This window comes from Parambassis ranga, chromosome 19 (genome assembly GCF_900634625.1).
Source record: "Parambassis ranga chromosome 19, fParRan2.1, whole genome shotgun sequence".
In the NCBI taxonomy this organism is placed as follows: domain Eukaryota; kingdom Metazoa; phylum Chordata; class Actinopteri; family Ambassidae; genus Parambassis; species Parambassis ranga.
Genome location: NC_041039.1, coordinates 16,440,157 through 16,565,822, shown reverse-complemented (window position 1 = coordinate 16,565,822; position 125,666 = coordinate 16,440,157). Strand labels below are relative to the sequence as shown.

General features: G+C 41.6%; 8 protein-coding genes and 2 non-coding genes across 19 annotated transcripts; 6 read left to right on the top strand and 4 right to left on the bottom strand.

Annotated features, from left to right (window-relative positions):
* Positions 1-9,106: 9,106 nt before the first annotated feature.
* LOC114451560 (ADP-ribosylation factor 4-like) lies at positions 9,107-12,108 on the bottom strand. Its single transcript, XM_028430287.1, has 6 exons — positions 11,893-12,108; positions 11,461-11,541; positions 11,265-11,374; positions 10,944-11,015; positions 10,361-10,486; positions 9,107-10,268 (listed from the first exon to the last, which is right to left on the bottom strand). Exons 1-6 carry the CDS (start codon positions 11,957-11,959, stop codon positions 10,185-10,187), a joined length of 540 nt encoding a protein of 179 aa, XP_028286088.1. The 5' UTR covers positions 11,960-12,108; the 3' UTR covers positions 9,107-10,184.
* Positions 12,109-13,607: 1,499 nt separating this feature from the next.
* LOC114452217 (uncharacterized) lies at positions 13,608-18,192 on the top strand. The gene is made up of 12 exons (XM_028431406.1): positions 13,608-13,695; positions 13,824-13,867; positions 14,492-14,555; positions 14,652-14,783; positions 16,002-16,109; positions 16,200-16,255; positions 16,342-16,467; positions 16,570-16,615; positions 16,784-16,855; positions 16,945-17,098; positions 17,490-17,572; positions 17,651-18,192. The coding sequence occupies exons 1-12, from the start codon at positions 13,663-13,665 to the stop codon at positions 17,801-17,803; spliced, it is 1,071 nt and encodes a 356-aa protein (XP_028287207.1). The 5' UTR covers positions 13,608-13,662; the 3' UTR covers positions 17,804-18,192.
* Positions 18,193-20,249: 2,057 nt separating this feature from the next.
* neto2b (neuropilin (NRP) and tolloid (TLL)-like 2b) lies at positions 20,250-25,461 on the bottom strand. The gene is made up of 12 exons (XM_028431230.1): positions 25,201-25,461; positions 24,323-24,379; positions 23,704-23,862; positions 23,024-23,272; positions 22,887-22,934; positions 22,649-22,776; positions 22,237-22,338; positions 21,898-22,024; positions 21,585-21,698; positions 20,996-21,126; positions 20,825-20,917; positions 20,250-20,747 (listed from the first exon to the last, which is right to left on the bottom strand). The coding sequence occupies exons 1-12, from the start codon at positions 25,208-25,210 to the stop codon at positions 20,298-20,300; spliced, it is 1,668 nt and encodes a 555-aa protein (XP_028287031.1). The 5' UTR covers positions 25,211-25,461; the 3' UTR covers positions 20,250-20,297.
* Positions 25,462-33,785: 8,324 nt separating this feature from the next.
* On the top strand, positions 33,786-36,311 carry LOC114452530 (protein TsetseEP-like). The gene is made up of 2 exons (XM_028431881.1): positions 33,786-33,911; positions 34,620-36,311. Exon 2 carries the CDS (start codon positions 34,627-34,629, stop codon positions 35,518-35,520), a length of 894 nt encoding a protein of 297 aa, XP_028287682.1. The 5' UTR covers positions 33,786-33,911; positions 34,620-34,626; the 3' UTR covers positions 35,521-36,311.
* Positions 36,312-37,612: 1,301 nt separating this feature from the next.
* Positions 37,613-44,767, bottom strand: terb1 (telomere repeat binding bouquet formation protein 1). Its single transcript, XM_028432044.1, has 20 exons — positions 44,710-44,767; positions 44,487-44,597; positions 44,244-44,375; positions 43,841-43,972; positions 43,200-43,260; positions 43,005-43,126; positions 42,784-42,912; positions 42,511-42,663; positions 42,291-42,422; positions 42,047-42,172; positions 41,658-41,791; positions 41,219-41,562; positions 41,064-41,122; positions 40,906-40,986; positions 40,359-40,538; positions 39,833-39,880; positions 39,673-39,714; positions 38,802-38,881; positions 37,837-37,992; positions 37,613-37,736 (listed from the first exon to the last, which is right to left on the bottom strand). The coding sequence occupies exons 1-20, from the start codon at positions 44,753-44,755 to the stop codon at positions 37,704-37,706; spliced, it is 2,301 nt and encodes a 766-aa protein (XP_028287845.1). The 5' UTR covers positions 44,756-44,767; the 3' UTR covers positions 37,613-37,703.
* A 1,416-nt stretch (positions 44,768-46,183) lies between these two features.
* On the top strand, positions 46,184-49,835 carry pdp2 (putative pyruvate dehydrogenase phosphatase isoenzyme 2). Its single transcript, XM_028432043.1, has 9 exons — positions 46,184-46,307; positions 46,661-46,788; positions 46,892-47,107; positions 47,222-47,341; positions 47,429-47,715; positions 47,884-47,989; positions 48,069-48,305; positions 48,396-48,695; positions 48,785-49,835. The coding sequence occupies exons 2-9, from the start codon at positions 46,708-46,710 to the stop codon at positions 49,058-49,060; spliced, it is 1,623 nt and encodes a 540-aa protein (XP_028287844.1). The 5' UTR covers positions 46,184-46,307; positions 46,661-46,707; the 3' UTR covers positions 49,061-49,835.
* Positions 49,836-51,789: 1,954 nt separating this feature from the next.
* On the top strand, positions 51,790-53,547 carry tmem253 (transmembrane protein 253). The gene is made up of 7 exons (XM_028431812.1): positions 51,790-51,907; positions 52,061-52,222; positions 52,315-52,425; positions 52,504-52,560; positions 52,641-52,751; positions 52,838-52,978; positions 53,223-53,547. Exons 2-7 carry the CDS (start codon positions 52,061-52,063, stop codon positions 53,274-53,276), a joined length of 636 nt encoding a protein of 211 aa, XP_028287613.1. The 5' UTR covers positions 51,790-51,907; the 3' UTR covers positions 53,277-53,547.
* A 1,297-nt stretch (positions 53,548-54,844) lies between these two features.
* frmd4a (FERM domain containing 4A) lies at positions 54,845-114,492 on the bottom strand. 10 transcript variants are annotated; one of them, XM_028430261.1, is made up of 26 exons: positions 87,270-87,828; positions 84,990-85,055; positions 80,374-80,468; positions 78,838-78,930; positions 75,827-75,911; positions 74,001-74,057; positions 73,333-73,355; positions 72,907-72,957; positions 71,822-71,905; positions 71,655-71,720; positions 71,350-71,407; positions 71,112-71,198; positions 66,907-66,983; positions 65,916-66,057; positions 65,632-65,773; positions 64,005-64,138; positions 63,788-63,910; positions 62,021-62,252; positions 61,770-61,826; positions 61,250-61,487; positions 60,906-61,064; positions 60,419-60,742; positions 59,770-60,344; positions 58,955-59,057; positions 58,527-58,598; positions 54,845-58,140 (listed from the first exon to the last, which is right to left on the bottom strand). In XM_028430261.1, exons 1-25 carry the CDS (start codon positions 87,405-87,407, stop codon positions 58,529-58,531), a joined length of 3,279 nt encoding a protein of 1,092 aa, XP_028286062.1. In that variant the 5' UTR covers positions 87,408-87,828; the 3' UTR covers positions 54,845-58,140; positions 58,527-58,528. The 10 variants fall into 10 exon arrangements, with proteins under 10 accessions (XP_028286062.1, XP_028286065.1, XP_028286064.1 ...); XM_028430264.1 differs by lacking the exons at positions 58,527-58,598; positions 87,270-87,828 and adding an exon at positions 113,965-114,492; XM_028430263.1 differs by lacking the exons at positions 58,527-58,598; positions 87,270-87,828 and adding an exon at positions 106,633-107,060.
* On the top strand, positions 59,195-59,267 carry trnam-cau (transfer RNA methionine (anticodon CAU)). Its single transcript has one exon. It is a non-coding gene; the product is annotated as a tRNA-Met (tRNA).
* On the top strand, positions 59,638-59,710 carry trnam-cau (transfer RNA methionine (anticodon CAU)). The gene has a single exon. It is a non-coding gene; the product is annotated as a tRNA-Met (tRNA).
* Positions 114,493-125,666: the final 11,174 nt, after the last annotated feature.

Genomic DNA, 125,666 nt, shown 5'->3' with positions numbered 1-125,666 from the left:
GGCCTACTGTTGGAAAGTGCTTTTAAGTATATTAACTCCATTATATCCCATATCAACAGTAAAGGTGGACTAAATAACAGAGCAGGCCATCTGCAGCACAACCTGAATACAAAATTACTGTTGAGTTAAAGTCAGATCGGGTACATAACAAAATGCCAAGTGATTTTGTGTAGGAGAAAAACCATGGTGACAGGCTGACACACTAGAAGCATACAAAGCAGCCATATCTGTAGTCCATATCTCTACATTAAAATCACACAGCCTGAGCTTCTTATAGTCTTATGTATTATTCCAGCCTCAGACCTTTCATATGGTTTATTAACAGGCTGTTCTTTAAGGTCGTGACTTCATACTGTTCTTGTCTTCAGCTGTTTCGTTTTCATATCTTCATAATATTAAAACATTTTCTACTTTTCAAAATAAGAGCTTCATCTTTTCAAATTCTTAACTGTGTTTCAGCAAGTTAAGTTCAGATTGCAGATTCTCCAGCAATTCAGAGCAATCTCTCACATCAGCGTTCAAAGCAGTGCTTCAGCTGCGGCAATCAAACTGGCATTTTCTTTAGGAAATGCTTTTCTAGTATTTTTAATATTATAATATTTGTAATTATTATTGAAGGTTTCCGGGAATGTCCTGAATGAGCTGAATCTTTTGATGTTTGAATGGTTTGAATCGGTCAATGCATTCTGGCGATATGCTGAGCCAAAAAAACGTACGGAATAATAATAATAATAATAAAGACGTAGAATAACAATAGTTTGATAGCTTTCCAACAATCAAACTAATAATAATAATAATAATAATAATGAAGACGTAGAATCAAACTAATTATTCTTTGATGCTCACCATTGTCACTAACTTTTATCCTTAAGGATTTCTTTACGTCACGCCGGTTGGATTTTCTGTGCGTAACAGAAACATGACTACCGGTGAGTCCAGTGCTCTTTGTGAACTTTTGCCACCTGACTGCTCATACTTCAACTCTCCCAGGACGTCAGGTCGAGGAGGAGGCATAGTGACTGTTTACAGGGAGAGCTACATTTGTAAACAGCTCTCGCCGACTCCTTCTTACTCCAGCTTCGAGTTGAATTTATTTGAGCTGGGCTGTCTCTGTCTCTTCAGTGTTGTGCGCCGTCATATACAGACCTCCCAAGTACTGTAAAGACTTTGTTGATGACTTTGCTGACTTCTTGTCAGGAATAATGCCTAAATATGATCGAGTTTAATAGTTGTGGATTTTAATATCCACATGTGCTGTCCTGTAAGGCTATTGGCTAAAGACTTATTACATCTCATTGACTCTTTTAATCTCGTGCAGCATGTGTCTGGTCCTACACACGAACACGGACACATGCTTGATCTTGTTTTATCCCATGGTTTTACTGTTTGTAGCTTAGAGGTTTGTGATGTTATGTTCTCGGACCACATGCCTGTTGTGTTTGAGGTACCTATGCCCTGTCACACAGTCAAACCTCGCGCTCCTGTGCAGCGCAGTCGTGTTATTAACTCTTCCACTGCTGCTCAGTTCTCCACAGCTTTTAACTTAGTGTTCAGCCCAACTGAAGCTTTGGGCTCAAATTGCGATGTTGAGACTCTCTCCTCTTATTTTAACTCAACATGCCAAACTGTGCTCGATGCGGTGGCTCCACTAAAAACGAGGACTTCCAAACCCAGACCTAAGGCATGGATAAATGACTCTACAAGTGCTGCCAGGCGTGAGTGCAGAGCGAAAGTGGAAGAAGGACAAGCTACAAGTGTCTTTCCAGATGTTGAGGGACAGCTGGCGTTTTTATCAGAGAACTGTAAAGGCTGCAAAATCCAAATATCTTTCTGATATTATTTTATCTAATTGTCACGATCCTCGTGTTTTGTTTAAAACTGTAAATTCTGTTCTTAATGCTCCACAGTCATCTTGCTTGGAGAATTCCACTGAAGTATGTGAGAACTTCCTAAGCTTTTTAATCGACAAGGTTGTGAGCACTAGGGCCCTGATTACTTTCCCTTCTTATGATCCTTCCATCTCTGTCACATGCTCGGCTGTGTTCAACCAGTTTGAGCATGTCAGCCTGCCCTTTCTGAGACACAATTGATCATATGAAACCGACTGGGTCTCCCAGTGATCCAGAGGTCTGCTCTACTCTGGCACCACATTTGCTTAACATCATAAACAGCAGTTTGTCGAGAGTGGGAGTGTACCTGTGAGTTTTAAGCATGTGGTGGTGACACCACTGGTTAAAAAGCCTGGCTTAGATCTTTCTGTGCTTTCTAATTTTAGGCCAATTTCTAAACTCCTGTTTCTTTCTAAGATTCTGGAGAAAATTGTCTACTGTCAGCGGGAGGGGGCACCACATTCTTGAGATGTTTCAGTCTGGGTTTAGAACCCGTCACAGTACGGAGTCAGCACTGTTGAGGGTTTTTAATGATGTTCTTTTAGCTTCAGACGTGGGTCACTGTGTTGCTCTGGTTCTGTTGGACCTAACAGCGGCCTTCGATACAGTGGACCATCAGATCCTCTTGTCTCGCCTGGAGAACTGGGTGGGCATCCAAGGTGGTGCTTTAGACTGGTTCAGGTCCTACCTAACAGGGAGAACCTTTTGTGTACAACTTGGAACAGCAGAGTCACGTGCAGCACCTCTCACGTGTGGCCTACCTCAAGGCTCTATACTTGGCCCTCTTCTTTCCTCCCTGTATATACTTCCTCTTGGATCTATTTTCAGAAAGCATGGTGTCACATTTCACTGTTATGCTGATGACTGTCAAATTTATCAGCCACTAAAACAGGGAGAGGCTTCTTGTGTAGACAAACTTTTAGACTGTATTGTAGAGGCATGGATGTCATTGAACTTTCTCAGCCTGAATGACAAAAAACTGAATTCATCCATTCATTGGCTCCCAGTGCATTTTAGGATTGATTTTAAATTTATTTTATTTGTTTTTAAATGTCTTAATGGCCTCGCCCCACAGTATCTGTCCGACCTGCTTCAGCCATACACCCCCTCACACTCTCTCAGGTCGGCAGATCAGTCTCTTTTAATAGTCCCACAAACAAAGAGGAAATCTAGAGGTGATCGTGCTTTTGCAGTCACTGCCCCCAAACTATGGAACAATCTGCCCCTGCACATTAGGCAGGCTGACTCTCTTGCAGCTTTTAAATGCTCTTTGAAAACACACCTTTTCTCTTTGGCTTTTAACTCAGTCTGAGATGTTGACTGAGCTGCTGGTTGTATTTATACGTTGTGCAGGGGGCAACCCGGAAGTAAACAAAATGTCTCCTAGGCTACGACACTGGCCACGTGACTCTGATTCATCTCAAAGACTTGGCAGTCACGTGATATCACGTCACCAAACACGGAAGCTAACTCTCTGCACAGCTAACTAGCCGAGTGACAACACTTCAGTCATTATAAACTATCCGCCATTACTACGGTGCTAACGTGTAAATACAATATTTATCTTGACCTGAGCTGCGGCCGGACTTCTACCCAGTTTGTTCGCCGTTTATGTTGTTGTCTTCTTCTTCTTCTTCAAGTTTATTGCCGGGTGGCATCCTACTCTTTACCGCCATCTATACTATACTTAAGATAACTTAGCAAACATTTCCAAGGTTTCCCTTTTAGAACAGATGGTATCTATATTCATTCATGCTGCTTTCCTTAGCTCCCTCTGGAACTTGTTTCTTTCTGTTGTGTGTGTTTCACATATGCATAACACATGAGGGACTGTTTCTTCTTCAGTACAATCCTCCACATCCCTGATGTATGTTTACCTGTTGGTTTCAGTGTTTTGTTTAACCCAGTGTGTCCAAGTCTGAATCTAATGCATCTTTCTTCTTTCGTACTGCCCCCTGCTGGTCTTATTCTGCCTCCTTCCCTTTGAATAGAGTATAGAGTCTTCCTGTTACTTCCTCATCCCACTGCTTCCATTCTTTCAGGAGATATCTTTGGATTACAGATCTTGCTTATAGTTTGCTAAATGCTGTTACCATGACACTATCCAGTTTAAGTGCTCCCTTTGCTAGTCTGTCTGCCCTTTCATTGCCTATAATAGAATAAAATCCTCAACCTATCACCACCTTTGGCTCCATAACCTGACAAACCCCCAAAACCTGGGGTCCAGGAAGCCCCCCTCTTCTCAACAGTGAAAACAACAGCTGTGTGTATTTTCAGATCAGCAGCAGGTCTTCACCACAGCCCCCAGCCCTGAAACAGAGAAGCAGAATCAAAGCATTAACAGGAGCTGTGGTTTCCTACAGCGGCCACTAGATGGCAGCACAGCCACACAATGCTCACACTGTACAGTTCTCTGCCTTTTTCATCAGATTGCTCAGTGTTCACTTTTGTTTTCACATCACTTCAATGATAGCTGTGGAAATACAGCAGTCGTTCAGCAGCACCATCTACCCACACTGTGAGCTTATCTGCACGTCTCACATGTCTTCTGATCCGTGAGTCAGTGACGATGGCGTGCGGGATTTCCTTTTTTGGTGACATTTTTAGATTGAAGACAGAAACATAAGAGGACACATTTCTACCAATACAAAGATGCTGCCACACATGGGGAGTCTGAGCCACCTGGTGGACAAAAACTACACCAACAACAGATCTGATTCAAGACCCCTGTCCAGCTGGCACTAACCTCCCCTCCTTACATGCAGCGATGGCCGCTGAAAGCACAGTGTGATTAAAACTGGCCGGCCTCTGAGGACGTGATCCAGCAGCTGATGAAGCAGCTATGAAGCAGGCCGGGAGATGAGGCAGGAGGAGAAGGAGGAGGAGGGAAACTCTTCCAATGTCTGCACAGACAGAGAGCCTTCACCTTTGCTTTCCTGCTATGAACTCATCCTAAGTCCAGCTACAGCTTCTCAACAAACTTCCACATCAATACCTTTCTGAAGTGGCCTATGAACAACATGAACCCGAGCATTTTATCTGATATTTAACAGCTCATTAAAGGACCTGTGCACACAACTGTGAAAAAACCTGTTTATTTCTGCTGTAAAATTAGGCCTCTTAGTTACAACCGACTTTTCTCTTGATCAATGAACAGCTTCATCATCAGTATCAGTACATGTGATTTAACAGGACGACTCATCAAAACCTGATAGAGAGCCAGTGCACCACTGCAACTCTGGAACTCCTTGTTTTTTGACGTGTATTTGAATGAATGAAACAGTATTCTATCTTGCCGTAAAATAATATTGGTTTATTAATTGGTGACTTAGATTAAATAAATTAAAGTTTAACTTCATAACAACAAAATAATACAGTTCACAAAGCAGTCTTCATACAGTCAAAAAACTGTTTGCTTCCCCATTCATCTGCCCCGGATGCTTTAATTTTCCCCACTTAAATCCCTAAATCACCTGTGGCAACCTGTGGCCCTGCCATGGGCGCCACTCCTTTAGCGCCCCCTAATGCCTATGACACCTATTTACAATTACTCAAACATATGGCTCTTAAGGCTGTTCCATACTCCACGAGAACAGAGAACTCGCTCCACGGGTGGTAAGAGTAAAAAAAGGAGGTACCATACTCTGCGAGACGTGTGTGTGCAGAACTCCTCATACAGCCCTCCTACGCAGCGCACGTCACACACAAAAGGTTGACAATGCAGTTGTGTTGCAAATTGTGAGCACAGTCGTGGTTACCTGGCTTAACGAGCTGATAATGCTCAGGGAAGTGGGCGCACAGCATGACAATAGATAGAAGATCAGTGTAGCTGACTGTAGCAGACCTCTGGTCTGTGTGAGTCTTTGTCAGTCACATAACAGGCAAATTTTAGTCACAGGTCTTTCAATTATATTTGTTTTTGTCTGAAGACGAACAGAACGGACAAGAACTTTCTTTCTCAGACACTGTACATTCATACTGGTACATTAATGTCATGCTCTTTACTATGTAAAGGTTTTTATACAATAGTAAATATGTTCTTTAAATACAACTCAGGGATTTAAATGCTGCCTAGGTATTTAGATATTTATATCTCTCTGTGACGGCTGAGGATACACCACCACTTCTGGAAATGGATCCTGATCTAACTCTGGACTGCTTCGTGCCCATCGGCCTCCCTGAGCTGACCACCAGCATCAGCAAGTCTAAACCTACTACCTGTCTTCTGGATCCGATCCCATCACGCCTCCTCAAGGATGCTATTCCTCTGATCGGAGAGTCTATATTAGGACAGATCAAATTGTCTCTGGAAACAGGATATGTACCACAGGCTTTTAAAACTGCTGTGATCATTCCGATACTTAAAAAACCTTCACTGGACCCGGACATCTTAGGAAACTACAGACCGATCTCCAACCTCACCTTTATCTCCAAAATACTCGAAAGAGCTGTTGTAAGTCAGCTAAATGAGCACCTGCATAGGAACAGTCTGCTCGATGCTTTCCAGTCTGGATTCAGAGCCCATCACAGCACAGAAACAGCACTGCTTAAAGTCACTAATGACCTCCTCATGGCATCGGACCGTGGACTCGTCTCTGTACTCGTTCTACTGGATCTCAGTGCTGCCTTCGACACAGTAGATCATCGCATCCTGCTACACAGATTAGAACACGAGATCAGGATTACAGGAACAGCACTGCGCTGGTTTAAATCATATTTATCTGACAGATTTCATTTTGTTCACACTAACGATGTTTCTTCCACAGGTACAAGGGTTAACCACGGTGTTCCACAGGGTTCTGTGCTCGGACCGATCCTGTTCACCCTCTACATGCTCCCTCTAGGAAACATCATCCAGAAGCACGGCATAAACTTTCATTGTTATGCTGATGATACCCAGCTGTATTTATCCATGAAGCCTGAAGAAACGGAGCCGCTAGTCAGACTACAGGCGTGTCTAAAGGACATAAAGGACTGGATGTCCTCCAACTTTTTACTATTAAACTCGGACAAGACTGAGGTCATTGTTTTTGGACCTAAACATCTCAGAACTAGTTTATCAGATAATACTTTCTCTCTGGATGGAATTACTCTGGCCTCCACTACGACTGTGAGGAACCTTGTAGGGTTAGGGTTAGGGTTAGGAAAGAAGGGTTGATCCCTTCTTCCATAGAAGAAGGGAGGTGCACGGTCCATCCCCCTAGAAGACCTCCCATACCCATAATCCCCCTTGGGCTGGGGAGCGCGGCGGCGCCTCCTGCCACGCTGCACCAGCACCCATTCACCATCCATCATCAAAAAAATGTTCTCTGTCTGTCCTCTGTGTTATGTGAAATAAAAAATATGTATGTGAAAAAATTTATTGTGTGTTGTGTTGTTTGTGTTATTTATGTCAAAATTAACTTAAAATACTTTCCCAACAAAATGTGGGAAAGAAAAAACCTTTTAAAATAAACTGTGTCTTAATAAACAATGAACAAAAAATACTTTTCCAAAAATTAGGAAAAGAAAGTCTTTCAATGAAGACGTCTGGTTTTTAGAAAAGAAAATATATCACATTGATATAATGTAGAAAATAAAACAATAAAACAATCAACAAAAGAAGGTGTGCCTGAAAACGACGTTTCGACCCTCCTTCGGGTCTTCTTCAGGTTGGCACACAAATAACTATATTGATGGCTTGCTGTAGTGAAGGCTGGAGATGTTACTCCTGCGATGGCCAAAGAGCAAATGAGCTCTCCAACCACCTACTCCCTTTATATACCCTCTGGTTTTCTTTAAAAGTTGCGTTCGTCTTTTTTAAGTTTCAATCGCCTTTTTTACTTTATGTCCGTCTTTATTAACCCTAAATGAACCAGACCAAATTAAACAGTTTAAAATGTATTCCCTATAGAATTGAATATGAAACTTAAGTAAAACCCACCTATACCATCCCACATAAACCCTCTATCATACAATATTATTTTTATTTAAATTTTAATCCAAATAATTAACCCCATATGTTTAGTTTCAAACAAATTGTTCTTAAACCATTAAGGCTAGGGTTCAGACCCTAGAATTAGGGTTAGGGGTTAATCTTAGGGTTAGGGTTAGAAAAGAAAACCCAGGGGGGACCACAAGGTGACCCCCCCAGGGGAGTGCACTCTCCTCTACCATCCCAGGCCAGCCCTCCCCCCATCCCAGTAATTTGGTTAGTCCCTTTGTCACCACCTGTCTTGTCTCTTCGCTTGCTTGCTTTCAAATGAACCTTTTCTCTTGCCCTTCTGTCCTTTTACTTGTTTGTCTTCTGTGTTCTTTCTTGAACTGTTTTCTTGCTTGTTTTGCTTCTCTTCTTCTTTGAGTCTTTGTTTCTGTACTTTGTTTCTTGTCTTACTTGTTCTCTTTGTTTATCTCTTTGTTTTCTTCTTCTGTTTGTTCTTTCTGGTGTTGCCCCCGTCGACGTTTCGGCTCTCTTCGGCCTTCTTCAGGACTAGGCTCAACACCTGTAACTGGCACCCCCCATGCTTTCCCTTTCATTCTGTCCATTGAATCCTTCATCTTTTCCCTTTCATTCTCTTCCAATTTCCCTTTTCTGCTTAATTATAGTAAAATTTAACTTAAAATGAAATCAGGGTTTGGGTTAAAATTAGGCTTAATATACACACAATTGGGGTTAGGGTTAGGGTTACAGCTAGGTTTACCCTTACCCTAACTCTAACCCTAAGCAGAGCTAGGGTTAGGGTTAAGGTTACAGCTAGGGTTAGGTAATGAAGAAATGCACACACCAACACCTCAACAGTGTCTTTCACATCTGTTAGGGTTCAAATATGATTCCAGCAGTAACACAGCTCACCTTTATGTTCTAAATGTTCACATTGATGATCACTTTGAAGTTCCACTATTTTTTGTAGTCGCGTGTTCCTGTTCTGCATTTCTCAAAAAAATGTTTTATTATATTTATCCAGTCCTCCGAGATTTTTTTTACCTTTAACCTCTTAGCCAAGTTATTCTAAGCTCTTAGGAAATATAAATACAGATATAGAATAACTAAATATATATAAGCTTCGAGCATACCCTCACTGAGATTAAGGATATTTTTATGTGATGTGGTCAGAAGTGTGATAGTTTGAAAAATCAAAAACAAAAAAAATCCTGTTCTTTTTTCTGCCATATCCAAATTGTCAGTTAAGAAACAAATCACATATTAAGAAATGACCAAAAGGAGTATAAAACACACATTTCTTTTCAACACTGGCTTTATTCAAAACTTCTTTCTTGGAAAAAAAAACACATGCTGGAGCATTTTTAAGAGTGTCCTCTACAGCATCCGAAAGCATAGTTGGAATGTATACCTAAAGAGCAGGTATGTGTAATATAATACAATATCTGCCAGACAGTACAATAGAGTCAGCAAAAGACACTGCTGTAATAAGGACAACGTGACTGTTGCAATGTGACACTGGCAATGTGTCAACACTGAAACAATGCTTCCTTCCTCCTTTCAGATTACAAAGATTTTCTGTTGCAGTCAATAGAAGAACTGACATATTTGTTAAATGCATTTTCAAAGTTACAGAAACAAAATGAAGCAAGAGGAACGGGGACACATTCACAAACAGGATGAAAATCAAGTTTAAAGGAAACAGTCTATGGTCACACTTGTGGGGTTTTGCAGCAACAGACCAGAAGGCACAGCGTTCCTTTTTAGATCTATACGATACCACACTTTCAACAAACTCACTGCAAACTGCCTTCACCTCATTCTACAAGCCATAGGCCTTTAACCAAGCAGAGATTGCGGACATAGCAGTGAGGAGAGCTGTATGCAAGAGTCAAATATCCACAAAGCCCTATGGAGGTTAACAGCTTGTCGCAGCATACAAATTATCCTTCACCAAACCTCTGGAATTACATTGTATGTATAGTCATATTTTCCAACTTGGGCTCCAGGAATCCTGTGATTATATAAGTGATTGTTGTGAATACTGCTAGACAGGAGCCAAGGTTATAAATTGAAAATCAGAATCCAAAAAATTGTTCATTATTTCCATTAATTTGTCATTTTCTCAATCGCAAATAACTTGTTACCAAGAATTTTAGAATGAAAAACAGCAAAATATAGACTATATCTTCAAAGATTATAAAATATTGATAAGAAAAATGTGAAATATTAAGGTTTCCCAAAGATGATTATATTCTCCAGATGATTATATTGTCCTTTTTGGTACTGGAGGATCATACGCTTGTAGATTGAATGTCCTTGCTATCTCTCCTGTCCTGTAGTGTTCAGTCTCTCTCTTCTGTCTGGATAATCCTTCACTTAGACAACTCTTTGGATAGCCAGTCAAGTCCTTCATACAGCCCAGTGCCCTGGGTGGCGCAGGTAGACTCGATGTGCCACTGCAGGATCAGACATTGAAACGTCAGGAAAATAATTTAAAAAAAAAAATCAAGAGTAGGGAGCAGGGTGTGCTTCTATTTAAAGTACTTACAGTTTTGTTGCGGAGGGCGTGTAGGCCGAGTCTGTCTGTCAATTCACTGACTGATAAGGCATTAGGAAGGTCCTGCTTGTTAGCAAACACGAGCAAAACTGCATCTTTCAACTCGTCTTCCAGCAACTACAGGGGCAAAAAGACTTTCATGTTATGTCCAACAAGATATGTATCCTTGTCGTTTCGCCTAAGGAACAACAAACCTACTACTAAGATGCAAATTGATGCTGACAACATAATCAAAATGTTCTAAGTCTTGTTTTGTTGTCATCATGTAAACATATTGAAAACAGAGCACAATGGTGGCTAATCACACAATTAACTGAATACTGTTATCTTTGTGTCTTTTTCTGAACACATTTAAACAGATATTTTCCTTCAGCACTATGGAATTTAAATTAATGATCTTTGGAAAACACTGGCCCACTGTCTGGTAACACAGGATATATCTTGCACAAAAGCTGCAGGTGAAGTTTTGAGATGAAGTGTGTCTTGGGACATAAATATGATGTACAGTTATAAAACAATTGTAAAAATCTATTCAAACTAACACTAATAACACACCACTAAATTAAATACCTACCATCTTTGAGAGTTCTTCTGCAGATTCAGCCACTCTTTCTCTGTCATTACTGTCCACTACAAAAATGAGGCCCTGCGTAATTAAAAGCACAGAGGTTGATTTCAAGAAATGTTGATTAGGATGACGCAAAGACCAAGCAACATGGTTTGAAGAGACAGATCATGTGTAATAACATTTTGACAAGAGAGTTTGCAATTTACATCTGATGAAATATTTGAATATGACTAATCCACTTTAAGCAAGAGCAGCAAGAAAAGAGCTGCTACCGCTGCTCGCTGACATGCTCTTATCACAGCCAAGATATCACAGTCATTTATATACCTGTGTGTTCTGGAAGTAATGTCTCCACAGTGGTCTGATCTTGTCCTGGCCGCCCACGTCCCAAACTGTGAAACTGATATTTTTATACTCTACTGTCTCCACATTGAAACCTTAACAGAGATAATAAAGGAGACAGTTATTAATAATGCAGTGTAAAGAAGCACAAATGATCTTATATATGTAGCAGACCTCTTACCAATGGTTGGTATAGTGGTTACAATTTCTCCAAGCTTTAGTTTGTACAAGATAGTTGTTTTTCCTGCAGCATCCAGCCCAACTACAGGGAAATATAGTGTGGTTAAGATCAGCAACAATCAACAATAACAGCTTAACCAAGTAAGAAACAACAATAAAAAAGAGCAATTTTGATTTAAGAAGTTTAAGTAGCTTAATAAAGACGCCAATCTTACCACCAAACTTCCTTTAAACGTGTGGTGGTTAACTTGACCTTTTTTTAACAACAATTAATTAATTGGCTCTTGACTGGCTGTTGTTTAATTTCGCTTGCCTTTTTCTCAAACTTTCTAACGAGTGCCTTAAAAGCTCATGAATAACCTACAAAAACTCTCCTAGTTTGTGCTAAAGCTAGCCGCTAGCTAACGTTAGCCAAACACAGCTTTCCACTCACCCATCAAAATCCTCATTTGTTTTTTGCCAAACAGCCGGCCGAAGATGGACGAAATCGTGAGCCCCATGACTGCCAGAGGATGTTTCAGTCCGCGGAGGTTCGTATGATATTTAACCACAGCAGGAGGAAGGAGAGTGGTTATTTTACACTGGTCCCGATGTTGTGATTTCTTCACAGGAGCACTACCGAGTGCCACGTCCGGGCCAACGTGGAACACGCGACGTCATCAGATTGAATCAACTTTATTAACACACACACACACACACACACACACACACACACACACACACACACACACCACTCGGCAAACAGTAAAACACAGGATTTCTACTGCATTTTTTTGTTTTTATATATGTTTATCTGTTTAAAAATTCGTCATTATTGTATCAGATCCGATTTATCGCATAAGATGCATGATATTCAGTGGTGGAGGAAGTACTGAAGCTTGGTACTTAAGTAAAAGGAAATTTACCCAGCAAAATATATAGACCTACTTAAGTGCTACATCAACAATCCTACTTAAGTACAAGTCTTAAGTATTTACTTTTAAATGTACTTAAAGTAGGCCCATTAAAAGTAAAAGTAGCCTACTCACACACCAAACATATATTATTGATTTCCATTGCAAAGGATATCTGAACAGGTTAAAATAATCAAAGAAATCATCTTAAAATTAAAATGTGTAGTTAATTTACATTTTAGGTACAGTCATCTTTGAAATGTACCCAGAAGCAGCTATGGACAGGTCTGTGTGTCATGAGGCAGGCTGTGGGCATTAAGTGAACAGAGAGGCTGCTAATAAAAACAGGCATTCAGCATTTTTACTGTGTGAGTATTCCTGCTTTAGATTCATGTTATGATTCATGTTAATCAGACATGAATGGATGGACCTGTGTTAGCAGACAGTTGCTAACTCTTTAGCTAACTGAGCCAGAGCACCAGCATCATGACTGAGGCTCATTTAAGAACATAGCTGGCAGCGTGACACCACCTCCATGCAGAGTCTGACCTCACATCAGTCCAGCACTGTGTTCATTAAATGTAACAAGTAACTACAAACACTGTGGAAATGTAGTGGAGTAGAAAGTACAGGTAATAGCTGCAAAATGTAATGGAGTAAAAGTATAAAGTATGCACTATTATTTTTACTTAAGTAGGCCTAAAGTATAAATACATAAAAATTACTTAAGTACAGTAACGAAGTACAAATAATTCGTTACTTTCCACCACTGATGATATTTAAATGTTTTCATCAACAGTCATGAAGATGCATTTCCCGATTTCTACCTCTAGATGTCCCTGTAACACAAAAGTTTATTTAGTGATAAAGGTGTAATGTTGATTCTGAACCAACCTCTGCTGCTGAAGAGCAACACTGTGGCAGTGGAGTGTGTTTGAAAATACCTGTTGGATTGTAGGATAACTGCAGATCATATAAAGGAAGGCAGTATTAGTTTGTAATAAAAACCAGGAATGTCAAGACTGAAAAAGTACAGGGGCAAAGCCAGTTCTCCTAAACAGATGTATTCCTTGAAAGACAAGGTCTATTTCCAATCTACCTGGGAAGTCCCATTTCAGAAAGTATTACCTGTATACAGTAGACACAACCCACATAGGAATACACACACACACAAAGCAGGTGGAGCCACAACAGCAGCACGTGACAAGGTGCAGACTTTATAGAGGTGTACTTTGATAAGACGATTTCACAGACGCCTGTTATGAGTTTGGCTGTTTCATTCTGCACATATCAAATTATTGATTATCACCATGGAGCTCAAAGGGATACTAAGTGAAGATCAGGTAAGCCTCACACTTCATGTGGTGCTTTACACTTTAATTAAATGCAAAAATAAAGAAAAAAAACATTTGCATAGAAAACATTTTGGAGGGAAATGACTACACGTCTGTAAAACTTGTTTGTTTTTCAGATTGACATACTCTCTAATATCTACATGGCGTTACTCGCTCTCAGGTAATGTTCTTCCTCATTCTTTATTATTCTTCATTATTTAAACATGTGGTTGTATTATGTCCATAAAGCTTCTTTTGCACATATGATTAAGCAGAATAATATGATCTCTGTCAGTTTACCTGTTGTTTAATTAAGGTTTGTAGGGACAAATAAATACAAAGACAGCTCTCTCCCTCATCTTTATGTAGCACACAGCTCCTGCTTTATCACAGTATTATTGTGAGTTCAGTGTAAACCAGCAGAGCAACATATAACAAGAGGCGGACGTGCTGTGTTTAGAATTCCTGCAGTCTTTGTCATGCCTCGTGTTATTTACTTGGAGCTGTAATGTGAGCTGTAATGTCTCCTGCTGTTAAAAAGAAAGCAAAACTATAGGAGAGAGACGTAGGAGGGGAAAATCAAACATATTAATCTCCATGGAGGGCTGTAATTACACATTTTATGGGTTTTAAGCAGGTCAAACAGGTGTGTTTATTTTTTAGTCCTTGTTCTCAGATATGTGTGCAATAAACCCATCGCTGTTTATCAGTGCTTATGTAAAAAGTCACATTTATAAGCTCAACATTTAGACTTAGACCGATCAGCTTATTAAATTTGTTTATTATATGTTTTTATTAACTGCAGTGTGATTGGGAGCTTCTCTGTTCTGGCGGTTTCCATAGTTAAATGGCGGCATCTAAAAGAACAGGTGAGTCAAATATAAAATATACTGTCTATACTCTGTTCAATGCCAGGACTGAAGAAGGTTTTCTTTGAATTAGTTAACTGTTGCTTTGTTTTGCAGGTACACCTTCTGGTGCAGCTCTCTATCGCCGACCTCATGGCTTCTCTCATCCTGATGTCCTCCAGTGCCATAAACACAGTTAGCATCGACAACAGTGTAATCATCTGTCAGCACAGCCTGCCGCTGTCACTGGTGAGGAGCTGTTCGACTTTGGTTGTGTTCTGAGCTCTAACAATCATTTACAGGAGTGTTTTGTTTGAGGAAATGTGAGTTTAATCCTAAAGACCTGCAGCAGCGTTACGGTGCAGAGCAGGAAAGTGAGTGTAGAAGCACCTGCTTTTATTTTGGGACTTCCCAGTTTCTATACCTGACATTTCCAAGGGCAAAGTCTCATAGTTGCAGGAGTTTCCTTAAGTCACCCAGGGCAAGTCACGAGCTCTAAAACAATTCAGAACAGTTAGTTCCTTGTAAAGTGGTGTTCTGCTGTGTCACATCTCCAGTTATGTAAAAAAGTGGCTGCGGCATGAGAAGAAGCTGCAGGCATTATGCAATGAAGCATTTCTCTAAACCTGTTTGGATCTGGATCAGCTCCAAAGCTTCAGAGTCAAATCTGGAGTCAAATTACAGTTTACAGCAACACATGTTAAGTCCAGAGTAGTCAAAGTCAAAGTCAAAGTCAGCTTTATTGTCAACTCTGCTATATGTGCTGGACATACAGAGAATCGAAATTGCGTTACTCTTCACTCCGCAACATATAACATGTAACTAAAAACTAAAGTTAAATATAAAGTGTAAAAAATGTACCTACAATGAGGCACACACAAAATACAAGGCACATAATGAAGGCACAAAGCAGTAAGAGTGCAAAGAGTAGATTGTACATAGAACGACGCTAAAAAAAAAACACTCAGTTTAATTGCCCACAATTGAATTAAATTCATCCAATGAGTCATTTTTTTTGAGTGTATGAAAACAGAATGTAGGCGGTAGAAAGAGTTACTCAACTTTCCTTCAGTTCAGATTGCATAATTCTGCAAATATAGGAAATATTTCACCTTAAAAAAGTTTATTTGAAGTGTATTTGAAATTCACTGCATTAAGTTTGATTTAGTTTTGCTTTCAAGATGAGAATCTTACAGACAGGACGTCTTAACAAGCTTTTAATTGTAAGGTTTATACACACTGTTAAATCAGTGGGTACAGCCATAAAGCAATGTGATTCCTCCCTATAAACATCTGGCCGGGTTTTATTTCAATACATGTTTACAATATCTAATAATGAAGAAGAAACTGACTACAAATGTATTCTGTCCTCCAGTGACCCTTTGTGAGCATCTTCAAACAGAGGATCCTCAAATTTATGACGTTCTGATGCATAAATACACTTTGTTGTGTGTGTTTTTGTTTCAGACATTTTACTTTATTTCCTTTCTGCTGGTGGTCGTTTATGCCTGGAAGTCAAAGAATACAATCCAAGGAGGATGGAGGGAGAGAGCAGCAGATGATGAAGCTGGACAGGTGAGGAGCATCAGCTGCATTATTAGATTAATATGTGTCCTGTTCAGAATCAGCGATGTCATGTTCCTCCTGTTCTGTCTTGGTTCACAGAGCTGGTGTAGAAGAGAAATAGCCTCTTCCTTTGTACCTGTATATGCCATTGTGTGGTAAGTTTGTCGTCTATATATATATATATTATATATACATATGTATATATTGCCTCTTGGTCTTAATTCTGCATCTCCCTGTCCAGGTTGGTCCCTCTCGCCATGTACTTACTGTATGTGCTCACTCCGTTTATTAAAGAAGCCCTGGTGATGTCAGCCACTGACAGGTCACTGAGTGAGATCGTCCAGGATAACAACACATACTGCACCAGGTGAGCCTTCAAAGACTCACCTTTGAAATGAGCTACAGTAGTGAAATAGGTCTGTTCCCCTGTGATTCTGACCTGTTTTTCTTTTTTTTTCTTTTAACGCAGCTGCATTTTGTTCTTACACGTCTGGAGGGACCCCTGCTCAGATCCTGTGAGTATAAAACTGCTGGTACCTCAATATATTCATTTGTATGTGCAGAATTGCTTCATTCTTATTTACTGATTGGCACAGCTGCATCCTGTTTTCCAAGCCAGCCAGATCTCATCATTAACAAAAGAACAAAAGAGACATTTTGACGTTTTGTTTGTATTGTCTCAGGAGAAAACCCACGACACTTTCATCAGAGTCTTTCTCTTCTTGGTGGTGATACCAGTGATTCTGTCTTGTTCAGTGAGTCATAGTCATACAATGTTTACGTCATTTAATGTCCATATACAGACCTACATGTGTGTAAACAGCCGGGTTTTTTTTTGTTTTAGGTTATTTACTATAATGTTGGTAAATGGTATGAAAGGCATGATCAGGAGGGGCTTTTTCCTGTGGAGGGAGATGGGCGTTCAAGAAAGAGATTCAAAACAATGTTTTCTACAGCCAGGAACATGGTGCTGGTCATATTAATCTGCTGGACACCAGGTACACACACACACACACACACGCTAACTTAAAATGTTTTTTTAAAACCCTTTAAAACAGAGACATCTGCACCAATTGATTGATCAGTTTCACAGTTGTTCAGTCTTACTTGGGCTTCTCTATAATTGTTCAGCTTCATCTTTGTAAGTCTCTGAACAAAAGTATCAAACATAAACATACTGTACTCTATATACTATACATATATATATATACTATATATTATATACTCTATATACATACTCTATGTCGGCACTGTGATTTTGCACAATTTTCTCTCCATATTAGCAATAAAAATCAACTTACGACATATTTTTTCTTGAATTTGAAACTTTAAAGTTAGCTCAGCTTAAATCAACATAAGCCTGACATCATGTGTTTGCTTTGCTTGTAGCTCTTTTCCTTATTCTGCTGTCTACCCTGATGATGTGGACAAACATTGAACAACGCAGCTTGTTTGGACTTTACATGATACAGGTATGTTTAATATATATATTAACATCTCACCCAATGGCTGAGTTTCAAGTTATAACTTGTTGCTTTTAATTATTCCAGGCCGCCAGTGTGTCCCTGCAAGGTTTTCTGAACAGTATGGTTTATGCCTGGAGACGGCCCAACTTCACAGAGGCTGTTCTTGGAGAAAACACACCCCTGGTGATGTACAACCGCCTACCCTACTTTGATGAATCACTCAGGAGCTCAATTTGACCCTAAGCCCATCAGACGGACAATGCTGTGCTGCATCACAATATACTGTCATTAAGACGACTGACTGCATACCTCATGACTGCATGACATCTTGGACTGACACACGAACGGCTCTCATCGGTGGACTGAAAATGAAAAGAAAAATCATAAGCGAAACTCAGAGACTTTATTTTTTGAGACTGTTTTCCATTTCAGCTGCAGATTTGATCAACGCACAAAGTCTTAGTGCCATGTAGAATGGGAACTAAAAGGATACGTTTATAAATGACATTGTATTTATACATTTGCTGTTAATGTACTGTTTTTATTAATGATTTTGAATGTTGTGGAAAATGCACATTTGATTTTATTTATTTATTTTGATAATTAAAATTAGGCTTTTTAACTGACCATTTTACTATCATCGAAGTGCGTCCTGCTGTTCTTTGCTGTTAAAAAATGATGTAGAACCTGCCAGGCCTGCATTCTTTGAAAATGAGTTCACTGTCAGGAATCTACATTAAAGAACGATGGGACACTGCAGGCACAAAAAGGTACACAGTGTCTGCTCCGTCATGCCTGTGTGCATATACAACTGCTAACATAGTATCTCATAAAAAGTTATGTGCAATTATGCAACTGAGGTCACACACAAGGCATGACTGATATGCACAAAGAAAGGCAGTAGTTGGGAACACTCTTATGTTATAGTGTCCTGAACACCATGATCAACCTTTTCTGTGCTCTGAGCTAAAAACTTGATGTTGAAAGAGAACGTGGACATTTCAATCTTTCAAGCATACTCTGACGAAACATTGGTTCTAAAGAGGTGTTTAAGTTGTGACGATGGTCTATGGTGACGACTACAAGAAGTGCTCCGATTGGTTTAGTTAAGTTAGCAGTAGATGATAGACAGCGACCAACAGATGGCTCATCCAATCACATGCCAGTTATTTTCTGTCTTCCCTTTCCAAACAGTTTCTGTCTTCGCAGATGGTTCTCTGTAACAAACCATCTGCCGCATCAGGTAGATTCAGACCCTTTCTTCAGTTTTTTGCCCATTTGGCAGCCCTGACAGTTTCAGGCCTTCCTTCGGAAGCCCTCACAATTTTACCACACCTGGATTCTATTTGGGTCTTCCTTGCAGATACAGTCAAACTTCATCAGACTCAGAGGGAAGCTCCATACATTCTCCCAGTGATGAAGGACCACCTTATCCTTAACACTTATCCACTGATGTGTATTTTATTGCCATAAAATAACAGGCAAAGGGATGAAAATGCAGAGATGATACACAAAATGTGCTGAGTTACTTATACATATTTTCATGGTAACACACAGATAAAATACAAGTTTGTACATGATTAGACTTTGTTATTGCAGGCTATTGAAAACAGATGGATGTAGAAATAAAGTTTTATTAATTAATAAATATTTCTGAGTCAATCTACTTAGATAAAAGCTGTGCACCCTGCACCTCCTGCACCTATTGGCCTAATTTTCCTAAAGTCATCCTTTATCTGAAGTGTCCCAGATATTATGCCTATTCATGGATATTGTGACATAAACAATGACTATGTGCTGCAGCATTTCATAAATCACAAGGCCAACATTTGACCAGCTCAGTGCACATCAGTCTGACTGACCCATTTACACTTTCATCGGGCCTTATTTCTTATCCTACTGGTATGTGTAGCAAGAAACCAGCAAAAGCAAACATTTATTCTCAAGCATCAGACTGTACCCAGCAGCAGGTTTACCCTCATACCAAAAAGTCATGTGCATGTGTTTGTCTGTGTGCATGCATAGCTGCTGGATCAATGATCTACCCAGGGAATTTTCTGAATATAACAAATGAACCATGCCAGTATGTAGCATGAAATGTGCACCAGCGCTGGTGTTATGTAAGAAGTTTGGCTCTGGCTGTGTGAGAATTTGAGACACCTTCTCATTTTCTCATAACCACAGAGGAATTGTTTTTGCATACCTGGATTACAACATATCATAAAAAGACTTGGACGTGTAAAAACGTAATCCAAAGTATTGCATTATAGGTAACTTTTTTTGGTGTATATTCTTCATCAGGTAAGCTAACATCTCCAAACTTGTCCGGTTTTTACATAATCAAACAATCACACTCTGCCAAAAAGAAAATTCGCATCAGCCTATTCTTGTAACACACCCATTGGAAGATTCCAGATCAGGTTTGCTATAAATCAAAGGCTACTTGAAACCAGTGGTGCAGAGAAATGAGCTATTTATTCAAACAAGTGCATGATTGTTACTGGAAGGTATTACTCCATTGACAGCTCAAAATGTTATCACATGTCTCTTTCCTATACCTGCTTTATAGTAAAATGTTTTTAACATAATCCACTAAGAACAAAAATAATAGACAAATCATCACCATGTTTACATATTTACAAGTATACTAACAGCTCACTAAGGATATTTGGCGAGCTTCCTTTGAGTCTTCTTTTTAAAAGGAGGAAAACTGCAACCTTGTATTTTCTTCTCAGAAGTCCATGGACAAGGATCTTTGTTGAGCCATTTCATAGTTGCACCTTCTGCTTCCTGCTCTGCGCACATACACATCATACCTTCCATCCTCCTCTTCCTCTTCGTCCTCTTCCATGACTCTGTCCTGCCGCCCCAGTCCTCGGTCGCCGGTGCCATGATGGCCGTGCATTCGGCCTGGTTTCATACTAGGCCAGCTCTTCTTCCGCAGGCTGCTGTTCAAGTCTCTGAATGGAGGCAAAGTGCTCTGGAAGTCCCCTCTAAATGGAGGAAGCTCCATGGATCCCCTTCCCAGGCTATGAGCACCTAGTGTGGCTTTGATAGAGTTGATAGAGGCCTGAGAGCCACAGTGGTGTTCGTGAATGCAGCGCGATCCTGACGAAGATCTCCTGAGCGCCTGTAAGGACTGAAGTTCCTCTGATAACTCCCCGAGATCCCCGGACATCTTCTGAAAGCCACAATGTTTATATATTTATATCAAAATAAAATAAGCATGCACAGATAACAATGTATACAAGTATAAACCTTATCTCTGAGAGTGAAAAGTTCATAGTGCGGAGGGTCAAACACTTCCTGGAAGTCAGCACGGTGGAACAGGTTGTTCTTACGCACCAGCACCTTCAAAATACCATTGAACACACTTAATAAATTATTACATTTTGCAGTAATATTCTGTGACACATGGCACATGATTACCTTTTTACGTGGTTGTTTGACCTGCACCAGAATGGAGACAATGAGCAGTAAGAGCACAATGCCCGTAGACACACAGATTATTGTCCCGTGAGTCTTTGTCATCTGCTGAAAAACGCTTTTGCTCTTTTTTTCTGGGCGATGAAGGAGACAGGAGGAGTGACAGAGAGGTAAAAAATGAGGCACTTCAGTCAGTCATTTCTAACCCCAATCAGAACAGTGTATATCTCTGGTTGCCAGACAGAATTCCGAGCCAAAGCACTGATAAACAGTCCATCTAACATTTGAAGTCGCACTTATCAGCCAAAAAGCCTTGAAGGTCTTTTTCTTGGAGAGTCGACAAAGATGATGAGATTTTCTTGTTGTATCAGGTTGAAAAATTACACAGAAGGCTTGCTGAGGCCTGTAAGAGTGTCTGTGCAAAAACTTTGTAGAATAACAACCACAGATCCTCAAGGAGACTCAATGTGACACAACAGACAAGACATGCATCACATCACATAGCATGACAACTCATTGTCATACAGAACAGCACGGCAGAGCGGATCAAAGAAAGTGTTTCTGCCAAAGTGCTTTGGCAGGGCTGACGTACCTTTGCAGTTGCTTTCATCCCAAGGAAAGACACAGTTTTGTATGCCGTTACACACCAGAGAAGTGTTGATACACATGTTACTGTGGCAAAAGAAGGCGCTGCCCGTACAGGGAGCTGAAACACAAACACAAAGCAGCATACATGTTAAAACTATCAATAAACAAGCTTCTGCCGAACAACGTATCAGTCTTTAAGATGTGCAAGGATCTAGAAAAGAAAAAGTTTCCCTGCCACAGCTGTAGGAAACAACAATATAAACAGGGACAACAACATAAAAACCTAAAACAACAGACAATATGAATAAGAAACTCACGGTCAGCGAAGGAGGTGAACAGCATCCGGAAACGGCTGAGACGGCTCGTCTCATCCGCCCACATCCTCACTACTCCCACACCGGTGTCCAGCATGATGTCATTAGCTACTGTACTACAAAACTTGGCCTGCAAGAAACCACACACCGTTTTCTGTGACAGCTGTGGATGTGTAGTCTCATTGTGGCCAAGGTCTGTAGAACAATTGCTACATATTTTAGATTCTAATATGATATTAAAACAGGAGATAAATCCTGTTATGAAGCAGGCAGAGAGCAAAACTCTGAGCTAAGAGTTTAATGAAGTGCATTATTTAATAATATGCATTGCATGTATTTTACCTTTAGATCTTCAATGGCACTGCTGCCATCATAAACGGCCACAAAGTTCTTCTTACATTCATTTGAGTTTTCCATCTGGTACTCCAAGAATCGCAGGTAAATCTGCAAAACATGAAGGGTGAGTCCTGCTTGAAGGAGTCCCTCTCAGGTAGGCTGCATGCTCTATCTATCTCCACAAGAACAGAGAAATTTGTTCTTGCTCTCGGCGCTCTGAAAACAAAATGAAGTAACTTTGTTCTCGGAGTACTGGTTTGGCAGTTCTCGCAGGTTTCTCAGCTTGTTCGCAGAACTTTTTTCTTGGTCATGTCCAAAATCTATCTGTCTGTCTGTCTGTCTGTCTGTCTGTCCTTTTTGTTATATTTTTTTATTGTAGGTCATCCTACTGTAAATATAAATGTTCCACCATGCTCACCTTGTTCTTTGTCGGTGCTCGTATAGTCCAGATGCAGTCCACAGCCTGGTCCGCCTTCACTTTGTATTCCTCCTCCACCTGGCTGGAACGGATCATGCCGTCAGCTCCAGACAGCTCAAACTGACATTCTGACCGTCAGACGGTGACATAGCAAAGAGACAGAGAAGGTGGAAACACACAAGAGAGAAATGGAGATTACAGAGGTGGGGGTTTTTGAGCAGAAATTGCCATGACTTACCTGGGATAGGGTTTAGAAGTCCTCCAACATGCAGATGAAATTCAGGGTCTTTGGAATGGAATCACAGAAAAGAAGCATCAGGGATCTTAGACCAGCATTTGATAGAAACAGTATTTAAACAGCAGGATTTCAAATACCTGCAGTAAACCTGTACTGGACTTGGAAGCCAGTCCCCTCCAGCTCTTCATCACTGAAGAAGCGGATCCACATGAAGCGTCCACTGGAGAGGATGAGTCCAGGGGAGGAGCTGCCGCAGAAGCGGCTGATGATTGGTGAGAAGCTGAAGGGACCATCCCGCACCTCGATGTGGTCAAAACGGCACTCGAAAGACGCCTCGATATGGAAGGCCTGGTCAAACAGCAGCTCTATCCTCTGGCGGGGCAGAGCTGCGCAGAGCCATGTATCACTTCTACTGCCTCACAGGTGATTCAAGAATATAATACTAGACAGTGGAGCATATTCTTCAGTGTTCTGTGTTATGGTCAGGCTGTTTTTGGCTCCAGAATCCTGTTTAGTATGCAGGATAATGAGGAATAAATCTCCTGTTAGCTTTTTTGTACTTAACAACATATAGGGAAAACTTTGGACATCATTTGACAAATTCAATCCAATCCATAAATCCTGTTAAGAATTTATGATGAGCAATGGAGGAAGAGAGGACAGAGGGAGGAAACAACAACAGCAGTTCATGAGTTGTGGTCATCAGTGGTGTCGGATTCCATTAAATTAACTCCAGAGCCAACAGCCAATGAGAAAACATTCACAAACTCGGACGATTCGAGGAAACGATCAGGCTCGGGTGCCTGAGGATGGTTACCTTCCAATACGTACAAGCACTCCTTGTTGGGAGGGTACGTATTCGGGTAGTTGGGGGAGCTGAAGGTCCCGCCATCTGTGTTTCGGACCCAGTTTCCACAGTGACGAGAATTCTGTGGTTGTTGAGAAGGTTTAGCTCCTTTTGCCCCTGCACCTCCATCTGCACAAGATGTCAAGAAAAGGGAAAATTAAGTTCCATATCTGTCAGTGCACCATATCCACCAAGCACTGAATTACTGTGGAAACAAAATGTACTGTATTTTAGCCACCAGACTTAAAAACAGGGATTTTACTTTTACCAGAGCATGGGAGTGTTTGGTCAATCATTGCCTCAAATTGAGGGATTTGTTTGTGTTGCTGTATCACTTTTGTGTGTTAACATGTTAGTACAGTGTTTTCTTGTAGTTCATTGTTTGGCCAGTACTGCTGTCTGCATCTCCAAAGTGAGGAGGCCACCATCTATAACAGTTAATCCACTATTCCAAACAATAATAATACAAAAAATTGTACTAATTTGTATTAACAGCTAAAATACAGTACATTTTATTCAAAATAATCTTGACTTAAATTAGAGGATGTAAACATCTATCAAAAGAGTACAGTGAAGACAATAATCTTACCTTTAATCTTTTGTGACAGACCAAATCCCTCCTCAATGAACAGCAGAAGTATCCAGACTGTACGAGACACCAGCAGTAAGTGGGGAGAGGTCAAAACACGGAAATAGGAAGAGAAAGAGCTTAGAAGGATTTGTTTGTGTGTTGTCTCAGCCAAAAATAATGCTTGAATGTACACACACAACCACACAGACAGACAGAAAAATACACACACACACACACAGACACACCCACACACACGGGCCAGGGGTGGGGAGTTCAAAGCTTGATAGGGGCTGCTTCCACCATCTGCTCTCGTAGTTGTGCATCGCTTAGAGTAGCTGAAAGCTGCAGTGTTGACAGTCTGCTGTGATGGTCTGCATGGACTTCAAATTGTAAACAAAAACAGAAAACTTCTATGGAATACATTTTGCTATGGCCCCTGAGTGTGAGTGTGTGTGTATGAGTGCACAGGAACATATAATTAAAAGTATCCATCTGTACTGAGTTATTTCTTTTAATGTCATGAGGGTAAAACACACATGTGATGCTGCAAAGTTTTTTCTTCAATTTTTAAAAATTTCTCAGAGACTATGTTCTCTGTGTGTGTGTAAGGGATGGAGGCAGCAGCAGCCCAAATCCTTCTCCTGTGCAGGCACCGAGCTACGACGTGTTGACGCAAAAAAGGCGCACACGGGACTCCTTGCTTTGCGAAATTTCTCTAACACATAGCGCACACACAGCACGTGAAGAGAGCAGTCTAGTTCAACAGCACAAGTCCTCGCACCAGAAAAAAACACTTTCACAACAAACGTGCTCTTCAGTTCATCAAAAATATGCAGACAAAACAAAAACAAAATGCACAATTAAACGTCCCCGCAGATGTGGATGATCTGACTCACCTGCGTGCATCCTCACAGCTGGACTTCTTCACGTTGGATTTCAAAGTTGACTAACTGTGCGTCCCTCACATCCCAGATTAAGTCAATGGTTCGGATTAACGCGTGTTAAGGATTGACTATAAAACCAAACTTTCACCTTTTCATCCTCGTCTCATTGGTCAAGATGAATGAAAATTCTCGGAATGAACTTCTGATTTATCATCAATCTTCCGTCATGATCACCGGGCTGAAGAGGCTGTTCCTCTGGAGCTCAGCGCGCCTCAGACTCAGACGCGTCCTCCCAAATAAACGGATGATCTGTCTGCTGCTGCTCGCCGTTTTAAGATTGAGCTCAGTTGGCGCGAGATGGGAGGAAAAGCCGATTGCGCATGTGCACCATCATATATGAGTGATATGATGATAATCCTCTCATAGCCTGTTTGGCAAAGTGATGAATTAAATTGGGGATTCCCATTTTTTTAAAAGTGTAATTAGCTGATATAAGGCGCATGTCCAGGAGGCAAATGCACTCTTTACAAACACACACACACACACACACACACACAAGGCGGCTGTGCCAAAAACCTCATTGGGCATATAAACCTGTCAGTGCGTTGCATCCCTGTGCATTTCTATGCAGAGCAGAGAGCAAGCCACGTTCCCTGCAGTCCTTTCTCAGAGGACACTCCTCACCTGAAGCCTGAAATGCTGGCTGCAGCTTCAGAAAGATGAAAATGGAAGCTAAGAGTTGGCGGGACAGAGACTTTCTTTTGATGTATTGCCTTTTAAGAACAGAACCTGTCACTGTGTCCACCAGAAGATTTGTGCCTTTCTAGATGATTGTAATTGCTTTAAATCAGCAGCTGTGCTTTCAGATGGGCAGTAAGCAGGCACTTAGACAGGCGCCTGGGTGCAAAGGAGCAATATATTCTGATGACCTCCCATCCTTTGTTTCACACTTACACTTACACTCACCATGTGCATGCACACAACAATCTGTCAGTCCTATTGCTCATAAATTCAGCACTTTTCAGTGCTTTGAAAAGTTATAAAGAACTGAAGTTAATAAAAATAATGGGCTTAAAGAACTTTTAAGCCTGTTAGCCTTTTATTATTTAGATCTTTATTGTTTATGTAATAGATGCAGGCGGGGCTAATAATAAATTATTACTATTCATCATATTTAGTAGGCTATGTCTGCAATATGGCTAAATAACCATCAGCTAAACATCAATGATTGGATCTCACAATACACACACAAGTGCAATCATACCAAGTGCAGTTCACTTGTCCTTTGTATCCTATTTGTTGCATTCCACCACTGCCTACAGACACAAGTGTACCATTTAAAGTGTGTTTTTACTTTAAGTTATGTGCTATATTTCCTGATGGCTTATCTACTCACCTGATGACTTGGACTTCCTGTTTATCACATAAAACACCAACCTAAGGGAGACAGAAAGGAAACAGCACACAGCAAACTTCATAAACAAACCACAAATCACAAAGCAGCAGACCCCACAGCCTGGCAGCCATATTTTTTTAAGTCTCCAAGGTCATCATTATTCAGTAAGGTGGGACCAACTTTCGTCTGCAGTAACAACCTCAGGGTAATTCAGCAGGAGACGATAAAAACGATAAATACTGCACACTAGCATAAAGTTGCATCATCTGGGTCTGTGTTTGAAACCAGCACCTGTTCCTGTGTGTGATTGATTATGAAGTTGTACGAGTCCTTTTATTCAGTCTTATCCTGAGCTGCGCAACATTTGAACTGCAGTGAGATAAATGCTTGTCACCAGCTGGTTAGTCCCACTGTTTGCTCCACCTTGTATGTCTGTCTGTGTGTCACTCACCCAGTAAGACACAAACATCTATTCAAATCAGCATCTGTTGCCACAGCAACCAAGCCGGTGTCTTGTCTGCTTTTTTCTGGTGTAATCAGAGACCTGGAAAGCAGCGGCTTCAGTGGGTTTGACAGAGACAGGGATCAAAGTGGAACAAAAACGTGTGCTGCCACTGAAGCTTTGTGCTGCAGTAACTAGACGCCAGCTGCTGCTCTGCATCACCTTTGAATCCATTGGCATGTGCCCTCAAGGTTTTACAATTTGCTTTCATTTACAGCAGTGTTGTAATTTATTCAGATTTTTCAGGGTTTCATAATCCTCAGCGTGAAGCATGAGCTCTTTTTTGCTAGTAAGTAGAAATGTTTTTCTCTGAATGTGATGTTTGCAAAGAGATTTGCTTAACTGTACACGAAGAACAGAATGAAAACAACTTTGATGTGTTACTTTCTGCATCTTGTTTTCAACTAACCTAACCTCGATCAAAAACTTTGAAACACTGAGTAATGGTGAAGTTGCAGCCAGCGTCTGCTTTCACGGTCAACCATCAGATTTCAGACTAAACTTCTGAACCAAAGTGGACAACATTTCAAAATACTCACACACAGGAAATGCAAATATTTGTCATTCAAAGACAGCTGAGGAAACCTCATCTGCTGAGGAGGACTGTACAGTACAAAGGCTGGCTAAAGTTCACTGCCTATAACACAGAAGATTAGACGACAGCACTCCTTACAGGCACGTGCAGTTCAGTCCTTTGACCGATTATGCAGAGAAGCTTCTTTCTTTCTTCTACATAAATACATCTGTAAGTGTCAAAATGTGTTCGCTGCTGATGAGACTGCTGTATTATTCTGAGTGTGCACATGTGAGCATCAGCTCACTGAATCCCACATCGTATTTAATCACTAACACCAACAGCCCTGTAAACATCTGTACATCAGACTCATGAGAAATTAAAGCCAGCTGCACTGTGGAGATAATCACAGCCTTTTTGGTAAATGGATGCAAAGGGAGAGCAGAAAACAGAGAGAAAAGTAGAACTGAAGTAAAATAATGAGCCATAAACTCTTCATTTACAGCACTGTAATTAGCATTTTGATTAGAGTCTTTTAACCAGGCAAGCGATTGCTCCTATTAGTGTGCACTTAAGGATGAAATTTATGTCTTCAATTTAGTGAATGGTTGAGTGAGCCAGGTGACCCCCTGCTTAGTACTTTTATATTCACTTTCTTTTGTTTCTGCTGCTTCTGTTAATGCATGTCTGAAAATGTACTTTAAAGGGAAAAATTCCCTTTAAAGTCTTGGATTACATTCTTGTAGTTTCGACCGCACCATAACAGCAGGGATAAACTATATATCCCAGGAGCTCTGTTTACTATTCCCAAGCAGACAGAAAAAGTGTCTGAATCTGTCAGTTCATCTGCTGGTCACAGTGAAACAGCAGATTGATGAATTTAGAGGGAAAAAAAACACTTTTATCAGCTTCCCAGGAAAAGTCATTAAGCCGCCACCACGAGCCAGTGATTGGCAGGAAATCCCTGTGGATTTGGCCTATTACTGTTGATGAGGAAGCCCAGTAGCGTACAAGTCCTGACTTTAATAGGGTGGAAGAGATTACTGCTTCCCAGTGACTCCTCATTTATCAACACATTGATTATTTTTCTCATCCTCACACTCGTTTTAGTGGATGTCATCGCCTTTAATCATTGAAAGCTACAAACTTACATGATGGCCCCTAACGCCATGTTACATCTCACAGTGAGACCAGTGCAGTCCTTTATTAATTCAGCCATTTCTGTAAAGACTACTTGACTTCACTTAAGAGTGAATCATCCTCATAAATAACTCTTTATATAATAGCCAGATTAACATTCACAGTCACACTGTCCCAGGAGGCACTGAGAATAAACATGTGTTATTCCTAGGCAGATTTAGATATTTGTAAAGCTCCATGCTTATCTCAGTGCCATATGATGACAGATTAGACAAAGAAATAAAACTGACACTATAACGCAGGCCTTCAGGACCGTCAGGCACAGGTCACATGTGAAAAAAGTTTGTCTGCTGACAGAATATTTGAGATTTGTTTGGTCCGTCTCTTGATGCATCGTTGCAGCTCCCACAGGGTGCAGCATCTTTGTTGTGTTGCGATGCCAGATCATCTAGATCAGCTCAGCCTGAACTGCTCACACACACACACACACACACACGTAAACTAACCTGTAAACTAAACCCATGCGTATGATCAAAATATGGCCTAGCTATCTAGACTAAAGAGTTCCTACAGGGATAAAGTAGTTCACAGCAATCTGCCGGTCCGCTGCCATGCACCAATGGGCTTATGGACAGCTCAGTGCGGTTTAGTCTTTTCCAGAAGAGAACATTATGTACTAAAACATCTTCATTCAATGTATACATTCTTCCTAAATCTTGCTGTCTTACGCCATATGGCCAATCACAAAAAGGGTTTCTGGGACAGATGGCCAATGCAGATGACCTTTACTCAAAGCAGGGTTAATCCCAGGAAGACATCTATAAAATAGGACTGCTTCATACCAATTAGGACCTTCAGGGAAAGGACGACATGATGAGAAGCTAGTGGAAAATCAGTGGCTATAGATCAGATTAGAGTTAGAACTTTTCTGATCATATGTGTCCATTTCAAAAATATTTATTCAACAATTCACAGTTTTTTTAACCTACTACAATTCTTCACCACAAAAACACTGCCTTGTTTCTCTCATGTCAGCACGTTTAGTGGACATTTTGGCCGCGTTTGACCCACAAATTCAGCATGCAAGAAAAGCAGTGAGAAGATTTACTCCATTAGTAACAGAAATCTTCTTAGCACAGCCTTATCTGTGGATGTGGCAGCAAGCCTGGAGCAGGATGAGTCCAATGCTACTTCAGGTTCCACAAAGATTTTTTTAAATAATAATGTATTTAATTTTAATGATGATGAGTTGTAATAAATAGCAGATACTTTTTTACACTTTGGTTTTGAGTAACTGACTAATGTTGTTATGATTGGATATATTTTAGTAATTTTTTTGTGGTGTTATATATATATATAAAGAAACAAGGACTAAATCTGTAATGACATTTCTCTGAGTGCCATCTGTTGTAAATAATAATAAATGATCATAATCAGATGGAAGATTTTGAGGATTTTTTCATTTGCCAGTTCTTATCTTGTTGTTCCTAAAATGCACTGAGCTCCAGGGAGAATTACATTGTGAGTGCATCTGGCTGTTAACATGCTCTTTGCCTTGAGACTTTTTTTTCACCCTTTTTCACCGCTTTTTAATTTAGTCAAATATACAAAGCTGGTCTTTGCAATCAAGGCCTAAGCACTTGTAGGAAGGGGCTTTAGAGACATAATTAAAAAGCACAGAGAGTGAGAGAGAGAAGGCAGCTTTGGGCACAAAGTGACAGAAAGTGAGAGTCTGACACAATGTTGTGAGGAAAGGACATAAAGAGGAGAGAAGAATGCACAGACACTGCAGACACTGCCTGCAGTCATCAAACAGCTGTGATTATCACTTTATGTTTAGTTGTTAAGCTCTGTTGTTCCTGTATGTTACAGGTGTGAGAACCAACAACTTAATCAAGTCAACGAGGAGGAGGGAAAAAAGCAGAATACTCCACACAGTCATTCCTCTTTCATGGAGACAACAGACCGACCCGGGCATTAGATGTGAATTTGGATGACCAGACTTGCAACATGGTTTTAATTACACAACACTACTACTGGTAACCCTGATTAATTCCAACAAACTGCAGTGTGTGTGTGCGCTTTTGCACTTATATAAGTGAATGGGGAGTGATTTGAAAATAGCTGAAATCCATGTGTGAATAGTACACTATGCATTTTCAAAGTACTCTTTTTTAGTATTAACATAGTGAGTAAAAACACCACGACTGTAGCACTGATGTAAACACCCATTTAAACTAAGCTAACTTAATGCTTATACATATATATGATGCCATATATATTTGACTTTTCCATGTTTTCACCTTTTACATACATTTAAAATAATAATTCATTTCAAATGAAATGTTAAATACATCAAATAATTTTATGGGCTTGCTAAAAGTGATTAGACACAATATATTTATTATTTATTTTTTTGTTTGTCCGCTAAGTGGCGCTAAAGACTCCGGAAATCAGTGTGATCACGTGACTTCACCAAAACGTGAGTTCCCTGCTTTTGTTTTTCCTTCATTCGTAAAACATTGCTGCACATCTAGGATCGATGTGAACAATAAAAAGAAAACAGCATGACGGAAAGTCACCGGGCGCTGCCGGCATGGATGGAAAAGAGGGAGGAGAAAGTCAAAGAGAAGGAGCCGCTGAGGAGCAGCAGGAAACGGAAAGCTGCGAGGTAGATGAGACACTGTCGGGTTTTTTCTGCGTCTGTTCTGTTATGGTAGTCTTTCAGACTAACAAACACGCAGCGGTATGTTTTCAGGTCTGCTTTCTACTGTATGAACGAGAAGGAGCTGGTAGAAGCTGCAGTGTCTTTTCTTACCAACGAGGATGCGGTAGTCCCGACTCACCAGCAGGTGGCACTGTTTTCTCTCTTTGGTTATCATGTAGTTTCTAAAGCAACGCTGCTGCAGACATGAAACATAAAAATAAAAACATGCCATGCATCATGTACTGGACATTTTGTAGCTCCCATTCAAGTTAGGAAAAGTCTAACAAAATGAACACCTGTCACATTTTTGTAGAGAGTTTAAACAGGTTTTCATGTAACTGCTGCCAAAAATGATCACTCACACTCTTCTCACACAAAGGTTGAAGAGAAAGCAGAACACACCCCAAAGAAAAGGGAGAAACCTGCCAGTCCACAGATGCCAGCCAAGCCGGTGACAGAAGAGGAACCGTCAAATTATGGAGATGACTTGGACATGACATGTGTTTCAGAAACAGACACAGAGGTGGAAACACTGCCGTACATTAGGAGTCCACTGCATCATGGGTCTGAGGGTCAAAGGTCGCCATCAGTTCACGATTTTGCCGGAGCAGTGCAGGGGGATGTCAAAGCTGAGAAAGGAAAGCAGGAGGAGGACGATGCTTTACGGCTTGTGCGGGAAATTTTTTTTACCTGAGGACGAACTTCTTATGTCTTACACATTAGTGGACACTGGGATGACTACAAATAGTAATAGCTCAATGCATGGTGAAACAAAACTCACTAATATTACTCTGTGGTATGAGACATTTGTGACTTGCTCTAGCCCCAAATTATGGTTTCTGATGAATTAAACATGGCATCCTGGAAGTTTCCACAGACAACGGAGTGTTTGAGGTTACTGAACGCTTTAATGAGGAAAACAGAACATTTCTGGTGTAGAAACGCACAGTATTATGATGCTGTATATGAAAAAGCCGGCAGCTGTGTCACCACAGACATCTGATGCTTCTGCCATATGAGTCGCCATTTCCTGTTTTTATCTACATACTCTGCCTTAGCTTTTAGAACATAAAAACATTTACCACATTTAAATTGTTATCGCAGCCAAACTGATATATAGTTGGAGTGAACTAAGGTTAATAAAAAAAATCAGCAGCTCATACATATTCACAGTCTGTCAGTATCAGTGTCATTGCCTTGTCACTAAGTGTATGATATTTATTTTACTCTTCAAGGTCAGCATCAGTAGTCCCTAAACTCCAGCATCAGGCTCAGGCTGTCTGTTATGGTCCAAAGCACAGTCTGGACCTGTTCATGTCCAGTCAGATGTGAGCCTCCTCTTTAACAAATAGGTAAGCACGGTTGTCAGCATCAGCTCCACTTGCACACAAACACAGATATAAAACCCACTGGTCATGTCTTTCCAGTTCAGATATGACAAATAGACCAGCACAAAAACAATAATCCCAGCTAGGAGGAGTAGAGTCGATACGCCCTGACAGACCATGCTGAAACAGAGTGCTGCTCTGTCTCTGGCATAGGCTGCTAACAGCATGGCGAGCAGGGCAAAAGCCACAAGCACCACTGGAATATACAAAGCCAGAACTGCTGTTGTGATGAAACCACGTTCATCTCCACTGGGAGAACTCCTGCAGGGGAGTCCACCTTTCTGTGTTTCACAGAAGAGAAAGGGGCTGGTGAGGACTTCACTGGAGTGGATGAACACGCCTCTGAAGCACATCAGGGAGGTTAAGAGTTGTAGGAAGACAAGCAGGAGCAGCACGGACATCCAACCTGACAGACTCCTCATGGAGGGAGCAGCCGAGAAGGAGCTCCTCTGAGGCCGCATGGTCCCTGACTGTCTCAGATGATCTTTATAAATGTTTACAAAAATCAATAAATGTCAGTTATACAAAAAAAGAGCATCTCATATTTCTGTGAACTTACTTTAAGTGAAGGATCTTCAAGGAGCAGCCTTTAAAAGTATGACCATCTACTTGGGAGGATAGAACGCTTATGCCACAGTAAATGTGTCACGAGTTTAAAGTTTAACCTAAGTCAGCACTTCCCGATCATATCATATCACATTATTTTATGGCGATCACTTGTGTTGTTTTCCAATTTAACAGCAGTGACTATTTAAAGACATGATTTAGGTGATTATTTTGGAACTACTTGCCAGAAGTAAACACTGGCTTGTGTGTCTCAATGTCAGCTTTCAGGGGAGGGACAAAAAGGTTTGTCTTTCTTACGTTTAATAGTCAAGAAAAGTCAGCGGAGTGAATCTTGGCTCAGGAAGCGCTGCGGTCTGTGGGTCGCTGCGCGCCGCATACACACGCGGACGCGCATGGTGCGCAGCAGCTGGTGCGCGCCCTCACAGACGTGCGGACTTCTCCAAATCGAGAGAGAGCGAGTTCATCTGCAGCTTTTTCTGCTGTACGCGCATCGCAGAAAGGTTCAAAAGGTTGGTTAATTATTGCTTACTGTTACATATTTTCACCTGCACGTTATAACCGGAGCTGTTTTCACTTTTGTGCACTTTGGATCGTTTTAACAGTTTGTTCAGCAAAGGGCAGGGAGGAGGGGGCGTCTCCACAAGTTTCTTTGTTCGTATCTCAGCAGTAATTCATGTCTATAAAAACAGTGATATTATTATGTGTGTGCTGTCATCACGTTAAGTAGCCTAATTAATGAGTGTTCAGCTTTCATGTTGGTGTGCGGGGTCGTGGTTTTGATAGCTGGATTAAGGTGTGGTTGTTTGACAAATTAATTGGGAGATAAACCATAAAGAAATAAAGATTTTTCATCTGCGGACAGGTTAAGTGGCAAACCTTTTTAAATGCATGTGCAGTAAACTTGTCCAGAAGGTGTTTCTGGTGGAATCAATGCCTGTGTAATGCGACGTAAAAGCAAGTAAATATATCTGACAAGTGGTTTAAATGGTCCTCAGGCACAACAGATACATGCACCGCTTTCACACGCTCCTCTCCCAAAACTGTGGCACGTACTGTACGCAGCCCGGGCAGGGAGAACATAATGTACCATCACCCTCACTGTGCAACTGTGCACTGTGCAGAGAATTGTCAAAGAAAATTTAACAGCCACTTAAAATTATATTTTAGATTGATTTACTTTACATTATTTTAATCTGCTCTAATCTGATCTTGTGCAGGTTGATCATGGGAAACAGGCTCAGCAGAAGGCGAGATGTCCCAGCCGGCACCACTGAAGCCATTGAACAGAAGACTACAGAGGGGGTAGCAGCTACTCCGCCAGCAGAAGACTCTGCAACAACACAGACTCAGGAGATCGCTGAGAATCTAGAAGTGGTGGTGGGAGAGCCAGTGACAGAGGTGGCATGTGTGCCCGGTGAAGAATGTGTGTCAGAGTGTAAAGAGGAAGATGCTCCTGCTGCCCCAGTAAAAGCTGCAGAACCAGAGCTTTTGTTGACGGAAACCACAGCTCAAGTTGAACCACTGGTGGCAGCCAGCAACGAGTCACCCCCAGAACCAAAACCAGAACCTACTGAAGCTCAGCTTACTCCAGAGTCAGCACAAGAGCCTGTGCCTGAACCAGAGTCTTCCTCAAATCCAGAGGCAGATATTGAGTTAGTTTGTGAGCCCATCATAGAGCCAACACCAGACCCAGCTGAGGCTCTGGAGCAGCAGACAGAACTGCTCGCCCAAGATTATGTTCCTGAGCCAGAAATTTCTTCAGCCCCTTTGGTTGACTTGGGTGTGCCTGATGTCACTCCCTTCCTAGCTCCAATCCAAGTCAATGCAGATGATTCATCAGACATCCCCATAGGTGAGCAAGGCAGCTCTGAGGCTGCTGAGAATTCCACACATGAGCCAGAAAAGCCTGCAGAGCCAACAGAACCGCCAACTGAGGTGGAGGCTGCAGTGTGTTTGGAGAAGCCCGAAAGTGATGTAAATGAGGAAAGCGTCTGTGAAATCCTAAAGAACCTAGAGCTGAAAGGAAATGACCATGTCAGTGACCTCATGCAAAGTGATGTCAACATCCCTGACGACACTCCCATCACAGACATGAGCACATCCACTGAGCTGATGTGAATCCATTGGAGGATTCATGAAGGATGGGAATGGATCTTTTTTTCTGTGAAATCCTCTTAACCCTTGATATGAACTCCAAATGGATCAAAGAAACAGTTTTTATTTCACATGAGGGGCCAAATCAAGATAACCATTTTTTTTCTTAAAGGGACATTCCAGAATTAAGTATTTTATATTTTTTTCCTGTGTCGTGCAGTGACATTATTGGGACATTATTCTGGTCTGCGTTTCAGAGGCATCAGCTGTAGAAGCACACATCAACCCAGGACATCAATAATGTTTACATCCAGTATCACTTAATACAATCCACCAAAAATGGATAAAGCACTACAGGCCACAGGGAAAAAAATATAATCTTTTGATTAAAAACAACCCAAATGTGAAAACTGAACCCAAATGCTAGACAACAGAGATCTTCCTCTATGCAAAACTACTAAGCAAAAATGTTAAATGCATCTCTTGCTGGGACTTAAATAGATTCCAGTGTTACAAATAACCCTGTACAAAAAAACAATGAATACAAAGGGAAAGTATAAAAATGCAGTCATTGGCTGAGGGATGACAACAGCTAAGGGACGACGAATGCAACCAAAGATAAACCAAAGATAGTATATGCATTCCACTTTATAGCAGAATACATGTGTCAATCAATTATGCTTTATAGTCATGTTTGGATAGTAATCCTATAAAAGGGAGTAACTATTTTCTTTACTTCAAAAAGATGTTCTGAATGTTTTTGTTAAAAGGTAGCAGCTTGCTTGTGAAAATAAAAAAAACTGGTATTCCATGTGTGTTATGGTCACGCCCCCCTGTTCATTCAAAAGCCTCCTGGTACTCTACATATATGGAACACAATGTACACATGGTAATCGAATTCTAGTTAGCACCGCATAGGTCAAGAGAGACACTGCCTTCTCACAATCTTGTGGGAGAGAAGACGCGAGCGGAGGGGGGGGGGGGGGGGGGGGGCAGGCCACATTCTTTCCAGAGGAAGGAGGTTTTCGGGGGGCCTGGGTCAAAAGTCTTCAGTGTGACTGTGTTTTCAGCCCATGAGAAATCTGCTTCCAGCATGTCTCTCCCACCACACTCCCCCTGCTCTCACTACACTGCTATCCCAACATCTTGATGAAATGGTCAGGAAACTGGTATGACAGGGTTCATCTGTGTAGCAAAAAAAATGAAAAGTAACTATTAGCTTTGCCAGTTTGACAGCAACACTGTGTGGCGGAACACTTTACCACAATGTCAACAAGGCGTACAAAGTGGAGCGGCTCCATTTCACTCAGACAATTATCCATACCAGAAGACATTTACCTCTTGTTCAATTACACAATATGTCAAATCCTTCAGCAAATAAACATTTTGTCTTGTTCAGACACACCTAACTTTTACAGCCCACGCCTCAGGGCATGGCAAATGGGTAAATCCCTTGGTTTTGGCAACACACTGATGAGTCCCCATAGAGTGGGAGAGGCACTCTGTAGACAGTGATCTCAGTCTGGCTGGGCTTTAGTGAAGGATACAAGTTTGCAGACCGAGTTGCTTCATGATGTGCACTGAGAAGAATAGATAAGCAGTCCAATGTGCACTATTTGTGATTCCTGTCATACCAGAGGCTTTTAGCTCAACAAACAAAAGTGCTGGACTCCAGTCCCCTCTCTTCTTGCTGATTTCCTGTCTCTCCAGGGACTGTGATGACCAAAGCGAAAAATAAAGAAAACAGAACTGGATATTTGCTACCATGTCTGTGTACGTCAAGGAAGCATCACAAACATGAACTTTATTTGAGATCCATCTACTCACACAAATAACATAGGACCATATTTTTTACTATATTCTGAACAGGCACCCCTTAATTTTTACTGAACCTAAAAGTTTTATGATCCAGAAGAAATGTTTGCTACCAGAACAAAGCAGGGAGCTCACTAGCTTCTAACAACTCACAATGGCTTCCGATTTAGTTTTTAAAACCACTTTGCTATAAAGATAAAGCAAGAACACATTTATATAAACCAATTAATACAATTCAAATTTCAAAACAAATAGTTTCAGAAATACACAAAAACATTAAAACAGAAAACATTAAATAACACTGGTAAATAAATAAAGCAATAATACTATAGGTATGTTGCAAAATATATAGTAGTATAATAGCACTGGGCTGTCCCAGGATCTCAAGGTTACTATGGACATCCCATATCCTTGGTTTGATTTATCTAAAGGCAAAAAAGGAAAGGACACAGTAAAGTACAAAATCTGAATGCAATATAACGGTTATCTTGAAAACTACCAGAACATTTCAGATTCCCTCCTTACCATTAATCGCCTGTACTTCTTGGCCAGGTCAACATTGGTGCGTCCAGGTTGGAAAGGGTAAGACCACAAGATGGAGTTCCAGGAGAAGCCATATGTCTTCACTCCGGACAGTAGGTAACACACCTCCTCGCGGGTGAAGTCCTTCCGCTTCCGTCTCTAAGAGAGATTAAAATGTCAAGAGTGAAAATTAAAGCAGTTTGTCACACAGAAAAAGTACAAAATGTACATGACAAAATACATCAGAACAGTAGGTGATTCACCCTTTTCCTAATTGACCTGATTCCCAATGTGTTCCTGTGCTGTGTAACATTTTTGCAAATCTTTGCTTAATCACAGCTACAATGAACACAAGAAAATGTGCTCCTAAAACATCTGTTCTTCATTATCCTTACTCAAAGCGATGTGACCGATATTAACAGACCACACTGGTGGTTCTGCAAATTTCAGCCCATTAACATCACATCTCATAAATTTCTTTCAACCAATAAGCAAAGCATTATGTACACATTTTAATGAACTGCAGCCCATTACAGTCTGCTCTGACATTCACACTTAAAATATATTTTCCCTCAAAGTTCCATTAACATTGTTTGGTGTGTTCACGCTACTCATATTGCAATGAAATTCAGAAGAACCTTTTCCAGTCTGCATGGAAAAGGAACTGCTCTGAAAATCATACATAATTTGTAATTAATTTAATTGAACTAAATTTAGAACTAAATTTTGCTGCAGCATAGTAATGTAGGAACTTGAATCACCATGTTGTATTATATAATTAACCACTATATTTTATCAGTTTTTAGTAGCCAATGCAGCAGTCATGCTTTGTTAAGTGGATAAACTGCAAAACTATTTTTTATGTATATTTTCTTTACTTATTTCTTATATATATATGTATTACTTCGATACACTTCACTGGTCAGGGCAGTAAAGAAAAATGTTGCAAAATACATCAACACTCTTACAGAGGAAGAATGATCTGTGCCAATCTTCTGATCATGGAGAGTAAGTTGTTCAGTGTTTGTCCGTCCTCTTGTCTCTGTATCTAAAACATTTGGAATTAGTTCATGAAAAAAAAGAAGCCTACTTTTTCTGATTCTGTTCCTACAACATCATTCAACAAAATGAATACAAGTGGCCAACAATTAACAAAACTGGAGAGCTAAGATGGGTAGAAGAGAACAGTGGAAAAACAGCTCAACAAGCACAAAATGTGGACTGTGCAGTGGAAGAAATACTATTCTAAGTATGGAGTGGACTTTCACATAGTCAGCATTGGAAAAAGCATTTGGCCGAGAGGTAAAAACAGACAGTAAATCTCAGAATGGCAGCACAGAAACACTACACCATACAACTGCACCTCAGCAATGAAAAACATTTGCCCTACAGAACATCCGACTTGTTGTGAACTGGCAAAAAAAGTGTAAAATATGAACAAATGTACATATAAAAATATACAGCACGATCAATCTGATGTAAGTACCGAACACACCAACTTTTTAAAGTTTAAGTATCTTTCCTTTCACTGCTGTGTCACTAGCACAAAGCAAAAGCATCACAATACACCATGATCCTTTCTGTCTCTCTAACTCACTCACTCACTCACTCACACAGATACACACAGTGTTATACAGAGTGTGAAACAGCTTAATACAGCTGTGCTGCTCTGAACCAGCTCTGGCCTGCACTGTGAGAACACTGGCTGTAGTTCAACATTCCTCATTCCGCTCTTTGGTTTGTCTGCTGCCAAGAACACATTGCAGAAGGCAGCTCCCACCACAGGCTCTCAATCACAACATTCACACACACACACTTAAAATGATCAGTTTTACATACCCTTATATGATGGTGGGGATCTATCCTCAGGAAGAAGCTTCCCTTTTAGGGGAGCCAGGCCAGAGGGGAGAGATGGGATCAATGTTGTAAATGTAAAATTTGGCAAAATATTCAAGAACACAAATTATACAGTCTCCTGCTGCTGTATAATATCTCATACCAGTTTTGTTGAAATAACGTTTCCCGCTCAACTCGGTCAAAGAAAACCCTAAAAAAAAGAAGAAATTACACATTTACACAATAATATACATGTATGCTGAATACATAGTGCACATCGAACAGTAGCAGACAACTACTCTCATGTATTCAGTTCCTTTTATTAGCTTGTAGAAAAAAAAACATATTGAACAGACAATCTGATGGTTACTTAGCCTCTGATTATCTTAACTGTGGTTTAGGGACTAAACTAAAGCCACCTTGTACGCCTAATGTAGGTGTGTCAGAAACCAACAACATCATGTCGTCTCATGGCTTCCCAGTGTGCACCGCAGCAATTACACCACCATCTCTAACATAACTGTGTCTGTGCAATTGTTTTATTTCTGGAGTTACGGTGTTCTCTGGGATGCATGGCAGTACTTACAATGCTCCGATAGCATGCCAAATTGACATGATGTCTAATTCATAATTACTCTGAAAATTCCAGACATGCACAATATATTTGACACTGCTGTCCTTTAACTCACTGCTGTATCCAAGTGTGCTCTTGTCCTGTTGCTCGTTTCTCAACAATGGGTTGCTGTGATGCTCCCTGTATTTCTTTGTGGTCTCTTGAAGAGCTTTGTGTAGGTCACAGCTATGCAGGCAGGAGGTTTGGAGAGATGCAAAATTACGACTGGTCACTTCCTCAAAACGTAACACACAACCTAAAGGAAGACAAAGGCCACACACCAGGCCTAATCAATACATGTCTAATCCAGTGTGGGAATTACATTTATGCATCAGAATAACATGATTAATTACAAAATATAACAAGCAATGATGATTATTTAAGAAGCCTTATTTGTGCCCTAGATGACAAGAAAAAAAGTGCTTAAAAATGCACTGACCCAGACCTCTATATGTCTAAATGGGTTACTGCAGGCTTTCCTTCATAAATTTGCTGAGATTGATTAGAAAGGTTAAAAAGGGGCATTACTGTTTGATAAGACACACTAGAGTGATGGCAGTCCAACTCCTCCATAAAACAAACCAAATAAAATTCCACTGAAGGGCAGCTTCATTTTCTCATACCTGTACACCGGATATGAGAACCTGAGGGTTCCTTCGCTTTGATTTTCTCCATCTTACTCATCTCCTCACCGTCTTGTAACTCTAAACATAAAACCACAGGACTTGAAAAAAATGTTAAGAGACACATCAACTTGAAACAACCTAAATTTAACACTTACTTTCAGTACATTTAATATTTTTTGGATTTCTTGCTGTTAATTGGGCCTTAAACAACTGTCTAAAAAACAAGGAAAAGGCAAAAAAGCAGTCATCAATGCTTTATCCAAGTTTTGTTCTATAAAATGAAGAATGAAAGCACAGCATTGCTACTGACCTCTTTGCTGTTTGTGGCTCACTGCCTCCCTCTAGCGGCAGTTCATGAGAAGACATTAGGACTCCTGCACCCCTACACACTGAACACTGCACAGCCCCTCTACTGGCTTTAGCCCTCTCTTCCTGGAGACTTAATGTGAATCTGCTTGTCTTCATTTCATTGTTGTTCTCAGTGTGAAGTTTAATGCTGCTGACACCACCGGCTTTCACATGCTTTAGTGTAGGGATGGATTTAATGCTCTCGGTTCTTTGAAGGGGGGGGGGTATAACTAAGGGTGGAGGTGGCTGGCTTTGCCCCACAGATGAAGTCAGAGGGTTTGTCTCATCCTGGTCATAATCAGTTTCCTTAAGGTGAACATAAGCACACATCATTAGTCACCATCACGCATGATTACTGGTCAGACTGCATCAGCAAGTGTGTGTGCACAATTAATCTTCACCTGCTGTCTCTTCTCTAGGAGGTTGATCCTGTGCAGCAGGTTCATAGCTGAACTCTTTAAGTCCGCCATATTTGTAGGGGCTTCTACATTTTCAATCTGCGTTGCCATCAGACTACGTGCTCCCAAGCACTCGGCTTCACAGACGACACAAACAGGTCAACATGAATCTGCATACTCAACAACAGTCCATGCACAAATTATTAAATCACTTTCTCTCTACAGAACAGTTAGTAGGAATATGATGGGAACATGATCACTGCTGTCACATTAACAATGAAAAGCATTAAACTAATCCACCAACAGTAATTCAAGAGTTGCACCATATTGTTATCTATATATATACAAACAAAATACCAGTATTATAATACCAAAAAACTGCTTTAACTTACTGGCCTGTTTGCAAGTCTGCAATATGAACAGAGCCACCTTCTGAACCTCCTCACTTGTGTCTTCTGTGAGCAAAGTTATAAGTAAGGGCAAGCCTCCACACTGCACCAGCTGCGTCTGGTGCTCCTCTGCAAGCAGAAGTAAGCATACAGTGAACAGTGTGTTGCAATCTTAAGTGAATGTTGCCTAATGACGTTTTTAATTGCTTTATATGTGAATATAATGACACATAAATGGCAGTCCCACCAGAGGCCTCAGTGTATTGGCCTAAGCTCAGCAACACAGAGAGTCTGTCCTCAGGGTCCAGGTGTGAGCTGGCCAGCAAAGAGAAAAGGTGGGACACCACGCCATACTGAGCCAGACTTGAAGCCAAAGCAGCTACAAAGAAAAGACCTTCAATAATGGAGATACTTTTTGTAAACTATCACATTATATGTGTTTTTATGGGTCTGAGAGCAGTACGCACAGTTATCAGTAATGCAAGCTGACAGGGTCTTTGTTACAAGGGCAGACAGCTGGCAAGACAATAAGCTTGTGCTGGCATGAGGAGAAAGACGAACTAGTGCATGAGCAAGACTTTCCAAACATCCAGAGGCAGAAAAACTCTCCTGGACAGCGGCTGCAAAATTAGAAGAAACAGTGGACATTTAATAGTTTGGATTTTGGTGCCAAGTCAGATTTTCTTAGCTACATAATATAAAATCTTTTTACCATCAGCGTTTCTGCCCTTTTCACTTACTGTTGTTGGCAACTGTCATTGTTATGAAAAAGCATATGGGCTGAAAAATTTCAGTGCTGGCCAGCACAATCTGCTGAAGCCACATTTTTAGTATGGGAAAGGCAGCCACACAAATACGCTGAGCCTGCTCTGCAATACAAAACAAAAGACACAACTGAGCAAAAACGACATTTGTCCTTAACAAAACTTATGCAATCTCACTTGACTTTGAAGGTTGTTACCATTCTGAGGATTGTTGACACACCCACAGAGAGCACTAGAGACAGATGCCCAAAGTTGACAAGTTTCAGTAGCATTAGCTTCTTTAAAATCAGGGGCCCCAACAGAGAAGGGAAATGTGGTCCTGGAAAAAAATATACTACATAAATTTCATTATACCAGCATAACTAGGGGAGGTATCAGACTGCTTCAAATACCTGAAGAGATCCAGAAGAATGTCCAGGCAGCCAGTAGTTTGGGCTAAAGTTTGTCCAGATTCTACACACAGACACAGATACATTAGAGCAACCGATATACGTTTGACAAAAACAAAATCACAATGCTCTGGATTAAAGGTAGGGTAGGAGATTTTGAAAACTCAGTGAGAGTCAGCCAGATTTCGAAAGTAAACACACGCCCCTTTCTCTCGGAGCTCACCCCAAAGCCACGCCTCCAATCACATGGACGAGCATCACCTGAAGACGAGCCGCGGTCTGTGACTTCGGCCATCATTCAGGTACCTCTCTGGTGTGCGCATAGCAGGAGTGACAACCAGCCAATACTCCTACAGGGTCCACCCGGAGGATTGGCTGAGGTTTTTAGCATTTTATAGCTTCCACAGATGATTCATATTCTTCGTTTTAATGCGAAACTGCCTAACCAATTGGTTGCTATCGGATTGTAAAGAGAAGTTACACTAATTTAACAAAAAGTGCATCAGAATGAAATCTCCTACCCTACCTTTAAAGTAAAAAAACCCAAAACAAATCCTGTAATATTTAGTTAACACATATCGATAAATAGGACAACCAAGCCACAGCTTTATAATATTGTGTCAGTAATAGAGAAGTGATCTTACTGTTGTTGGCTACCAATACAAACAGCAAATAGACAGAAACTCTCTTTAGTGAGAGGGAGATGTCTTCTTTCATCAGCCAGTCAGCGAGGTGTGTAAACGTCTCCTTTCTGCACAGAGAATACTTGCAATACACTAGCAGAGGGAAGAGTGGATATATATTATCAAGGTGTAAATGGAAACGGTTTCTCTTAATTACTAATTAATTTACAAATAAAAAAAATAAATAATTTACATCCAAAAATGCCACATTACATCAATACAGTAACACAAAACACACATATTCAACATCATCCAACTCAGGAGCTCTGATGCCCACATAACACTACATGTGACATAAGTGGTTAAAAAAAGCTGCCTTTACTTCCCAGGAGTTCCCATGAGACATTAAATGAATTGAGATTACCATTGGCCTCTGCCAGCGTGCCAAGTGTAAATAGTGCGGCCTCCTGAACATCTGAATTGACAACACTTGATTTGGAGAGATTATATACAAACGTCACACCTCCCATTTCTCTCAGCAGATCAACATTATCCTCTGAAATGATACAATTAAAAAAGTAAAATAGTCAAAGATGCAATGCCAAGGTCTTAAGTCTAATATGTAAACAAAAAATCTGTTCAATATAACTTCCTATTTTCCTCTTACCTCTCTTTTCACAGATTGACTGAATAGTGAGAAGAGCTTGTTTCTGCAAATCAGGACATTTCATCTGAAACTTCAGACACTCAAGCAGCAAACTGAGATCTGTCTTTATGGCTGAAAACATGCCGATGGAAAGAAACAGGTTAGACACACAGGCGTTCAGCTATACTAGTTCATCTACAAAATACAGACATAAAACAGTGGAGTTTGCCACATCACCACTTACTATTACGGCTGCTGCTGCAAACTCTTGTCTCATTCATCTTACTCATTAAATGATCTGGCAAGCTCAATATCAATATCAATAGAACCGCACCTGGTCTTTTCCAGGTCTGGCCAATCTAGGGTCATTTAATGCTAACGTCAACGTTAAACGCTAGCCCGCTAGCTAGCTATAGCAAATCTCGCTCAACCTCGTCAAGTTTACCATTAAACTTAAGCTAAGAGCGTCGTGCTTCTAAAGCACAATTTTTCTTCATGCTACTGTCCTACCTAACGTTTCAACTGTTACCCGTAGTTTATATTTAGTATTAATTAGCCCTGGCGTACGTTTTAGCTAGCGTTCAACTGCGCGCTCTGCCATAACCTACGGAACGGTGACGCAATCTGGGCGTAACCGTTGAGGTAGAGAAACGGAGGTGGTTTAAAGTGCAATACCCTTGGATGGCCGGCAGGGGCATGTTCAAAAAACTCTCTGGCTCCAAGTGACTCCCTTTCAAAAATGTATTTAATAGTGGTACTTTGGATTACGAGTAACCTGGCCTACGAGTGTTTTGCAAGACGAGATTTTTTTGGATATATTTTATCTTGATAAACGAGCGATGCCTTGCAATATGAGTGCGGTTTGTCTGTCGAGCGTCACTCAACCTTATGCACACACGTCACAGTGACGCACTCACAGATAGCAGTGAGTCCAAAAAACGCAATTAGGCGATAATAGTTAAAGTTGTTTACACAATGATTCTCCTCCTTTTGATACACATACATTTTCTTAACTGTGTTAATATGGTGGTCCATCTAAAATCATTTTAAAGATCGGTGGATGAGTGGGCGTGGTTGGCTTGATTGACACAAGCTGTGAGTCTATGTTTATGGCTCCAAAGACCTTGGTTGATTTTATTCAATAAGTTAAAGTTTACCAATGATATCAAATTTAACTGACTTCATGTAATTCAAATGACTGTACGATGATCCAGAAATCAAGTTTCACATAGTTTTAGGTGGCAAATGTTGTTTGTTTGTTTGTTTGTTTTTACAAGAGATTCAGCATTCCGATATATAACATGAATTACATGACTGCTTGCTGTCACTCTAGCTAACGTGACTCCTACATTATTGTGAAAGTGAAGTAACAGGTACTGCACTAAATAAGAATAAGTAAACATTGACAGTATAACACTGAACTCTTGTTGTGTAATAATGTATATAGAGCTTTTGTTCTCTGAAGGGTTTATATTTTTTTTATTTCTATTTCTATAGTCCATTTATATTTATTTTACTTATTTATATATTTACTGTGGCGTTATTCCTCGAGAGTAACAAAGAAAGAATTCAATTGTACTTGGAAATAATTAACGTTTTGAATCTTAAATCTTAAATCTGTACAACTAGTATTTCTAACCATAGCGGCCAGCTTCCAACGTCACTCAAGTGCGTCAAACGTCAGTAGGCACGTGACCAAACCACTCCACGGCACAGTGGTTCGATCGACACAACTGCTTCATGAGCTACTGCGCATGTGCCGGAGTGTCAGAGGACCGCAAAGGACCATTACTTGCTGTGAAAGCTCGTGTTTCGACGGACATTGATTCATTCGTAACTTGAGTAAGTTCGTTCGTATTTGATTAGCTTATCGCTTATAGACATTTGGTCACATTCGTATGCATATACACATTTAGTAAGTATATATAGGAATATGTTCTCTTTAGTCGGTACTATACAACAGCGCTAGCCGGCTAGTAAGCTAACTTTTCGTTTTATACTGCATGGTGTCAAGTCAATACTAAAGTTTGTATGGATGCCTTAAGACTGGTCGTGTTTGTTGTTAACTTTGATTACGATGTTAAATTTACTTTTACTTGTAAGCTATCTGTGCACTTTAGCTGTGAGGTTGATTGATGCATAATTGTACAAAAGCATTTTTAAAAATGACCTTACATTTCTCTTGAAATAAACAGCAAGGTGATAAAGCGGCACAACACCTTACAAACCGCGTTGTATAGCGATGTATGGACGTGTGTACGCCAGCATCCTCCAGAAAGCTTCAAGCTACACACTGTCGCTACATTCTACAGCCTCACTGCAGGTGTGTATTCAAATTGGTTTCTTTCTTAACTCGAGCTTCAGTTTTTTCAGTATTATTTACGTTGTGTCTAATGTTGTCATCACTCTTGTCTTTGTTCATTTAGTATGCCCACCTTGTAGCATTTGGTTCCTCTCAGCCTCATCCAGCCCACCATTGTCACTTCTCCTCCTGGGGTACATCTAGATCTGACCTGAGGTGCAGTGCTGGCGAGGAATCAGGAAATTGGTCTCAAAGTGGGCGAAACCTCTCAACTCGTGAGGACTTAGATTTTCAGTTGAGCCAAATCCAGATCAACAGTATTCTGAGATCCAATGAGCAGGTACCACAGAAAATCTACAGGTTAAAAATGCATGTTTTACAGACAAATGGTGGCAGAAAATGGTGTTTTATTTTTGTTTAGTTACAATTAATCTTCTGTGTGTCTTGGTTTCAGTCTGTAAATGTGCCAGAGTTTGATGGCAGAGGACTCAGTGCTGTGAGAAAATTTGAGAGCAACCAGCTCGCTGCTAACACACCTAATGAGGACCGCCGTAGTGCAGCCACCTGCTTACAGGTAGGCACCCTCTGCTCTCTGTAAGGGCATCAATCTCTTTATTGCACTGTTCCTTCTCAAAACTGAATTCTGTTTTAACTTCTCCAGTCAAAGGGCATGCTCTTTGGAGTGTTTGATGGCCATGGGGGCTGGGCTTGTGCTCAATCTGTCAGTGAGCGCCTGCTGTATTATATAGCAGTAGCAATGATGTCAAAGCACAGCCTGGAAGAGCTTGAGAAGTGCATGGAGCATAGCAAACCTGTTCCACCCATCCTGCAGTGGTATAAAAATCATGCAGACTTTAATTATCGTGAATCTGCGTCCCTCTACATCGAACACCTGAGAGTCTTCTGGCAAGAATTACTGGAGTGTGAAGAACACGGTGCGGGCATGAGGTAGGCACAAATATTTGTGAACCATTGGTAAATTGGGATGCATTAATTGGGTTGTGTTTCTTAGCAATAATCATGTTTTCTTCTTGTCTGCAGACATTGCTGTTTCACATAAATTGTATAAAACTCACCCACCACAGTGGTGTAAAACTCAGCTATGTTTTGTCGTAGTCCTCAGGATGCTCTGGATTGTGCTTTCAAACGTCTTGATGCTGACATCTCCTTGGAGGCTCAGGTGCCTCTTTCCAATGACCTAATCAAAAGTACAGCCATCCAGGTAAAAAGCTAATTCTGTCTCTTCTTTAGTGTATTTAAGATCATACAGTGTTGTGTCATTCGGGTTATTATATGTACAGGTTGCTTTTGCTGGATGCACTGCCTGCGTGGCTCATGTTGGCATCGATGGGATCCATGTGGCAAATGCCGGGGACTGCCGAGCAGTGTTGGGAGTGCAAGAGGAGGATGGATCATGGAGCGCTTTGCCCCTTTCCAAAGACCACAACTCGCAGAACAAGACTGAGGTGGAGCGAATCAAAGCCCAGCATCCACCCTCAGAGACAAACACAGTGGTCACAGACGACAGACTGCTTGGGGTGAGTGAGCCATTGGCACAGCAATGTGCAACAGGCGTTGTATGATGAGTTTTCCATTAACGTTAGGAAATCTCTGGTTGGCTCTTTTAGGTTCTGATGCCTCTGCGTGCGTTTGGTGATGTGAGGTTCAAATGGAGCCGTGAGCTGCAGCAGAGCATCTTAGCCAGCCTGGAATCCGGAGTGGACCTCGACTCTCTCAACTTATATCAGTACACTCCTCCTAACTACTTGACACCCCCATACCTGGACGTGGCACCAGAGATAACCTATCACAAGCTGAGGCCCCAGGACCGCTTCTTGATCCTCGGCACTGACGGGCTGTGGGACGAACTGAGGAGTGAAGAGGCGGTGCGACTGATTGGAGAGCACCTGAGCGGAATTCATTTACAGGTTTGTGGAGAGGCAGACTAGAATGTAATGTTATGTCCCTAATTTGGAACACACCATTGTATAAAAAATGTTTTAACTCTTTTCTCCAGGCTCCAGTTTCTCCTTCTGAGAAGCAGCTCAAACTGGGTCAGATGCATGAACTCCTGCTAAAACGCCAGGCCCGTGCCTCTCCTGCTTTAGACACCAATGCTGCCACACACCTCATCAGACATGCACTTGGTACTGGGGAGTATGGAGACCTTTGCCAGGAGAGGTTGGCTTCAATGCTGGCTTTGCCAGAGGACCTGGCTCGAATGTACAGGGACGACATTACAGCCACTGTGGTCTATCTAAACTACGAACTGGCCCGACCTCAACGCAGCTAACAGAGGTTCATTTGTTTTGTTTTTTTTTAAATAAGGGTGGGCAGAGAAATAAAAATCTTAAGCTTCAGATTCTGAACAAAACAAACCTTACGTGTTACATAAATATGTAGATGAAGGGCAGTTTACTGTGCACAGATACTTTTACTGTTGCTATTATTCTCCATTTAAATTTATGGTGCATGGTTTTCAGTCACTTTTCAAAAGCAGAAATACCAGGACTAAATATCAATGTACAGAATAATGCACATGCTCACTTTGTTCCATGTTTTTCCTGGACCTCTGTACTTGCAGACAATCAATCTGTGCCTTCTCTCCTGTTTACTTTTGTCTAAGATGTCAAGTGTTCCTCTGTTTTGTGTTAATGACCTGTAATGCATTCAGATGTAGTGTAAAGGTCCAGTGTGTTGGCAAACCAATCACTGGTGTTTAAATTAAAGTCTTAGCCTTGCCATCGTCACTCCACTCACTCCAATGTGTTTAGTTTAATGTGTGTTTGTTCACAGAAACTTTTAGGTCTAGATGTAATGGTATGGAAAGGGCAACATTGTGTAACATTACATTACATTGCACTAAATGTAGTTTGACACTCTACATATCTAAACCTGCCATGGAGCAGTTGGAGTTGTCAAAATAAATACTACTAACCTGTCAGGTGCAAAGTGTGATGGGAGCCGATCTGATCCTAAGTGTTGTGTAAATGTGTGTTGGTCTGGTTATCCTGCAAACAACCAAAAGGAAGGTTAAATCTTTTAATAAATTCTCTTAGTAAACTGTATTTTTCTCTATTTTTCTTTCATTGTAAACATTAGAGAATGAATACACATTATAGAAAAACACACATGTTCAAAGGTCAACATCAACACACCTGCATGCCTGACAGTGCGCCCAGTCACAAATCTTGGTTTCCCCTCATCTGATAGAGTCAAACAGCCACTTAGCATCAGTAGGCAAACACAGGATTACTGCAGTCACAGGCTGTACGAGGAGCACAACACTTCTGGCACAGGTCTGGAAAAATGAGACATGAACAAAATGACTTAAGTTAAAAGAACACTTTATACAGAGGGTTAGGAAATAATACAAACTTCAGTTCTGTGACATTGAAGAAGGCAATGGGGGAACAACCAGGCCTTAAAGATGATCTTTTTACTGAACCAAGTCCAGGGGAGTGTTTAAATCTCAAATCAGCTGTAATCCTCTGTTTTGATAGTGACTGCAGACGGTGTTTATTGAAGCAATAAATATAATTCATAACAGTGACAGCTGTGGATAAAGATGATCCAGATACAAACAATGCCATACTTTGGTATAGGATAAAATCTCAGATGCCCAAAGAAGACAAGCTTGCTATAAATCCAGTGAGCAGAGCAATCAGCCTGCTGGCAGGTGGCCTGGACAGAGAGCTATTGTAGTACCACTCAATAACACTCCTCTCCTCTTCCTCTCCTGGCACATCATCTTATCTCATTTTCTCATTTAAGACTCACACAGAGTACAAGCTGATCATAAAGGCCGCTTATATGAAGGATGAGGGACTCACAGCGGGCACTGTCATCATCATTGTTACTGACAGCAATGATAACGCTCCACAGTTCACTGTGACGTCTGTGATGCCTAACACATAATAATAAGTAGGATGAACAAGCCTCCTGTTTTCAGTCCAGCTCGGGTCCATGTGAGCCTGTCAGAGGATCATGGAACATCGTGTCAGATGATGTTCCAGATACAGGGACAGGTACTCTGGTTGTGACTTTATTGGATGTGAATGGCGATCGTCCTGTAATTAGGCAGAGGAAAGCCAGTCACCTGCCCTGCTTGATATAATGGATGCAGGTGGACCCTGGTCACTCTGTGCTGTTTACTGTGGAGCTACAAGGACATCACAGGATCAACTGGACTGTTAACATCAACTCCACAAATAGAAGAGCAGCATGCAAAAAATTACAAATGATTCATTCTCCATCTTTTCCAGGTAATGTCGCAGCCCTGAACCCTAAACCGCCCACTGCCGCCTTCAAATCCAAGCCACTGAGGAGTCCGACAGCTTCACTGAGGGTGTGAGTGATGTTACAGCATCAATATGATGCCATGATGTATGATGCCATCATATACATACAGCTGTAGGTGATACGGCTCTCATCCACTGACGTGTTTCTTTTATGTGTGTCTGTAGAAGCTGTGTGCTGCAGACAGTGACCCCACAGCTGACCTCTGACTCTCTGCTGGTGTTTGACTATGAAGGCACAGGCTCTGAGCTCCATCAACGCCTCAGATGACTCTGATAAGAAGCAGTAGCTTGACTCAATGGGGGTCACATTTCCGCAGATTGGATGACCTGTACACAGGCGGGAGAGAGGAGGACAATGACACAGAAACACTGCCAGCAAGAGACAGAGACAGAACCGGCTTGTTCCATTTATAGGCCCTCTAAATCTGAGGCCATCTGCCTGAGATGCTCAGACTGCTGTGTGACACAGCAGCTGTGTTGTTGTGCATCAGCTGGTCACTTGCATCAGCTGTAAACATATACATGATATATAATAGCTCATTGGATGTCACTGCTTTTTCGATTTCTTTGAATATTTCAGCGTTTTGTAGTTGGATGTCCTGCCTACATGCTGATAAGCTCTTTAGTCACGGCCAGCCATCTCGCCGATTCACTTCTTCCGGAGTGAACATTGACCGTTTATTATCATGCAACTAAAGTGAACTTTGACCCTCTGGATCTGCCGTACGTCACCGAGGAGTAACAGCAGCAATGAGAAACACTGTTTAAATCCTTGATGACTTTTTGTTTTCTGACATGAAGGCCTGTGGATATCTGGAGTTTTCCAGCTTTTAGAGAAGGTACGTATCATATTAAAATGATTACAGTTAAGTAAGAAATCTGAACTAAAGGTGTGTGTACGCCTCATGATTTCAGCAATAACATATGGGCTGGTCTTCATACAACAAACTGTCAGTTTTCAAAAACACTAACTTGATTTCTTCCCCCCACAGATGATGCAGAACATGTTCCAGGAGGGGCTGTACCACGTGTTCTTTAAGGAGACACCCTCAACCCCTCCTCTGACCCAGGCCACCAATAATGGTGAGCTAAACAATGCCAGGATTCATCGTTGGTTTGGGACTGTGGTTAACACTAGACTTCTGGTCTCTGGGGTACGATGCTGTGTTCTCTACAAACTATTCAACAACATTAAAAAAAAAAAACGTTTACATTACTCATTGAATTTTCTGCTTTCCCCTTTCAGGTGATTCAGGTCATCTCTGCATTAGCCTGCATACTGACCACAGTCACTCATGCATGTGTGAGCTACAACTGTGCTGTCTCCATGACAACACCAGTATGGCCAAGCTTATTTGTGAGTCCACATCAACACAGCTCCAGTGTGTTTTCTTTAACAGAGTTAAGAAGGTTATAGCTGTGTGTGTTGTTACAGTATGTGGCTGCGGGCTGTCTGGCAATGGAAGTTCAGAGGAAAGCCGATAAATTAAAGGTAAACTGTCACTGCTGACACGGACACTAAGCATAATTACTAACAGGAGAAATCTTTAAATTTACTCTCCTAACAAACAGATCCTCAGTCTGATGGGGATGAACCTCTTCAGTCTCCTGTTTGGATTTTCGGCTCTGCTGGCTAACAGTCTCAGTCCTGTGCAGCCGGCTGCACTCAGCACGCATCAACAGGTGGCTCTGCAGGCACAGAAGCACGTTTTAAACTAAATGATGCAGAGATTTATGAAGCTTTGGTGTTTTGTCTTCTTCTCTTTCAGCATGCTGGTTCATATGTTGCAAAGGTGAGCTCCATAGTGTTTGCTGTGCAGTGTTTTCTGGCATCAGTCTACATTCTTTTCCTGTCCTGGAGAGGCCTGCGTCGCTACAGCTCCCCGCAGGCCTACTGTCGCATCTCACAGGTAAATACCGCAGGATTCTTATGATTGTCACCATCTTTAAAGACAACATCACTTCACACAAAGAAAAATAACTCAGCAGAAAGATGCTTCAAGACTAAATCAACCATCATCAAGCTCTGAGGGTGGTCAGAGTTTGTACTCCATAAGGGGGATAAGTGGCATATTTGTCAGACAGGGACCTGTGACAGATCTGTGTACAAATTGTTGTATTCTAACACAGCCGGGATGCTTTTCTTCATCACAGAATCCAGATGACACCAATGGGTCTCTACTGGAACAAGTGGAATATAATCTGTGAAATCTGTTTCCACTCCTCAGCAGGACACAACCATTCAGAACGCTGTAAAGTCACTCCTGTGTGCAAAGTTACTGGTACTGAAAATGCACTGTGTGAAATTGTTGGTGCAATCTTTAGACAACATTGTGATGAATATATATTGCGTTAATGACTGTCAGCTCCTCTCAAGATATTAATTGATACTCACTTCCTTTAGTAAATCTATGTCTAACAGGTAAAATCTGGTGTCAATGTTTTCATTTTGTCAGATGCTGTTGGGTTTTGGACACTAGATGGCAGCATTGTTAGAGGTTTTTCTTGCTGTTCAGTGTCATACAATGATCCACTCCCACAGAATAAAGTTGGAGTATGTGGTTTCCAGATATTAACTTTGTTGAGATGGTTGAAACATGTTGACTAAATAACAATATGATCTGCTGTTATCATTCACAGATGGAATCTAACAGGGACTGATTGTAAATAAATCTTTCTGGTCAGAAAGCTAAACTTGGTCTAATGTCTTTAAATCTCCATCTGTTCCTCACACACATGTCTAATAGAACACAGAGTACACATGCACCACAGGGTGTGGTGTGTTTCACTGAAGGAAGATTTCATTAAGAAAATAAAGCGAGGTCACTCACCACTGCTGCAAGAAAGAACTCACACACACAAACAGACTCATACGAGTAAAAAAAAAAAAAAAAAAATTCACAGAGCAGCTACTTTCTCACGGCATGTCTGGCTAACAGCTTCCAGCTGCTGCCTGGTTGGGTGAGCTGCTATGGTAACACACAAGTACAAAGAGTAACATGGGATTCATTAGAAAATAGACACAGATCCCATACAAACAAAAGCAGGATGATAAGGTCTGCTGTCCTCACCACACATAGTCAGAAAGGATCACAACTACTGTTTGTGTGTTTGTTGTCTGCACACATATGTTGTGCACTTAATCTGTTGGGTCAGATGCTTGTGTGATCAGACATAGCGGACTGCTGAGTAATATCTTTAATGTTTAGAGTGTTTCTTTCTTTTGACCCCACAGGAAACTGCTGTGAGAGGAGAGCGGAGGGGAAGTGACTGGATGACAAGAGAGTGAGTGTGTCCGGAGGAGCGGAAGCGGTGACTACATGTTAGGATTCCTTCTGATTAGTCTGACTGATGCTTTGACCTCACAGCTGGATGACTTGGAGGGATCTGATCTGAGACTCTGGAAGCTAGAATCAGGGTCTTGTACTCCTGTGTTAAAACAGTCAAGTCTCTCTGTCTGTCCAGGCTCATATTTGTATAAGAGAATGTTGCGTTTGAAGTATTTATGCCTAAAATCTGACCTTTTCAATCTAAGTAAACGTTTGTGGCAAATGTGAAAAAACTCCTTTTAAAGTTATGGCCAAAACTTTCTGTGCTCACAGTGAGCCTAATCTTTCAGCACAATATTTTCATCAGTTCAACCTTCAGTCCAACTAAACTGTTTGTACCAAATTTGATCATTGTGTCAAAACATTCTTAAAATATTGTGCCGACAAGATTGAAACGAACAGATGAATGATGCTAAAATAAAAAAAGAAATCAGACAAAAGACATTATCTTGAGAACATTCATCAATAATTTATTTTCTTACTCTCAAGAACCACCATCTTGAAAATTCATCATCAATTTCCAACAACACAGTTTTGAAAAATGTAAAGTTACTATACAAATTCTTAATAGAAAAAAGAATAAATTAACTGTGGAATTTAGTTTTTTTTAGGTCAATTCCACCTTTTTTTTTCTACAACACCTTTTTAATGTATTGTTACAGTTGAACAGAACTGATAAAATCGAGTTACATGCTCTATTGTCTGGTAGAGGAAGTGTTCTACTATTAAACTGTCTGTTAAAATAAGCTCCGTTTGCACATCTGGTATTGAATCTATTGATAACAATGATGTCTAGATCCTACGTGACAAAGCAGTAACTGGTCATTTTGTAGCACCTGAAAGGGTTGTTACAATGTCAGAACTCAAAAGAAGAACAATACTGGTTTATATAAAATGGAACATTGTTAAAACAATGGATGTGAATGTTAAAAACCCCACAAAACCTAACAGTGCCCCTCCGTACATACAGGTAAAGACTGATAAAATAGTTCATTTCTCTTGGAGTATTACAAAAACTTCATACGTTTGTGATGGAGCACAGAAAACATGTTGGAACTACGGAGGGGAGAGGGAGGTCACACTTCTTCTTCACAACAGGCTCAGAGGTCAGAGATTACAACAAGGTATTCTTCAAGGGGTGGGGCAACACTATGGAGCAAAAACGTGCTAAACATTAGCATGTAGACGCTGTTATTGGGGAATCTTCATTTGTCAGTGAATCTGCAGGGCATGCATGAGTGTGAGTGCTAAATTCTGATTAGCTGGTAACCACAGAGTGCTGGTTCCAGGTTTGGGTAAAGACTTTTCGAAGAAATTCAAAGTATGGCTGTAGAACTCCTGGAGAAGCAACCATGCAGGGAGCGGGCGAACCCTTCTGACTTAAACAAGTGGCAACTTACAACAGCTGACAGGCAGTTAGTGTGTAAAAGGAAACACATCACGATAAAGGACCACGGTACACCTTTTATGGGGCCTAAATGGTGCTGTGGGGATTATCTGTCATAATTTTAGTGACATCTGATTTACTCAGATTTGTGCAAATACAAAACAAAAGCGAGCATTGTTAAGGGAAGATGAAGTGAGACAGGTTCAGCTAGAGTGCCTTCATAGAAAACCAGGTGTGCTTTTCTAACCCTGTTCTGAATATCTGTAGAGTGGGGATGTGAGGGATGTGAATACTCTCTGTATGAGAGGGTTACAGACTGTGTATTCTTTTTTGCCCTGACAGCATGGGGGGGGTGTTACGTCCTCACTAAACCTGAAATCCATACATACATTGTGGCTGTACTTTGATATGAGGACGTGCTCACTTGCAGGTCCAGCCCTCAAAGACACTGTTCATGTTGTGCTTTCAGGACAAAATATGACTGATGACACCTGATGTCTTCTGGCTTCTCTGCCAGTGCTGAATGCCATCAGACTGTGGGGATGTGTAGTTTCAGATAGTTTCAGCACTAAAATACAGTACACATATGCATAGGGTGATTGATAAGTTTATGGCCTAAGGCAGAAGGAGATTCAGCTCTTATTGTGAGCATGTTGCAGTGTAACTTCTGTAGTAGTCTCAGCACTGTCTTCAGGTTTCTTCCTGTTAAAAGTTTCACTTGCCACTAGATCCAGGCTCTAGGTTTTTCTAAGACTGTAAAAGACCACTTCCTTTGTAAATACCCTACAGTAATAAAGCTGATGTGAATATGGATTTGAACTCCTCCAACACCTCCCTACTCTCTGGATTTGTCACCCATAGGCTCTTACCTTTTCTCTAAGATAAAGGAGCTCTCCAGTCACCATTTTTCAGTCTCTTTCTTCAGGCACAAACAAAAACCAATCTCCCAAATGACTGAGCTAAGTGTATAAATGTAGCAGATAGCTATAATAAATGTGCTGCATTAGGTTTTCTAAAATTGACTCCTTCTACCCCAGGCCAAAACCATATCAATCATTCCATTAAGCACCAGCATGTTTAGAACGTATACAGTATGTTTGATCAGGTTTCTTCTGTCATAGACAGAACTGTTATAATAAACAGTGCTATAAAGGGACTGACATACTCAAGAGCTGAGAACAGAGGGGGGGGGGGTTACATGAGTAAAGCCAACAGATGTCAACATGTCAACAGCCAACTTTTACTTTCAGAGGTCAAAATGTAAAAAACATGAAAAGCTGAAGACAGAAGATTTTGTTTCAACATCCAAACTGCAGCCCACACTCTGGCTCAGGTAGTGATCACAATCCACCGAGTGGCCAAACAAACATGAAAAAAGCATAGATTGATGCCAATAACCACAACTCCAAATTCTCCCTATGATGCACTAATGATCACAGTATCACCAGAGAACATGGATAAATGCCTGCTTCAAATCACTCAAACCACTTCATAGACAAGTGTTGTTATTGCTATAGTCCAAGAGAGCGTCCCCAAACCTTTGCCATATCATCTCTCATACTGACTCAGACCAGCAGCTGTCTTTGGTTGTGGATTACACTGGGAGCTAATCTAGTTTTTGTGAAAAGTATCATCTTCTCTTTTTATAAATATGCAGAGAGGGAAACGAGACAAACATTAGTGGGACTGATGAACCGCAACACACTTGGGCCTAGAATGTGTTTTAAACTAGTGGCTCAAATCCAGCAGGTATCCTCTGATCAGGTGGCAGTACAGTAAAGTTGGGGACCAAAGATAAGCTATGAAACAGATCTAGGAATGGCATATGTTGGTTTTGTTGAGTCTTGTGTAAATCAATATTCTTCTGTGCTCTCTCTTCCCATCACTTGTTTTCCGTTGCCCCGGTTGCTTGTGTGCTGCAGAAAGTGAATAAAAGAAAGGGCTCTGTGGTGCTGCAGGGTGACAGTTCAACAGCTGAGGTGGCACTTCTCAGTCTGTCCTGTGAAATCAGCCCTTATCAGAGCCCAGCAAGCGTGTCCCTGTCCAGCTGAGCTGTGATACACAGAGCTTAATAAAGAGGTGGTGAGATTGAAGGAGGAGGGAGGCTCATGTCCAGTCCGCCAGTCCAGCCAGGGCAAAGTTTTTGTAGGGCTTTAAGGATGAGGTTGTTGGTTGTTGATGGGTAGTAGTGAGGGACAGCGGAGAGGCAGTAGGAGAGGGCAATGGGACTTTGCTAGGCCCTACAGGAAGGTCTCAGACCAGTGTTCCAGGTTTGGCCTTGTCTTGTCCATACCACTGCACATCTGCCAGCTCTGAACACAGCGGGCTGCTGAGAAAACAGCTGTCACCAAAAGACCTGCAGAGCAACGTGGACCACGAGTTTCATTAAAGACATGACAAATGTGTGTCTGTTTCATTACAGTTCTTGGTGAAGCATAATTATTAGTAGATTCTGTACCACAGTGAAGCATCACAGCAGAGCACATGCAAAGATACAGCCAGAGAGAGACACACATACTGTACCTCCACCACCATAGAGACATGAACCCGCCCCATTGTCAGCCCCCCCACAGATGATAATATCAGTGCTTCACATGTTGCAGTATTTTTGTAGCCCTTTACTGAGAGATATCTGTACATAAAGATCTGATTGTGTGTAAATCTAGCCCTCACCATAATCATAAATACTTTCTGTCATGTTTACCCAACACTACACTATAGATTTTTGACCACAGACGGTACCTCTATGCATCAGAGCTGGGCTGAGGGGGAGACTGACAGACGTCCTCAGTAGGAGAGCTGTCTGCTGTGCCTCTAAACCAAGAGAAAGGACACACACACATAAGGGAAGCAGGGTTAGTATAGACAGAAAGACAGACAAGAGAGAAATGACAAATATTAAGTAATAAGAATGTGTTTTCATGAGGAAAAGACAGACAATGTGAGACATACCAGGAAACCAGGGAAAAGAGAAGAAAAAATGAACAATGAAAAATCAACCCCTTAGGATTAGTCTAACAATGTTAAGTGACACAGATAGGACAGTCAAAGCATGTGAGTGTGGATAAGTGACAAAGGCCAGTAAGAAGCTGAGCAACCAGAATGCAATCCTTAAAAAACATTTTTTTGTACCCTGTCCACCACTGCATTTGTGGTAGTGGGTCTCTTACCCGCTCTGCCAGTTGATGATGTGCTGTGGGCTACAGGGGGGTGTGGGCGTGGCTGCGTGCTCACTGGAGGGCGTCATACTCCTCTGGCTGTGAGGGGAGGCAGCTAAAGAGAAAAAAAGGACAGAAGCTACAATAAGGTGAGAGGCAAAGGAATTCTAACTATGTGGGTCACGTGAGGTTTATGTGACATGACCTTTGCCATTTGCTGCAGAGGTCATGTGACTGAATGCTGGAGATCAGGCCTCGTTGGCGCAGTTGGCAGCGCGTCAGTCTCATAATCTGAAGGTCGTGAGTTCGAGCCTCACACGGGGCACATGTTTTAAATCTCTGGCAATAGTAACACTTCCACAACATGGCTATTTTAATCTGATAGGTATATAGTTGGTCAACCTAACCCAACATGTCTCCAAGGATCATTTCTGCAAGGCGGTTCACCTGGAGTGTCTTCTGAACAATTTCCTCCACATTTAGTTTTCTTTATATTACTTAAAACAAACTGTAAAGGCAAGCAAAACATTCAAGCTGCAGTGGACCTCACTATGCTACTATGCTTCCCTTTAGAGTCATTGGTTGTTTTATCTTTGTGAAACAACAAATTGGTCTGTTCTTGACAAAACACATCACAAAATTGACACAGACGTAAAAAAACGCTGAGAATGTACACCATTTTTGATAGACGCCAAGCCTTGTTGGCGCAGTAGGCAGCGCGTCAGTCTCATAATCTGAAGGTCGTGAGTTCGAGCCTCACACAGGGCATATGTTTTAATTCTCTAGCAATAGTAACACTTAAATATCATGTGAAGCTTATGTCCTACCTGGTGAGCCCTTGGCGAGTGTCCCTAGTCTACTTCCTCGACCATGTCCTAGAGTGCCTTGCTGTGACCCGGTCTCGGAGGACGTGGATCCTGAATGTGAATGACTCCTCTCCTTCAGGCTCCCTGAAGACCTCTGGTACCAGCACCGCAGCTCTTCAGAGACTGCTGCCCTCCCCCCTCCACCACCCTCTCGCCCCAGTGACGGAGTTCGTACGATCTGTGAGCGTGACGGCGTGAGTCGGCCACTTCCCTCACCTCCCTCTTCTCCCCCCCAGGCCTCCTTGTACAGTCCCCCGGCCGTGTAGGAGCTTGAAGTCTTGAACTGAGCCTTCACACTGTAGTGGCCCTCCTGATCACTTTCCAGGCTGCGCACCACCACGGGGTTGGTGCTGCCCTCCACGTATAGAGGGTACTCCTTGATGCGGTACTGGGAGGAGGGTTGGCTCTGACTGTGGAGGTAGACACCATGGTGTCCCCCTCCCACCCCACCTCCACCTGTTCCTCCACTAGAGCCGTTTTTAGCTGCCAGGTTAGGCATAGAGCCAGAGTTAGAGGAACCCAATTGACCTGCAGATCTGAGGAGAAAACAAACTGTCAGTCACACAGAAATGTCTGATTACTTATTAGTTTTGTATTTTCCAGTCCTTACCTGTGCCTCTGCCTTTGCCTCTGCCTAGCTTTGGAGGGTGAGTCCTCTCCCAGAGTAGAGTAGTTAGGGTTGCTGCCAGGAGGTCCACCGGAGGGGTAGTAATGTTCTGAGCTGCTTTGGCTGGTGCAGGATGAACAGTCATCTAGTGGGTCAGAGCCATTGGAGCTGCGTCCTGGGCCGAGGAAAAACTCAGGGCTGCCCAGCGTGTGCGGGTGCGCGTCAGGGTCGGACGCCAGCAGTTTGCCCTGGGACTCAAGGCTGGAGCTGCGGTTCCTAAAGTGCTGAGAGAGACTGTGCAGACGTGTGGGACTAATGTCCACTGACCTGTGACATGAAGGATTACAAAAATGTTCAAAGAAATTAGTGAGCTTGTACTCGACAGACTGATATTTTTCACAAGAAAATATGTTTCGTTTTTTTATAACTGCATTTGTAAAATGAAAAAGTAACATGAGAAGCAGAATAAAAGAGGACACGACTGACTGACCTGGTGGAATGTACATAGTGTGGGGTCCTGGTCCTCAGGTCTGGGGTTGATGGCATGCTGGACTGAGAGTTCCAGTGAGGGAGACTCCTGATGGGGCTGCTCTGCAGGGAGTTGCTACCTCCTGCATCGGTACTGCCAGAGCTTGGGAAACGTCTGTGACTTGACAAAAATACAATTACAATACATTATTCATCATCTGTTTTTTACAGCTGGTTGCAGCTCACTGGACTGCACAATTTAGAGAACTAATTGCCCTGGGTAGAGGTTACCGTGATATTAATTCTGAGCAGTCTAAGGCTGGTACATAAACACGCTATAGATAGCTCAGATAAGCTCTCACATACCTGGAATGAGAGGAGCGTTTCTTGACTTTTTCGTAGGGCTCATCTAGTGATGATTCGCTCCACATTTTCGGTTTGATGGGGGATTTATCATAGTCAGAGCGTGTGTAGTGCAGGTGTCGCAGGCCATCCAGGGACTGGGGTGGCGGGGGGCGACTGTGAGATGGTGGCCGTGGAGGGAGGCCCTTGTGAGGAGATGCTACCGGAGAGAAGGTGGGGGTACCTGTAACTTGAGGATCATCTGAAAAAAAGCAATAATTCAAAAAACCTTGAGGGATTATAAGTGGATAACAATGAATTAAATGTTATCCACTTGCTGCAACCCTCCTCGCAGTACCACATGAAGGAGTACCCTCTATACGTGAAGGGCAGCAAACTTTGAGGGATTATCCTTATAACAATTCTTATCCACTTATAATCCTTTGTAATGGTATATAATGATTGTATTAATACAATCGTTGTCAGGAGCCATTAAAGCACAGCTATGAGAGGGTGTTGTGGAATCTTTGGGATAGAAACTCACCATCATCCAAGACCAGTGCATCAGACAGTGAGCTGTCCTCAGAACAAATATTGGCTTCTACAGAACAGAGAAATAAAGAAATAATGTTAAAGATTATACTGATACAAAATCCATGTTTATAAACCTTTTCTGTATCAAAAACAGAAACAACGACACTCGCACAGTACCTGAGAAGAATACAGATGTCTGTGTTTGCAGCAATCTAGAGATAAAAAACAATTTCCTGATAGTGTATCGCAGTACACTGTTACCTTCTATGATAAGTGACGCTCTCTGCGTAGGCTTCTTGCCAGAGCGGACACGGTACTCATTAATGGAGTTCTCAATTTCCTGGAGCTTCTTCAGTGCGTTCAGATAAGAAGTCTTCCTCTGTTTCTTCAGCTTCTTACTGCTCACATGAGGATCACTGGCAAGACGCCTGGCTGCCTCTGTAATCTGGGACTGAATGGCGAACTCCCGCTCCAAACGTTCAAGCTCCTCTTCCTGGCACATACACAAACATGAGTGCAAACTTTGAGTAACACAAGCACACAAACGTACTGGATCTGTTCACAGATTTAGCAACAGAAATCTATGAGCAATCCAAAAACAACAATTCCTGATTTGTACACGTATTATAACGCACACACATGGACTTGCCAGATAAAACACACTACGGAAATCATTTATCTGTGCTGCAGCCGCGCACTCTCTCACCACTGGATATTCTCTATTGAGACACTCTGTCCCCCAATAATAACACCTCTCCATCAATCCATCCTCCCCTTCTCTACAGTTCTCCTGGGAACTGTGGAGCAGAGACTATTAGGAAGACCAACTAAAACAGCAAATATATTACACGTATGGCACTGGCTGTATTAACTCTACAGCAAAATGTACAGTATGTCAACATGGTGATATATGGTGGTGTTAAACAGTGCAGCACAAACCTGTGAATGTAATTATAAACCCATGCTAGTCCTGTGACACACACTAGCATGTAATTGACTCATCCACATCTGAGAGCACACACATGATTTCACTTGCCTTCAGAGAGACAAAACAGTGATTTCACTTGGGTTGGACTACCTCAGTTCTTAGGAATCCCTCTCACTAACTGTGGCTTCACACCGCTGCCACACTGGCTTCTGTTTCCCATCGTGTGTGTATATAAGGAATTTAAGGTGCTCGGTGTAACACCTTTCTGCTTACGAGGCAGTTTTGTGATATTGTGTCCCTGGATTCTTTTCAAAGCATACAACCTCAACAACACACACACACACACAGCCTGCATACATGTGGTCGCACACACAATCCTACTATCACCACTTCCTAAAGCAAGAATGCTGCCAGGCTATATTTAGAATTTCTGCTCCTTTGGAAAACCTAACCGTGGCATAAAAACATGGCAAAGAATACAAAGAAGGAGTACAAGTAACTATTTTTACAAGGTCCAAGACGCCTGAGATTCTGTGTTCTCAGGTTTCTTTGTTTGTAAAAATGAATTCCAAAAGGGATCTGACACGTGGATCAGCACCTCTTTCCACTGAAAAGTATTAAAAAGACAGTTCACTCCAAAATCATATTAATTCTATTTTTCTTGTGGCCTGGAGTACACCTTTTTATCCATTTGGATGGTGTGAGATTCCTGCCTCCTCCACCATGTAATCAAATTACATGACACTAGTATTGCTTACAGTGCCAAAACTACAATTAAAAACCTTAAAATAGGCAAAACTGTCTTTCCAGAAATCATGACCTATTTACACAAGAATGTCTACAGAACGTGTGAGCAACTAGAAGAAAGCTTGCTTCAGGCAGTGAGGGCAGGTAAACATTAATGAACTCCTTTTACTTAAGCTGTAATATTCATCATGCAACTCACATCCAAAGAATCTGAGTGGATGCAAAGGCCAGAAGAGATCATTTAAAAGTGTGCATTTGTGCAACACCACTAGATAGCCTTGTACTTATTGATTGTCTGGAACAGGTGATTGGAGAGCATGACAAGATGCTAGAACTGGAAGCTGATATCTCACCTCTCCTTTAGGTAGAATTTTCTGCTCATCCAGTTTGAAGGCGGTACCAATCTTCCGTCTCACTGTGGGTGGCTCCTCTCCTGGATCCAGAGGATATTCCTTTGGAAGTTTTCCTGTCAGTTCCTGGAAAATACGAAGAGGAGAGGCCAGGGAAATAAATTAGAAAATAAAATTAGTTTTTAAAGTATTTGCCAGTTCTGTCAGTGTTTTCTCATACCGCCTCTCTTATGCAGATACTCTTGAGTTCCTCTAGTCTCTGTCTTAATGTTTCCTCCAGAGCTTCCTGCCGGGCCCTCAGTGCTGCCAGCATGTCCTTCTTAGCGGTCTGGGAGCTGTCCGATTCCTGAGAGCCTGAGAGGTATAGACAACACATAGCGTAAGGGCAGGAGTCACGAGTACAGGCGGATTGTGGAAGGGAGGGAGAAAGCGTGCGTGCACCTGCTAGTCTTGCCGGATGTTTACAGGGAAGTGAATGGAACATTTCGATAAGGAAACTCAGTTTTGGTTGCATGTTTGTGTCAGTGTGTGAGTGTTTAGAGGAAAAGGCAGTTTAGGACAAAGTCTGTGACGCACATATCTAAGGCACGGAGACGGTGCCAGCCTTGTTTGAAATGACAAAGAATGCACCCTCAATACAAACACCCCTTGCTCTCTCTGTGCCCTCTACATGACTCACTGTGCAGTCAATCACACAAAACAACACAACACTTACCGCTGCTAATGCTGTTTGTGACACAAACACAAAAATCTCTTTAGGTGATAGTTTCTATTGTTTTGTAGAAACTCAAAGCTTGGCAGTGGCCAACAAACTATCCTAATATACATTCAGTGTAGTGTGCAAACTGGTGTCATATTTCTGCAACATAATTTCCAGCCATGCAGAATTTCAAACTGATGAGAGAAACTGGGTAGCCACACATAGAATGTTGACATGTAACAGTTCCAGTGAAATGTTTATTTTGCAGAGCTGGCCTAGCAGGGGATCATGAAATCACAAGACACAGACAGATAAGATTAGAGACACACTGTTTAAGCACAGATGGCGATTTAACTAGAGAACAACAGGTAGGAGAGTATAGGAAGATAAGAGATAGCCGAAGAGAAAAAAAACAGGAGGAAGAAATCCTACTGAGATAAGCAATGGTGAGACAAAATGAGAAGTGTGAAGGACTTTAAAGAAGGAGAACAGTGTCTTCTTTCCTGACAACAACAACCGATTCAGTAAGGTGTGAAATACCTAAATAGCTGGCACTGTAGTCATAGTTTAGACACAAGTGCTTGCTTCTAAATCATGAATGACACCAGTTTCGTTAAAAGCTTTGTATTTTAGAACCGCGTTACAGGACTTGCGTTTCTCATCAGTGTAACTGCTGCACTCCTTTTACTAGTACAGAACACACTGGTGATGGCAGTCTGGGTTTAAAAGGTCATTTTCCTCTCAACTTTAATTTTGGTCCTTGCACAAATCTTTCTGTCACAGTCAACACAGATAAGCATTGTTTTTAAAGGCCAGTGCAAAGTTGCACACTCGCCCACTGCTTCTTTCATTCCCACATCCACTAAATTTAGAGGAGGCAGGGGCCTCTGGTAGATGAGTCTGTGTGACAGTGGGAGTGGTGTTCTATACATACTGAAAGACACAGGGCGGTGTGGGTGTACAGTATGTGTGTGAGGATATTTAGCAGAGAAACAGTGGTCTCCTTCCAGTTGCAGCTGCTTCTGTCCCTCAAGCTGGCAACAAGATGATTCATCACAACACAGACGAATACACACACTCAAATCAATCACTCTCCCTCTTTCTTTGTCAGTCTTTCCCATCATCTCTCAAACACACTCATACTGACCTGAGGAGAGCAAGCTGCCACTGCTGCCACTGATAATCTTGCCCTTGCTGCCCATGTTGGCCAGTTTGGAGGTCTTCAAAGTCCCTGTTTCCGTAAGGTCTATAGCAATCTCACTCAAACTCCGCGCTGCATGGATCTTCGACTGTGTACACAAGAATGAACAGGGTTTTTAGCTGCTTAATTAGCACTCCTGCTGACCGTGCATGTAGAGTTTAAAAAATCTTTCTAATTATGTCTGCGATCTGTCATATAGTGTGACTTAAAACCCTGTAGGGCAAACTGACCTTGCTTTGCTTACGGTCCAGGTAGAACTGGTGTTGGCTGATGGCCATGGCCCAGATGGACTTGATGAGGGCAGGACAGGCGTACCAGGTATGCACAGCAATGCCACTGTGACCAAACGTCCTTCGCGTTACCGACGCCCTACAGTAAGAGCGGACACAAGGCCTCCTTATATACACTGAATACAAAAGATGGCAACAGATTTACAACTGTGAAAAACACACCAAGGACTAGTGCAGCCACTTAAGAGGGAGGAATGATATAAGAAACCTGAGTGCCGATAGAGAAGCCACACACGATGTTCCCTGTAGTTTATTCGTCCTTATTTAAACACACATCTGTAGCTGAGCGACCGACCATCTTTTGCTAATGACAGCTTCCTTTACAAAAACACCACTGCTCTCTGTTTCACCCTGTCTGCCTCTTTTTCTCCCATTCCCTCCCTGTTTTGGCCTGTAGAATAACACTTCACATATATAGACATGTTAAATAAACACATGAGAGGTCACTTCCTCTGCAAAACAGCATTACACAGCCATCTGTCTTTCTGTGGTCAACTATCAGGGGTTTGCCCTACGTGTATTGTGTGTGATACGTTTGTGAATGCATGTAACACTTAGATTATTGGCCACAATCAGTGTCATTTTTTATTAGGACATCCCTAACATCTTGCTATAGTGCCAAAACAAACTGCAACCATTACTGAATTCCGTTTCTAATCTTTGTTCCTGCAATTTACAGCATGCAGTTTAAATCATAAAATATGCCACAGTGGTGTTTGACAGTGCCCCCCCCCACAAAATCTATGACTATCACTTCTAAATACTAACTAGAGACCAGATATCAATAGCAAGAACAAAGAAATTAGGACTGTGAATGAGACAACACTGATCCATTCAGCAATTATTTTGAGAAATGAATGTCTTAAGTTTTAAAACTAAACTAAAGCAAATGTTAAACTGACATCAGATTCCATTTGTGATATAAATTTACCTCCTGGGGTCATGAACTTCCACTGAAAACTTCTTCTCTCTGAAGTAGAGGTTCTCCAACTGACGCCATTGGAACACCTGAGTTTTAGGAGAAACAGATACTGTTTAGGACTGTTCCCAGAACAAAAAAAAACATGGTTCACATTATTTCCCCACTGCCTTCAGCCAGATCCTTTCACTGGATGGTCCAATTTGTTTAAAAAATTGCAATAGTTAAAGGATGAGCTGTGGGAGGAGCAGAGGGTAAAAATAAGCTGATGAAAAGGAGGAGACAGGAACACAGGAGGAGTTGGGGGGGGGGGAAGAGGACCTCGTCTGGAGCTCTCTGATCAGGTCCAGACCACTTGTCCACAGAAGATCCCACCACTGGATGACCTCACTTTGAAGAAAAAAATGGGAAAAAGCTTCCTTTCCTCTGCTCGACTGTTTTTCTCTTTTTTTCCGTCCACTTTATGAACCATTAGATCCTCTATAAAACCAGCTGGGTGAGAAAGTTTCCCTCAGAAAGTACTCCACAGCATGTGTGTATCTTAAATTCTCCAAGGCGCAAGGGAACAGAAAGTTTTGAGTTGGTGGGTGTTCACCATCTGTAGGCATGTGCATGTGTTGGTCCAGAGAAAGTGTGTAAAGTTGAGTTTCCTCCTCTCCTGGAGCTTTGCTGGGAGGGTTTAGAGGGGAGGGGGCGTTTATGCCTTCCCTCATCCTGACCCCTCCTCCCTCCCTCAGGGACTGTGTGTTCTACTCTGGGCTGCGGTTGGGAGGTGTGTGTGTGTGTGTGTGTGTCGTACAGAGTGGTGAAGGGGGGGCTTTCTGTGGTCCTGCCGATTGAAGTGCTTTTGCTTTGTTTAGTCAGGGTGCGCACACACACACACACACGTTCACAAGGTCTGTTTCTGGTTAGTGAAGGAGTGGAGTGTGTGCTATTTCAGAACACAAGATGGCCTGCATCTATCAGCTGTAACAGACATGCAGACACACACATACGAACCTCAACAGCAGTAACAAGGAGGAGAAAAAAAAGTATAGGCAAACAGTGGAGGAAAAAAGAAGAAATGGAGTGAAGGGAGGAAGAGGTCATAGCCCTGGAATTTTAACAGCCTAGGAAAACAATGGACAGAAGGATGAGAAGGAGCTTTATGAAAAACAGTATGTACACATAGTATAGTTTAAGTATTTATGCATTAGACAGTATGTACGTGTATGTGATTACACAAGCACAAGGAGTCAAAATCAGTGGCCTTATCTCTAACTCTCACTGTACCGTATATTTTCAACAGAGTGTGAAAAGCTAATGTAGCATGGTGCTAAATATAGCAGGGAGGGTAGATGCTGTGTTGAATGACTGTGTATGTGTGTTGGCTACATATGGGCCAGAGCTAAGAGATAAGATGGCAGTTTGTAACAATCTTGAGGCACGAGACCACTAAACCAACCCTCACTGTCAGCCTATGAGATTTGGCAAGTCAACTTTGATTGTTTCAAAGATTTGTTTCAGGATAAGGTGTACATGTAAGACTGCCAACATTATCTGTATATATCTGCTATTAGCAGTCACATTCTTTAAAAAGAGTCATCTGAAGTTTAAAATTAGTCATTTTTTGTTGTAATTCTGTACTATTTCAAACAACATTCTTCTTACATAAGCCTATTGTATTTGAAACTTTGAAGTCAAAAGCGTGAATATCTGATAAAAACATGCTGACAGCTTCTTTCTCAGGAACTCAATCAAAGCCAGTGGGGGCTTCTGTTGTTAGGGCGGTAGTTGTGTGTGTATGTGTGCATACACAATAAATCATCCTCCACCTGACTGTAGAATAAGTGCACATAATGGCGCACACACACACACAAGCAAAGGAAGTGACTGGTCATAAATCGACGACAAAGAGGGGGCACAGACCCACGTCTATCTCATAATAACATCCATGTACTACACACACACATCCATGGATGAAAAGGTCAGATCTGATAGTGTTTAAATGTCTTACTTTGGTGCAGTGGACTCCCTGTGGATTACTTGAAGAATAGAGCGTTTAAATAGCTCAGGTCAGTATAGTGAGGCCAGGTATTATTCCTTTCTAGAATGAGACCTAAGGGTCCAAAAGACTATTGTTTCACCCATGGGTGGGGTTCTAGCGTGCAATACTATATCCACCAGTTGTTATGGAGATGCACATACCCACTTGAAGCACTTCCTGTTGCTTATGTTTTGGGTTGTTTTAGAGGCTCTTTTTGGCTTTGACAGTGTTCAGCAGCAGAAAAACATCTATCTATTAGCATGCAGTGAGATGTGACTAAGGTGATGTTAATGTCTGGTGTGTTATGATTACAGCGCTAACAGGTAAATAAGTCAGTCAGTAAGGAAGTCAGTCAGCATATAAACTCCATAATCTGTGCCTAAACGAGTCAGAAGACACTAATGAGGCATTAGAACAGTGTGTGGTTCTGCTGTAAACCCCTGCCTGTGTACACTGGATGCATGTGGTAAACCAGGAAGGAGTCATTGTAATATAAATGTAGAGGGTGTGGTAGATGGTCTGCATTTAGAAACAACGGGATCCCCCTAATAAAAAAAAAAAACACTAATTAAACACATCTGGCTCCAGTACACACATCTATTACACAACATATAAAATTACTTAAGTCTCTCATTAATGAATAAAAAATATTTTACTGTGACCAAAGATAACTGGCCCAAAATGTCTCATAATTAGTGCCTCCATCTCCCTGAGTTAGAGAACTAAAAACCTACACAGTGAAAAGCTAGTGATTAAACTCTGAGTCACTGGTAAATACACTGACTGACTAATTATCAGATCTGTGCTTCCCTCAGATACAAAAGTGATGACACTTATTACTAACATAACATCTACACATTGTCTACTGACCGCCTTCTTTTCCAGTCCTCAGCTGTGGAAAAAAAATGCACCACCCACCCACTCTTTTCTCTGTGGAAAAAACAAACCTTTGCTGTGTTTACTGGGGCTTAGTTGGACTTGTGATTCTACATTAAGAAGACACAAAGTCCTTAGATCTCGTTAAACTTCCTAAAGACTCCAATCACATGTACACCATGAGGTGGCCCGTTCTTTACTAATTTCAAATGTAAGTGCTACAGTGAGAGAGATAGAAAGCAAGAAGGAGAGAGGGGACAAAGGAGAGAATTGGGATTGGGGGTGGGTGGGGTTGGGCGGTACTGAAGCTTACCAGACCAATGACTCACACTGACTGTTGCTATAGCAGCTGAACGCTTGATAAGTCAATTGCATGGGAAGGCTATTAACTCCTTCTTCACTACTAACACACCACTAACTTTTATGTGGAAGCTTGCATCTTTCATGCTGACATCCAAAATGTATATGAGGCAGAGAGTGTGACCCTTGCACAGGTTTTTTTTAGCATGTTCTGGAGAAGTGTCTGTAAGTCTAATGTAAGATAAGCACAATGCATGTTTCCTATCACCATGGTGATTTAAGAGTACTTAAAAGACACAGGAATCAGGCTTAGTGATGAGACTTTTTTTTTAGACTGGAATGCAATAATCAAGACTCACACACACACAGAGTGCAACTTTACTGGCAAACAGGAAAGCATTTGGCAGACAGGAAGTATTCATCAGGATGGTGAGTTCACAGTTTAGTCCTGTTCCTGTGTGTGTGCTTGTGTTTATGAGCAACAGTATCAGTGTGCATATTAGTGTGTCTTGGTGGCCTTTCCACATACAGGGATGATTCTAACACCATTAACACCCTGTGAGACAAGGCTGAATGCCAGAGATCGAGGCCCTAAACAAGATAGGGAGTCAGAGGTGAGAGTAAGTACAGCTTTCACAGATAACCCACTGGGTGAACTGACCAAGAGGAGGACGCTTCCACAGAAATAAATGGCAGACAGGATGTAAAACATTCCAAGACTGAATGTCTCCAGACTCTAGCAATTGTACCACAGTGTTAGTACTCTTTGCAAACACAATATCCTGACTCATTGGGTGGAAAAGTGGACAATAGGGAGCATGAAGAAAGACACAAAGATAAAAAAAAATCCATCTCAAGCAGCATTGTATTTATATTAACTATTCACTCTTCATGGGGTAGAAGAAAAACAAAGAGCTCTATAAATATCAATGTTATGCAATTCTAAACTATATAAAGTAATCTTTCAAAGCCCTGAGTCTGAAGTCTGTGAAGAGGACAGGTTAGAGATCCTCACCTTCCTGGGTTTGACTTTGTCCTGGTGGTCATACTGAAAGATGCCTTTATAGCTCAGACCCAACCACCACGGGATCCCCTGTTTGTCCTACAATACACAACAAAAATGCCTCAGAGAAGAAGTGTAAGAAAAAGAGAAGTAGAGATGCAAACAAATGCACAATTGGAACAGCACATATTTAAGCTGTATGTGGTGCATGTGTGAGAAAAAAAGGAGAGGCTGAGTAGTAAAACTGTACCTTTACGGCATAGTAATGCACTCCATATGTAGGCAGAGACTCAACAATGCTCATATAACTGTGAGGAGCAAGAAAAAAAGACATGTAAGACAGTCACAGAGAAGACAGCCTGAGCAAATCTAATAGACGATATACAGATTTTTATTTGCTTAAAATGTTTAAAACCATGCATCATTTTGACTTTATGTTGGTCTATCACATAAAATCTCAATGAAATACCTTTAAGTTTGTGGTTGTAAGGTGACATAATGTGAAAAAGCTTAAGAGGTATGAATACTTTTTCAAGGCACTGTATGCACACTTACTTTACAATAGCCTGTCCTCTTGATTGCCCATTGAGCTTTTTGTAATGCTCTATGACCCGGTCTTCACTGTAGGGGAGGGTGACAAAGACAATATTATTAAGGACGAGATTAACAACAGGTTGTTATACTGTACAATTTTCTGCCGGTTCTCTGGAGAGCTAACTCACCAGTAGGCCAGAGATGGATGCTCCTTTAGGGCCTGGGTGGGCAGAGCAGGGAGCTTTTTCAGGTCAGATCTTGTTGCATCATCACTAGAAAAGAAAAACCACAGGAAATGGTCAACACGACTCCTGCAAAAACAATCCTTCTCTGTCATAGGCATAGAAGATTCGCCAAAAAAAAGGACAGATTTCCACATTTCTGTAGAAAGAAACACACTGAAGTAGTGTATGTGAAAGGTCTTAGTTCAAACTTTACAGAACAGTTAGAATTAACTTTTGAAAAATGCGGGAGGAAGGAACTACTTAGTCAAGCGAAAGGAATGAATACTGAATGATAAATGCAGTATTTCAGAGACTGGGTGCGGTCTATCTGTGAACAGCTGCAGAGACAGTTGAGACTAACAGTTGGTCAAAAGAAAGAAAAAAGCAACAGAACACAAAAGATAAATACAGACAGATAAAAGCAGATAAAACATGTGGATGAAGCAGGAAAAGATTAAGATAAAGACGGACTAAATGATACAGGGAACAATGTAAAACCTAAAGGGAATTGGCCCCAGTTTCAGTTTTCAGACCTCCAGTGGCAGGAGGTCTTTATACCCCACTCTAATCCCCAGCCTCTTTCTCGCCTCCACCAAGGCCCCAGAAGTTTGGGGAAAGCCCTGGGAACATAACAACCGATGAGCTAAAGCTTTGGAAGAGATCCCATCCGCCCTGTCCGTCTGTCGGTCGATGTGTGGATGTAACTGTGTCTGTGTGTATGTTGTTATGTTGGTTAATTTCCATTCTTACTTATTTTATTTTTTTTAAATTACAGCTACAAAGTCATCAGATTCTTATCTAGTATCAGATTTTTACAGGAGCAGCAATGACAGAAATGATGTGGTACATTTGATATGGGTAGGGGGAGAAATGTACAGCTGGGAAGAACCATGCAGAGGGCAACATCTATGGTGGTTTAAGGGGAGGGAAGTATGCGTGAGTGTGGGGGCAGAAGGGGTAATGGAGAGGGGGAGGAAGGTGAAAGGAATGTCTCCAGAGTGTGTTGCATTCCAGCCCACTGCAGGATGTTGTATTTATTTACTCCTTACATCGATGGAAATGAGGTCAAAGGTGATGGCTGCTGAAGGCTGTTACTCATGCTACAACAAAGAAATGGAAGGATGACTCTACTGTGCATTTAGACTGCACAGACATCGGAAATGACACGTAGTGCACAGCTAATATGGAACATATACTTAGACCATGACTTAGGAGCTCCATGACTACAGGATTTTTACTAATGAAAGATTAGAGATAATCCTGACATTTCTGAGTGATAATCTGGTCAGGTCTTTCACAATGAAAAAATCTGATTAAACTTCTGAGTAATGCTACCATTACACAAACCGACACACACAAAAATGATCATTTGAACCATTTCCCATCCGTCAGCAGAGACCTTGTTAGTGTCACTGCCTTCTCTCTCATTCATGAACAACTGACAGATATATTCAAAGAAATACTAGTGGGCTTACCTGGTGAAGTCACCTTTAGCCTCCTGTGGAACAGAAAGGAAAAAGCAGTGAGAAACAACAAGGCAGTTTACCTATGTGAGTGAGTTATTCCTGAGCAGTGACTAGTGTGTTTATGTACTGTTTGCAAAGCACAACAAAGCCTGCAGTGCTGGAATGAGAGAAACATTAAACCTCCATCTGGAGTGAAACTTCTGAAGACCTACAGAGCTGATACCTGATACTGTACATCTGCACCTGCACACAGAGGACACACACACATACACAACCACTCAAGTCCAACCTATGTGTAACATGACCTTGCAGAATCACTGCTAATGGTCTGACCTGCTCTGAGAAAGGGACAGGAAAGAGAATGGGCTGGGACTGAGAAGGATTTGAGTCTGAAAACAAGCATTTTACCAAGACAGATGATTTTTTTGGGGGATTTAAAGCCTCCTGACGTTACTGCAGATCAACACCAGATTGGTGACTAGATAATGTGAGTTTAATCCTTCACAATTATAGCAGTTGTAGATAACATGAGTTTAATCATCATCAATTAGGATCAAAGACTGGTGTTTTTATAACTGTTCTAGGGAAGAGCAGCAGCCCCTAGAATAACTTCCAAAGGGACATCCACACACACACGAACACACACAAACACAAAAAACACACACACTTTATCTTACTTGTAGAATGTAGGAAGCTAATTCGAAGACAATATCACTGTCCACTTCAATAAGCTCCTGCAAGGAGAGAAAAAAAGGACAGAAGCTGTGAATGAAACATTTCCGCGTGATGGGAGCATGTAAATAAATAAAAGACACTGTACTGACATTGGGGGAAAAAGTGGTCATGATTAAACTCATCATCCTTTCATCATTCAAGATAAGTTACTAGTTTCTTTCATGTCCTCACCGCTAACCCTCCATTTTTTCTTTTTCCCTTCTCCAATTTCATGACGTCTTCATGTGGAAGGAGAGATCACAGGCAAAGAGAAGGGGGTTGGGAGAGAGGGCTTTAAGGGTTGAGGGTGAGCATGGATGCACTGGTTAATGACTACTGAGTACATTTTTACAAATGAACAGATAGGGAAGAAGAGACATGAGGCAGAGAGGTAGAAGCGTGTATTTGGTTTCTGTTGGTGCTAACACACACCAACCATGTGTGTGTGTATGTGTGTAACATTATGGGAGAAAAGGACAAGGGTTAGTGAGCAGTGAGGAGTGGGTCATGTGTGCCAGGAATGTCCCTGTTACAATCCACTTCTTAATTGGTTGAACGATCAGACAGCAAGGATGTAACGCTAGACATAAAAAACACACCCTGGTCGTACCACCCAGGAGGCTACAAAACATCACGTGTGTTTTTCTGCAGAAAATGACTTATACAATCACTGACTGATTTAAAATGCATTTAAATCCTAATCTACAACATCTACTGTGCACATGTTCACTAGGAATACTATAAGATATTTCCTCTCCTCTCTCCTTCCATGGGGTCATCAAGGTCATGAGTAGATAGAGATCACAGATTTCACAGAAGACATTTAGTTGCTTAAGTCTCTAAACTTGACCTACACAACTTAAATCTTTCAACATACGTACACTTAAGTTCATTATACTGTTCAATAAAATTAGCTAAGGTGGAAAACCTGTTTACTATACTAAATATGCATTGAACAAAGCATTCACAAATGAAACACTTTAAAACAATTCATTGTATTTGGTTTGGATTAAACTCACAAAAGTTGTCAAGACAATTTCACATTTGTCTACAGTGATTTGACTAGGACATTTCTAGGATGTTTTGTTTCCTTTAAGAACACACACGCCCTCTTCTGGATATGATACATAACTGCTCGACATAGAGGCTAGGCAAACCATTTCCATTTGAGTGGCAGGTAGACTTGTAGTAAGTGTAGTAAACTGGTAATTACACATTTTAAAACTCCCAGCTGCCTAAATGTTACCCAGTCCACTGAAGAGGATATCCTCTAACAAACAAAACAGGGAGTCGCTAGACTCCCAATGTACAAAACATATAACTGTTCAAAAAATAATTATATGCACTTTTCTTTAAGTGAACAATTTAAAATATAAATCCACTGCTGTTGAAACAGCCAAAGTAGAAATGTGCTTCAGATGGTAGTAAATATGTCAATTTTTTTACTAGTTGCTAGGAATGTGGAGCAGCACATAGCATGATGGGTAACAGCTGATGCAAATGGTTCACATTTTCTGCTTCACCAATCAGTGTGCAGGATGGACATCCAAGATTAGAAGAGGGATAATGAAGTGGCATGCCTTTAACAACATAATTATTCACATAATTCTAATTTATACTTATTAAGGATAATTACCATCTCCTGGTAACATGTATTTAAGACCAGAGGGACATGTTGGTTTCAGATACAGAATCAGAAAGGATTCCTACCACTTCTAGATAAACAACTCCCTCCATTGTAAGCCATGTGTGCTGAAAATGCATCATGAGAACAAGTTAATGTATTTACCTTGTAGATGATAGACTTGGCATTGAGAAAGAACAACTCAATGGTGGCATTGTCCTTCAGGTATGATATGCTCTCTATGTAGAACCTGAAAACACAGAGGGAATTTCTTCAATATAATGTAATTGGTTGAACTTTACTCCTCTGAAAACAACATGTTTATGTATGATATTTGTTAAAATACACATAAATAAAACACTAGTTGCAGACAGACATGTCATGTTGTCTGTCACAACATCATCTGTCAGAAAGGTGCAGTGATAAAAGTGACCAGAGGGGGGCACACCATACCAAAGGCTGACCCTGTATATCAACACCTTTTACACTTCACCTTACATCCAATCTCCCTATCACCATGGCGGCTGGCAATGATCCATCATTAGTTTGTGAGTGTGTGCACATTCCACAATCTGAATCTGCAGGCACACAAACACACACATAGACTGAATGTGCACACGATGCACTTCACACATTGTCTGCCTCTGTGCATCATCAGCAGTCAGTGTGCAGTGATTGCACACACATACACACACATGCTGTCACATACGGGAGAGAGAAGCACAGTAACCCACTTCTGGCACAGTGCTGAGGAGGGAACTAACATAATAATGCAGTCTAAATTTAGCTCATGAATGCATGCAGAGCCAGAGGGAAGCGAGGATGGTGCACTAGGAAACTAGTCATAGCTCCTCTCTAGTGGAAACACACATCATAAAGATTCTATAGGATACAGATGCTCTCACATGCCCCATGAAATATTTTTGAGTGCAGTATTTCATCTGACATGCACAAATAACATGACATAAACATCTACATTAGGCATCATCAGTATGCAACTGCATTTAATGTGAGCACATGTTCCTATGAATACATGTGAATGAGTGAGTCAAATGGTGTATGTATGAGTCTGTATAGGTATTGAGTGGGGGGGGGATTGTAGGACGATCAATACTGGAGGGCTTAAATCACATTACCCATTGAGCTTCAAGAGAGAATGAGAGGGGCCTTGTCAATATTCAGTGTGAACATTTAATTAAACCCACCGTGTTGATGAGAAACACACACACACACTGCCAGCACAGCAGCAAGCAAGCAAAAAGCACCCACTGAATCAGCAGGAGGTGGGCAGTATCCTGGCATATATTGGGAACACACACATCACACAAACACCCCATGAGAATGCAAAAACATGATGTGCATGCACCCGCACAGAGGCAGGCGCACACACACACACACACACACACACACAGACACACATCTACACAACAAACCTTATATTGTGCTAATAGAAACAATATGTTCAGATAGATAATAGATTCAGGCCTGACATTTGGGCTGATTGTTTTTTTCCTCTATAGTCCAGAATCTGCATTTGTATTTGCGTGTCAAAAAAAACAATGATGGGGCGTTATTAAGGTGGTATGCAGGGTGTGACATTTGGAGAGATTGAGGTTAGAGATGTGACTGATGTGTGAGGAAGAATGGAGGGATGAAGCATCAAAATGGTGTTAAAGGTTCACAGTGTCGCAGCACTGCCACCACATCCTCAAACACCTATTAGTCTATGTAAACACACACACAGTGACCCCCACTCTGCTAAGCTCACCCCCACCAACAGGGACTCACACACACAAATGTACACACAGCTGTTTTATACGGTTAGGATTTCACACTGAACAGAACCTCACTAACATCCAATAAGATCTTTGGCTTTCACTGCTAAGTCAAATGACTGCAGTAGCTACAGATAGTTTTGGCTCCAGCTCCATTCAGCAGAGATTTAACATGACACCAGGGTAGACACACTTTCTGGTCACCTTCATCACTAAATTCCGTGTAAGGTGTCAAGTTTTAAAAAAGCAGGACCATCTGTTAATGCATGATTTTATCAACATGACCTGAGTATTTCGGCTGTGTTAAAGTGGCACTGTGTAAAGACTGTCCACTGAACAGCCTGAGCAGTACGGTCAGTGCTACTGTATGAATACAATTTGGCTGCACTGTTGCCTCACTGTGTCATGACTTGAGCCATGACATAAATGTCACCCTGGAAAAGGCCACTCAGTATCATTGTTTATTGACTTTATGTGCGTCACATTTACTATCTGTGTTACTAACAAAGACTCATTCCCTGGGGTGTTTATGACATCATTGAGCTAGGTTGTAACTGGGGACAGGGAACCCCAGAGGACACGAAACAAAGACTTGGCTTGCCTGTTCTGTCTGAGATTGTGGTGTGTGTGTGTGTGTGTGTGTTTGTATATATATATTTTGGGGCTGAAGAAGTGTGGGCGAGCTACGTTTTTTTATTATGACACACTGTCCTCTCAGGTCAGGTGGCTTTTTGTTGTGTTATTTTCAATTGCCTATTGAAGATAAAGCACCCACACACGCAGTCAAAAAACATACACACTTGTCATCCAGTGTGTGTGTGAGTCAGGAGTGTTTTTACATAAGAGTGGGACCATTGTATGAGCTGCACAAAGGGGGGAAAGAGAAGTGTGGATAATTTCATAACCCTGTCACAGCATGTCAAAAAAGAGCTGGCTTTTTAAGAGAGTAAAAAGAGCGCACTGAAACATAATGCTAACTAACTACTATGGAATTCTGTAATATACACTTTACGCTATAACATAACACATTACTTTATGAAAATTATAACTGCTTTTGCATCATTATACAGTGTAGTGATATAGACTTCTTTCCTTTGCCATCTTACTCTGGTATCTTGTAGTCACCATGGAGCTATTTGTTGGGATTTGCATGCAGTGTATACTGATGAGGTCTGAAAGGCTCATGATTGGCTGAGAGGCCCTGTGGCAGAATTTACACACTGGGGTCAGAGCAATTTCATAGGGGTCATTTCATAACTAATCTTATTAATCTATTCCTATTACCATGTGCATGTACTATGTGCACACACAAACAAGTTCAGACACACGCCTCCTCTCCTTTCCACACACATTCAAACACGATCAGGCGAGATACCTATAAGCTGTTGAAGAAAGACTCACCTGACACAGAAGTAGAGCACAATGGGACCGGACTTCTTGGGGAATTCATGCTCCAATACTCTGCGGTCCAGTTGTAACCAACTAAAGTGGCCCCTGATGAATCAAAAAACAAAAACAACCAATAAATGCTTCAGAGATGGCTGAATCCATAAAAGTTCATCTTGTGACACTGAATCTTTTTTTTCTTTCTCTGTGCCTATCCTTCTGTCCCACCCCACCCCACCCCACTCCCCTTTCCCTCTTTCTGCTTCCAGCAGAGAGAAAAACTGCAGAGACAGCTTGTCACCCTGGTTACCCTACATGGTCTCCTGAGCAACTAAGCAACATCTCTCTCAAGCTCTCCCTCCTTCCCACTCTTGTCTCTCAATCTCTCTCCCCCCTTTTTGCCCCACACAGCCTCTTTGCCTCACCGAGTGGTCAGAGTTGAGGCTTCTGCTCTCCCCAAGCACCCCAAGTAACAAATCTACACATCATAGATTTGGCCCTTGGGGACTGAGGCTGTAAAGTGAAAGCTGCTTTGCAGGACTGACATTGACCACAGTAATGCATCAGAGCCATGTAAATGCCACCAAGCAGAGGCCAGCCGTGCTTGACATCAGTGAAGGTTGTTTGCCTGTATGTAAATCATCAGCCTGTTTGCATGTTTTCACAAAACACAATAAAACTAATTTGAATGTCATTTTTGCATTTCAAGTCTGGCGAACTCATGATCTGTGTTAGCTCAGAGCAAGATAATCATAACCTCATTATAAAACAAAACCCATGTGTAACCAAAGATCCTGTCATACACTGATGAATGACCTATTGTCACAATCATGAGTCATTATTTTGCCTAGAAAAGATAGCAACAATGGCTAAAATGTGCACATAAAATAGATATCGAGGGTAAATATGATTTGTTTTCTATTTTAGAGACTTGTCTTTTCTTTTTCTTTCTTTTTTTTTTAAACCAACACAAAACACTTACGGTAAGTATACAAAAGGCACACTGGAAATTCCTCAGGAGAAAAACATGCCAAAACCAACAGCCACATTTTCAAAGTGGTACTTTTGTACACTGTGTAGCATCTAATGTTAACTTATATATATATATATATATATATATATATATATAAGTATATATATATATATATACTACTATATATATATATATATATATATATATATTTCAAGTAACTGGGGAACAACACCTGCTGCTATATTTATATATTTATATTATAACCTTTTGCACATTTCTGTACACATAGTGTATTTATATGCACACTGGTATTCCACTTTTGTGTTCTGTTTGTGGTTTTGAAAATATTCTTGAGGCTTTTACATGTGATAACATGAGATCCCTATCTCTGCATGTTTGTTTAGAACATATTTGATTTTCTAGTCATTTGCATACAGTTGTGTTTTGATTTCTCAAGATGCCACAGTGGAAATGGTTAAAAAACCTGGACCTTTTGGACCCATTTATCTGCAGTACCCTGGTTACTATTGTCATGCTTTCAGGTTTCTCCAAACCTATGATCTTTGAACGTTACTTACGTTTCGTCTGTGTATGCAATTCCGAAGTACTCCTTCTCCTTGAGATTGAAGTGAGAGGCAACAAGGTCCAACAAATCCTTAGCCATCAGTTTGGGCTGCAGGGAGACAGATAAATAAGGTTGGGTTAGGTTGTGGTCATATTAACCAGTTCAAATTTGGTTTGTGCACAAGTGAAGCTGTTTATTACATTGTACATGTGGTAAAGATTTATGTTAATGTATTATATCAGCAATTGATTTACTGCAATGACTAAGCATTCTAACACACAGCAAGGAAAGAGGAAGAGATAAATGAAAGCAAGAGAGAGAGAGAGTGAGAGAGAGACAGAGAGAGAGCATGGGAAAGATGGATGGAGTGTGTGGATGTTGCTGACAGTGCAGGTACCCTGCCCTTCCCCTCCCTCCCTCTCTGTCTTTCTGACCCACACGCCACTGCAGAGTCATGGCTATGGGTTGGAACTCTGTATTGCAGGGAGAGGTCTGCAGCTAGCTTCCTGGCTATCTCATACTACTCTGGAAAACAGCCTTAGTTTGAGAACATCTATTCATCACAACACTCAAAGACTGCAGATCATTTAAGCCAAGCAGAGGCCAGGGAGCACTGCCATATGCTGCTGGTTTGTCACATCCTGAGTAACAGTATTCCCGACCCTGAGGTTAACCATGGGTGTGCCTCGCTGCCTGAATTTATTCGCACACACAAATCTCACATATACTCACACAAGCCTGTTCAAAAACCTACAAACAGCTCACTTCTAGCAAAGAAAAACATGTGTTGTGCAGCACAGAACAAAGGAGGACAGGAGGATTCACTGTGTAAAGCCAAACATGCACACACAGGTGTACGCTTGACACCATATACTTTCATAGTATGCACATTCTTAAGAACCTCAGGTCACATACTATCTACTCACTGCATAGCTACAAACTCAGTGTGAGAAGCTTCTGTGAGCTATTTAAAGAGAAGAAGATGATGTCACACAGACGCCAAGCACACACACTCACACATCTCCACTGACCTAGATCCCATATAAGCAGCACGATGCCTACAGTGATCCTGCTACACATAAAGGCTCTGGAGAGATCAGAAGTGAAAGAAAGTGCTCGAGGTGTAGTTAACATATAGGTTAATTCTGCCTTGTATCATCATGTATGCATGTGATTGTATGAAACAGAAAGCAAGAGGGGCACTGTTGTAGATTCAGTCTCACGTCTCTGCTGTAATCCTACTACAAAACCCCACGATGTGTCTATGTGTTACAATATGACTGAATGCGGAGGTTAACTTGCCATCAAAGCGTGTATTGCATATTTATTCTATGTCAAACAAATGTCCTTGAAGTGCTGACGTTCACTAAGTTTAAGCCCTGATCTTGGTGCCCCCTTTCCACTGCAGCTCAGATCCTCTCTGTTATTTCTCCAAATGGGAGAGCAGGAGCATAGAAGATCAACACTAGACCCCTTTGAAGCACTCATCACATTTCAGATGTAGAAATTCTGGGTCTGAACTGAGGCTATCTTTATAGTATTAGCAGTAATTCATGTTTTGGTTCACCCTGAAAAACATACAGTGGTGGTCTTTCATTACCACACAGCACTCAACTGCCCTGGCAACAATATCAATTAAACAACACTCATGCCATGACAAAGAAACAAACAACGAGCAGGCGACAGGGGCACAAAGAGTACACTGTTGGAAACATGACATGGAGATAAAATAAAACCTCAGATACACGTCAGAAGTGCACAAATAAAGATACAAAAAAACAACACAGAAACCATTTCTGTGAAGCCAGGCTGACCTTCTTCCCTCAATATTATTATGAATACCAAGCAGACTGTAAAATTCACACTGGCAGCACTGGATAGTATAATTAAGTTTGCGTTCCACTTCAAACGACTACACACACCCTTTCAACAAGCATGCATGCAATGCAGTTTATCTGTGAGAGTGCAGATACCAGATGTGTAATAACACTGTGAAAGATACTAACAGTGATACACAGAGTGAATGACAGGTAATATAGTGATATGGCACACTAACATACACAAAAAGCAGACACTTACACTTACACACACACACAGTGGAGCCATCTATCAGACAGTGCAGCTCTTTGCTAGCTTAGACAACATTACTGCTAATAGATATTTAGCCTCTGCCTCCTCAGCAGCAGGTAATTAACAGTGTTAAGAATTACAGGGAGGTGCAAGTGAGGAGGACTCACGTTAAAGCTAACAGACAAGTGACAATCGCACAACTGTAGCTCACTTTGCTGGCTGGCAGCAAGTCATGGCCCAGTGTCTGCAAACAGCTAGTCAGGCCCTTGGTACCTTCAGAATGGCTCAGATTTATGAGGCTCCTAACTGATTTATCAGCGGCAGTCCATTGAGTTCAAGGCTGAGTAAGGATAAAGGTTTAAGCGACATACCCAGCATTAATTGGTTTATTTTTTTAATCCTAGGCTTTGACTAAAAAAATGTAATTTATGCGGACCACTCGCAAAAAGAGGAATGAAATGAAATGAAATGAAATAGGAATGAAAAGAAGAACGTGTATGAAAACAAAATAATTCCAAATTTATGGGCAACAGTGTACAAATTACAGTAGACTGTATGGGGATAAAGTTACAAAGCAATCACCAGGTAATAAAAAAAAAAAAAAATACAGGTTTTATATTTATTTTTTTAAGGCACATGCCCATCACTTATACACTGCTCTCATGTCTTTTGTAGCTGATTGAAGTAAAAACAGCAGGCATTTTGCCAATTATGTGCATCACCTTTTCTATTTACCAAAAATAACGCTAAATAAAAACAGTATACGGACACCGTAGCACTTTGTGGAATGTCACCAGGCATTTAGCAGTCAAATCCCAAAGTATCCCTGTTACACAATGTAATCTTCACATCATTATTTATCCTGCACTACGCTAAACCTCAGAAAATAGGCATTGGACTGACACATTTTCACCCGCTGATGTTTCTAGTGGTTAGCTTCTATCTTTACAACCTGGTCAGTGGGTGTGCGCTGCTGTCCCTTTGGCACATAGTTCCCTGCCAATGAGGCATTGCTCCATAAAGAAACCACAGAGGACACACTACCAAAGGTACGAGTATAAGGGGATAAGGAAGAGGAAAAGGTTGAATGACACTTCTGGGATTAAACAGCAGGTCAGTGTTACACATCACTGACAGAATTGAGATACAACGGTTCAGAGGCAAGCTGGCTGGTGTGCTTGGCATGGTTTCAAGAACTTAAATGGAAATCTCAACAGGACGCACAAGACCACACAGTTGTCAAAAGATAACTGAAGGCTATAATAGTAAAATGACATTTGAAATACACAATTGTGTGTACTGCCTACGAATTACTAGCATTTCTTCTTTTTGTAAGTGCAGTGTAGGACTTGAGTGCGTCCTAGTTCAGCGGAAAACTAAGAATAACATTGTAATTCTCTATGGTCCTGCTAAAAACTCGCTGACCTACAGTACATCCGCCTAGTGGAGAGATAGCAAGGAGAGAGAACGCAGGAGAGACAGAAAAAAAGACAGCAGTATCATGACTATTATGACGCTGATTTGCTATTAACATCAGGCCCCTTATAATTGTAATCTTGCTATCAAATGATAAAATCCCCATCTTTCCTATTGTTTATGTCCATGTTAAAAGGTTGAAAAATGACCTACACAGAGGATGGATGAGATGTGAAGCTGAAGCTGCACTTGCATATTTCAGGCAGAGACAGAACATGGGGAAGACAGGTAAGAGCAAGCAAGCGGATGAATGAGAAAAGAAGATATGGAGAGTGAAGAGTGGAAAGTCAGCGAGATAGAGAGAAAGGGTAAGAGGAGCAGAAAGAAGTACCAATTTAAAAGAGACGATCAGTTCTGGCAGAGTAATCAAATCAGAAAGTCAGCAGACCTCTCCTTGGCCTGTCCCTCCATTTTCTCCTCTCTATTCCCATCCCTGTAGTGTCATCTCCTGTCTCTTCATTCCTGAACGCTCATCTCACTTTTCTCTCAACCTCCTGAGCTCCAGTGTCAATCTTTCTATTCTACTGTTCCAGGGCAATTACTTTCTTTTGTCTTTCTCTCTTTCCAGTGGAATTGGGTAGTGGTCAGACTAAAGGGAGCTGAAGTAGGCAAGCAAGAATCAAAGGAGCTTCTAATGAATATGTTTCAGGCTATCAAGCCAAACCACAAGAGAGTAAGAGGGATGACAAACGTGAATGACTTTAACAATCAAGGAAGAAAATACATAACCAGGCAGCTGCTCTTGTCTCATATGTTCATAACTGTAGAAAAGCCTAATGGGAGGACTAAAGAGAGTAGGGCCAGTTTCAGAAAAGTAAAGCTTTCCATTTAGGACTCATTAGAAGAAGAACTCTATGTAAAAACCAAAGCTAAACCAGGGATAGCAACTTAGTATTGCATCCTGTCTGTGTGCCTTAGTGTGGAGAGATCAAGTGGGCACCAAGAAAGTGCAACATCATCCTCTGCCGACCAAATTTCCCTTTGTCAGCAATACATGGAGTCCCATAGGACAACAGACATTGCTTCTGTCTTGCTCCAAGGAAATGTGTAAAGCGAGGAGAGCTAGAGGGAGGAGACACTCACCTGTACAAGGAGCTCCAGCTTCCTGTCGTCCAAGAGATGGACCTGACATCGCCTCCCCTCTGTCATCTGGAAAAAAAAGAGAATCTTTTTAATTTCTAAATTAAAAACTGTAAATAATAAATAAATAATTCTACTTAAATTAAACAGGATCATTATGCATTTACACACCAATTAGTATATATATATATATATGTGCTAGCTTTGAGTCTGGATGTCTGTGTGGTATCTCAATGAAGTCTTAACAAGGTTAGCCGGACTAACTGAACACAATGGGCCAATAGAGACAACGTCCCGTCTCTGTTCCTCACGGACATTTCTAACATTCCTCCCTGAGCAGGAAATCCATTATCCATCTGTAGACTGGTGGCCACAGTGAGTGAAGCTGCCTGCTGACAGTGTTCACTGAAGTGTTTGTCTGTGTTGCTGATACAAGGTTTGTTGAATAGAGAAAAAAAAATATCTGTCTGCCAAGTCCAGGCGTAAACAGTAAAGCAGGTGCAATGATGAAACAGTCAACTGTGGGAAACACAAGCTAGACCAAATACACAAAACACAATGCCAAGCCATCGCTGTGCAGTTATATCATATCATAACATATCCAACTCTAATGCTTTAAAATACTCTGCAGTCTATCATCTGAAGACTTACAGACTGAGCCACGGTGTCCAGCATGTTTGTGTGTGTAGATGCATGTGTATCCTGGTGTTTTTGGCACATGTGGAGTTACTCCACAATTTAACAGGAAGAGGGGACCCTGAGGAACACAAACACCCTATGGCTCCTCCCACACTTCCCTCACATCTGGGAGATGGGGACTGAGAGGGTGGAGGTGGTGTGTGTGTGTGTGGGGGGGGGGGGGGGGGGGGGGGGGGTAAGAAATACTAGAGAAGAATAAGTAGGACGACTCAAATACTTGATGAGAACTCCCTCCCAAACATGGATGCTATAAACATGAACACAAGAGTAACCGGTTTGTAACTCTTTACCATGTGGATCAAATTGGACACCTGCGGCAAGTGCAAGGTCTGGGGTGTGTCTTCAACATTGTTATGAGTTTAACATACGCCTGCTTTCTCACCATTCATGCCAACTTGCATTGGGGTGGCAGGCTGGAAGTGAGATTTTAGCAAAGAGATGGAGATATCAGAAAAAGGCATGACACAGACGTGCCTTAACACTCATCCTTGTGTGAAGTCCACTGAATGACTACTGGAGTATGTGAATGTGGCTTCTAGCCGCTCTGCAGGGTTTGGCTTGCCCTCCCACTTACCATTGATCTCCTGTGGTTTGAGGGTTTAGATTGGGTGCACCTGTGCACACAGTCAGTGACATACACACCCAGACATTTTTCCAACGTCGCCTTTTGTTTTCATCTCCTACCCTCCTGTCCTGGTGTTACATTGCCCTTCCAAAACTTTCCATGTTTATACTGTATACAGTCATTTTAATTACTAACATAAGAAGTAGGCCAGCTGTGCAGACATGATTCGTTATAGCCACATATAACAACTCTGAGATGCCAAGTGTGTCTAAACAAACAGATCATATCAGGAATCTTGTGTTTCCACTAATGAGGACAAAACCACACCATATACAACCAAACTTATCTTGTCTGCAGAGTGGCCTACGTTTAAGCTGCATTGCAGACAGTGTGCACACATACACACAAGTATGTACTCTCTCACTGGCAGTCAGCTTGAGGCACCTGGGAATAGTGCAAACCTTCACGTCAAGGTAACAAATCACTGCCCCGAGGCTAAAATTAGGCAGCCCAATCTGGCAGAAACAGACGCTTATTGGTTTTTTAGACATAAAATTCACTTTGTGGTACTGGGCACTTGCTTCTGTGTTTGTATCCACCATGAAACCAAATGTAATAAAGTGTCTATGAATAGCTTGCTGTCAGAAAATGAGGAATATTTCAACTTCATGTGAGTCTGCTGCAAAATGTGAGCCAAACAAGTCAGGGCATTGGCAGCATGTGCTGCATACATACATCATGTAAACATTGGCTACATTACAGTGTAGTTCCACATGCTGCGAGCTGCACCACCTTGTCCTGTGATTCATCAACATTTCTGAGCCATTATCTGTCAGGTTTGAATGGGTTAACAGCACACAATCCTCAAGACTGAGACACGCTGAGATTTTAAAGACTCCAGGTGACAGGAAAGACCTTACAATGCTATAATAAAGCAGCCATGTTTCATTATTTCGCTGGAGCTGACAACAAATTATTACAGACAGTTGACACACAGGGATGCTTGCTCTGTTAGTTACCTTGCAAACAAACGCTCCCTGCGAGGCTCCCACACAGACACTGGCTCCAAGACGAAAGTGAGGAAAAAAAATGACCAAAGCCCAAAAAAAATGATTAATCCCAAAAAGAAACGAGTCGTGTAACTGCCAGAAAATCATCAAAAAACACCCATTTTCCCGGCCGGCCTAGAGGAGGAGGCACATCAGCATCCATGTTTGTGACCATTAGGTATAGTTACAAGCGACGCAGCTGCAAGTATATTCTCTGTAAACACTTAGACCGCCGTTGTCTCCGCCATTCAGGCCAAAAATAACAAGACGCTAATTAACGGCGACCGTTTTCCAAGGCTGGCTTCTCCCTCCTCTCTCTCTCTCTCTCGCTCTCGCTCTCATCCCCTCCTTTGGAAAGCAGAGGAGCATTCACGGTGTGCTACTCGACCAACCCCCCTCTCTCTACCGGCAAAACGGTGTGTGAACGTGCGGATAGCAGGAGACCGTACCATCGGTCAGCAACCGAAGGGGGACGACCGGAAGAAAAGGCTGAAGGTGTTCCAGTGTAGCCTTCACTCCACTTGCCAGCCCTGTTTCTCTGTGTCATCCGAGTTACTTCGAAAACACGAGAATAATGGAGGCAAGATGTGGGGGCGGGGAGAGGAGGAGATGAGGGGGAATTTTCTGCAGCAGCTCAAAGCCATGAGAAACTGCAGACCTCTCTGTGTGTGTGTGTGAGAGACAAACAATCAGTGTGTCTACAGAACACATCAATAATCTGCCCCTTAATAACAATGTGTGTCTACTTCATGAAACCTACTTACAGCAATGCACAGCTCAGGGTGGGCAGGAAGGGTTCCCTTTAAAGACACAATCCTCATATGACTGATCACTAAACACCAGGTCTGTGCCACGTGTGTTTTGACAGATTTCCACAGGCTTAAATAGTTAGATAGTATCTTTAAAAAAAAGTAAGGGTTTCAGTCTGCATCCCTGCTTTGCTCTCTCTCTCTCTCTCTCTCTTCAACTTCCTGTGTGTGCTTTTAAATACAAATCTCCTTGCTCTCAGGTTCGGCTTACTTGAATGAGTTTTGGCCTTCAGTCCACTGCAGCCGTTGGACTCACTGGCTATTTTTTTTTAAATGTATGACCTAAATTGGGCACTTGTGTTCACCTTCCACAGCTGGAGCAGCCGTTGAAACCACAAGTTGTTAACATAACAAAATCAATCCACTTTATGGTACCATAAATAGATACTCATATGAGCAGCAAGGCAAAGGCTGAGCCTATAGGCTGCCTACTGTCAATGCAATGTTTGAATGACTCAGCTGGTGTGTTTTCTTTAGTTGTAGCTTGTGTTATTACTCTAAAATGATCAATCTTATGTATTATGGAAGTTTGATATATTAGCTTTCTACAGTCCAAAAGCAGGATGTGGAGGTGTAATGCAAAGTCTATAGGCTGGTTACTCAGCTATGGCATAACATTCATGATATACAAAACAAACAAAATGTGCGATGTCCAGGATTGTCACTATTTCTTTGATTTACTGTGCATTCTCATGTGCTTATATTTCATGAATACAGTTTGTGTGAGCGAAAAGCAGCTGCACCCCATCTGAAATATTGATGTAATCTTATTTTGCAGGATTCATCCGAAATACTCTGTTCCCAGCCATTAAGCAATACAAAGATGCAATTAAACTTAATGTGCTTGGCTTGAACAGCTTTTGTTGCAACCATGCTGCAACTCCAAAATTCAGCTTCGTTGGCTAAATGTAGAGGGTCACATGAGAAACAAGGAGGTGTATCCTTTCCCCTCCTGCTGGATTCTTTTTTTTCTGTTTCTGGATATTTTTGGCCTGCTCCAGACACCGGAAACTGGCCTGTCCAACTTAAACATCTCCAGATGACTCTTTCTTTGGCTTTAATACACACACACACACACAAGTCCCTGGTTCTATTTCTCCAGTCAAATACATATCTCTCTTTATTGGTTGCTTCCTCAGTTTGCTATCACAAGGATCCTGTTGTTTGGCCAATGTAAGTGAGGGAGAAAGGAAGGGGGCAGAGCAGTCAGTGGGGAAATGGGGTAAAGCTGACAAAAACAGAAGAGGAGGGCTGAAAAAAATGGTGTATCCTGAGCAAAGCTACACGAGTGTATAAATGATTGTTCCTGTTTGGAGTTATTCCAGAGGATCTGAATGAGAGGCAGCAGGATCATGAAATAAGACTAAAAAGGAAGGAAGAAAGGAAGCAAGGCAGGAAGGAACAATAACAAACAGACATGTCTGTCTCATGCTCTGTCTAATGTTTAGGTCCCTCATCGTTCCTATACATGCTTAACCTTTCTGTGACCCCTAGAGAGTAATGCCAAGGTGTCTGTGTTGTATGTCTTTGCCTTGGTATGGTGCCTGTGGGCTTCTATCCTGGGATGAGGTGTGGTCATAACGAGGTGCCGATCTGGTGTGTGTCTGCAGAGTAAAGGGTCCAAAGGGGAGTGATCTGAACGAGTGAGGTGGGTTTAACAGGCGGTGGGTATAAAGAGTCAAGTTTTAGGGTCAGGCAGGGGAACAGGGTCCTGTGCTTGAAAAGGTATTGGTGGAGTGTGATATAAACACTGCTGAATGGTTAATTGAAGCAAGATGGAGAATCTCTTTAACCCTGACTGTAGGACGCTGCGGTAGGCAGTTAGGACTGACACACACACTCCATGCTCTTGCTCTCTGTCTTGCTTTGTCTGCTGTTGTCTGCTTCACCCTCATATTTATAGAGACTAAATAAATACACACTCATAAACACGTCACTTTGAGAGCAAGCATGCTCTGACACCATCAGATGATTTATGATGCTGAGATCATTATATCTAAATAGACTTTATGGCTCGTCTGCAGTTTTAATGTCACAGCATCTACATATGGTGCAGATTAGATTACAACACAGGATTGAGAAAAAAAAATCTCAATAGGCTACAGTTTCAGTTCAGTTCAATGGGTTATTGAAAACCTGATGGAAAAATATGAGCTAGGCCAAATCCTGTCTTCTTCCAGATCTTCATGCAGTGGCAAGAGTGAGATGGAGCAGGGAGGGTCAGGGAAAGGCAGCCAGGAATGTCTAGAGAAACGACTGACCGGGAGAGATCTGTTTTGTTTGTTCAAGTGTGTGCATGTGTGTGTATGTGTGCATGTTTTTTGCGTGTGTCTGTGAGCTCCACCCTCTCTGCCTATAAGTGACTTTGGGACTGAAATGTGGTTCCAGTTAGGGCGTTTTTAAAATCAGAAACATACTGGCACTTCAAACAAGCTGGAGATATTTCTGTAGCCAACACTGCTTTGTTCTTATTTTACTACAAAGCTCCATTCCCAGACTTTCACCAAAAAAAGTTTCAGTTTTACACAGAATCACAAGTTTGACTGGAACTGACAGACGGAGACGCTTATGAATTTTAAATACCACATAGGCACAGGGGGGGGGGATATTGCTTGTGAGGTGTTTTAGTAGGCAAGAATTATGCATTACAGTAGATTTTGTCTGATCTGAACTTTTGCTGTGCTGATTTTACACAAATCCATCCCCAGGATTTCACATGTGAAGTTCAACACGGCTGCCATTGATTCCCAGTGGAGCAGTGATCCCCAATGAATTGGGTAATATGGGTGTCATCTTTTGGCTCATGCTAAAAAAAAGTGCCTGAAGACAATCTTACATGTTCACGTCACACAGACTGAGCTCCTTCTTAGAAGGGTAGATGTGCCAAAGTCCTGTCAGCTTCCCACACAAAATCATTTTTCTTCTGTAGCTTTCTGAAGAAATCAGTGCACCCTTTTCAAGTAAGCCTACCCGCAGGACTAATCGTTTTTCACTGAAACAAAAACAAAACTGGATCACACAGTCCTGTACATGTGCAGAGGTACATATATATCAAGCCTGAAGTTCCATTTAAAAATAAAAAAGTTTAAAGCAAGGCCACAGCAAGCAAATAAAGGCCCTTCATGAGCACAGTCGAGGATACAGCACCACAGTGTGTCAGTTTCAGTGTATGTCACCACTTGTCATGGGGCATGACTTACCACCTCCACCCAAACAACCTCCTACAATTTGCATGTGTTTCTCTTTCACTGTTTTGTCTTTTACATAAGCAGGGCATTTGAGATTTTTTTTTTTAAAAAAAAGAAAAGACAAGACAACTTTCTTCTTTCCACTTTTCATAATTCAATCGCTCTGTTTGGGCCTGCTTTCGCTCTCAAATTACTTTTCCTGGTCAACTTTGCCCTTCTCTGACACAGATGGGACATTCCTTAAATTCCAGTTCAAAGAGAGGTTGATGAAGTATTTATAAGCACTGTTTGTGTGCCTGTGTGTGCATATTTAAGTCCACACACCATACATCTGCTTTCTGTTTTTAACAAAATGGTTCTGAGGTGGTTTAGTAACTAAAGTAGCTAAAGAAGGACAGATAACAAGGGGGAGAGGTCTAGCATGCTGACAAAATGCCAAGAAGAATAGGTACAGCAGTACAAGACACATAGGTACGAGTGATGTCATGTCTTCAAGACTTTTATCTCAATGAAACACAGACTTAGTGATGGGGGTTGATTTGCCAGGATGTGGACTGTCGGCGTGAGTCATTCACAGGGGAAGGATCTTTTACCTCTACACCTCCTCTCTCATTTATAATTTACAAAGTGAGAAATCACTGTGCACCCCAGTGACCCTGTGTTCACTGATACTGCTGGCAACGCATGCAGAAAGACAGTGTGACGTAGAACGAGGTATTTGGTTCTGCACTGCAAACTGTGTCCTATTTATGTGTGTGTGAAAGTGAAGGAGAAAGTGTGTACTGCCTCTTAGCTTGTAGACCCACTGAACTCTGTTGATTGATGAATCTTCCTCCTTGACCTCCCTTTGTCTGTCTTGGTGCTTGCTGTCTTTCCTTTAGTTTTTTGTAAGCAAATAAATAACACGCACACGCCTGGCTTGTAGCTTAAACTCAAGGGCACTGTGGACTGCAGTGTAGTTGAACTCCAGTGGCCTCTATCCCTCGTCCTGTGACTGGATAGAATACCAAACACTCTAATCATTTAGCATGCTGAATATTAAACAGAGCTGTCTGCTGTGTGTGTGTCACAGTCCTAATGTATGCCACTAGCCTATTAAATATGTACCCTGAAACCAGCACGGCAGGGGAAAGTGGAGTTTGGGGCAAAAAAAAAACCCAAATCCTCTGCTGATTTTGCCTTTGTGCATGAGTGTCCTCCAGACTCAAAGACCCTCTAGGCTAATTGGAGTGACAGCCAAAGAAAAACATCACTCAAAGTACTGGCTTTACAAGAACTCGGTGAGCTTGCATCCACATAATAACTTGCAGCTTTTCAAACCGCTTTCAGCTGAGTGACAACATGTTAGAATCATGCACTGTACATACACCACACTCAACCACGTGCACATGAATGTTTGACCAGGCTCGCTGCCCTGTGCTCACCAGGCTGAGATGCAAACAAAAGTCGTCATGGCAACTTTCTGAGAGATCTCGCTCATCTCCAGCATGCACAATACGCTAAAAATGTAGGGCATTTAGAGGAGGAGGCACTGTCATACAGTGTGAAGACAACACTGCAACAAGCAAAGGTGGTACCCCAGGGGTATAAAGTAAAAAGCCATGCAATGAAGGCTTACCCCACAAAGTGATTCAAATCAGCTGACAGCATCATGATCCCAAGATAACAAAGTCAAGGGAATCCTGTGCTCCTTAAACTCAATGTATACTTTTTGTTTTTACAAAGATACCCCCATGTGTATTACCTACCCCAGCTCACCCTCAGGCTAAACTGGTGATGTAAGAGGGACTGTGTGTATGTGTGTGTGTGTGTATAGTTACAAGAGAGGTGGTTCATATCGTTAGGGAAAGGAATGTATCTAGGAAGAGTCTGAAAAGGGTAAAGAAGACAGGTATGACAAAAAGTGGGAGTTGACACAAGCATAATAAATAAAAGAAACAAAAGCTTCTGAGAGATAAGTGAACTCAGTGCAGGCTGAGGCTCTTCTTCTTCCTCCAGGATCTAGTCTGAGGTATACTAATGACAAGTTTGTAGTGAAAAAAGAGCTATTAACCTGTCCGCAAGCTCTGCCCTGCAGCCCGTCTGGTCTGCCGACACTGTGCTTTACAGTCCGGATTTATCAATCCACAGCTTTGGTTTATTGTGACCATGAACCATTACTACACACTTGATTCCTCTGAGCCAGGGTAATGAAAAATGTCCCAGCTCATCTGCAGGGAGAGCCCTTTGGCAAGTGTGTGTGGTCTGTGTGTGTGTGTGTATATAAGTGCGAGTGTGGGTGCAATTCCTCCTGTCCAAAGGGAATCCCGTCACAGTAAAGGTATTAAATGTCTTCCATTTGGTCATTTGGCCTCAAGGAGAGCCCGAATGTGAAGGTAGGAGGTGAAAAGCTTTTGCTCAATAAATAACAGCTGATCAATCACACAGTTGCCACAGTTATAGAAGAATACTGGGTTCATTTTTTTACACAAAGTGGTTTGTCAAAACTGTGTTCAGTAACTTATGACTCTTGAAAACCTTCAAACCCTGGGTGGCCTAAACTTTTAATACAGAACAACCTGGGCCACAGATCAGAAAGTACGTCTACAGTGTAAAGTGTGTTAGTATAAAAGCTCTAAAATTGTGAAACACCTATGTTTCTTTGGCATATAAGACAAACATAGTTCCTACTCATTTAAGAACAGCTCGTGCCAGGGTCACATGTTACTAGATCCTGGTTAGAGGAAGGAGATCACCTCCATCTTTCCAGGAATATTGAGCTATACAGAAGTACATACCTAAAGGAGGGGTTGCAGGAATTTGCTGTGACCGACACAAGTGATTTAATATTGTATGGTACACTGGCTTACTGGATGTCTCCAAAGATCCATGTGAAATTAAATAACATGGGTGCATTACAATTTCCCCCTCTCAGTCCACGCTCATACAGACACAGTAAGTTCTGAATACTTTGGCTCAGAGTAATAATGATACTCTGTCACTCATTTCTAAAAAGTTAATACACAGGTTAAAAACTTCAAATCTCTGTTCGGTAAACACATGTGGACTCATTGTTAGAGGATGTAATAACCATACAAACAGAGGATCTGAGAGTCCCTGAGAGGGATTTCCTCAGATATTTACCAGATTCTCGTAGTAATCCACTGGGATTACCATTCTATACCAAGGCCCTAACCTCTGAACTTAAAACATTATAAGCTCTTATATCCCCAACACTAATGCCACAGTTAAACCTATCACTTCTCTCAACAGAAACGGACCACCACCAAAAACCCATCAGATCACGTCTGCGCCCGCCACTCAGCCGCAGCTCTGGCCACGATTCAGACACACTTAGAGGATTTAAAGGGATACCAGCCAGATTTATCATGTAGGCCGCTCAACTTCGGCCCAATAAAACGGCAAGGTGATATTGCAACCTTTTTTTTTTTTAATGTTATCTGAACAGTGTCCAAAATGGCAACTGATTTGTAGGAAAGTGTTCATATTTGTCTGTCCTTGAACACCGGAGGTAATGCTGTTCAGATGGTGAATATTTCTGTGTGTCATGTGATAATAGTAATAAATGTTTTCCCTTTGGACAGAATGCTGCTTTCATTCATATTGTTTTCATTCAAGACCATGCCTCAAACCAGAGAATCAGATTAGTCCTGTGGGATGACTGTATGCATGTGAGGAAGTGAATGTGCAAGCATGCAAACGGCTGTAATTAATCAAGGGTGGCCATCCTATCAAGTAGTGTGACATATTCTCACATTACTAGAGAAATTAAATCCTAGCATGGCAAGCTAAGAAGCTTACAGTGTACAGTAACTACGCACACATGAACGTAAATATTTTATACGTAACAAGCTGGCAAATCAGCAAACATATTTATACAAAATGTGATAAAACTTTGATCATAATTTATGATTTATAGAGTGGTGAAAACATTGTTTATGCTTCAAATGCTCATGAGTCTCTGCAGGAGCTTTTTTTCTTATGGTTAACAAGCCTTGTCCACTCCTCTTTCACACACTCACACACGCAAACACACACACACCGGGTATTTGATAAACCTGGGAAAGGAGCAGTGGAAATGTTTTCCAGAACTATGCAAATAAGACCTTATCCCCAGGGAGACACTGTAAATGGTTTCAACCACCAATACAATCTAGAGAGGGATGTTTGTGTGTGTGTGTTTGCCTGTATCAAACGCAAACATGCCTCTAGCTACTTGCCAACAAATTAGAAAATTACCAAAAAAATAAACAATGTATTGAAAATGTCTGTTCTGTCCTTTTACCCCTCCCACCAACCAAATTCCTGCTCTCTCTCTCTCTCTCTCTCTCTCTCGCTCTCGGTTCTGGGAAAAGATTTTTCTCACATACAGATCCTGAACATTGGCAGTGAGAACAAAGATTGTTGCCAGACAGCAATAGTGATCTAAATTCTTCAGTAGGAAGTCACAAGTTCAACTTCAACCTCTATCCAATAATTATTTGGAAAACAGGGAAGAGCAAGATAAAGTTGGAGAATTTGAAAGGACATGCAGGACATTCCAATTCTGGATATGTGCCTGCATGTCATGATGTTATTTATTGACATCTGCTTCACTGGAACATGGGAACAAATGAATGATAAATAGAACATGAAAGTCAGAGAAACTTAATAAACCCGAGCTGAGAACAATCATGACCTGATTGAGGGTCAATGAGTAGTTTCCGGAAACTATCGTGCTCCTGAAAGCAAAGTTTGAGCATTCAAAAACCAACAGACACAAATGAACTAAGAAAAAGGATTATATATTGTAGCTAACTTAGTGTTTCACTGCCATGTCTCTGGTTCCTATCATAATGGACTGGGACTCTTCAGTGGGAAAGGACTATGATCCATGACAGAGCTTTCCTCACAGGAAACAGCACCAGATGAGTTCAGTGGGAGTAAATTGGCCCAGCTTCCATCCAAAAATATGACACAGCAGAGCTGACAAGCTAACACAGCAGCAACATAATGAATATGTATGATAGATGTGACACAATGTGAAATTTTAAATATGTATAAAACTTTTCAGTGGGATTATGTTGCTAGGAAACAGCTTGGATTGAAGTTTATTTGCCAGCTTCCTGTAAGCTCCTGTCTAGGATGTTTATCTTGTCATAAGGATGCTGAACACGCTGCGGATGAGTTTTGTCACTTCAAATTCTCTGAAACTAAATGTTGTCTTCTAATAAAACTTGTCTCCTAATATAGTTAAATAAAAAGCTTGCAAGCCAGGGGAAGTCAGACCACCTGCTTCTTCTCTGTGTGCAGGATATCCTGCTTTTGGGATGGGGGTTGTGGTGGCAAGAAGGGGGGGATGGTTTAAGTTGAAATCAATGTGAATGGAAGGCAACATTAGACATGACAAACAATTACCCAGAGACACTGTGTAACACTGCACAGCGGAGCACTGCCCTCACACGCCTGTTGGCACTAACCTTGTTCACAAGGTCACACCACCAGAGGAAAATGTGCAACTGCCGGCTGCTGAGTCAATATTACTCATCCTGTATGTATGAAAGTGTGAACACGCTACTGCCTTCTCTCGTGAGAAAAATAAATGCTCGTCTGCACAAACAACGTCTCACAAACGCTTCAGTCCGCAGGTTAATGTAGCACTACAGCTCAATCTCACGGGGGTTTTGCTCTACAGAACATGCAAAGTGCTAGAAGTAAAATCATCATCTTGACACACAGTATGTGTCACACACTGCAGCACAGTAAAATATCCAGGCTAGTGTTAGGGCTGAGAATGTGTTTGCCAGTAAATGTTGAAAAGGGAGCAGAGCGAGAGAAATGTGAGGTGGTTTAAGTAGGGAAAAAAATATTGGAAATAAAAAAGTTGGGCCGAGAGGAAAAGAAGTGGAGAAAGTGAAAACAGATTGATACGACATCGCTCTCCAATGTGTGTGCCAGTTGTGTGAGGCTGGGTATCTCATTAACAGTAATAGAGGAAGCAGCCAGGCAGAGAGGCAGTGCAGCCAGCCAGGGATATCCCCATCCTGCAGCCTGACACACTGACCCCTCCTTCTTTGCCTTTTGCAACTCCCTCCACTATTAAACTGCTCCACCTTGGACTGTACCACTTCATCAGGCCAGGGGGAGATATTGTTTGCAGCTCATCAAAGCACTCATTCAGAGAATGTTTGAGTGAGACTCTTGCCTAAAAAGTGCCTGTCAGACATTGTCTGTGTGTGTGTGTCTGTAAACCAGGGGGGGGGGGGGGGGGGGGGGGGGGCTCTTAAGGATGGGTTTGGCTTAGGGAGGCCTGGTAAATGATTTCAGTTTCCTCTGATTGTGTTAGCCTCCCTCAGGATGCTTAAAGGAGTTACACAAACCAAATCTGAAGACAAAAGTTAGAATAACAATCCAGGTTATTCATCTCTTGAGAGTAAAAAGGGAATCAAAGACAGGAAAACGCACATGGTATGTGTGTGTTTATCTTATACAGTTACTGAATTTGTGCTACACAGAGCTGCTTTTTTGTCAATTTGATTTGAACCTCTCTCTCTGAGGCTGCTGGGTTTGTTTCTGGTAGTGCCAGCTGCATACAGGGCAGGTGAGATGCCTAGGGAATACTAATGGCTCCATGAAAGCCCCGAGCACCAATTCAGACATGGTGAAGTGAATACTGATCAACCATTTTGCTGAATCACAACCAGAAAGAGACGCTGTCTTTTAATAACACAATTAAAATAATTCAAACCAGGGAAAAAGTTCCCATGGTGTTGAATTAAATGGAAGGAGAGTAACCAGACAGCCTGTAAAAACAGTGTCTGTGTTTTTTGTATGCTAATATCCCCTTTTTCGGGGCAGCCATAGAAACAGTCACCAGCTTAACAGCCTAGTTACCTTTCTGTTATACTGACCATAGCAACACAACTTCCTGTTGTGTATTCTGCATCCTGAAGAACACAAAACACTATAGGGAGTCAAAGTTCTGCCTCTTTTGCATCTTTTTAAGACTAAGTGACACATTATTACCCAAACTCACCTCTCACATAGATGCAGCTTACAACAACATTTTTGACCACTTTTACACTTTTACCCCTTGTTCTGGAATCTGAGCTGAAATGTGTTAATTTTAATAGAACAGGAGCAAATATTTTTAGATATCTTTAGAAAAAACAGCAAGTTTCTTGACTCGAGAAATATGTAATAATACTGGCACAATTCAAACAAATAAATAAACCTATTTTGGGGGTCTCTTGCTACTGACCATATTTCCCCCAAAATCAGGTAGAGGTAGAAGAGGGCAGGAGTAAAACAAAAGTATTCTGTGCCACAAATGAACTCTACAGGAATGTAACCATTACATCTAACCCAGTTGTGCCTAATAAAACAAATCAATCAAGTTTAACCCTGCCCATGTCTCTGGCCCTAGTCTATAGCCTGAAGGATATACCTGGCCTACAGTACATCATCTGTTCCCTCCATGTTTCTCTCCTTCTGCCTCAAGCCTTGACACACAAGCATGGAATCATTCATTAATAACAGCTTTCTCTGCCAGATGGCACAGCATGTAAACAATAGGTAGCTGAAAATGTATTAATAGGCATCACAGGATTTGCGATTACATTTTTGTGTGTATTAGAGCTGCAGCCTACCTGGTAAAGTGGTCTTGAGACACACCTATGTGTGTGTAATAGATGCAGAGGTCCAGGAAGGTTCCTGGCATGCACGCAAAGCCGTCGGATGGCTGTGGAGGTGAGAGTCCACAGCAGGCCCTGCCGAGTACACACTGCCTCATCTAGACCCAATAAGACTGCCTCCATTACTGCACCACAGTTGAGGCAGAGGACCTCCAGAGGTATATATAATATATATCAGCAGGACATCTACAGGTATCACATTAACAAATCTTTATTTGTACAGGTGAGCCATTACAAGTAAAATCCACAGAGGCTCAGGTAATGAGATGATGAGCCTTAAGTGTCCTCTTGATGCCACTTAGCTGCAGCAGATAATAAATAGGTCATCTCTGGAGGTAAGCCACAGAGAGACAGGTTAACCCCGTGTCTGTTTCCTCTCCTGCCTCTGTCCCTCTGGCTCCTCCGTCTCTTTGGGAGTCTGATTCCTCCTCAAGGTCAAACCCTGTCTTGTCCTTCTTTCCAAGTCCCACACAGCTACTGGTCCCAGCTGACTCCTTTTTCCCCTCTCACTCTGACTGAAGCAAAGCACCCTCTGTCCATCGGCCTGAGCGCCACAAACACAAACATTCCCACTAAGGAAATGCAGCCGGTCTTCTAGTCTCCCTGACTGCTAGTTGTTTTTAAAGTGATATGCACTCTCATACTGTGGCAACCAGCCCTCTCACTTTCTCTCGCACTCTCGTCTCAATTTTCAAGAGATGGTGCTTACAGGCTGCACTCTGTGACCACACCTGGACAGACGGAACACTGTCTGAATGTGTATATTCTAAAATGCACTCTGTTTGCATGCTCTGTTTGTAAACAGCTTGAATTAAAGTAACTGAACTCAGAGGCTGACATCTGGTCTCTGAAGACATGTTCTAACAGCACAGGGATTTCATCTAAATTTTTTTTAAAAGACACATTTTTTCCTCTAAGTTAGTTTTCCCAGGCTGGAAGTATCCTGACCTGACCTGATCTAATTCTTGGGGGGAAAAAAAAGTCTTAAAAAAACAAAAACTATCTTCTCTTGCCGGGGGCTGGTCACCCAAAGTTGTTTATTTGAGATAGAAATCCACAATGCATCTTGTCTTACATTTGCTTACTTATGCCCATTTGCAACAATGGCCACATGGAGGCAATACAAACCCCACATACATGCTGTGCCAAGCCTTCAGTGCCTGTGTGCAAACTCTTGCCAGTCTGTAATAATCTCTGGCTCAACAGCACAGCTAAAACAATGCAGCTTGAATGATCACTGTGTGCTGTGTTATCTGTGATACGAATGTTAAAATGAGTCTGAAATCTAACACTTTTCTACCTCCTGTAGATAGGCTAAGCACCTCTATAACCCCCTTTTAAAGTCAAGTTTAACATTTAAAAAGAAAATGTCTGATGAATTGATAAAGCTCATTTTTCCTCTTCCCTTTTCAGTCTTTCCTTAGAGAGATTTGATCGATACAGAGTTCAATAACTCTGTGCTGCACAGTAATTCTTTGCTTTTCTACCAAACCCAATCTGACCGTGGGTGGATTAAATGGCCTTTCAAAGCCCACAATGATTCATGGTGAGGTTTATCGATGCTAGGGACTACTGCTGCATTGCTGAGATGGTCTGCGTGTGTATATGCAACTACATGCCTTAATATCATTATTAACTGTCTAATTTACTCAGTGTTACCAACCACATTCTACAAAATCTCCCGCCCCACCCTGCACCCGTTTCCCATCGCTCTATACCTCGGCCCCATGATGTGCTCTCAGTGGTGTCTTGAGAAACCCATGAGGAATGTGTGGTATTCCTGCAGTGTGAATTTTCCAAAATGAATCTGTGCTTTCCTGGAGACACTTACCTCCTAGCCACTGTAATTTACGAGGGGTGTAAATATTTGTTGTGGTGAGGAGGAAGGCGGGAGGTTAGGTATGAATGTGCGCTGTTCCCATGATTCCATGTGTTTGCAATGTTCTGCTGAATCCTGGGAAAGGTCAAACAGACACTGTGATGTAAACAGACATGACCAGAGCGGCAGCTAGCTGGCTATAACCATAGTGACAGAGAGGAGAAGCTGATCAAATGGGCACTTATTCTGGACCAAATATGTACAAAAAGCGACAAATTATTTCTTATTCCTGTGTAGTGCCGGAATTACAAACTAATTTAAAAGTTTGCCACTTCAATAAAGTTAAAATCAGGAGTCAACTCTCACTTTCTCCACCATCTCTACATTCTGTATTTTCTTCAGCGTCTCACTTTTCCTGTCCGTCTCTGCCTCTTTCATCTCTCCCTCATCTCTTTTTCTATCTCTCAATCTTCCTCCTGCTCTGATCTCCGCTCAGGCGTGTTATATTAGAGTGCAGGCAAGTCAGAGAGAGCGAGAGAGGCAGAGCAGTGGAGGGAAATGGGTCACTTCCACCATAAATTTCACAAGCGTGTTCTCAGCTGAGGCAAACAAATTCCCTCAAACACAGGTACTTCTTCTGCTTTTTTTTTACTGACATCTGACTTTTGCAGGTTTGATTTGGGTTACACACACACACAACTGTCACTATGACAGAAATTGTGAGTGACATATGTGTATGGACCCTGTCTGAAATTCAATTCCAATAAGTCTAGTTTAACGTGATTATATTAGAGGTGCGAGCAGGAAAATCAATAAGATAACGTAATGTGGCTCGAGAGAGGAATGAAAGCGTGGGGCATTTGTGTGTGTGGGAGTGGAGTCTTCAGTTTCATCTTACACTATGGCTGCTTGGAATAATTAAAATAAAAATACTGCACACATGCAATAAAACATAGCCCTGATGACATAGTTTATTCTTTGAAGTATCAGGACTTGTAAGTCTCTTAAGCATAGAAGTTGACCTAGTTCATTGCAATATAGTATACACGTGCACAAAGGGGTGTTCACTCGAGAAAACACGCACATATACACACATGCACACACTATCTCTCTCAACCTAATCATTCCCTCCACTTTGCCTTGCAGATAAATATTAATGAGGATTACTATGTTACTGCAGCACACCCACAGGAAAACAAGAGACTGCATCTCTCTTTTTTCTCACTCTTTCCCGCTCTGTCTTTCTGTCACCCGTTCACGCCCACACACACACACTCCCTCTCTCACACAAACGCACTGTTCTGCTAGTTCTAGCTTCAATAAACTACTTTTAAAAAATCCTCTTTTTTTCCTCCTCCTTCTTTTATTCCTCATGTTGTGTCACTGCAGGATTCACTCACAGACTCATGCAACACACACACACGCTCACACACAGACTATGAATAAACTCCTTCATATGAGTGAGTCACAGACAGTGCCTCCGTTCTCATTGAGACGTGTTATCTCTGTCTAACAAAGGGCACAGATTGTGCTGGGATATTTAAGGAACATTTTGGGGTCTCCACATCCTGTTTTGAGGGGGAGATGGAATTTAACTGTTCCCATCAACCCACACTCTGCTTTTTCGGTCTATGTCTTTCTATGCAGTCATTTCTGAGAAGAGATAATGAAGAAATCACTCATGTGCTCAGCATGAAGGTGGTCAAGGATGGGAACACTCAAATGCACAGACAAGACGCACAGACGTCCATCCATCCACTGGGGATGTTTTGGCAGAGGACAGAAGAGTCCAATCTCACCATAGCTACCCTGCTAGCATGCGGTCTCCACAGAGAAAACACATTATCAGTGGCTCACTGCTTTTGGCCTTCACTCACAGTCAATAGACGATCATCTCATTGTTTGATCATTCTCTGTACAGATTTACTTTGAACTTGTGCACAGCTGTGCCATGTATCTATAGGTCTGCGGGTTGATTTTGGATGCAGAATAAAAGAAAGAAAAAAAAATCATCATAGCACCGAGTGATGAAAGAGACAGGGTGGAGAAGGAGGGTGGGAGTATCCCGTGTGCCCCCCTTCTCTTCTTTCCTCACTTGCTCAATAACATTCTTCCTTCTGAGCTGCCTTGGGGAGAAAAGGGGGGTCCCCTTTCATGCTGAACAGGGTGTGGTGCAAAAGGGGCCTTCAGGAGCCTTTAGCTTTCAGTATTCCCACCTCTTTCTTTTTTTCCTGTCTTTCCCGCTTCTCTTTGTCTCCTTAATTGGGCTGACTGACCACAGCTTTCTCACCTGCAGTCCTGAGGGGATGTTGGGATCCCTGGGAATCAATACTGTAGCAATGTAAAGTAGAGCTGCAAAGAAGAGCTGTCCAGGCAACTCAACAGCTTATATCTGCTATAGAATCCAACTTATGTTTGGTGGTTTGGTTACCATGTCACCTTTGCAGTTGCTCCAACGAATCCTGACACTAATGCCGAGACAATTAGATCAGTCTGATGAGAAACAAGCAGAGTAACAACCTGACCAGCAGAATGCCAGAGTCCAGCGCTGACCTTCTCTGTGATTGGTGCAGACAAGATGTTTAAAAGGTAACAAGGATTGATTAGTATTCCTGCCTCATCACTTGCCTGGCTGCTTTAGACCTATAGTGGTAAATTACAGTCATGCCATTGTCTGTTTGCATTCCCATTCCGCTCATGAATGTGTGTTTTGAACATTTGTGTGTGTGCCTGTGTGAACTTCACTGACAGTGATCCACCCCTCCCACCTTCATGCCCTCGTTCCCCTGCAGTGCTACTGACAACATGTTTCCTTGGAGAGCGATTTACCCTCCTAAAATCTGAAATGTGTTTTTGTCTGACACCCCCACATGAATAACACACATCTTGCTTGCATCCCTTTGTTTGTTTTTTTATGTTCTTAATTGCACAGAAAAGAGCTCAGCAGCTTACCATGATAGCAGGGCAACAAAGGAAGATAATCCTAATTCAGCCTGCTCACAGAGGTAATCTAAACAGAAAACATCCCACGAAAGAAGCTGTTTTAAATTGACAGCACCAACTGTGACATGTATTATCATTATAAATACATATGTACCCTGTACACACCAAGTATTTTGCTAGGACTATCTATTTATCCTACATTGTCTATGCTTCTTTCCTTGTTTCATGCATTTACTTTCCTAAAGGTACTAGAGGAGAAGAAAGGAGTGAGCAGAAGCATGAGATGTCATGATATGAAGCAAGAATGTGTAGAATAAAGTGAGCAGTGAAAAGTAGTGAGAGTTCATAGAGAAAAACAGGAGTAATCAAGAACGTCTTTTTTCTATTGTTCCACAGTTAACGAGGCATGTTTTGTTGAAATGTGTCATAGCTGCTGACCGTGAACAAAGATGGCTATGTTCTCCCAGTAGATATTACTCAATTAACTCTGATAGAATCCACATCCATCAGAAGCCACTGACACAAACATGAGACGATTCATCTGCATTAAAGGAGTGACAGGGCACAGATGGAACCATGGGTTGGATCCATGATCCATTGTTTGACATGAAATATATGTCAAACAAGTTACTGAATGCTAATGGTTTGGAGGAAAGTGTTTTATCAGTGGGGATGTGAACCCACTAACATCTACAAGTTTACTTAGAAACATTGAAGGATTTGAAAAAGTAGGTTTCTAAGCTTCCAATACTTTTAGCTGGATCTGAGCTTGCAGCAATAAATTCCCACTACAACCCTCCACTCTGCTCAGTCAGCAGCTAATAGATACAGATTTTGTCAATATCATTGTGTGTGCGTGTGCGTGCTGTTGTTGCATAAGTTGCACAGGGCGGAGTTTGGATATGAATGTAATGAGTTATCTAACATGACAAGTCGGAACAGGACAAAGCTGCAGCTGCGCACACAAGTGAAAGTATTTCAGAGGCTCAGTATGGAAGAAAAGTCATAATGCAGCTGATATTTATAGAGCCTCCGGTGCACAAACCAATAGACCAAGAAGCTTTGTTCACCTGCCATCACCAAACAATGGAATGAGTCAGACTTTCTGATGATGATTTAAAATATTTTTAAATCTTTGTCGATATATTGAACACTTTTTTCCTGCCTGTGGGGTTTGATACATTTTCACATCAGCAAGCTGATACACATCTGTCGAGTAATTTTGTCCAGCACTGCAGCACAATAATGCAAGTGAGTTTATGTAAATCAAAACAAGTAATCCCCCCTTCAGTCTGTCTGCACACAGCTGGCTGCAAGAAAAATGGTAGGCAGAGGAAGGGAATGCAATCAAGAGAGAGAGAAAGAGAGAGACCTCCTTTCCTATGCTAGTGTGTGTGTATGTGTGCTAAAATCTGCTTTTCTCCATCAATTAAGGTGATTTGAATTGGTATGTGTGGCTCCAACCAATCAACCAGTAGCAATTACTTCTCTCAAAAGGACAGTGAACATTCAGTTTCCACCAATCAAGGGCTATTGTTACAAACAGAGAGATTCAGTCAGATGACAGTTTATCAATTTACCAGCCTATAGTCATCATAACATGAAACCTGAAAGTCTCAGTGAAACCTAAAAAAATCAGAACTCATATCATCTGACTCTTTGCCTCCTCTTAAGTCTTTAAACAACACTGTGAAGGTTTTCTCTCCAGGTTGCTTTTCATGTATTTCTATGCAGTGGAATGACACAGGGGTTGATTTGTGTGGGCTTATTAAAATGAAAGCTGTTTTCACCCAATACACAGTCACACTGTGTAATTTATGATAGCATGTGAACAGTGCGTGTATGCGTGTGTTGTGTATCCAACCAGAAGGAAGAACTACAAAGAACTATGTTCTCAAAAGAGCTCATAGCATTCAGAAGTTACCGTACAGTCATTCAAAGAGGCATGTTAATGAAACCACAGTGACATTACATGCAATAGGAAGACTGAGATTTTAAAAGGGGAATGGAATTTGCTATGATCTTACAGTTTAAGCATCTTGTGATTTCAGGGCCATGCAATTTGCAAGAGCTGTAAAACTGGCTCACTCATCACCTGCACACAGTCTACTTAAGTCTGATTTACTTAATACCAGAGTATTTACTACATAAAAGAGGGCTGACATGCATCTGAGAATGAATGTAATGGGGAAGCACATGTACACTCACAGCTGCAAGCTTTTTTTTTTATATGCACTCACGACATCCATCTCGTGGTATAAACAACTTTTCTAAAGAGCACAAGAGGTGAATCATCTGGCAGGTCACAGCCTGTCTTTACAATTGACATTTGGAACACACATTCCATGTCTAAGCTTTGCTGGTAACTATTATCTTCTGTCCACACCCACTAGATTCACATAAACACATAAACAGACTGATGTCCAGCAGACGATAAAAAAAAACTCTGAAACAGGACAGGATTAAGCAAATCATGTGTGGCTTTGGGTGATATAAAGGAACTCAAGTCAGTTTAATTGCACTGACAGTGACAGGCAAACAAGCTTCACTCAAAGACAGCTCTCCCACAGTGAGACTTCCCCTGTAACCTTGAAAACTAAGGAGGACGGCCGAGGAATACATTAGCAGTGACAGAGACAGACTGAGCACTGCAAAGATTGACAGACTCAGACTGACAGGACGAGAAACACAGAGAAGTATTGTCCACTGTAGAGATTAAAAGCTTTGCTCTTGACTTGCCTTACACCAACTCCTATCAAATACGATTCCCTGGATTAGCCAAGAACCTTTTTAAATCCCACTTACACACATGAGGACGACAAAACAGTCTCATACATGGAGTGAGAGAGTCAAACAAGGGAGAAAGTGAAAGAGAATAACAAAGTGAAGCTTGCTTCTTACCCTCTCTCCACTGTTCCTCCGCAAAGTCCCCACCGGCAGTTTAAGCATCAGCCGGCGGGTTCTCCCGGGTGTCACTGCCCCCTGGACCACCATAGTACGCTCCAGAGTGTGTGTGTCCGTGGGTGTGAGAGGAGCATGTGTGTGAGAAGTGGGTGTCCTAGCCGTCCCGTCCAGCCTGACTGCTGTGGTTCACGCGAGCTTGCGCGTGGGTGTGTGTATGATGGAAGGAAGTGTGTGATGTGAGTGTTAGAGTAGACGTCCCACACCGGTCCAGGTCCTAAGTGCCTCTCTCTGCTTCTGTTTCCCTCTGTGTTAAAACACCCCCCATGCTGCTCCTGCTCAGCTACTCTCCACTCTGCCGCTCACGAGGTGAATGAGTGTGTGAGAGTGTATGTGAAGGGAGAGGGAGTGTGCTTTGTCTCTACTCTTCTCTTCTCCTCTCTCTTCTCTAGCTCCGGCAGCTTCCCCTCCCTCCCTCTCACACTCACTTCCTTCAGTTGGGGGCTTAACCAGGTCACTGGATTAATGTGACGTTTCAGCTTATTAGCATACGCACTCATGTCACATGATCCAATAATAATTGTGTGTGAGCATATACACCCCCACCACCCACTCATCCACACACACACACACACACACACACACACACACACACACACACACACACAGACAACCAGCCCTTACAGGGGATCATGTGGGGAACCTCAAAAGGAATATGGGATGTTTTGCCATCTGGTAGAGAGATTATCTTTGAAATCCCACATCCAGCTTTCTCTCTGCACTGTCTGGGCTAGGACACAAAAGGGGGAATACACACACACGTGTGCATGCATCATTTCAGTCAAGCATGCATATTGCTCATGCATGCAGATATTGATCACACTATCACTTATATTGTGTGAGGAAAAGTGTAGAAATGACCTGGATTTTTTTTCTCTCATAAATCTGTGACAGTATAGTGGAGTTTTAGCAGCAGGGCTCAGGACTCAGGCAATAGAATGAGCTGCAGGAGCTGCAGTGACCCATTCCGCTGAGTCAGTACTCTGTATCCACAATGGTGGTCTTTACATGTTCATTAAAGCTATTGGACTTGTGAGTTACAGCTGCACCTAGTGACTTACTGTCATATTCTCATCATCATTTACTGCTGAGCTCTGTTTGCTTCTGCACATCAATACTCAACCGTCAGCTGATTAACTAAAGTGAATCAACGCAAATGCAGGGTTGCACATATGCACATATACACACACACAGTATTTTAGTACAGTATAACAGAATACATGTTGAGTTGGCAGTAGATGAATGCACTGCAGGAAACCATGGTTAATAAACAGTAGAAAGCAGTATGGAGAGCAGTGCCAATGTTAAAGCTGTTACTTTTATGTTTTACTCCTGTCTCTTGAAACACATCACTGAATGTAAGTTTTTCATGCACAACATACACAATAAAGATGGAATTTCAGACTAAAAACGCACACAAAAAAGAAAGCATTGAACTGAATAATGGAAAAAAATGTCTTGAATACCAAGTGGTAACCTCTGCAGTTGATAAATAAAGCCAAAAAGCAGTTCCTCAATTGGCCACTTGAGGCTGTTCAAAAAGTGGGTCACTTCCCCTAACACACCCATTATTAAAATGTTACTTTACAGAATTTAACTGAAGCCACCACCTTCAGCCAGAAAGCTTCCAAAATGCATTTCAGGAAACTGTGGTTGGACATGTCATATTAACTATCAGTGGTATTATGAAGACTAGGTAATCAGTATTAACTAGTAGCACAGATTATGACCTGCAAGGTTATGATATTCATGAGGTGATTTGATGCTGGATTAAGGGCTATGAAATCAGACTAAAACCGCCAGTCAAAATGAGCAACCAAACAAGCTGCTTGCCCCTGATGGCTTTAGTTACATGATACTGTATACATGCCACACACATACACATTGTGTTAAAGCTAAGCGACAAGCATACAGTAGGAAATCATCTGCAGTGGTAATCCTCAGTAAGCATTATTCATTCAGTACCCAGGCCCACATCAGTGTGTGAGTGACTGTGGCCTACATGAGAAATATCAGAGAGCTATTTATAAACTTGGTCTGTAGAGGTCTAGGTCTTACAGATGACATGACTGGAGGAACTTAGAGAGGAAGCAAAAGACTCAATTCATTTGTCTCTATTTGCAATGTGACTGATGCTCTTTGTGATGTAAATTCATGTGGTGATGACAGAGATTAAGTGCCACTGCTGATTCAGGAGACAAAAAAAACCTTGCCACTTTCATAGGGATCTCGTATGACACCTTGACAGCGAGTTGACAATACACTCTCTAATTGAACAGTTTTACTATAGTTTGGGTTCTTTTGTTCTTTTCCACTGCTCCCCTGTTTTTCCCCTATTTAAAATGTATTTAATTCCACAGCCTAAAATCCACAGAGGTGATAAGCCCTTGTCTTGACAGGAAGGAATATAAATAAATAAAAGGAAAAACAACATGTTACTATTCTTGATGCCTTGGGCTAGAAGCACAATGACCCATTTCAGTCAGCAAGCACACAAAAGTAAAGGCAAGTGGGACTTTCTATTTGTAATAAAAATATGTGAAATACAACACTGTGTAATTGTTCAGTGTACACACCAAAATCAAGCAAAAACCTGAGCAATTCTCAGATGCTGTCCTCAAAATGAACCAATAACAACAACACACAGAAAATCTGCTGAGAAGAAGAGAGTGAAAGAAAGGATTGTATTTGTAGTAGGTTATGAGAAATGCCAATAAAGGAAACAAAGCAGTGGGACTGGCTGTGTTGTTTTTCTTTTGTGTGTTTAGTAGTCATTTATAGTCCTAAAAGCACTGGTTCTAAATAGCAGAATCCTGGCATTGTCATGCATTAATTTGCCCTGATAACCCAGCCAGTCTCTGCCCACGGCTGTCTGACTCATCCCTATGGTCCTGTTCCTCCTCACAGTTTGTATGTGTGTGTGTGGGAGTGTGTGTTTATGGAAATGCCCTCTAGTTGGACCCTCTCCCCATCCCAGGCAGAGAGGGAGGGGGTTGAATGTTTATGCTACACAAATTACAAAGGGTTGAGTTACAGCCACAGCGCAGAAAGAAAACAGATAAACGGTTATGTAGCTAAACGGTACCACCCTGATAGTGTAATTCAATTCATTTCTCCCTGTGTGCTTCTGTATGTTCTTCTATGGGTGTGCTTGTATTGTTTTTGTCTCTCCTGAGAGTGAGATGAGCAGAAAGTGGGGCCTCACACCCTTCATCAGGCCAGAACCAATCATAATGACTTCTCCACAGGGGCGCATCCACTTCAATTATGATCCCATCAGCAGTGTCTGTGTAAGAAGGCATGGGAAACACTTTTACATGCTCAGAAAGGTAACACTTAGCCTGTGAGACCTGATTTTCTTTATGAAACAGTGACAGCTCTGTGACTCACTGTGAAAACTAGGACATATTTGTATTTCGAGAGATTTGGTGAAACACTAGGACAGGTTGTCCTGGTAAAATCATGTCGCTCAGCTCACATCTGCTCGACCCGCTGTGAGGTGACTGTGTGTGTGTGCGCACATACTGTCTTTCAGGATGATTAACATTTCAGGCACTGACACTAATAGAATCTAGTGGGACTGAATGAACTCTGTTTGTTGGAAGGTAGATATAATCTTAGTCTGAGTACAGTCCACACCCAGACCCATACACCGTTATTATACATGCCTTGGAATTGGAGTATATTATTTCAATGGTCCAATCAGCAGTTTATTAGGGCAGCGGCAGACTTGAATGGGGTGCTAGATGTGCAATATCGCCTCAGTAAATGGCATCCATAGCTTCTGAATTATTCACCCAAGTCTACATTAGAAAGCCTCTCTCTGTGCTGGGCTATCAGAATGTGAATCTTGCACACAATGAATGATAATGTCTGATTAGTTTATGGAAGTGCACATAAAATGGGATCAAGTTTATGATAATTTATTTGGGTGATTCTGCAGCGAGAAAAAGGTTTAATGGGGCAAGAAATAGACTTATTGCTAAAGCTAACTAAATTATTCAAATTTGATTAATTCTATGGAGGGTTTTCTTCTCCACTGAACAAAATCCTCTGTTTTACAAAAATCCCAAAATTAAAACCAAAACCACTATGTGCCACAACATACATTCTATGTATACTTCATGATATTGCCTTTGTTCTTGTGACCTATTTTTTTAACATTTACATCTCTAGCAGTAACAGGCTGAGTGATGCTGTAGTGAAATCCACCTGGAGATCAGCTGACATACATATGTACGGTTTGGTCTGTGTGATGACAGCAGTGAATTCATAATAAAGCCTCAGGCTTTACGGAAGTAGGTTTCAGAACAATGCTGTGAAATTTGTTCACACGTAATCCTTGGACATGAGAGGATCTGATGCTGCGACTCCAGCTGCATACCAATCAATATCAACATCAGATTAATCCACGCTGGATGACAAATGTTGTGGATGAGAATGGTGGAGAGAGCAGATGGGGGGGAGGGGGGAGGGGGTGTAGAAAGAGGGTGGAGGTCATCTTGCTATAATTGAACAAGTTTGTCACCAGGCAGAGAACACACCTATTACGTAACACAATATTCCCACATAATACATCCAATCAATACCCACTCTCAGACTGCAGCAAAGTCAAAACAGAAGAGTAACATTAACGTTGTAATTGTGGTGAGGAAACTCCATCGATATGTGACAGTGTTTGTGTTTTGGCAGACTGAATGCCCTCACAAACCCTTTGTGGCTGACTGACTCCCTCAAAGATATAAGCGGGGTGTTTGTGGCTGCCAGAAGGAGAAGAGACAGTGCTGAAAAGAGCAAAGTGGAGCTGTGTGGTACAGCTGTGATGGAAACAATCCCATCCAGCTGAGGTCTTTCTCTGTCAGAGGAGACCAAGGGGGTGGGGGAAAAGAAAAAGGAGGAAGAGGAGAGAAGATGTTCAGCTTTGCCTCCAGGCCTGCATCATCGAAGGGATGTTGGGGGAGAGAGGATTGGGAGGTGGTGACGTTCGTGGGGGTGCAGGAGGAGGAGATTCAATTAAACTACACAAGGATAGAATGCATTTTTAATCATGCCGCTTCATTTCCTGATGTGACTGTCAGCCTTTGTGTAAAACTGTGAGGCATCCTCTGAAAGATGAGCTGCCAGCATTTTCTCTCCCTCTCTATGCGTCCTCCCCTCCCTGAGCACGGCAGGCCAACAACACAATACCCGGCAGCTGTGGCAGGAGCTAATATGACAAGACATTTTACAGCAACCGGAAAAAAACCCAATCAGCAGATACAGATCATATGTCACTACTCTATTCATGTCAATTGGTAATGGCAGTGCTTCATTTGTTCACAAAATGTGAGTCTCTTTCAACAGTGCTGATGATTTTCTTTCTAGGTTCCTGGATTTCAATTTGGTAGGGATAACTTTGTAAGTATGTCATGCAGGCAAGTGCTTTAAATACAGAAGGCATAAAAGTGTTGACCTAAAAAATCTACAGTAAATGACTCTGACTAGACTCTTGCTTCCACTCAAGCAATTGAGCCAACAAAATTGTGACCTCCTTTTCTTGTAGTAAAAGAGGCTATAAAAAGAAGTTCATTGCCTCGGATCCTCTTGACTTTCCTGAATCATTCATATGAGCTGTTGTATTAATGAAAATAGCCTTGAATATAGCTGTGCTATATGCTGCTTTAACCCAATGAGCAGCACAGATAGTGCTAAGAAGGTCTTCCTCTACTGGTAGATGAAGAACAGCTGTCATTATTCTAATGACCCTTAATATTCCTCTAACGACCCATGTTCTCTGAGCTTAGCTTATCAACAGCGAAATTGCATTTATGGCATAATAGTGGCAGTTAGTTATGGTTTTAGTGGTATAGGGTGCTTAAGCCATGACACTGTCTGCCTCTGGTAAGGTTTCCCATCAAATATTTGTTTTTGCTGCCTTTATTTGATGGTTCACTAAAGTAGGTTTCCTCTTAGCTCATGTCTGCTTGTTGTTTGTTTGCATCCTACACACACATCGCCATATGCACATACTACACAAACCAGACCAAAAAGGCTACCATTGATTTGAATATTTCTCATTTAGGTATGCAAAGCAACCAGATAACCTTCTGTTTTCCAGCCTCTTTTTTAGCAATTAGAGAAATAAATAAATAAACAGGCTAATTAGGATTCTGAGAGGAAATGTAGAGGAAGGAAGCAGTTTCCTCACTCCATCCCACATGTGGTGCATGAATAATCCAAATCTTGTCCTGGCCACAAACACTAATCTTTATTGCCTCAGCCATAAATCATCTATTGGCTATATGAAAATGACCAAATCTCCCCAAAATACATTGGATGGATGGATTCAGGCAACAAATCTTGCAGCAGCACATATCAGTGACACAGATGCCCTGGCGCATTAGACTGAGTGCTGATAGTGTTCATTGGAAGCTCAGGAAAGGACAGATTACAATTCCATATAACAGATGCCTGGGCCTGTAAACAATGTTAAAGAGAAACAGCAGCTTAACGACAAAACTCATTACAGCAGCCGGCAGATCAAAGCCACCAGGGATACTGATGTCATATTCACAAAGTGTCCATGTCTGTGCAGAGGTAGATTACATATTCCTACACATTTTTGTCAGCATGTTTGTGCATCTTTGTGTGTGTATGTGTGTGTGAGGGTTAGAGTTTTTCATCCCCACAGCCCAAATGCTTCTGAAACCACAGAACCCTGAACAATTTACCTCAAACCAAGCGTCACAGGCAATAGAAATATGTCTTTCCTTCTCATCCTTTTTACTACTATCATCCCTAATTTCCTCAATCGCAATCCGCACTTCCTTTACTTGGAGAATTTCTCCATCAAAAGATATATGTTGGCTGCAGAAAAAAAATATGAAGAATGTAGACCACAGAGAGCACACAGTAAGTAAGTTCCTAGATTTAAACCTTGAAGCTGATTTGATGAAAGCTCCCCACATGCCGTGTTAACATTCCCAAAGTTTTAACTCACAGGGCTACCACTTTAGTGAGTCATTTATTAAGCAATGCTGTCCAGGTTAGAATCCTATTCAGCTAGTTTATTCCCCATGCACAGAATTTTGATGCTTAATCAGCACGTTCATTTCTGTGCCAATTAAAAAGAGAGCATCTGGAAAGAGGAAGTAACATATGTTGGCCTCGAGTCTCCAAATGCAATTATGCACTGGAGAGGTCACCGGTTTTTAAACCAGAGAACAGTCAGGAGGGGAGACAAAAAGACTAATTTCATATTTTCAGTTAAAAAGACAAAGTTTATAAACTTACAAAAACATCCATGAGCATGTGTTCCAGGGTCACCTCTAAGTCCTCCAGCCGGGCTGCAAGAGTCATCGTCCAACAGATGAAAAAAATACAAAAAAAAATACAAAAAATAAAACTTGTCTACAAAATTCTTTAGCAAATCTAAATTCTGCTAATATTAAGCCATGTCAGAAATTCAACATCCCAATTCTCCAAAGAATTGTTTCATGCCAGCCTTTAACAGTCCAGCTTAATTTGTCTACACTTCATTCTCCACGCCAGGCAGCATACCAAATCACCAGCTTTAATCCAAACCATGTCTATCTCCAGTAAGCTTGGCTGCCGACAAACTGTCTGGGGTCCGATCAGAGCTTCAAAATGTTCCCAAAAAGAGTTGGGGGTACACACAGGGAGCCTCCCTAATAGCTCCCCTAAGTAACTCGTGACTTCTGGTTTTTGACAAAGCTTCCTGTCTTCCCTTCAGATCTAAGTTATGATACATGAGAGAGACAAAGTAACTGACAACTCCCTGGCAGAGGGAGAGCAGAGGGTGTGTCTCCCTGCTCCTGGTAGGATGCACTGAGGAAGGGAGAGACAAGGAAGAGGAGGATGCCTGATGGGGAGCAACAACAACTAATTGATGAAGTCATACAGTATGTCTTATTTTTTTTCCTATCTTTCTATCACATATTTCCAAAGTTATGTGTCTCCGCCCTCTTTTCCCCTTTCCTTTCTCCTTCTCTGTGCCTTTTCAGGTCTCTGTCCACAGTGGATGTCTTTGTGTGGAGGGAGAGCCTGGGGCAGCTGATGCACAGTTCTGGGTGCTCTTGGCAGGGGTCATCCTCTATCACACTGAGCCTCTCATCAATGGGCCTTTGTGGCAGCCTCATTAAGGGTTGGCCCTGGATGCTGAGGCTCCCATAGACACACGGGGGGAAAACAGCAGCAATACAGCCTGGATGGCTGTGACTGGAAGCTTATGTAACAGTTGCAGGGAGGGGTCGGGGTTGCAGGGGACAGGGCATATTGGGTAGAGGGCTGACTGGGAAAGGGAAGGGTGGGAGTGTGGGTTGAAAGTGGAAGAGACTGAATGATAGGAGACGGAAAGTAGAAGAAAGGGGGAGCAGGAGATGGAGGATGTTGGTGAGTAGAGGAGAGCAGTTGTTTTTGTTTTTCTGGCAAGTACTGGTGGAATGTAAAGCCCCCCCCCCCCCCCCCCCCCCATACTTTTTCAGTCAACAAAAGAGGAAGACAGAAAGGCCGGATCAGACGGGTCCATCTGGCTGAGCTGGATTAAAAACAGGAAGTTACAGTACAAATATATAAGGAGAAAGATGCTAAATATATATATAGAACAAAGCCACAGCAGAAAGTAACAGGTGTAAAGGGTTTCAGCAAATACTTTGGCATAAACACACAGTAACCTGCACAGCCAAAAGATTCATTTAAAAAAATGCACTTCCTCAAGTTGGCCACAAGCTAAAATGCCCAACTTTACAGCAGCAGAAATAACCATGTTCACGGCCAGGTGACTGATAGCTGTGCAAGAGGTTGTTTTTATTTTTAACTAGCCATTAAAATTGTATTACAGCTCAAAGTCATGCATAATTAAGGGCACTTTGAGTGACAGGTTGGTGCCATTAGGTCAATAGCTTTCTACACTTTCTGCTTTGCTCATCTTTAAGCCTCCACTGCAGCAACAGCCTCTGTTGCCAGCTTTATGTTTGTAGATCGTCGGCCACTTCTTGTTAATATAATAACTTAATCCTCTTCAAGGGGCATGTCTTTAAATTTGTTACAAAAGGTCCCATATAGATGAATAGATGAGACTTGTGGATACAATATCTTAGGGGTAATCATCAAATGTGGCACAGGCACCATGACTTCACTGTGTTTCTAAACATAATTCAAGATTCCATATGGCAAAACGTCTCAGTAGAAGCATTCAACAGCATGGTGTTTGTAATTGATTGACTCAAGTTTGTCTGTGTTTGTGTACAATCCATGGCTATTTACCAGGTTTAATTGTTCTTGTTGAACCCTCAAAATTGATTAACGCATTTTTTTCTCCTCTGTCTCCAAATCCTATCACATTCCTCAATATTTAACCTTTTTCTGGCCACTCCTTTTGATTCATCTCTGAGAAACATCCCTCTCAATCTTATTTGTCCCTTCTGTCCTCCTCCTGCCCTTTTCCTTGAGTCACACAGACCCACAGTGCCCATGACCTTTGCCCTCTGACCTGTCTTGGGTCTGAGGTCAACAGAAACAACCACTCATCAGTCCTCACATCAGCTCTGTAGCCCAGACCACTGGGGTGTGACCAAGGCTATTGCACAGGCGTGATTTTGCGCATGACACCATAATATACACAACTGGGCGTTAAAGAGTGAACATCCATCAGTTTTTTGTTGCCCTCAGGAGGCTTTCCCATCTTCCTGAGGTTGCTCCTAATGGTGCCTGCTGTGAATATGTAACACCCATTAATAACTCAGAAAAATCTCCCTAATTCTGCAGGCTGCTCATGCATTATAAAATACCCCCGGCACGGTCAAGATGGACAGTATATCGTCACTAATACTTGTAAAGCAGGTGGCTCACAGAGCCTGAATGCAGTGAGGGGGAGAGCGGCAGGTAGCCAATCCAGACCGGCATTCATCATTAGTAAAGAGCTTAACCCCCAACAGAGAGGCAACACAGAACAGTGTCCCAGTGTGACTCCTTCCCAGCACAGCTAGGGTTAAAACCCAGATTTCTTCATGTAATCCAGTGAGTGTATGCTCTGATAATAAGTGAAGGTAGTAGAAGGGATTATAAGAGCATGTTTTCAACAGCCATTTGCAAGAGAGAGAGAAATATCACCTCAACTCTTTGCACAATAAAAGGAAACAATATGTTTTGTGTCACAAAAAGCACATCTATGTGCAAATGTACACCCACATGCACTTCTGGCTGAGGGAGTTTGGAACTCCAATCAGCCTATTCTGTACAGAAAAAAGGGTTTTTATTAATATATTAATATATATATATATATATATATATATATATATAGTTTAAGTTCAATTTAGTTATAACATTCAAAAGAAACATCAGAATGTAAAACAAACATAAGAGCTATGATGTAAAAACATTTATGTTCTGCAGATATGTCAACAAATTTAGCATGCTAACCAGCTAGCACCGGCCTGTACCATCATATATTAACATTTTGTACCAGAAGACAGCAAAAGACAATAGCCCCATTTACATCAGTACTGAATCATCAGCTGTGTGAAAGGGTGGAGAGGAAGGAAAGCGGCGCACAAGACACTAAATATGTCACAGCTCTGACAGGAGAACGGCTTGTCAAAGATCAACTGCCTCTAGGGTGAGGGAGGACACTTTCTGTCCAAACTGTACTTTGCCCCTGCTTTTCATAAGCATATAAACAAACAATAGCCTACATCAAATAAAGAGTAGCAGCACGCTGTACCTTAAGATGGCTCATGTTTAAGCAGGCAAAATCCGAGGTGTTCTCCCATCCTTTGCCGCCACCACTTTCCTCCTGGAAGCTGACTACTGTCCCAGTAATCCAGTAAGCAGCCAGAACATCAGACTGGTGGCAACAGTTAAGACTGTGCATGTCAAAACCAGCTTCAAAACAGATTCCAAATAACAGCTCTGAGGACAGTTTTGCTCTTTAAATCTCATTGTCAGCGCATAGAGTTGTAAGTCTATGTGTGTCAGCCTGATTTACCACCATGTCCACCTGGTGTGGAAATTGGGGATATGTGCTAATCAAAGTCTTGGCTGCCGTCCAAGTGGTTTGAGGTTTGCACGCAGAGACTCACACTCAAAAATAGTTTCTATTCCTGACATGCTGATAAAGCCTCTTAAGCACCTGTTTGCATCTAACTGTGTAAAAGGTTTACTGCCTGTCTTTACACTGGGCACATAGGTGTTGGAGTCTGCTACTCACTACACTTACTTGCACATGTGTCTGGTCCAATTACCTTACATGGTTTTATTAACCCAAGTCATTGTGAATGTTATCCTGTGTGTTATGCACTTTTTTCTTATGCTTGCAAGTCTGCCTAAAAGCTTCATTAGTAACTTCCTTATACAACATGTTTTTGTCTATTTATTGTTGCTGACAGTTGTTCTTTTTTTCCCTCTTGTCAGCCAAAGATAATGAAGGGCAGCAAGTGCACATTAAAGGGATTCTGCCAAGTCATTCTCTGCAGCACTGTTAGTAATCAGAATTTTGCTGTGTCATTCCGCACCCCAAATCTGTCATTACACATTACAGTGAGTGTCTGATGTGATACACGTGTGTCTCTTTGAATGTGGGTGTGTATATGTAAGTGTTTGTCTGTGTCTGTGTGTCATCTCTGGTAAGGCATGTGAGGATGGAGGCAGGTGTAATCTGTTATTTGATGTCATTCTTGCTGCAGTGAAAGTCACCTTGGATTTTAGAAAGAAAAAAAAAATCTCTTTGCAAGAAAACATCTGATTTTCAGGGGATCAAGGGGTTTTCATAGCAAGACGAATACACACATTTACACCTTTTGTTTCTCCCTTGGTCTAACCTTTTACCAGAGTTTCCTATGTATACAACTCACGCACTACATAGTAAGAGTGTGTCTGAGAGGCAGCGAGCAGACAGAATGCGAGAAAGGCATATTTTAGAAGCTGGTTATATGAAGGCACTGGACTGAGTCACGCTCCAGCATTTTCTGCCCCAGTAAACTTAGCCCACTTTACCCAACGCCGAGGAGGCTTCCCAGCCTACACCGTGCACAGAAATAGACTCACACATCCCCAACAACACCATAAAGTGGAAAAGAAAACACTGGTTTTCCCTAACACTGATTTAACAATTAACATTCTGTTAAGCAGCCATGCTTGACTGCCTGCAAGTCTGCACAACTGTTATGAATTACTCTAGCGTGCAAAGAGCACACTCATATCAACTTAAGATCAAAACATGCATGTGAGTCCCCATCCCCAAAATCCACACACAGTTAGGAATCTGATTTGTGGCGGCGTGAGCGTTAAATGTTTGATGATACAACTGCATATTTAATCTTTACAGACCAGATCATGGGAGGAAATGGGTTATACATGATTGTGCTCCCAGTGGAAAACACTGGGATACCAAGAAAAGAGGGAAACATGGCTTTAAATGTCTGACCGTGTCTCTTAAATGCGTTTGTAAAACATAGGTGACACTTAAAACTACCTTAATTGGCAGTAAATTCTATTCAACATTATTCTGAATTCACCATTCTGCCTATTAAAAATAATAACAACAGCCAAAAAAAGTTCAACATAGTTCACAACATCTTAAATGTTTTTTTTTTCCATGTAGGTATATGAAAAATAAAAATGTTTTATTGCCAATAGTAACTGCAAATTGGACTACAAACTATGGCTGTGAGGTTTAAGGTTGCCCAACAGTGTCTATGTAACGCTAGGTAACATTAGCTTGTGTGGTTAACAGCATGCTTTCATCCAGGGCTGATTTTTTTTTCATTATGTCATCGATTACTATACTAACAAGATGTAAAACTGCAAAACAAATAAATGTATGATACTAACTTTCTTCAAGGTACAAAGTACTAGATGGGTTGCACTACTCAGGTAGGCAGAGTACAGGCCAGTAAAAATAGATTAAAACTCATGTAAGTTTTCCTGTATTGGTCAGACTCACACCAAACGGTTTTCCTACTTTTGACCTTTGGCTCTGACACATTTGTACACATGCAGGATGCAGCTGTGCTTATAACTCGTAAACCTCCTGGTCCATCAAAATGACACAACTCTCCTTCTTTATAGACAGTGAATCATTATAATCCCTCAGGCATGCAAACCACAAACAAAGTATGTGCATAAACAAAGTACAAAGAGGATACACCTGTGCAAATCCCCTTTCTAAAACACACTCATACTTGCATTTCCTCATTTCTTCATGAGAGCCAACATGTATATTTCTCTCAGCATGCATGCATGCTTTCTCCCACAAATGCAATAATCCACCCCAGACTGTGCCAGCTCCACCTCTTGCTGCAGGCATGGGATTATGCTGCTTGTTACTGTACAGCTGGGCCCCACACCTTTGACAGGTGCAGTGGCTCCTCTGCTACCATGCCAACCAACCAGACGTCCAAACGTCTCAGGCAGATTGTCTTTGTTAAAGTGCAGGGGAGGAAGGGGAGGGGTGCCCCTGGGCTTCTGGGAGAGAGATGTAATTTGAGGAGATCACCTCCACCTCCTGACATTACTGCAGGCCATCCATCTCATTTGTAAAAGCAAAATTACAGTGGAAGAGTTTGTGTTTGTGGTTTTACATGTACTCATTAAAATGAGTGATAGTTAGCCGGTCTGTATATTTTAAAGTCAAGACTTTGGCCTCATTAGATTGGTCTCTATAGAATAAAAACAATCCAGAATGGGTTTAGGCGTTGGGGAGGGTCAAACTGACCCCCTGAGGCTATTGTCCCCCCCCCAATGCTAGACAGACCAGTAACCTCCCACCCCTCTCTTGCCGTTGTCCTCACGACATATCCTCATCTTTAACTATGGTTAGAAAAAAGATGTGCTGTGACAGACAGGCCTTGATCACTGCCAGGTTTCTCTCCAAGCCAAGGTCTTGTCCCCTTGGTATTTACTGCCTATTTACATTCAGCTCCCATTATTGCCATGGGAACAGAGGTGCTGCTCAAGCTATACTAAAGGTAAGGGAAGCAAAAAAAAAAGCAAGAAGATTGGGCACATAAAAAATGTAGGACTGGAGGAGAAGACGAAGGATTTATTGGGGAGGAGCATGAGGGGTAAATCCCACGTAATTGCCCCTCCAGCAGACAGCAGGGGTAATGGGCTGGCCGCTCGGTCACTGACACAACTCATAATTATTAATCAAGCTCAGCTGTTAACATATGCTTCCCCACTTAAAGCTCTTGGTCCCTCTCTGCCCTCCCCCTCCTTCTTGTCATTTTCTCTCTTGATTTCACTTGTTTTCCTGCTTTCTGTCTCTTGCCTGCTCACTGTGCCTTTGTTGTACAGCAGGAGAAACAGGATGAGGTCATTAATTATATACCTAACAGATCCATTGTCTCTCTCTCACACTCACACACACAGGCTTACTGGTCCCCACCACACACCTCTCTAAAAAGTTGTAATGATGGATGAGAAATGTGCATTTATTGGGGCCAAACAGACAGGACTCACACATACTCACAACGAGCAGGGCAGCTGACCACTGCTCATTAGAGATAAAGGTTTCTGCTTATTGGCTCCATATATCAGACTGGACACGGTGACAAGAAACCAGATTAGATGTGACAGCCATGCTATATATAAGCAATTTTTGACCTTTTTGATGATCACTGAAGAGAATCCTTAAACCTTTGCTGTACTCTAACACCACTACAACCACAGAGCCCAGAGGACCTGCTCTTCTTCTTCAGCTGGATGCTCAAGTGCTGAGGCTCATTATTTCAGAAAGCCTTGGGCAAGACAAGGAATCCCGTCATACAGCGCACTCTGGTGGTTAGAGTGTGAAACGCACTACAGAGATGTAACAGACTCAAGAAAGAGGTTTTAAAGGAAATCAAAACACACTTACAAAACCTTGTGTTATTATGTCCATAAAGCAAATAATCATTAAGAAACCAATACAGAGCAACGATGAAAGCTGATCAAGTGATAGTTAAAGTACCAGTTATCAATAAATTAATTATTTATGCAGTTATATTTTAATACTGCTTGGACTGTAAACATAACAATACCTATCATTCATCAGCAGCAACAAGAACTTGTGGAGCAAGCTTCCCTGAAAACTTACTGGTGTACAGAATGAATAAAGTTGGCCTCATCTTTATCTCGTTTGTGTTATAGGAACCTCCTTGAGTTTGTTCAACCTCTGAGCAAGTGGTGACATGTAAAGATGTAGGCTGTGTCAGAACAAAACAGAAACAGAACAATTTGCCTTAAAATTGAAGTGGGGGAGAGCTACACCTGCGTTCTCTCATAAAAAACTCATGCATATTTAAAATCAGGTATTGCAAAGGAGCACATACAAACAGAGTAGCTACACAGCAAACAACAACAGCTGCTGCTGAAAACCAGACACATCCACATACAAACACCTCCAGACATGTATTAATGGCCTTAACTGCAATAGCAGATGCTCACATCTGTTCAGAATGAAACACACACAGACACAATATACATGCGCAGACGGAAACGCACACAAGGGTGAGTTATAAATCTGACACACGTCACCTTTAATTGTTCTAACAAGCCATAATGAGAGCATGCAGGGTCAGTGAGACACTTAGGATGATGTAAGTATTCCTGGGAGGAATCGTGAGCATCACTCTGGCAACCTTGATTTCATATTTGGGTTTAATTCAGCGTAATAGCAGCTGTCTACACATGGGAGAAATGTGGTAATAGGTTACCTGGCACACATCATGTTATTATCTATACACATATTATCTATGATTTGGCAAGAAGGCTTGGCTTGGGTTTGCAGAAAATAAAAGGTTTGATTCTATAAATAAACTCGGGTAAGTTACCCCAATTTTGTGCACACATATGCTGAAAGCAATCTCCTGTTGCAAACCAACACAATCCTCAAAGGTGGATGGGACTGGTAAACAACCATAAATGCCTGCAATGTCTCCAATTTTCCACTATGAACAGATTTATTCGTCTTTCATCCTGGCACCATCACCATCTCTCATATCCATCCATCCCTCCATCCTTCCAGCAGCCCTGAACCTGTTTGCCCCAGCCCTGATGCTTGGAGGCTGACAAGCCAACATCAATAAGGCTGTCTGGTGGTAGCATATGTGTCCATATGTCTGAGGCTGTGCATGTAGATGTTATGGAGCATGCAAATTGACCAGCATTCATGCATGCATGTGTGGATTAGAGCATTTATGTGAATCTGTATGGGAAAGTGCTTGACGCTCTTGTCTCCTTGAGCATTCATGTATGTCAAGTAAACCATGAATTAGTCATTAGAGTAACCAAGCATAAAAAGTGCAAATAAAACTGGGACAAGCAATTTGCACTAAAGACTTTTTAAATGACAAAGAAGAAGTGGAAGAGAAGAAGGAAAAAGCAAAATGAGATTGTGTGATAAGGACAATGCTGAAATGGCATTTTGTTTTTATCACTGAGAGACAGCTGCGTAAAATGGCATAACTTCTGCTTGTTCTTATAAAATGTATTTGTGGTTGATTTAGTTTCACATTTTGGAAGAGAAAATTCCCTCTGCCCTGCAGGTTTTGTTACTCCCCCTAAAGGCTTGCAGCGTGTCAGATACACATTAAGTGCTCACACTAAAACACCCTTAAGGCTGACCAGTAGTAGCCATTAGCACAAATATATGATCCAGCTTCATATCTGCTACTTTGCCAATTTTGCTTAAAGAGCATCCTGGCCAGGAGCCAAAAACACGTCAGCCAGGACTGAACGTGAGTCTCTGAGGCAGTTGGGGAGTGTTTGCAACCTTGAGCTCCAGGCTGAATTTGTAATTGTAACAGAGCCAGTATCCCTCAATGCAAGTGATTAGGTCAAGACTGGAAAGGTAGAGGCTGTTATTGGAGAACAACTGTAAGCATTAAGTGTAATTTTTTCTGCTGTGTTTTCTGTTGATATGAGTGTACTTAGCACCTTGTACCACAAGATTCCTTTACCTCCATCCCCTTTTTCTTCCCTCTCCTTTCTCTCCCCTCAGGACAATGTTGACACCAGCTCTCGGTCAGCCAATCAAATTTAAGAACAAAGCTTTCTCTGCTCATGTAAAGAGGTCACAGTTCAGAGCTCAGTGGAAGGCGTAAGGGGATGGAGGTAGGATGACTTAAAGGAGGGGAGAAATGGGCTAGAAACATAGGTCTCCAAAAGAATAAAGAGTGGAAAAAATGCTTAAGTGTGTGTGACCGGACGAGATAAGAGAATGGGTAATTGGGGGAAAAAGTAGTCCTACTTCCCGTGTAGGTGGTGTCTATTTGCGTATGCGTACAAAAATTGCCTGTGGTATGTAGATCTACAGATAAGGTGATGTATGGTACCTGTTAAATGCAGGGTCACCCTTTGTACCAGAGGTGACACTACCAATCCTCTGCTCGTTCATCAGCGATGTCAATGCGTGCCCTTTACATTCTAATATAAAAAACACATCCTTGCAAATTGCCATTCAGATTCAGTAACGGCTGAAAGCAGTACAGGAAACCGAAGGATAGTCTCCTGGGACTATCTATGCAATTACACAGTTAGTCAATACACATAATAGGACTGCTAGAGGCACTTTTAATCTAAAGAGCAAGGTTTTAACACTAACGTTTAAAAACAAATGCATTAATTGATATACATTTTTATTAAAGAATCAAGAATCAGGAATCTTTATTGTTACTATTATTGTCACTATACTATTATACTATACTGCAAGGCACAATGAAATTTTGTTCAGCAGCTCTTAGCTTAACCCTCATGCGAACAGTGCATGAGGGATATAAAGTATATCAGATAAATATTTTTTTGAAATTTGAAAAATGTGCCCACAGTGTACTGTTGACCTATGAAAAATTTTAAAATCATATTAACAAAATTTATGTAAAATTAAGCTTGTTGAGCAAAAATGATTCAATTTGCTCACATATTGACAAAGTTATGGCCAAAATAAACAGAAAAATTGGGTTAAGGCACAATAAATACAACAATAAATATAAAATAGAATAAAGAATAAAAAGAGTAAAAGTAAAAGTGCAAATTCACTTTTTAAAGTGACCAGTATGAATATATTGTTCCAAATGCAGTGTATTAATGTTTTAAAATTATACGTGTTCTGTGTGTTCTACCTGTCAACGTGAACATCACTAATTTCACCCTCACATCTTCCAATCGTATGTCTTGGAAATTATTTGAAAATGCCAGCAAAATGATAGCAGCCAATGTAGTGGAAAATCTTCACCCTTTGTTTCCATGACAACACCTATCATTAAGTGCATCACTGGTTTGCTTCAGTCATTGCTCAATTGTGCACTGATTGATCCCATAGTTCAGGCCTCTTCAAGGTGACAAGAGCACATTTGACATGCTTGACACCGCAGAGCACGCCTATATGCGCTTACACACACACAATCAGAGAGGGTGTATGTCCAACAGGAATGCGTCTTCAAATGGGGAAAGTAGAGATGTGCTGCAGAGGAAAAGCTTCAAACAGGGATCTGTGGGAGGATCTCTCTCACTCTCTCTACATGGCACCCCACTGATCTCATAAAGCAACAGTTCAACTTCCTTTTATCTTCATCTGTCTCTCTGCATGTTGTCAGTATATGTTACAGACTGAATATGATTATCACAACAAGAGTGTGATTCACATTTTTGGAAAATAATTTTCCTTGTACTTGAGCCTGGGTCAGCAGCTAATAAGGCTAATAATAATATAATATATTAATATTAGCAATAATTAGCATTGCATGTCAACAATGTAACCTTATTCAATTATATAATAAATGCATTAATACAGTACAAATGAAATAATCTCTTAATAAATATGTTTTCTTCTAAACTAGACAATGTGGCTATTTGTTCTTTGTTCTCAGGACTAAATATGAAATATCAAATCTGTCATTGTCCTGTCCCTAATTGAGACTACCCTTGACAGTGCACTTGGTAGTCTGAGGGGACAGCTGGGAGATGTGGCCCTACATCCAGTGTGTGTGTGTGCATGG

Coding starts and splice junctions, on each gene's coding strand:
- LOC114451560 (XM_028430287.1), bottom strand. CDS start 11,959: ATGGGGCTCACGATTTCGTCCATCTTCGGCCGGCTGTTTGGCAAAAAA. Junction 11,542..11,892: donor ACAAATGAGGATTTTGATGG/GTGAGTGGAAAG, acceptor ATTTCCCTGTAG/TTGGGCTGGATGCTGCAGGA. Junction 11,375..11,460: donor AACCACTATACCAACCATTG/GTAAGAGGTCTG, acceptor ATCTCTGTTAAG/GTTTCAATGTGGAGACAGTA.
- LOC114452217 (XM_028431406.1), top strand. CDS start 13,663: ATGGAGCTCAAAGGGATACTAAGTGAAGATCAG. Junction 16,256..16,341: donor CCTGTATATGCCATTGTGTG/GTAAGTTTGTCG, acceptor CTCCCTGTCCAG/GTTGGTCCCTCTCGCCATGT. Junction 16,468..16,569: donor AACAACACATACTGCACCAG/GTGAGCCTTCAA, acceptor CTTTTAACGCAG/CTGCATTTTGTTCTTACACG.
- neto2b (XM_028431230.1), bottom strand. Junction 22,025..22,236: donor GTGCCATTGAAGATCTAAAG/GTAAAATACATG, acceptor GGTTTCTTGCAG/GCCAAGTTTTGTAGTACAGT. Junction 20,918..20,995: donor TCAAACAACCACGTAAAAAG/GTAATCATGTGC, acceptor GGTATTTTGAAG/GTGCTGGTGCGTAAGAACAA.
- LOC114452530 (XM_028431881.1), top strand. CDS start 34,627: ATGGGAAACAGGCTCAGCAGAAGGCGAGATGTCCCAGCCGGCACCACT.
- terb1 (XM_028432044.1), bottom strand. CDS start 44,755: ATGAGTAAGATGAATGAGACAAGAGTTTGCAGCAGCAGCCGTAATA. Junction 42,423..42,510: donor AGCTTGCATTACTGATAACT/GTGCGTACTGCT, acceptor TTTTCTTTGTAG/CTGCTTTGGCTTCAAGTCTG. Junction 40,987..41,063: donor AAATATTAAATGTACTGAAA/GTAAGTGTTAAA, acceptor TTTTATGTTTAG/AGTTACAAGACGGTGAGGAG.
- pdp2 (XM_028432043.1), top strand. CDS start 46,708: ATGTATGGACGTGTGTACGCCAGCATCCTCCAGAAAGCTTCAAGCTAC. Junction 47,342..47,428: donor GTGCAGCCACCTGCTTACAG/GTAGGCACCCTC, acceptor TAACTTCTCCAG/TCAAAGGGCATGCTCTTTGG. Junction 48,696..48,784: donor TGAGCGGAATTCATTTACAG/GTTTGTGGAGAG, acceptor TCTTTTCTCCAG/GCTCCAGTTTCTCCTTCTGA.
- tmem253 (XM_028431812.1), top strand. CDS start 52,061: ATGATGCAGAACATGTTCCAGGAGGGGCTGTACCACGTGTTCTTTAAG. Junction 52,223..52,314: donor CTAGACTTCTGGTCTCTGGG/GTACGATGCTGT, acceptor TTCCCCTTTCAG/GTGATTCAGGTCATCTCTGC. Junction 52,979..53,222: donor CCTACTGTCGCATCTCACAG/GTAAATACCGCA, acceptor TCTTCATCACAG/AATCCAGATGACACCAATGG.
- frmd4a (XM_028430259.1), bottom strand. CDS start 87,407: ATGATTTTCTGGCAGTTACACGACTCGTTTCTTTTTGGGATTAATCAT. Junction 72,958..73,332: donor GCTAAAGGTGACTTCACCAG/GTAAGCCCACTA, acceptor TCTTTGTTGTAG/CATGAGTAACAGCCTTCAGC. Junction 65,774..65,915: donor TGGACCGTAAGCAAAGCAAG/GTCAGTTTGCCC, acceptor TTGTGTACACAG/TCGAAGATCCATGCAGCGCG.